The 144,179-nt window shown below is 27.0% G+C and overlaps 6 protein-coding genes, 1 long non-coding RNA gene, 1 other non-coding gene and 1 pseudogene across 8 annotated transcripts; 6 read left to right on the top strand and 3 right to left on the bottom strand.

The window, feature by feature from the left end:
* Window positions 1–5,356: 5,356 nt before the first annotated feature.
* LOC107172058 (uncharacterized) lies at window positions 5,357–7,208 on the top strand (annotated as a pseudogene).
* A 12,546-nt stretch (window positions 7,209–19,754) lies between these two features.
* LOC149061310 (uncharacterized) lies at window positions 19,755–24,216 on the bottom strand. Its single transcript, XR_016189670.1, has 6 exons — window positions 23,866–24,216; window positions 23,580–23,807; window positions 22,790–22,866; window positions 22,449–22,720; window positions 22,175–22,301; window positions 19,755–20,730 (listed from the first exon to the last, which is right to left on the bottom strand). It is a non-coding gene; the product is annotated as an uncharacterized LOC149061310 (long non-coding RNA).
* A 5,167-nt stretch (window positions 24,217–29,383) lies between these two features.
* TRNAL-UAA (transfer RNA leucine (anticodon UAA)) lies at window positions 29,384–29,467 on the bottom strand. The gene has a single exon. It is a non-coding gene; the product is annotated as a tRNA-Leu (tRNA).
* Window positions 29,468–38,048: 8,581 nt separating this feature from the next.
* On the top strand, window positions 38,049–42,208 carry EMC4 (ER membrane protein complex subunit 4). The gene is made up of 5 exons (XM_015518323.2): window positions 38,049–38,208; window positions 38,354–38,436; window positions 38,768–38,918; window positions 38,978–39,095; window positions 41,669–42,208. The coding sequence occupies exons 2-5, from the start codon at window positions 38,387–38,389 to the stop codon at window positions 41,863–41,865; spliced, it is 516 nt and encodes a 171-aa protein (XP_015373809.2). The 5' UTR covers window positions 38,049–38,208; window positions 38,354–38,386; the 3' UTR covers window positions 41,866–42,208.
* Window positions 42,209–42,675: 467 nt separating this feature from the next.
* Window positions 42,676–45,080, bottom strand: LOC149061308 (uncharacterized). Its single transcript, XM_089214935.1, has 4 exons — window positions 45,011–45,080; window positions 44,384–44,427; window positions 42,941–42,994; window positions 42,676–42,878 (listed from the first exon to the last, which is right to left on the bottom strand). Exons 1-4 carry the CDS (start codon window positions 45,078–45,080, stop codon window positions 42,798–42,800), a joined length of 249 nt encoding a protein of 82 aa, XP_089071061.1. The 3' UTR covers window positions 42,676–42,797.
* Window positions 45,081–45,749: 669 nt separating this feature from the next.
* On the top strand, window positions 45,750–51,644 carry LOC149061307 (protein CutA homolog). The gene is made up of 6 exons (XM_089215872.1): window positions 45,750–45,987; window positions 46,048–46,170; window positions 48,956–49,061; window positions 49,426–49,475; window positions 51,146–51,188; window positions 51,351–51,644. The coding sequence occupies exons 2-6, from the start codon at window positions 46,097–46,099 to the stop codon at window positions 51,417–51,419; spliced, it is 342 nt and encodes a 113-aa protein (XP_089071998.1). The 5' UTR covers window positions 45,750–45,987; window positions 46,048–46,096; the 3' UTR covers window positions 51,420–51,644.
* A 5,355-nt stretch (window positions 51,645–56,999) lies between these two features.
* On the top strand, window positions 57,000–70,558 carry LOC107168794 (transcriptional adapter 2b-like). The gene is made up of 10 exons (XM_015518319.2): window positions 57,000–57,366; window positions 59,807–59,905; window positions 60,302–60,361; window positions 66,833–66,977; window positions 67,041–67,237; window positions 67,305–67,374; window positions 67,490–67,634; window positions 67,691–67,896; window positions 67,968–68,035; window positions 69,400–70,558. The coding sequence occupies exons 2-10, from the start codon at window positions 59,816–59,818 to the stop codon at window positions 69,523–69,525; spliced, it is 1,107 nt and encodes a 368-aa protein (XP_015373805.1). The 5' UTR covers window positions 57,000–57,366; window positions 59,807–59,815; the 3' UTR covers window positions 69,526–70,558.
* Window positions 70,559–78,069: 7,511 nt separating this feature from the next.
* Window positions 78,070–81,619, top strand: LOC107168801 (uncharacterized). Its single transcript, XM_015518325.2, has 3 exons — window positions 78,070–78,196; window positions 78,277–78,387; window positions 80,915–81,619. The coding sequence occupies exons 1-3, from the start codon at window positions 78,164–78,166 to the stop codon at window positions 81,290–81,292; spliced, it is 522 nt and encodes a 173-aa protein (XP_015373811.2). The 5' UTR covers window positions 78,070–78,163; the 3' UTR covers window positions 81,293–81,619.
* Window positions 81,620–95,585: 13,966 nt separating this feature from the next.
* Window positions 95,586–140,810, top strand: LOC107168793 (dynein axonemal heavy chain 3-like). The gene is made up of 58 exons (XM_089217186.1): window positions 95,586–95,720; window positions 95,824–96,051; window positions 96,204–96,316; window positions 97,949–98,096; window positions 99,725–99,813; window positions 101,269–101,538; window positions 103,240–103,438; window positions 103,610–103,817; window positions 103,915–104,132; window positions 104,203–104,393; window positions 104,491–104,675; window positions 104,744–104,888; window positions 104,949–105,087; window positions 105,443–105,587; window positions 105,674–105,885; window positions 105,947–106,324; window positions 106,962–107,224; window positions 107,295–107,496; window positions 107,587–107,790; window positions 107,858–107,972; window positions 108,623–108,821; window positions 108,884–109,052; window positions 110,146–110,339; window positions 110,420–110,548; window positions 110,613–110,814; window positions 110,887–111,117; window positions 111,418–111,568; window positions 111,654–111,814; window positions 111,913–112,188; window positions 112,255–112,590; window positions 112,694–112,932; window positions 112,997–113,180; window positions 113,266–113,451; window positions 113,510–114,151; window positions 114,224–114,463; window positions 115,675–115,835; window positions 115,903–116,043; window positions 116,188–116,473; window positions 116,546–116,931; window positions 116,988–117,456; window positions 117,993–118,353; window positions 118,459–118,607; window positions 120,594–120,830; window positions 120,897–121,088; window positions 121,181–121,342; window positions 121,425–121,561; window positions 125,847–126,021; window positions 126,093–126,299; window positions 126,379–126,586; window positions 126,648–126,898; window positions 126,977–127,134; window positions 129,870–130,029; window positions 130,093–130,281; window positions 132,456–132,664; window positions 132,733–132,949; window positions 134,581–134,619; window positions 139,146–139,259; window positions 140,513–140,810. The coding sequence occupies exons 1-58, from the start codon at window positions 95,586–95,588 to the stop codon at window positions 140,693–140,695; spliced, it is 12,117 nt and encodes a 4,038-aa protein (XP_089073312.1). The 3' UTR covers window positions 140,696–140,810.
* The last annotated feature ends 3,369 nt before the right edge of the window (window positions 140,811–144,179 follow it).

The following is a 144,179-nucleotide window of genomic DNA, read 5'->3' as shown; positions in this document are numbered from 1 at the left end:
CAGGATGTGTCATCATTATGCTTTTGCAGTTTTGGTATTGGGTTATATTGTATTTGAAAATTTAATTTTTCTAACAATAAAAGTAAGTATGAAGGTTTGAAATACTCTTCTGATTTGGAAATTTCCATGTTTTTCAATGTACTTGTATAATATTTTACTTGAGTTAAATTTACCTATTATAAATTGTTAATGTATTTTTTCTCATTTGAAATGTCATTTTTTGCATGAGTATATAATATATAATAATTATTATAAATATTATTTTCATAATATTTTGGCAATTTCTAGTTCATTTCATATATGTAATTTGGTTCCTATACATTATATTATTTCCAGTTTTAATACGTGTTTAATAAGGTCGAGTGAGGGGATAAAAGAATTACAGACAATGGAGCATCTTTTATAATGTACGCACAATGCATACACTATATTTTATTCTTATACACGTAGCTATGTATACATTTATATTTATTTATATTACTTATTCAATTGAGAGATAACTTATTGACGACCGCACCATAGAAAATAAGATTTATAAAATGACAAAACCTGCTATTATACAGATTCTCTTTTCCAGCAGTATATTAATCTTACAGACAAAGCACATTCCTGAATTTGTTTCGTTTTAACTCTCTACCTCATCGACCTAGGGGGTAATATATATAAGAGCCAGTAGGCAACAATGCAATATATTATTATTATATCGGTAACATCGTATTGTCCGAAATAACTATAGAAACTGCAGTGAAACCAATACATATTATTTAATATTGATAATTTTAAAGACTATTTATATAGGTAATCTAAAAATATATTTATTAAGTGGTAAATAAATTGAGAATCTTAAAAATCATTCAAATTCTTTAGAATATAAACGTTTTTCATATTTGCGTTCAATTTGAAAAAAAAATCGTGATACGATAACGTTCTTTCTAAACACTACTAATAAAATAGTAAATTTTAGAACAAAATATATTTTTAGATTATATAGTGATTCACTGGTTTCTAATTTAACCGAATATAGGGATTCGCAGCAGCAGAAATGTGTATAATACAAGCATTTATTGAAAATACAAGACAATTTTGCAAGATCACAAGAATCACAATATTATCCGTCACATACTCACTATACAATGAAGCGGGTGTATTCACCCTTTATTATGTATTATATAAATATATTAAACTCAATTATATTTTCAAAACATTTAGATTAATTTTAAGTTATTACCTATGTATACCATGAATCTATTCACACATTTCCATAAAACGTAACAGAATAGTATTGACTCAAAAGTTAATAACAGTAAAAAATTATAAAAATAATCATTAATATAGGTAATAAATGCAATGTTTTGGAGACAAAAATAATCAGCTTACCATAAAATTAATACCTAGTAAAATAAATTACTTGAATATAGCAATACCATATAACATATCACGAAACAAACATCGTAATATTAATTATTATTTAGACTGAAACACCGTTTTCCTTCAGAATCGTTACAGTATAAATAATAAATTTAAGTTAATAAAATATACGAGCACAAATTTTCTCGGAAATCTTAAGGGACGTTCACCTGCATGTCTCCGTCTTACACGCGTACTACATAGCAAATTTTCATTCGCTAGATTTAATATTGTACTGTTAGTTTTGATATGTGAGTGAATTGACCCATTATCAAACTTTGTGGTAGAAACATTATCTGTGTTCTCATATTGGTTTTTGACGATATTTAAATTTTTAAATGAGTTATGCGAATTTTCAAATATTCACACTTAACATTCTTATAACTCATTTAAAAATTAAAATATCGTAAATACCCAAAATGAGAACACAGATAATGTTCCTACCTAAAAGTTTGATAATGGGTCAATTCACTCTAATATCAAAACTAACAGCACACTATTGAATCTAGCGAACGAAAATTTGGTATGTAGTACGCGTGTGTAGCGTCCTCTTAAGTATACCTTCTTGAAATTTCAATTAGGAATCATAAGCTATTATAGTACTTAGCATACCTTAATTCTTTGTAATATAAATATTGAACATTTAATCAAACAAGATAATAGTTATATAAATGCATGGTAATAAGAAGTGCAATTTAAAAATAATTATTTGAACATCAAAATGAATGAATGGATGTAATTAAATTAAGCATGTAGGTATTTTAAAAATGATGATAATTAACAACAGACATAGACATAGGTATTAAAGTGTTACTCGATAGTACGTACTATGTCCTATGAAAACAATTATTACTTTAGTAATGGTGGTTAATAACCATTAAATTATGATAAATGATAAATGGGTCTACCATCTGGTATAGGCACGATAATGAAATATATAACCAATCTTGTTAACACGGTCGTAAGCATTGTGCGTACGTCTCGTATAGACTATACAAGTGATACAACATAACATATCTGTTATTATTAAATATATACTAAGAGCATCATTTTTTAATTGTGATAATCTGTATATAACCAGTAGCGCCGAAGTAAAAACAAATATGTAGGACAAACATTTAGTGTTTAACTCCCCCCCCCCTATATCAGGAACAAAAAATAAATTATAATACCAGACTTGTTAGGTACTCCTTAATTATTATTATTATTACTTAATAGGTATTTATTAAGAGGATGTCGCACCCGCATGTGTTGTCTCCGTCTTACACACGTACGACATGGGAAATGTTCGTTCGCTAGTTTCAATAGGATATTGTCAGTTTTGATATTAGAGTGAAGAGTGAATCCACCTATTAACAAACTTTTAGGTAGCAACATTTTTTGTGTTCTCTCGTTGGTTTTTTACGATATTTTAATTTTTAAGTGAGTTATGGGTATGTAAATTATGAATATTTTAAAATGTTTATAACTCACTTAAAAATTAAAATATCGTAAAAAAACCAACGAGAGAACACAGATCATGTTGCTACCTAAAAGTTTGATAATAGATGGATTCACTTTAATATCAAAACAGACAATACCCTATTGAAAACGATAATTTGCTAGGTCGTACGTGTGTAAGACGGACAACGTATGACCGTCCTCTTAATATTTTATTTTATAATTTTTATGATTTCCAATTATCATGAATTGTGGCCATTTTATTACAATACCTATAAATAGTGGTATATTATACATTTGTGATTTTCACTTATTTTAAAACCTTTTCAATTAATTTTTTTTTATCAACTTAAATTATTAATTGAAGTTAAGTTAAGTTAACAAAATTTGTTAACTTAACTTTTGATTTAATTGAACAAAAAATATTTAACTGAGTTAAAAAAAATCATTAACTTGCCCAGCCTTGGACTAAATACACACTGATGCGGATTTTTTTATTACATTATATAAATAGTTTTGGGGTAGCAAAATGATACTCTTGCGACCCCATAAAAATGTTTGGGGTCACGACCGCTACTCCTCGCTACCCCATAGTTAAGCCACTGACAAACAGTCAATATTTTATAGTATAGGTCAGAGGTATATTCAAACTGTGTGTCGTGACTCCCAGGCGCGTCGCAAGAGTTTGCAAAGAGGGCCGAATCAAAGCACCAAAAACCAACATCCTAATTCCTAGACCATCCAGACCTAGGTCTTGTATAATTATTATAAATATTATTTGCAATCATTATGGAAATGAAAACGACACACCTTATGATTCAACCATTTGAAGTCCTATTTCTAGTACTAAAGTCACAGTTATTATCACTCAAATAACATATTTCCCATATTATATCCGTGTGTTTCAATTTTTTTGTAATAATTTGGGAGTTGTAAAAATATTGTGAACACCCAAAGGAGCCGCTTGCTGAAAAAGTTTGAATACCTCTGACCTATACGTTATGCTGTATTGATCTAAATTTACTATAATAGTCAAGACTAGATGTAAAATTATATTGACACTGTTTAAATGGTATTCGTTTGGTATGTGACATACCGGACCACGTGACCTACCATTATAAGTATATTGGATATTTACTTAGTGTTTTTAGTCAGTTGAAAAATCATAAAATTATGTGATTTTATTTATTAATAACTAATAACTAAGGCAAGTATAAAATAATACAAGATTACGTCATATTTTGGTAATGTCAAAATCTGTAAAAAAAGTTTGAATATTGAATGTATAAATACCTATATTTACCTATTATAGTATTTATTTTTTATTATTATTTAGTCAACTCACGGCATTATAGTAATTATTAAGCTAATTATTATAGCTATTTATACGCAATATTCGTTTGTGACGATAATAACGTGTCAATACGTATTAAGAGTAAATTGTTATACTTCACCATATTAGTATAGATAACGGACAAGTTGAAGAATACCTATCAATAAATCATTATAGAAAATAAATTAAATATAACTAAAATAACTAATCTAAAATATAATATAACATTAAATATTGTAATATTTAAAATGCTTAGTCATGGAAAAAAAATTATTTACATTTTTTGTGCCACATGTTACTCTTAGCTTTTCTCCAACCCTTGAAATTTATTCAAAACAATATTATAAAACTGTGCACCTCAAAGCATGTTTTGTGTTATCCCTTAACCAAATAAGAACACCAAAACCAAAAGGTCGATACAAATATACTAAAATTAATATTCATTACTCCGATCAGACTTAAAAAGGTTGGATTATAATTTTTAACCGTTTTGGACTGTTTATTGAATGCTGGAATATTTGCCAGCCAGTTCATCCTAGAAACAATCCATATTCTATTATTTAATATAAAATTAACTTTATGAGTACCTAATTATATTTAAAAAATACTCATAAAAATTCAAAATATACTAAATTATATATTCAAATAGCAAATAGAAAATATATAAACATTTCTAAAATTCACTTTTATTGTCTTAACATTTTTTAAACTACCACAATTAATGAATTAATCAAAAAAATTATAATGTACGGTAACATCAATCGGTAATTATAAATTATATTAACGATATAACGGCCATATAAATACCATATAATTTCAGAGTTATTAGCATTGTGGTAATTGATAGCCCTGGTCGGTTTTAACTAAGATATATTAGATTATTATTTGTTTACAATCATATTGTAACTAATAATATATCTAGCCAGAACCAGCCACTGTCGCTATGCGTGAAATGTTTATTTGGGTAGGTACTACCTACCTACCGCACGTATTGTGAAGTTAAACAGTCCTGCTGCGACGCTCAGGGCGGTGAAACAACAAACACACAAAATTAACGAGAGGACAAATTAACGAAAACTAACTACATAAAATTGTCGATTATAGGACGCAAAATCATCGAACGAAAGCACAAACAGGACGCCACTAGTTCGATAACAATAAAGGTATAATATCACTATGAACGGAAATGATTGCAACGAAAATGGCACAGACACATTCCTAATGCCTTTGAAAAAGAAGCGTTGTCCTCAGAAACCGGACGAAAATGGTATTCCGCCCTCCCATGCCACTCGATTCGAAGATTCAGTCGAGTGGAAGTGGACAAAGTGTACAAGCGAAGGCCTGTTCCGGACGCTGGGCCGGTACTACGACGAGACGTGGTTTCCTACCGCGGTCAACGAGTGGTGTCAGCTGTACTACCGGTGCAATCATGCGGCTGACTATTGGTGGCACAGGGATGAGTGGCTGGCCGGCGACGAGGAGATTCGGCTGGCCGTGTGGGCTGAAGTGCTTAGGTACCGAGACCAACACGATGCGGACCACGCCGAACAGTGCGACACCGACCTGATGTACATAGACGATCGAGTGGACGCTGCCAAGGTAATACGACATGAACGCTGAAAAATAAATTCTTTACCCTTCCTGAAGTCGATTTAATAACAAAATAAATAAAATTCATAAAACTGAATAACTCAAATTTGCTTAAGATAAAAATAATAAAAATCACGAAATTATCCAAATGCCTCGTTAAAAACGGGTACATTGTGTAAACAAAATACAATGTGCCCTTTCTTCTCCACTCCACTGCACTAGACTTAAAATGGAGAAAAATATGGCACTGTAACGCTTGAAAGTGGTGATATTCGTAACAAGTACCTACTCGAACAAATAGATTTTATAAAGTTCAAAAGAAACGTCAGAAACTTGGTACATAAAAAAAAAACCAGTTAGATGATTAATTATAATAGGGATTAATAAAATGCACATTGTAATTTAATTTATATGTAGATGTAAATATTAAACTATCTAGTAGTTTCAGCAGTATACTATCTAGTAGTTTCTTGACACACTCTTCAATTTAATGCATTATCAATTTAAAAAACAACTCACATCATAAAATACACTACTGAAATAAAATTCTGAACTCTTATAAAAAGCACGATTTAACTAAAACTTTAAACCTATTTGTGCCAAATATTTATACCAATTACATCAATTAAAAATAAATAGTTCAAAAATATACCCCGTACAAAAATTTTCACTTCACATTTATATAGTTAGATTTTTATGATTTAATGTTATCATTAGTAAACAGTATTTTGTTGAAAATAAATAATAGATCAACAAACATTTTACTGACTGTGCAAGCATATTGTTTTCGTAGGTAATGGAAATTCATGGGGCCCTAAACGAAGCCAACGATCGGATCGACTTAAAACGAGTGGACGTACAAGTCACCTATGTCGAGAAACCGAATGCCGCGGAAAGGAAACGGATGGAAGTAGAAGCTGCTGAGATAGCACTGGCCGATCCAGACGAGGATCCAGACTGGGTTGAAATGCGACGCAAAATGAGAGGCTCGTTTGCAGCATTAAATCTGGCCCGGTGTGATGTCAGCGCCGAACTCCTAGACCACATCATGATTGAGCTGTGTAAGTATTGGGCCAATGCTCCAGAAATAGAGCATGTGATCGATCCGCTACTTGAGCGGAACATCATGCGTGAGATACAAAATTTCCGGTACAAACTTTTCAACGTAGCCGTTGAGATTGAACCGCAGCTCGAACAGTCATCCTCAGAAACGGAGGAACCAGAACAGTGCTACATTCGACCACGGTCATCATCACTGCCACCACCACCCCCACCATCATCACCCGTGATCTGTAAGAAACCGAAACCTAGAACAGCAAGCTGTCGCATTCGTAGACCGGCAACCAATAAGTTGGCAGAGGCTAGGGCTCGACAAAACGCTGCCCGGGCGCAGAATCGTGAAAGTGCGTCCATGGGTCAATGACGTGACCGTAGGTAGTCCTAGATCGACAGATTTTTTTAAATGTTGAATTTTACTCTGGAATCGAGCACTGTAGCAATATATAATTTAACTACTAAATTTTATAAAATATTACGTATTTTTCTCGTTGAGTGTCGAGTATTTGGTGAAACGGATTTAGGGAATGTTGTAGGCTTTATCTACATACACATTTGTTGTCTTCGTCTTACAAATGCGCGCCATAGCGAATTTACACTTAGCAGATCACGCTTAGTTCCGATAATTTAAAAATTAGAGTAAATTGGCCTATTACGAAACTTAATGGTAAGGACATTATCTGTTTTTGTAAGTGGATTTTTACGATAGGTAAATTAGTTATTAAGTGGGTTATGAGCATTTTTAATTAACGCGTTTTAGACATGCATAACTTGCTAAAAAATTGAACTATCGTAAAAAATTCACACACAAACACAGATAATGTTCTCCTCATTAAATTTCATAATAGGTCAATTTACTATATTTTTTAAATTATCGGAGCTAAACATGATCTGCTAAGCGTAAATTCGGTATGTCATGCACTTGTTAGACGGAGACAGCAAATATGTGTGTAGCTTCCTCTTAAGGCATGGCATTTGATCCTATTGGATGTTTTCAATTCTGATTTGAATTTGCGGCGAACTATCTACTCGAAACCGACTTTCACATGTTGATTTTATACCCTATCAAAAAAAAGTTATATTAAAAAGTACACTGAAAAATTATAAATTAAACATTTGTAGGATTTAATTTTTGAAGAAAAATTTTAAAACGTATGACAGCTAAATTTTATCATTTATGTATTTTTTTTAAAAATACAAAAATTTAATCGACATGAAAAAAATTCAATAATCTAGAACGCAGTTATCTAGAAAAACTTTTATTTTGGTGAAAAAATCATGTTTCTACGGATTTATTTTATAGGTAGCTGTTTTATACTAGGTACCTACATTTTTTTTTTTAAATATTAACAATTTAATTAATTTAATAGTATACAATATTCTAGACTTATGGTTCTCAACCGGTGTGCCACAAGAAATGCCTAATATTTGTAATTATGCTGGTAAAATAAGGGGAAAACAGTACCTACTTTATTTCATTACATTTATGTTGAGTGTGCCACAAAAACATGTGAAAATATAGTGTGCCGTGAACTAAAAAAACTTGAGAACCACTGTGACCTATTCTGACAAGCCATCTCCGCTCAAAATCGTTTTTCGTGTACAGTCAAATTATATCATTTAATTTAAATTTAATACCATCCATTATAATAACCCACTTGTAACCTACTGTAGGTACAGTACAGCGATATTTTTTGTTTGTTTTTACCATTGCTTTTTAAAACAACTGGGAATTTAAAATTTTGACCTCCTCCAACGCTTCAACTAGATTCACTTTCCAACCGGAAATGCTACTGAAGTTGAAAATTTAAGCATTATTTCGACAACATACCGTGTACACACACACACGACACACAAATTAAAATTAAAAAACACAACATTTTAAGATCTAATATATTCATTAAATTATATTATTAGGTATGTATATTATGTGTAAAAATATATTTAAAATGAAGAATAAATATATTCGTTTATAATCAATGACTTGTTCCAAAGTATTATGTATATTGTATTAATACCTATTACCTATATATAATTAAAAAATGTAAAACTTTAATATATTGAAAAATATCCAATTAAAAATCTTCTGATAATCAAATATAACTATATAAGTGCTTGTTAGTAATATTTGAATACAATTCTTAAACTGGAACAATATTTTTATTAATTTTTATAATATTATTATTTATTATAATTTATAAATTTATAAGGTACCTAAATATACATACTAGGTAAATATATTACATCATTTTTATATAATAGATATCACTTTAAAACGTTCGTAAATATAAAATAAAATAATAATAAATAAGGTACAATAATTAAAAAAAAAAAACAAATAATTACACATATTTTCAATTTTTTTATAAAAAAATATATTATGAGATGTATTATAACTTAACAAAAAAATTCATTCTATGAATATAATATGTATATTACTTGAAAAGTACAAAAATAGCTCAAAATACTTATTCAGTACCTAATTTGAAAAAAATGTTGGTTATTTAAGTATTAAGTATTCTTAGTGGTGAGAACATAGATAATGCGTATAAATATTAAAAAAAAATAAATCTTTTTTAATTGACTTTATTCCGGTCTGACAAAATAACCTTCGAGTTACATAAATCGACATTATTTAGTATAAAAACTTTAAATGTAATTGAATTGATACAAAATAATTTAAAAAATGTTTTGATTCGTATTATAAGTACAAGCTTAAAATAAACTTAGGTACCTATTACAAATTTTTACTCAGTTTTTATTTGAATAAAATTTAACCGGTCAACGTATTATAGAAGAAGAACTAAACATAACTTATTTATTAGTTAGTAGTATAAAATTGGTTTTCAATCACAGGTCAGTGCAATATTTATCAATAACAATATTCGGTCTTTTAGCATTCATATCAAAAAATATTATTGTTGCGTTTATAATAAATGCATAAATATTTAGATTAGGTAGGTAGGTACAAGGTATTTATTTATAATTGTTGTATTATTATATCTGTGACATATTATGTACTTATGTTATCATGATTACTGATTACACAAATATTGGAAGAGGTCATAAGATAATATTAGCACTACCTATTTACAACTGAGACATTGGACTTGGCTTATATTCATTACCAAGAATCGACAAAAATTGAAGACGAGAGACTAAACCACACTGTAGATCTAAAATTTGGTAATTGATAAAATGGTTTTTTGAATCAACTGTATTTTTATTCGGTTCGATTGTATCGCAACTTCTGATCCAAGTATCTGTTTCCGTTTGTACGGTCTTCAATACTTCGATAAATTTAAAAATATTTGGATGTGACTCATAGAATTTTGCACTAAACTGGTTATGAAAAGATTCACATGTATCAGCCATGTGATGTAAGCTAGAACTTTGACCTGCCCAAATTTCGGGGGGGAAACACGAATCGTCTTCAATGTAATTTTCTACCAGACAGTCCAAAAAACGTACAAGTTTGTCATCAGATGGTTGTATCTCGGCGAGTTCGGTCGCAAAACAATCACCCACCGATTGTGCATCCAGAAATGGCAACCCGAACAATGTTATTAGATAATTACCAATTGGCGTGTACTGGACGTATTCTGTAGAGAGCCCGTGTTGATGGATCATTCTGTACCAGGCTTGTCCTAGACAAACTCTGCAAATCTTAACTTCGGTCCGTGGCCAGATTTGATGCACTGCGTTGTGTACGTTTTTTTCAAAGTCTACGTACATGGTTTTTACGTTGAATTCGTTGTTGAAAATCGCACAGTAATTTTGAATTGTTTGAAATACTTCTTCGTATGAGCGTTGATGCTTGTTCGGTAACAGTGAAAACAACACCGGAATGCGATTGTTGTTCTTTAAAACATAAACCGTAAATAATATATAAAAAATATCCCTACCATATCGTAATGTACCATCCGTGTATAATGTATCTGACTCGCTAAGAAATTTCAAATTACTTTCCGTACAAAATATTATTATTTCTTTTTCTTGATCGTTTAATAACAAAAATTTATCATTTTCATTTGTTTTTATATCCAAAGACTCTAATGCTGTATGCACTTCATATCTGTTGTGCGGCAATTTCGGAATTACAGAATATCGCGAATCATACATATTGGTATTAATATAAACTACATCAGTATCAGTATATTTTATGATCGATTTGGTACTGTCGATTGAATTTTTTAAATAGTAAAGTAATAACGAATCAGAACCTTTATAGATATCTTCAATAGTTTTATGTTTTTGTAATGAATTACTCACATTCCGACTGTTCATTATTTGCACTGGATCTGGACTATGATTGTGTTTCAGGTTTGAACTTAAAATATAACGACTATTATTGAAACATTTAGCAAAAGCATGACATTCTCTGTTTGCAGTACACATATAACTTTCAACACCATTAGGTAACATTTTATCAAAATCAAATTTATAATTATTAATAACTACAATACGTTTGTTTTTTTCACTCGTCATTATATTGCAGTAATTTTAACTACGATTAACACAAATACGTAAAATCTGATGCGAATACGCGCGTTACTTAGATGATGATTGACTAAATACTAAATAGGTTTTATTTTTTCACAATTAAATGACTACGAAATGGAATCGTTATCAATACAACAATATAAGAATTTCCGTTTGTATTGTTATGTAGGTATATCACAGCCAACCACGTTTTTATTTTTAAATTTGAAGGTAACCGGAGACTAATGATAATACCTACATTATATCTATATTCGTCTATATAATTTAATAATATTATTATGTTTACTTAATTGATAAACGTTCGCATTATTATCCTTGAAATCATTAATAATGTTATTTTTTATCAAACCCTATTATTTGTAAGATGTGGAGACTATAATATAACTGAAATGCAAACATTCCGATTAAGTTATTTGTTTTGGCGCCAATCAATATCAAATTAAATAATCTGTATAGTAGTCTTATTTAATAACTAATACTATAGATATCTACTTTTTTTTTTAATTTACATTTTATTACTCATACAATGTAGTGAAATTTATCTTGATTGTCAGTAGGTATTTACTTTTTATTTTTCTGGTATTGAATATTGATTGAATTAAATTTAGAATTTAGACATTTTATTTATGTGAGTATAACTTGTTACAACTAAATAATTATGTTAATATAATATGCTATTTAGGTACATTCATTACATACATTTGTTTAATTTAAAAATATAATATTTACATTGCAGCACATTAGAGATCAAAAACTCGCCAAATATTTATATTAATTATCATATTTGTATACAAAAAGGACCTATTTTTTAAAACATTATAGGTAACTGGTATTTACTATTATTGTTATTTCTATACAACTGATCATATAATATTCATAAATTCAAATCTAAGATTTCCCAATGCCACATTGCCATCCATACAGTGCCATTTGCAGTAACATCGAATTTTCCTATCCATTTAAAATATAATATGGAAGTATGTATATAATGGAAAAATTGTATATTTTTCAGCAGGTTTGGTATTTCCTTTCGTCTTTTGACATATTATTAAACATATTTATACCATTCCAATCAATTAAACCATGTACCTACTTTATTTTCGTGGATAGGTAAGAATTGTGTTAGCAGTCTCCATGACGCATAATGTTACTGTGTACTGTTGTGGTGTTTATTATAGAAGTCTTGTAAAATATTTACTATTTAACAGGTTAACCGCCATGTGTACCATCTCTGGTACATGGTTGATTTGCCATTCGTATTCTAATTTTACCTAAACAAATTAATTTATAAGATATTAATGGGCTAGTCGAAAATTTGTTTGTCTGGCGGGCTACGAAATATTTTCCTGTGTTAAAATCGTATTTAAGTGTACCATAGTAGGCACGCAAAAACATATTGGCAAAACAACAAGTGTACCAAAAATGGTACACGTAGCGCTTTTGGCAATGTACTGAAAAATAACGTAGCAGTTAACCTGTTAAGTAAATAGATATTTAAATACGTTTAAAACAAGGTGTTTATACTAAAGGGGGCATTTAAATACCGTTTAGGGCGTATTTTCATTTTAAAATCAAATACCTACGTATTTGTAAATACATAAAAAAATTAAAAAAATAATTCGTCGCACTTCAGATTTCTTAAAATAGTTCTATAAACTATTTGGTTGGTGTATTTGAATATACTTATTGGTATGCTTAAACATCATTGTCACAACTAATAAATAAACATAAATATCATAAATAACGCCATAACGACCGGACTGACCATCCCTCGATTCCCTCGTATAAATTTTAAACACCAACAAAAGGGACAATCCGTATTGTACGGTCACGTATTGAGAAATCGACACGAATTCGTTACGGTAAGGCATAAGATTGCGTGGCTTTTATAAATGCCGACAGAGATAAATCTACAATTCTTGGAAACACAAAAATCTTTGATGAAACCGCTCACCACTCTCTGTTCGACACAGCCTTGAATGACGACACGTCCTTACCCAGTGTTATTGGACCACCAAACATAATAAAATAAATTCCATCGAGTAAGAATAATCATCTACCACCACAAGTAAATCTAACAATAGACCGGTCTCTGCAATATTCTTACGTACGACAACTCGGCTTTTTTAACGATCAGTAATCATTGCGTTTTTATTTGATTCATGTATCATGTTAACATATTCCAATCATGTGTGAGGTGTGAGAATATTATATTACTAAAATAGTGTTAACTACTAAATTATTCAATAGTGTGTCTACCGCTAAATTTATTATGAATAATTAATATTATATGCATATTTAGAAATGGTTTAAAAATGGACTGTAGTCGCCACCAACTTCTCTTTTATTAGAACTAGAGTAATTTCTTTTAAAATGTAAATTAAAAATATTATAATTTATAGCAGCTATTCTACATGAAATAATTACAGTAACTGGGTCGTGCTACTTGTGTCAAAAATTGATAAGAGCAAGATAGTTATTACCATTGGTATAATTACTTATTTGTATTTGAACTATTAGAACAAAACTTCCTAATCATGAATTATATAGGCGAGTTATTTGTACTTATCCGAAACAATAATTTAATAACTTCAAGTCAGTATAATTTGATGTTAGGTTCATAAGAAAAAAATATTAAAACACAATCATAAGTAGGTATGGATCGGTTCTTAGGTCACACTATTTGTTCATACTGTGATGAGTTATTTATTACTTATTATTTAAAAATTAATATTGGGTAAAAATTTAAGACTTAAACTAAATAACATACATGGCGCAAGTTGGTTAAATTTGATGGGGAGGCTTAAGTCCTGGCTATTTATACATTGAGTTTTTAATAGTTTGTTTGATACTAATAAATTGGGGGCTTAGCACTATACTAATAATTTCTTTGTTGTTATATTTGCTAATAATTTGATTTCGCTAAATTTAATTTTAGCTTTTTGATCACTCTTGATTTTTTTTTTGTGGGCCAATCGAACTATTTATAATTCCAAATTAAATTTTAGTTTAGAATTCTTTAAATATATTTTTGAACACGAAAATATTAAGGTATAAGTGATAAACAAGAAATTGAATTTAAAACGATGAAATTCTTATTTAATTTTCAACTTCACGTTTGAGTTTCTATAAATAATTATTTCGTAGGGTACATAATAAACACCTATTACATAAGTACAGTAGTCACTCGATAATTCTAAATTCAGGGGACCAAGCTAAAAATTTGATTTATAAAGGTTTAAAAGTTTTCGATTTACTGATTGCTCGAATAATCAAGGAGAAAAAAATTAATTCCAATAATTAGAGAATGATGAAAAATTGTATATATTACATTTGTTTATTATTCTTATTATCGGTTATTTTATTTTTATTTTTTTGTGGTTAATTGTTGACCACAATCTGGTCCATATAGCGTTATATAACTTACTGCATGATAGCATTGAAAATTGCATCATTTTTTTGCCCATTTCAGACGTCCAAGTCTAGATTAGGTAGGTAAGGTACAATAATATTTAATCACCGTCGTTATTAGTTTCATTACGAGTACGTCTCATAGATTTACATAATCTTTATACATATAATTGCGGTTATAGAGTTTCTTGGAAATCAAATTCAAATATTGTAGAGTTTGTCCCACCGGCAGACATTTCGAATTATCGAGAAGGCCGGAATACATATATTATCTTCTAATTATAGAAGTTTTCTCAGGGGACTAAGCGTTTAGTTCGATTTATCGAGTGACTATTGTATTACCTAGGTATTACAATACGTAAGGTAATCAACCACTATTTATTTATTTGAATGTATTATTCATATTATTACATGGAGTATTATAATAAATTGATAATTTTATTCTTCTTTATTATTTGTATTTTTCTCAACCGGAAGTCTTTATTTTTTTTTCGCTTATAAATACTTTACTTTGTATACAATTAATCGTCAAAGTTTAGTATTTAAGATTACGCTTGTGATCGTCCAATATTAGAAAAGGTAATTAATTTTACGATTAATATATAATAAGTACATATTTTTTCTTGACATAACCATATTGATTTAAAATATTTAGTGTTTTACCACAAAACCATCACGAATACTTGCTTCTAGCCTTTCTTGCTCACTCAGTCAATGTATGGTATAATATTATATTAAGCTATGTCGTCTCTATCGTATAGTTACATTCATGCCGGCCCCCGGAAAAGCCGATATTATTTTATATTATAATATCATACTGCAGGTATCCACTATCCATAAAAATATGCGATCAAATTTTTCCTATCATATATTATTCTCTTGTAAATATAATATATAACAAGTATATTATACGCCTACATATACGCCTAACCAAGCACCAATTTCGAAAATCATACACAGCGATAAACGTTGTACAGAATATACCTATGGCCTATAGCTATATAGCTACCTACCTATTATAATGTATTAATTTTTACCGTGTGATTCATTTCGTCTAACTGAGAACACATAGGGTAGACTGTATATTGATTTATTATTTATGATTATTGACATTTTTCTCGTTTTACAATATAGGTACAGTTATATAATGCCATGACGGTGCACAGCAGTAGTGATAAATATTCTTTGAGTCAATGCATAAACACGTAGGTACCCACCCACAGTAATGGTTACATGCTTAATGTCTTTGTATCATATGATAGAAATACAAAAGTAGGATTCCTCATTGAATGTTAAATACTGTCACATAGGTACATTCACAGAACGTTTTGACAATAACAACGAATCCATAATAACTATATATATATATATATATATATATATGTTATTGAACCATTATAATTTTATTATATAGCATCAAGAGGTACCTGGAACCAGCAGGTAAACCCTTTGTCATCCTTTTCACCCCTACGGACACAACGGTTAACCTACCCAAGTGATTTATTTACTTAGAATGCATTCCATAGTATTATTTTCGAATGCTTTATATGTTACATGTATATAATATTTTCTACAGCAAAACAGCTCCACCGATATGTACCTTGGTCCCATGTACAGGGTAAATCACAAACATCTGTCAATATAAAAATCTCATACAGGATGATTCATCTGGCATGTGCTCGCCGTCATTTTTAACTAACAATAAATTAATTCCAATACTGATTTTTAAAATTCTCAAGTATAATTCCATCCCAACAAAATCACCGCTAAACTCCCCGTAAAAAACAGTAAGGATAAAAAACGGATCTAAAAGTTATATCATTTTATAGGTAAGCCTTTGAACTATAAATATAATCGTTTATCTTAAAATAAATTGCTAAATAATTTAACTTAGCTTGGCAGCGACTTTAAAACACTTGATTAGTAATACACTGCCTATTTAATGATAGTAGACTATATTATTATGAACTCGTTATTCTATAATATTTTTAAATATTTAATTAAAGTTGCCAAGCTAAGTTTAATATTTTACCAAACTTTTTTAACATAGGTACCTATAATTAAAATACTTGGATATAAAATGATATTACTACTTTTATTGCCGTTTATTTTGGCGGAGTGTTTTTGGTAGGATGTAACTCATTTTCCAGGACCATTTTTATGACTTATTATTTCGGGAACAAGGTATTGGTTTTAAAATATATAAATTTAATCATTTTTAAAAATAAATGTACATAGGACCGAATTTTAAATTCTTTAGATCTGTATACAATTTATTTTTATGCATTATTAGGCATCCAGATCAAAATTCAAATTATTAGTTTTTGTATTTAGTATTTACTAATCATAATAGTCTTCAAGAATAGTCATAACAAATTTCAAATAAATGTTATATTGAATCTAGTACATACTTATTGATCATACAAGGAAATATTTTAAAATGTTTCACATGTTAAAGAGTTGTTATTGATATAAACTATCCAAGTCTTAATTAAATTACTATAGCCTCAATACCTTCCAAACCCATTTTCCATGTACCTTACCCAAATACCCAATATCTGATTAAAAACTTTTGCGAACATTTAAAAAATAAAAATTGATGGTGCCACAGGACACTCGTAAAATGGTATAAAAAACTAAGCATTTGAAAATACCTAAGTACACAAGAAAGATATAAAAATAAGAATTTTATAAATTCATAATTAATGGTATTCCATACCTATCTTTTTAAGGAGTTTAGTATAGGCAATTGCCTCGGTCGCCGGATTGTGTAAATGTCGGTGTTCGTCTTATAACTTATAAGTCACTATCAAAAACCGTGAAAATGCTAATCAAATTATAGAATAATAGAATAAAAATTCTATAATATTAAAATATTATATATAAGTATAATTATAAATAAGTAAAATAATTCCTTTTTATTAAATATTACTATACAATAATTTGTTATGTATCTTTATACAATATTATGTATATTAATATAATATATTTATTGACGGTTATTCCGTTTTTGACCAACTTATTGGTAATTTTATCACATTTAGATATAAAACGTATATGCACAAATATCAAAACGATATCAATATCGGTTAGGTTAGGATAATTAAAACAATTCGTACTCTAGCACAATATCGTCCGTCGCATTTGGTGTGTTACCTTCTTGAATCCCAAATTTTTTTTTCCTCACCTGTGATTTCTGGCGCAATTAAAATAATATTTATACTATTATATAATATATTATACCCGTAACGAAATATGTGTGTAACTCGTGAACGTATCTACTGCAACTGTGAAAAAAAATAGTGGAGCTATTAAACATTTTATTTTTTATTATTTTTTTTTTCAAATATATTTGAATTCATCATAACAATAAATTACCAATATTTTTAAATTGTTTGTTGGCTACGAACAATGTTTTTTTATTTTATTTATTTTTAGAATGAAATATACAGTCATACTACATAACGTAATAATTATATAAACGTGAAGAGAGGAAACATGAATTATTAATTTGGGGAAAGAAGTCACCCACTGATGACAATTTTAATAAGATTTATTTATTTTTTTTAAATTTATTAATGTTTAATTAATTAATTATTCTTGATGTAATAAATCTCTGCAGCCTTTACGTTTCAGTCGCCATGGGAGGTTACCTGAGATTGTAAGGGATGATAAGTTCTTGATAAAAGAATTTGAGTGAGTAGATAGACAATTATGAAAATGTCCATAGGAACATTTAACTTGATCATGAATAATTTTTAACTTAAAATCTATGTGTATAGTATAGTTTAATATATTATATAGAGGAAAATTTCTAATTTTTTTAAGGTCATATTTTAAAAGCTTGCACTTTAAATATGTTTGAATTTTATTTAACTGGAGCCCTATGTCCAGATGGGTTTTAATAAGGTTTTTTTCATGAGGAGTTTAATATTTAAACATACTAAACCAATAATTTAGGGAGTCTTTTTTCATGTATGTGTTGAAACTTAGTTAAGTGCGATCAAATTTTAGACTAAGATATTTTACTGTGGGCGATTTAGGGATAGGGATGACATGAACAATGTTACTGGAAGTAACTGAAACTAAGTATTAGTAGAGCATTAATTATACGCTTGACATGTTGATCTGGAGATTTAGAAACCTTAAGAAAAATTTTTATTTTGTTTATTTCAATTTTCATTTTTTAATTCATAATATTAAATTAAAAACTAAACATATGAACATTTATGTAAAAGATTTTTATGGGAAAGTCATTTCTGCAATATGGTGTTCACAAAGCATATCATAATAAACAGTGCTGTAACTAGAGAGTCAAAGACCCAGGTAAAAATAAATACATATAGGCCCCCCTTTTTTGAGACACATAAAAAAGTCAGACTAACTTCATATTATTGGAATTTTTACTTCTTAGATAGGTATTAGTATTTGTGGATATATTACGTTATAAAGAACCGATTTATAATTCTCACATTGAAACAATTCTATGTAAAGCTTAAATGTAGTAGGTAATAGGTATAGAGGATCACAACTTTATATTGAGTAGATTTTATTAACACAAAAAACTTGTAAAATAATCTACATAGGCACATAGTATTGATATAAGTTAATATTTAAAATATATAATATGATTATTGTTCCTACAAACATGATTTATAATAAATATAAAAATAACAATTTTAGTTTTCATGTAACACTAAAAATAAAAATAAAAATAATCATTTCTATTATAATATAATAGCTATTACATATTTTATAATGATAATATTATTAAGTATTATAAAAACATTTTCTTTCAAGCCTTAGCATTAGTGAAATCAACAATAATTTTTTCAATATTTATTTCATCAGTACGACCTCTTTCAATGCTTAATACTGATAATATATTACTTAATCTTTCTTGAGAAAATGGGAAGTAGAAATCCTCTAGTAATTTTTATTAATTTAAGTTTGGAGAAAGATCTTTCAGCTGAAGCCACAGTTACAGGAATTGTCAAAAAAATTATACAAGCTGTTAGACATCTTAATTTTGTATATTAAGAGTTACAAAAAAATTATTAGCCAATAGTTAAAATAATATAATTAATGTTGTATTGTCATCTGACAATCGGTATTCGGTATCGGTATAATATATTATTATATTGACAGGGGTGAACAACGTAGTTACGTAGAACGGACTGCTCTGATTCTCGAGTACATTGTTAGTGTGTGTGTGTATTGTTATCGCGTATAATAATCAACATATCTATTTATGTCACTCTTGGCTGAGTAAATTTTCTCAATATTTTGATAAGCGGTTCCAAGTAAAACCACAGAATATAACGAACCAGGCTTTTACATTTTGTTATATGAAGTTAAATACAAGATAATAATAAAATTATTATGAATCAAATTAAAAAAAAAATTGACATCTATCCACCAACGGCCCTAGGGGCCCTGTGGGCCCCAGTGCTGTGCACCGCCTGCACCTATGATTTTTATGGCACTGATAATAAATAACGATAAAAATGAAATTGCTAATAGTTTTCAACTAGAAATTATACAGAAAATGTGAGAAGAAACTACAGCAGGTTCAACCAAAAGAAATTGTATTTGTGATAAACTACCAATGCATTAAAATATAAATACAGTTATACAGTTTTAATAAAGTTTAAGTTTGTTTTTAGTAAATGTATACAACAATTAAGAATATTTGTTTAATATAAAATTTTTAAATTATTAAATACCTGATAAAAAAAAAAATTAAAATGTGTACTCATACTCAAAAATATAGTCTTTAAGTTCCCGTCTTAATTATGAGTGAAATAAACATAATATATAGTACAGTTAAGAATGATAAGACAAAAATAAAAAACTAACTAATCTATATTGAACATTTTTTTAAATACATCGAGTTTTTGTTGTTCGGTATTGTTTGTATCTTATAACTATTTAACAAGGTCTTCTTGAGTTTTCAACGAACTTTCTTCTTTTTTTTAACTTGTCTAGAACTAAAACAAATAATTAATCATTAATACTTATTGTTTCATCCATATTACAAATATTGAATAAATACAATGAATTTACAAGGTACAATATTGAATAAATACAATGAATTTACAAGGTACAATATGAATCAAATCATTAGTTGTTAACATGAATGTGGGCCTTATTAGGATGGCTTAGGTCCTCCTTAAAATTTTTTTAGTAAAATTAATTATAAAAACTGCAAAACAGTTATTGAATATTTTGTTTTGTGGAAGAAGACAAATATGAAATCGAGGAGGACAATGACTCATCTAGATTTCTAAATATACTGCTAAATTAGTTTAAAATACATACATAACTAGTAATATTTTTAAATATTCTATTATTATAGAAATTTTTACTACAATTCAAAACAAAGAATTTATGGGGATTTTTCATGTCATGCACTTAGCATTGAGTATAATAAATATTTTGAAAACTTAGCTGCAAATTAAAATGGTAAAATTAGGCCATGCTACAATTACTAATGTATGTGCTGGAGAAACATTTGAAGAAAACAGTAATTTAGTATGTTTTTTCACTTGTGGCAATTAATTGAAGATTTTTAGACATGCAAAACATAAAATTAGAATTGTCAAATACATTTATAACATTTATTTATTAAATTGGTGAAGGACTTTATTAAAATTAAAATTTAATTTATACCACAATTTTTCAGATTTAAAATGAAAGAGAAAAGAACCAAGCTCATTAAGAGATTATTTTGTATCAAAACCACAGGTACTGAATTTGATTGAAACATATAAAGATTATTGCATTTAACACGCTCATTTAAATGTATTATTAAAAGTATAAGGGTAAAAAACTAATGTACCAACAGTCATGCTAAAAAGTAATGTGTTTACTACTTATACTGATAAACCAATGTTTGTTGAATAGCATAATTAAATATTGATTAATTAGAAATGTTCAAAATGAGCATTTAATACTTATTTACTAACCGATCATTGAGTTGCTTTACATTGATTTTTAATAATTGTAAGTGTTCATTTTTTTCCCCTAAAATTTCTCAATCCAAGGAGTTTTATGGTTAATTTTGTTTTGTTTAATATAATGATTTTTGCATTAATTAAGAAGTTGGAGAATTACTTGATTCTTACATCAAACTCAGTGGCGTATTTAGCGTCAGGCAAAGTAGGCAGTTGCCTAGGGTGGCCAATTTTTAGGGGCAGCAATTTTAGGCCAATATTTTATTGAAAATATACTCTAGGTTTCTTTTTGATTTTCTTATGTACGGTGATTACTTTGAAGGATGGAAAATTAAAAATGTTTAATATTTGTATAACATAATATTCTTGTTAATATAACTTCTTCATTATTTTATAATACTAATACATAACAATAAACGTCTAAGTAAATAATCGAACGACTGCCGGAACATATATTATCTATTATCTAAATACTAACCATAGATTACATATTTCGTTATTATGTTTTTTTCCAAGTAATGGGGCGGCAAAAAAAAATTTGTCTAGGGACGGCAATTGTGTAAATCCGTCTCTGATCAAACTTACAGATGATTTGTGCAATATATCTATAAAAGTTGTAATAATAAATTATAAAATATATAAGAATTTAAACTACAAGAATAAACATTTTATAATTAGTTTTATCTTCTTTGAACTGTTAATTTTAATCTAACATTTAGCAATCTATTTTATTATTAAAATTAATAATTAACCTTTAGGTGAAGAAATTGTTTGCCTTATTACGAATATGGCTTTTTCAATCAAATCATAGTACTGCCATCTTATACAACCTAATACCTTGGACACATCTCTATCTTGACATAAAATTGTGTAAGTAATTGTCACAATTTTTCATAACAATGACTTGCACATTAGGAATTAGTAACCACTGTTGAATTTTTTCTCTTTTTTATTTTTTTTTAAATTTCTCATTATGTTCCTCTGAATGTTAACGACAATTTTGTAGCTGTTGATAATGATAAGTCTAAAAAAAAGTATACACATATTATACATCAAGTTAAGTTCATAAAACAATTTAAAATGTAATATTTACTGGACATTTTAGAGGCTTCAATGGTATCGTTTTAAATCCTATTTGGGATTATCATTGTCAACAATGTTCTCAGTCAACTGGAATTATAATTGAAAATGATTTTTGGATTATAAATTCAATAATATAGGTACTAATATTAATTTAAAATATTATGTACATTAATACATTATTGTAAAACAATACAGAATGAATGATTTAAAAATGTTCATACCTTCAATGTAACTATCCATGATATTATCACAGATTATATAAAAAAAAAGTTTTATATAATCTGTGATATTATCATCAGACAAATTTCACATAAAATAATGAATTTTTAAAAATAAATCGAAATTAAATAAATGATAAGTTTATTAGGGTATGATGATCACTAAAAGCAGTGGCACCAAAGTGTTTAAAAAATACTATGACATCGTACATTCAGAGGCCCCTCTGGGGCCTGCCCCCACCCTATTTTTTTCACAACCTAACCACAACCAGGCCCCAGTACCACTTGGTGGGCCCCCCAGCTATAAAATCTACTATGACATATGTCATTGATAAATTAGGTGATCGGCTATTTGCAAATAATAATAGTACAAGGTTTCTAATTAGAACATGAATCTAATATGGTATAAAAGGGGCTCGATTAGCACATGAATAAATAATATAAACTAAGTGCTTGATTAGCACATGAGTAGTATAATGAATGAATAGTATAACAAATGAATAATATAAAACAAGTGCTTGATTAGCACATAAACCTGATATAGTGAATAATAGTATAATATGCAGCTCGTCAGCTGATTACCTTTAGAACTGGTGTCCGTTAGCGGCTTCGAACCAAAAACGCTACCACCTCAGGATGCACACATTTGAACAATAAAAAAAAAAACAATAATATTATCAAACTAAATGTGTGACAGTCCCAAGGGCGTACGGCTAACGGGCCACCAGCTCAGACGAATAACTCACAGTGTACATGCAAATCACAAATGGCAAAAATTCACGTGCTTCTGTAAGTATCTCTTCGTGCGCCCTGAATTGGGGAATAATATTAATAAATGAACCAAATCAAATGACAAAACGATACTTACAGAAGGCAATTAACAGATGACGAACACAAAATGATTGACTGAATGATGAATGTAATGTACTGACTAGAGAATGAAATTGAATGTCTATGTATTGTATTTTAAAATGAATTAAATACTGAAAACACCGAACAACCGTTTACCTCGGAGGTCGTGCAACAAAAAAAGAAAAAGGAAGAGTTATACATTAACTAACATACAAACAGCAATGGGAACTGTACGAATGGGCTTTCAGTGTCACCACACTAAAGCAATTAAGCTAAAAAAATAAAAACTAATAACTTTGTGACACTGAAAGCATGACTTGACGAGAAAAAACTTTGAACGAACAAAAATGACTTTTGAAAAAAACATAATATATTGATAACGACCACGCAGTTGGCACACGGAAATATGATAAGACTTTGTTTGATTACGGCTGCAGCTGCGGACCGCACCGTTACATGCACAAAAAAAAATTATAACAGAAAACAAAATGAAGATTACTCAAACGACAATCTTAACATGAACACAGTTTATAATTATTTTTTTAGATTCTGAACGAAGTGATGAATGTATTGATTTTACAATGATGTGTGTTTTTTTTTTTTTGTGTCTGTGTACAGCATAACTAGTCGAAATAATGCTTCGATTTCAAACTTTGGGGGTGGTTTCCTATGTAAAATTGAAGATCCTTGGTGCATTATAGAGGTCAAAAGTAAACATTTTCCAACAGTTTTTAAAAAAATCGAGAAAAACAAAAAAAAAAATGACAGAAAAACAGGAATTTTTACGCAAAATCAGTTTTCGACCAAATCGATTTTTTTATATGGTTGTCATTCAAAAACTAATCACTGTAAATACTTGAAATTTTCACCAAATGTTTATGTTAGTGTTGTATATATACAGTTAATTTTCAAAAAGTTTTGACTGTTTTTCAGTTATTTATAGACCACTGAAATTTTCGATTTTTTTGAGAACTTTTTTTTAAAGTGTCGGTAAAAAAATGTTGGACGACCAAAAAAACTTGAAAATTTAATACAAGGTTCCTTATGAGTTGTTCTTATTGTAGCTAAAAAAAATTAAAAATCGTAAGTCACAATTTTTTTTAATAAGCAGTTCAAAATTTTACGAAATCTGTCGAAAACGCGAAAATTTGCAAGTAATTTTGAAGTTGAAAAATCATAAAAATTTTTGAGTTTATAACTAAGGATTAAAAATACAACACTCAGTTTTCCATAAGTTTTCCTTCAAGTAGCTTTAGAGAAAACTCGAAGCATCATTATAGGAAAAATTTTAAGTGCGTTTGAATTTTAAATTTTTACGAAATAGCATAACAATAATGATTTATCCTCAAATGAATTTAAATATTTGTTATTATTCAAAAAGTATAAGTCGCAGATACTTAAAAATTTTATCAGTTATTTAGATTGGCATTTTCTTTACATGATTTAATTTTCAAAATATTTTGACTTTTTTTGAGATATTTATAGACGACTGAAATTTTCAATTTTTCTGAAAATTTTTTTTTAAGTGTCGATAAAAATTGTTTGGCTCTATCAAAATACTTGAAAATTTAATACAAAGTTCCTCATAAGTTATTCATATAGTGATTAAAAAATTACAAAAATACATATGCACGATTTTTTTTATTAGCATTTGAAGTTCAAATTTTGACTAAATACATAAAAATTACGGCAATGTTCGAATTATATCTTAGATATAGAAATTCATAAAAGTTTTTCTTTTTAATTCTAAGATTTGAGAATTTAATACAAGGCTCCTGAAATAGTTTTGCAATAGCAGTTGAAAAATAAAAGAAATATATAGCTATATTTTTTTTTTTACAAGCATTTAAATTTTAATTTTGACAACATACGTAAAAATCACGAAAATTCGCAAATTATTATAAGCTAGAAATTCATAAAAAATGTTCTTTTTAAATCTAAGATTTGAAAATTTAATACAAGATTCCTTACAAATTTGTCAATCTTTATCACCAAAAAAATGTCAACCGGAAATTCAAATTAAATTTTTATTAGTATTTGAATTTCAAATATTGATAGAAATTCGTCAAAACCATGAATATTTGCAAATTATTATAATATTGTTTGTATTTATATCTAAGGTTATTTAATTTAACACCAAGTTTTCCATATGTTTTGCTTCAAATAGTTATAGAGAAAATATGAAGCGTCATTATAGGAAAAATGTTTTGAGCGTTTGAGTTTTGAATTGTTATGAAATCGCGTAATGATAACGATTTATTCTCAAACCGGGTTATGTATATAATGTATATCTATGATAATATGATATTATGAATTATGATAACTACATGATTACTACACTAATTGATTAACTATGCCTTATGCAAAATGCGTCTTAATTGAAAAATAAAATGTTTGTTTCAAAATAGAATATATGACACTATTTAAATATAATATATCCTAGACTGACAAATCATCTCCGTTCAGAATCGTTTTTCGTATACAATGATACCTATCATTGCATTCAAATCTAATCCCATCCATTACAGTAACCTACGATACAGCAGAGCGATATCCACGACTTAACCGCTTTTTTTTAATTTCGACTTTATATTATCTTATTCGTAACTTAAACATTACACAATTATTGGAAAATGTTTCTTTTGATATTTCTATACCATACAAATTTTCAATATGAAATATTAAAATACCATTATAACATTTTAAAACTTATTTTAGATTCTGAGCGGACCTAAGTGAATCTATTTGGTACTTTGGGGGGGTCAAAAATAAAAAATTCTTAATACTTTTCTAAATAATCGAGAAAAACAAACTAAAAATTAAGGGGAAAATGGGAAATTTTACGCACACTAATTTTTCGACAAAATCTTAAATAGCTTAAATTTTCAACTTCAGGAGCTATTTTCCGGTGGGCAAGTGAAAATAGTTGGTGCATTAGGGAGGTCAGAAAATTCCAAGTAGTTTTCAAAAGGCTCAAGAAAAAAAATAAGGAAATATGGGAATTTTTACGCAAAAATTGGTTTTTGAGAAAATCGATTTTGGATGTTAGCGTAACTTTAAACATGATAGATACATGCCATTTTCACTGAATAATTTTTTAATGTATTTTCTATAGGTATTTGATAAAATTTTAAAAATATTTCAAATATTTTTAAGTCAAAGGGAAACTACTACGGATCAGGCAAGTCAGGCCATGGCCTGACCTAATACTGACTAAAAATATGTATATATTATATTATATTTTTAATAATTATTTAGGCATTATAAATATAAAATAATATATTTATACATGTTAACTTATACATTATAGTATGTTTTATATAGTATAGTATATAGGTAAAATTAGTATAAATGAGGATTATAGTACCTATTATAACATAATAAATTGATTTTTTTAGAATGCCTTATAATATATTTATTTGAAACTTTATTTTTGGCATCTAAAATTAATGAATTTTCTGTTTAAATGTTACGTATACCTATTATTATAAGTGTACGAATATGTGGACTTGATGTCTTGATATGATTTCTTAAATTAAATTGTACATACTACACGACTAGGTACACAATGAACATAATAATAACTTTTATTTTAGATTTTGAGCGGAGCGATGAATGTATTGATTACCATGATGTGTGTGTTTTTTTTTATGTCTGTCAAGTAAAAAATTCTTAATACTTTTCTAAATAATCGAGAAAAACAAACTAAAAATTAAGGGAAAAACGGGAAATTTTACGCACAATCAGTTTTCGACAAAATCGATTTTGGTTTTTGATGTAACTTTAAAAAAAATGACCATAGATACATGAAGTTTTCACCGAATGTTTATATAAGTATATTCTATCCACCATGCAATTTTCGAAAAATTTCGACTTAAGTTGAACTATTCATAGGCATTTGAAAATTTCGATCATTATTAGTTTTTTTTAAATTAATATCGATAAAAATTTATTTGTTGGCAAAAAAGCTTGAAAATTTAATACAAGGCTCTTAAAGTCTTAACATATTGTTACAATAGCAGTTGAAAAATAAAAGAAATTCATAGTCACAATTCTTTTTTATAAGCATTCAAAGTTTGAATTTTGACAAAATACGTAAAAATCACGAAAATTCACAAATTATTTTAAGCTAGAAATTCATAAAAAATTTTCTTTTTAAATCTAAGATTTGAAAATTTAATACAAGATTCCTTACAAGTTTTTCAATCTTTATTACAAATAAAAATTCCACCGGAAATTCAAATTAAATTTTTATGAGCATTTGAAATTTAAATTTTTACAACATTGCAGGATTTTCACTGTTAGCGATTTACTTATTTTGGTGTAACTCTAAAACAAATGACCGCAGATACTTGAAATTTTGACTGAATGTTTATATAGGCATTTTATATATTTGATAACATGTTCAAAATATTTAGATGTTTTGAGCTGTTTACTGACATTTTAATTTTTCAACTTTTTTAGTTTTTTTTTCTATAAATATCGATAAAAATTTATTTGTTCGGTAGAAAAGCTTGAAAATTTAATACAAGGTTTCTAACACATTTTAACAATAGCAGTTGAAAAATAAAATACATTTTACATTTTACAATTTCACAATTTTTTTTTTTTACAAGGATTCAAAGTTTGAATTTTGACAAACACACGTAAAATTCACGAAAATTTATAAATTATATTATGCTAGAAATTTATAAAAAATTTTCCTTTTATATCTAAGATTTGAAAATATAATACATGGCTCCTATCATATTTTTACAATAGCAATTGAAAAATAAAAGAAATGCGTAGTCACAATTTTTTTTACAAGCATTCAAAGTTTGAGTATTGACAACATATTATGTAAAAATCACGAAAATACAGAAATTATTTTAAGCTAGAAATTCATAAAAAATTTTCTTTTTAAATCTACGATTTTAAAATTTTTAATAATCTATAATATATCCTAGACAGATAAACCGTCTTCGCTCAGAATCGTTTTTTGTATACAATGATATAATATCATTGGATTCAAATTTAATTCCATCCATTACAGTAACCCACTTGTAACCTACTGTACAGCAGAGCGACATACACGACTTATCCGCCTTTTTAGTGTTTATATGTTTAAATTATTTGATAACTTGACAATAATAAGTTACCAAAATAAATAATTACTCTTAATTAAATTTTTAAGAATACGTAAATAATATTAATTTCGCTTAAAAATGTATTTAAACGTAATATTATATGATTCAGTGATTGAATGTCCAAGTTCATTCCCCAGTAATTAATTTATACCTGTCAGCTTAAAATTATATTATTAATATATGTATACATCCTCTTTTAATAAAATAAAATGCAATTAATATACTTTAATATATTTAACTAACCGTATTTTCAAATCGCTGAAACGCGTAGTCTTTATACTATGCAATATTGTAAACTTATTCGATTGGATTTATTTCATTCAAACATTTTTTTTAAATAGCAACTTTTTACTTTAAAATATATAATTTATATTAATAAAAGACGAAACAGCACAGTAAAAAAATGTTTGTCAGGTGTGGGGTTCGAACCCACGCTCCCGTTTGGGAACCAGAGCTTAAATCTGGCGCCTTAGACCGCTCGGCCAACCTGACTGATATATGCGTTATTAAAATCTTATGCATTTAAGAATTAATATTTTATTTTCATTTATACATTATTTTGATTTAAAAATATATAATAATAGTTTTTATGATTTTTAGCAGAGGTTCCTCATCCATATCCTCGAACAAATAATTTATTTTTAAATCATTATTTGTGACTGTGGTTATAATTACTTTGATTAAATTTTAATTTTATTTGTTTGCATTTCTCTACTTGGATAATGGATAATCATGTAGGTACATTACATTTTAATGACCCCCGAAAACTCCTTAATTGTATAGTAACCGTATAAAAATATGCATATAATAGTTTCAAATTGGCATAACTATTATAATAAGTAACAAGTAATTACTAAAATCGGTACATGAAAATCATTATTTTACGTCAATTTATATAATAGCTCTACCTAATTATAAGTATTTTGCAATGTATATTAGGTACTATTTTTTTTTTATAGTTTGATGGTGAAATTAATTTGTTAGATTTTTGATTAAAAATCATGTAATTATTTTATGCATTGATTCCTACTTAATAAATGTTTAAAGTAATTGTTTTAAATCTTTTTATGTTAAATTTAAACCAAAAACAATTAAAAAGTATTTTTTAATCAAGTGTTATAATACCTAGGATGTTTATTATTATGTGAGGTACAGTACTACAGTCTTTATAAAGATAAAAGGAATCATTTTATACCTAAAGTAGGACTTCTAAACATGTAATTGACGAAATTTCTACTATGCCTATGATATACTAATAGATGTTATAAAATTATACCTATGACTATAAGTTAGATGGTTAAATCATAAAATAAATGGTTTAATAATTAATAGTTGATCTACAAACTGATTAAAAAAAACCGGGCAAGTGCGAGTTGGACTCGCGCACCGAGGGTTCCGTACAAACCTGTAGGTATATAAGTAAAAGTTTTTTTTATTTTTATTGCAAAATGAAATTTATAACATAAAAATATGGAAAGCTGGAGGATCATAAATTAATGACAAAGGTATCTTTATCGTTCCAGTAATCCTTCATTTTATATTAACATCTATCATTTATTTTATAATATAACAAGGGCAAGCTTTTTTATCAAAGTTATTTATTTACAGTTTTTTAGTCACTATTTAGAAATCTGGTACAAAAATGTTAATTAAGAATTAAATTTGAACCAGATTTGTAAATGGTGACTGAAAAAGGTATGATTAGTACCGGACGATATGCGGCTTAAATTGTTATTATTTCTTTCGATTGCGTTGACATAAAAGTTTGATTTTGTTACAGTTTAAAGGTATTATAGACTTAAGTATTTAATATGAATTTTAATTTAATACCTCAACGCGTTCATGAGATAAGGAGTAGTAACTTGAAATTTTCAAAATTGTCAAAAATATTTTTCAAAAATATTTTTTTTTTATATGATGAAACTAAAAATTTACGGTTTTCGTAATTTTTCCTATATCTGTACTATATGACGTGACTTCGTACGAAATTTCAAGATTCTAAGTTCACGGGAAGTACCCTGTAGGTTTTGATTCCCGTGCGAGTTTCGAAAATTTGCGGAAATTTGCGGCCTAAATGGCTGTATCTTTTGATTGCGTTGGCTTAGAAGGTTGATTTTTCTACAGCTTCCAGGGACAGTAGACCTGAGTATCATATACAAATTTCAGTTTGATACCTCCACGCGTTCCTGAGAAAAACGCTCTTGACAGACGGACGGACGGACGGACAACAAAGTGATGTTATAAGGGTTCCGTTTTTTTCTTTTGAAGTACGGAACCCTAAAAATGTGCACCTTGCACATACAAACTATCTTTATACTTATAATATAGTACCTAATATACTATATACCTACATATATACATTTACATCACAATATATATATGTCTAACGTCTACCATGGATTGATTGGATTAATATATTAATCACATAATATATGTATACAAACATAATATATATAAGTTTATTATAGAACAATCATTTATAAATATACTATCGTATTAATTGTTTAAGAATACAATTTCCTTATTTCCTTTCTAAGAGGCTGACATTATATATTTAATTTATTTCAACATTCCTATAGATACTAAAAATATATTTTCAACATTTCAACCCAACAAAAAATTTTTTATCATACATTTTATCCTTTTTCAACCATACAGGTTTTTTAATCTAATCAGACATCTTTTTTGTTTTCTTATTATAATTAAATTATATATATTTTTTAATGTCACTTAATTGTTAAAAACAATTGTTAAACAAAGTTTAAATTTAAAAATAAATAAATATTTTAATGTAATATTCCTATTTTTATGTGCGTCAGAAAATGTATCAACTTACTATGTAGTACATAACACATTAATACACAATCTGAACAAAAACATGCAGAATTAACTTGATACTTAGTAAAATCTTGTTTTACGTGTTCAATACTTATTCTTTAGCAATAAAAATTAAACGTTTTATTCATTTTTAACAACGAAATAATTTGTACATTTTGTGTTTGAAATTTGAAATGTATACAGTTTTAACAGTTACAGTTATAAAAAAAAACATGCCCATATGTATCTTTAATATTTTCCAACTGCTGTTATAACAAGTTATGAGGAACCTTATATTAAATTTTCAAGCTTTTTGACTAAATGAATGACATTTTATTAACATTTATAAAATAAAAAACGAAAAAAAAATATTTTGAAATATTTTATAAAAGAATTGATAAAATAAACATAATATGGTGTACGTTTCAAGTTTCTACAGTAGGGTGACCAGTTTTACAAAAAAAAAAAAACGGGACAAGCAATTTTTGGTTTAAATACTCTAAAAAACATACACATTTTTTTTGCAAAATAAATGTTAAACTTTTTTGAATATCATTCCATGTTGGACAATTTATCAGTTGAGTCCAACGAAATATTTTTAGTTCTTCAAATGAATTTCCCCACTTTTCAATGTACAACAAAAATGTGTCATAAAACTGGTTAGTTTGCTTTATAAATTGTTTTTTTGTGTATTTATTTTTTGTTTCTAGTTCTAAAAGCATGGAATTTACAATCGGAAGTTAAAAAGTTTTGTGTTTTTCTATTTTTTATTTTTCCACATAGTATTTCTAATTCTTCTGATACTTCACATGCAGATATGTTGTCCCCTTCTATTCTTTTTATAGTGTCACAAACGACTTTTAATTGACTTTGTATAAAATGAAACCATATTATTGCAACGGGGTCATTAAAAAATGATTTTAAAATGGTTGGGCATTTATCCTGAGTGTCAAAGTACAATTTTAAAGCTGGATACATTTCAATAATTCTGGCGACTGCTGTTTGTAAGGATAGCCATCTTGTCTTTACACTTTCAAGTACGTTTTTGTATTGTGTATTTGTAAAATCACAAAATTCTTTTAATGCTTCCACTCTCACAGTATAAATATAAAAGTACTGAAATATTTTATTAACGATACATTCGATATCAATAGGTAAGATATCTGTACTAGTTTGCATAGCGTTGTGCAGAATATGAGCTGCACAACCAATTCCAGAAATGTTAGTCTTTAAATTAGTGTTCAAAATCGTAAAAACATTTTTTGTTCCCCTCCTTGCAGCACCACCAAAATTGGACGTGTCGCGTGAATAGGTGATTCGCAGAAACTATCGGTTATCGTTATCGCATGCCACGGTCCGCGATAGATTCATAGAATTAATACTATACATTATTACCTAATAACTAATTTACTACTACTATCATAGTAGTACGGTACAATTATTACACTATGCTATTTTTAAAATTCATATATTATAATTTAATTATATGGAAATAACGGAATTAAAACGGGACAATCTTCTGAAAATGGGATAAAAAGCGTCCCGTTTAAAGTTTCTCGGGACAACGGGACATAATGACAAAAAAGGGACAATCCCGTTTTAAACGCGACGTATGGTCACCCTATTCTACAGTTATTAGTTTTTGAATACCAACAAAATAAGAATATCGATACAAGAGATAAACCGAGTGAACATCCAATGATATAAAAATTCAATCGCTCATACTTTAAAAAATTTAATTTAACTTTCCAATAGACATTTTATATTTAATAAAAATAGACAAACTCATATAGAATAGTGTAGTGAATTTTCAAATCTAGATGAATTTTTAACTCAAAATCATTTCAAATTTTCGTTATTTTTGCATATTTCGTCAAAGTTCGAACTTTAAATGCTCATTAAAAAAATGTGACTATGTATTTTTAATATTTTTTAACTACCATTATTACAATAAATTAATATATAAAGGCATGATATTACATTTTGAAGTTTTTTTTACCCATCGAATAAAAATGTATTGACATTTATAGGAAAAAAATTGAAGATTAAAAATATCTATAAATAATTTAAAATACATATAGTCAAAACTAGATACTTTTATTAAGTCAGGCACTCAGGCCAAATTAAAAATATAACAAATACTTATATAATATAGTAATTTTGTTTAATAAATATTTTTTTGCAATTTAAATATTTAATAATAAATAAAAAATTATAATAATTAAAACTTTTATAATAATAAACGACGATTAAATGGTACACATTTTTTAAATTCTTCAATGACATTCTCAACATCAACGTTATTAGTCAAAGATTGATTATGATGGATTTTTTTGTATCTAAGAAAATAATCACAGACGAAAATAATATTGAACAAAATTAATTCCGAGTTTAGTCACACACCGTCTTTTTTGGACTAAAAATACCTGTAAATTGAACAAGCAATAGTTAATTGTTTTAAATAGCATTAAATTATAGCTTGACTAAGCTTACTCATTGTAAGTAATTTGAAAAATTATAAATACCCGATCTTTTAGACAGCGATGCGACTAACGGAGGTTAATAATAAATAAATTATTTGGTGATGTATACTAATGTGTAAAATGTATAAAATAATAATTATTATTATTATAATTAATATGGTACTATACTTTAAATAACAATTAAAATATTTAACTTATCCTTTATATATCATAAAAAAATATTCCAATTAATAATTAGCCCTCCACGATTTTGTAATGTAAGAATCTTGTGATTTATGAACAATCGTCAGTCAATGATAAAAATAAGAATTTATACTAAAAGAAATTATTTGAAAATATTTAAGTAGGTACCTAGATAGAATCGACAATAATTGTCTACGAGTAACAAACGTTATCAATTGGCGACTTATTACGTAAAATAAACTATTACTTGCTATTACCTATATAAAAATAAACATCAAATGTCTAAATTAAACAATAAACAATAACTGATAAAACCAATTATTCGAGTACCTATATAGAATAGACTATACGACTTCATATTTCCATAGTCAATGTTAAAAAAGCAGGAAAGTGGATGTCGCTCTGCTGTACAGTAGGTTACTAGTGGGTTACTGTACCTGATGGATGGAATTAAATTTGAATCCAATGATATTATATCATTGTATAGGAAAAACGATTCTGAGCGAAGACGGTTTATCTGTCTAGGATATATTATAGATTATTAAAAGTTTTCAAATCTTAGATTTAAAATAAAATTTTTTAATGAATTTCTAGCTTAAAATAATTTGCGAATTTTCGTGATTTTTACATAATATGTTGTGAAAATTTCAAGTATCTACGGTCATTTATTTTAGAGTTACACCAAAATAAGAAAATTGCTAAATGTGAAATCCAGTGAAAATCCAATGTTGTAAAAATTTAAATTTCAAATGCTCATAAAAATTTAATTTGAATTTCCGGTAGACTTTTTATTTGTGATAAAGATTGAAAAACTTGTAAGGAATCTTGTATTACATTTTCAAGCTTTTCTGCCTAACAAATAAATTTGTATCGATATTAATTTAAAAAAACTAATAATGATCGAAAATTGCATGGTGGATAGAATATACTTATATAAATATTCGGAGAAAATTTCATGTAGGCTATGGTCATTTGTTTTAAAGTTACATCAAAAACCAAAATCGATTTTGTCGAAAACTGATTGTGCGTAAAATTTCCCGTTTTTCCCTTAATTTTTAGTTTGTTTTTCTCGATTATTTAGAAAAGTATTAAGAATTTTTCACTATTTGACCGCCCCCCCCCCCCAAAGTACCAACTAGATTCACTTTCTGGTTGAATGTGGAACTGAAGTCAAAAATCGAAGCACTTTTACTGCCCCAAAACGTGATGACAGACACAAAAAAAAAAACACACACATCATGGTAATCAATACATTCATCGCTCCGCTCAAAATCTAAAATAAAAGTTATTATTATGTTCATTGTGTAGTGTGTACAATTTAATTTAAGAAATCATATCAAGACATCAAGTCCACATATTCGTACACTTATAATAATAGGTATACGTAACATTTAAACAGAAAATTCATTAATTTTAGATGCCAAAAATAAAGTTTCAAATAAATATATTATTAGGCATTCTAAAAAAATCAATTTATTATGTTATAATAGGTACTATAATCCTCATTTGTACTCATTTTAACTATATACTATATTATATAAAACATACTATAATGTATAAGTTAACATGTATAAATATATTATTTTATATTTATAATGCCTAAATAATTATTAAAAATATAATATAATATATACATATTTTTAGTCAGTATTAGGTCAGGCCATGGCCTGACTTGCCTGATCCGTTGTAGTTTCCCTTCGACTTAAAAATATTTGAAATATTTTTAAAATTTTATCAAATACCTATAGAAAATACATTAAAAAATTATTCAGTGAAAATGGCATGTATCTATCATGTTTAAAGTTACGCTAACATCCAAAATCGATTTTCTCAAAAACCAATTTTTGCGTAAAAATTCCCATATTTCCTTATTTTTTTTCCTGAGCCTTTTGAAAACTACTGGGAATTTTTTGACCTCCCTAATGCACCAACTATTTTCACTTGCCCACCGGAAAATAGCTACTGAAGTTGAAAATTTAAGCATTATTTCGATAACTTCTCTTTTACACACTGTACATAAAAAAAAAATATATATTATAAACATTTTGTGTAAATTTCAAGCACCTACAGTATTAGTTTTTGAATTACAATTATAAATAGGAAAATCTTCTTATGAGAAATTAAGTCAATATCCAATATTGTAAACATTTAAACTTCAAACTTCATAAACATTTAATTTGATTTTCCAGTAGAGATTTTTTTGTGTAATTAAGATTTTATAAAAATTCCAATTTCAGACAAGCATCAAACAATTATTGTGGTTTTACATTCATTTTTTTTTTTTTTTAATTTCAACTAACAATGACATGATTATGAAGAATTTTGTATCACATTTTCAAGTGTTTGTGACTGAGTAAATTTTTTTTTTTCAATATTAATTAAAAGTATACCTTGTTCCAAAAAAGTATACACCAGATTTACGTAGCAAAACCGGTTTGCCTATTGCCACCTGGTGTCTTCTCTTTTGGAACAAAGTATATTATACTAATCAAAAATATCATAATATGTTTATAATTAGCTCAACAACATTGGTCAAAACATTTTTATAATTGTATAGTGTATAGAATATGTCATCGGTGATTAGAATTTATTTCAAACATCTTTATGGTTTTTTTTTTCGGCACTTTTGATAGCTACCTACTAGAAATTTTATATTTCGACCTCCCAAATCCAAATGCATAAACTATATTCATTTTCTCACCGGAAAAGATACTTGAGTTGAAAACCAAAATGGTATTTCAACTATACTTATCATATACACAGACACAAAAAATGATTATAATAAATAAGTACTAAAATCAATACATTTATCATTCAGTTTAAAATTCAAGATATAAAAATTAAATAATCTAGATAACCAAAACAAATAAGACGGTTTTCTACCAATATAATTTTTTCATTGTATATTATGGCTACGGTTTTACTAGGTAGTAATTTTATCGAGTCATCTCCCTCGAAAAGATCACAAGATGCCACAAGATTACAAGAACCACAGACAACAGACTACAAAGCGCTATACCGATAGAATTTAAGCCCCAATTCAAACGATTAATTACATCGATAATATAAATTTTATACTATAATAATATATAGTATTATAATTATTTAAATTATCATGGTAAGTATTGAAGTATATTATTATAAATTATTTATTAATATCGTGTATCGTATGTAATTCCCAACACGCTGTAAGTGCTAACTGTGGTATAGTTTTGAGTCAATTGTTAACTAGTTTGTGTGAACTGAGTACAAACTAATACCTAATTAGTTAAACTGGCGACCATATTGCTCAAAACTGCATCGCCAAAACATGCCTATTATATTATTCATTATTTGTTGTACAAAGCAGAAACGGAAGCACGCCAAGCACGGAGTTTCTTGTTAAATTATATTTAAGGAAGACATTTTTGGGTGTATCGACTGTATCGGTTCAATATGGTTCATTCAAAACGTTATACGTGCGGTTTATCAGCGATACGCACCGAACCGTATCGGTCTCAGCCACTCTGGTCACCGACTTCGATAGTCGAAACGACGTGTCACCGTGTCAGTACGTTGCTATAACTATAGTATGGGGCGTATGGGCGGTGTCCAAACAACATTATCAGCGGTTATCTGTGATCGATAGTAATAAACAAATTATACACGATAATCGACAATCGTAGTTGAAGTTTCACGATTTATTCATTTCCGCGAAGCCGTGAAATACTGATTTCGTTGTGCTACAGTTTTATTCATTTCTTGTAATTTGTAAGTATTTCTAGTTTCCAATTTGAACACATTCAAAATTTTTATATTGCATAGTGTTGCATTGTTACCCAAACGTTCATTCTCCAACCGAAAAATTAGTGAAAAAACGTAGGATTTCTAACATAGGATTTTTTTTTCTTTCTAGAATCCCAGATACGTGATTTGGCTGCTGTACGAAATGACTTCAGTCAAAAATAAAACCTTCAAATGGTCTTTAGATTTTACCAGGTAAATAGCTCATCTCTAATTATTTATTTCATAGATAATATCTTATTAAACTACAATGATGCAAGATTTTCAAGGGAGAAATTGGAGTGAATCGATATGTATCGATTTAATTTTGAGTGTTTAAGAAGTTACACGTTCAATATACAAGTGATAAGTACCAATCCGTATAGGCCTTACACTTCGATAAGAGTCGGTTCATAACTTTACTATTCTCAGTCAATATGTATCGAACTCTTCTTGTTGAAAACCATTATGTTTTATTACATATTCATTACATTATGCAAAGTTATATTTTATAATAATTGTACTTGAATTTATTTGTATTCCTTAGAAGCAAACATGAAAAATCGTCAGACAACGTAAGTCCACCAGGATATAGTCAATTAGCTGGACAAAATGGTACTGAACTGTCAAAAGACAGTGAATCGAGTAGACTAATTATTAAAAAATCTTGGGATCTAGCGTTAGGACCACTAAAACAAGTACTAGAGTTAACCAATTTTAAATTTTATATTCAATTATTAATATTCTTTATTGTTAGGTACCAATGAACTTGTTTATTATGTATATGGCTGGAAACTCGATTTCTATATTTCCAATCATGATGGTTGGTATGTTGATAGTAAGACCAGTCAAAGCATTATTTACACTACAAACGAGTAAGTTAATAATATTAAAACTTTTGTGTCGATTTCTGTAACTAGTATATTAAATTTAAATAGTCAGACAGATATAGGTGAAAGTCTTACCTATATACCTAATTTTGAATACAAAAAAAATAGGTTATTTGTGTATTCATTATTAATACTTACCTTTACTTAGCTATAAAATGTTATTAGTTCAGAACTATATGATTAGCGAATAATAATTAGTAATTACCAAACACTATACATATTGTTATTTAATATTTACATAAAGTTTCAATAGACAGGATTTTTTGTATATGTTTAACTTTATAATTGCAATAATATTGAATTTTTCAAAAACAATTTATGAAATAAATGTTATGAAATAAGCCAAAACATTATTGAAACCATGATGCATAAATTATCAACTATAAGTAATTTAGTATTCAATAATATTATTTTAAAAGATATACATACTATTATGTAAAATTATGTTTTTACAAGTTAACACAAGATAAAGCTTAGTGTTGTTATATTTACATTTAATTATTAAAAATCATAAATTATTGTTTCAAAATTGATTCATACAAGCTATTACTTTTAATAAGATATGCTATTTTTTAAATTAAATGATTTTCTAGTAAAATGACTTAATATTAAACTTTTACATATAAACAACAAATATATTTACATGCATATTATATATATATATAAAACAATTTAAATTTAACTGATATTTTATTGGTTCAAATAATGTTTGGTAATTGTTTTTCATATTTATTTTATAAGAGTTGTAAATAAAATATTTTTACCCTTAATTTATATTATATGTATTAAGATTAACATTGTTTTACCATAAATAAATTATCCAAAAACAAGAACATTTTAATTTCTCCATGAAGGTAATTTTCTAATCGTAAATATCTTATATTCTATGGTTAATAACTTTTTTATGAATTTTCTTTAAAAAAACTTGAATTTTCATCAAATGATCAAATCAATATTGCCTTTTAATGAATATAAGTATTTACAAATAATACCTTCTTTTTTTTACATTTGTTCAACTCTGAATATATAGTAATTTAATTTATTCAAACATATATAAAACATTTTAACTCTTGACATATAACATACTGATAACAAAAATGGTTTTGGTGATTAGGTATTGAACTTAATTGTATTACCATTTATTAAAAAGAATTTATTTTTCTACAAGAAATGTTTGCATAAATTATTGAAGTTCGATTCCAAGACTATTGGCCATTCCAAAAAACTTTGTCAGGACAACAGGACTCCTAATAATTGTGTATTATATGTTGTTGGTATAATGCTAATATCAATACTATATTATTATGATAATATCGTAATGATTAACATTATTACATTTGTAATATTTTTAATGAACTTGGTTTAACTTAATGTATTACTAACAGTTTAAATAAATTAGAAAATAGAGCAGAAAAGTATCATAATGTATATATGCTCAGAATAATTTAACATTGCAATGTCTCATCATTAAATTCATATTTAACATATCAATTATTATATTTCTATAATATAGTTCTATAAGGAGAGTAGCTTTCTAAGTTATTTTTTTTACAATTCAATACTAATATAGACTATAGTTATTGTTACAGCGAGTGTTTTTATGCAATTGTGTATTTTTCCCCTTTCACATTTTTGAGATTTTTCAGTAATCTTTACAAACTTAAATGTTTGAATTTTGAATCTAATCTCATATTTTGTTTTTGCATGTTACTTCAGGCTTAATGGTTAATGTATATTCATGAATATTTTGGCAAACTTGATTATTTTTTGTTAATTAATTAAATAAATAATAAAAATAATAATTGTAAGTTTTTTAATTTATTTTAGGTCATAAATTTAGAAAATAGTAAAAATAATTATCGATTAAAAATTTAAAAATTATTTAATAATATTACACAATTTAATTTTTTTCTTTCATATTTTCTTGATTTTGACTGTATATTATATGGCACATTTAAATGATTTTAGTGTGTACAAATTTGCGCTCAAGTTAAAATGAAACATTTTATTACTTATTAAACTATTAATACTTACTATTTTATTTAATATTCTATTACATAATTTTCATGGGCCGCAAGTTGGGCATACCTGCAGTATAACTTCATTTAATCTGGATTAATTGGGACTAAGTTATCCAGATTATATTAAACAAAGTAACCTATAAAATGAGCCAAGGAACATATTTTTTTTAAATTAATATAAAATTAATTGAATAATTCCATATGTAAAAGTATATTATAGTCTACAGATTTAAGAAGTACAAAAGTAATTAATTAGTGTACAAGACTTAATGCAATACATTATTAGGCCCTACAAAATAACTAGTTATTTCAATATTATGTTTCTAATATGTAATATTCAACAAACTGTTAGGCACCTAACTTTTTTATTTTTAAAAATAATTAAGTAAAATAAAAACATGATTCAGAATACATTTGATTACTTAGACCATATGTAATGTTGCACATAAGTATAGTATTTATTTTGATTATTTATCACTTTTGTTTTTTCATATTATTTTATAAGTCTAAAATATTAATATAATTTTTATTTTGCAGCATTTAAAACCATTGAAGGAACACAAGCATGGGGTCAAAAATTTATATTCTTCGTTGGAAATTGCGTTAATATTGTTTTAGCATTATATAAATGTCAATCTATGGGTTTATTACCAACACATGCTTCAGATTGGCTTGCATTTATCAATCCACCTACTAGAATGGAGTACTCCGGAGGCGGTTTTGTTTTAAGTTAATTGAAAATGCAATTAAAGAAATTTATAAACTGTATTATGAAACTGAAACGACAAATTAAATGCCTCGTTTGGAAATTGTGATTGTATTTCAGTGTTTTTTAGGCATATGTATTGAATTATTTAACAACACATGGCATATTTTCGATAATTTTGTATAATTGTCACAAATTTTTTTTATTTAATTATGTACTGTAATAGTTTTATAGTAGTATTAAATTTATAATATTTTATGAAAGTAGTATGTGTAATATTTATGTATCCAGAAACAGCTAAAATATATTGAAAATAATAGTTCAAGGGTGTCTTTAAAAATATATATTACATAAAACTTATTAATATTTTATTATTGTGTTTTATTTACTTTATGTTACTATTATATATTTGCTTATAAATGTATTGTTAATTGTTAGGGTGGATTTATTTTAGCAAGCTACAAATTTACTTCTATAAAATACATTTACATTCAGTTTGCTTGATCATCAGAAACATAATTTTATTGTAGTTTATTATTATAAATATGAATTTTGAAGAATGTATTGGTTTGTTAATCAACATTTATAAGTACAAAATTATTTGGAATTATGGAATAATGTAAGGGATACTAGTTATGTATTTTTGGTTAGTTAATCTTTGCATTTTATAGTATTAGAAATTGATAAATATTGAACATCAATAGACAAGAGTAGCCTAAATAACAAATAAATTTTTTTTTTTTTTTTAACAGTTTAAATTATTACACATCGAAATGCAAAGACCAATATACAACAATGATACAAGCATATTTTTCAAAGAATAATAAACAATACAATATAACAACGGAACTATTAGCATGTTTTTATTGAGGAAATAGCCATTTATAAATTATTAGTAATAATTACTATCAACTTATATTTACAATTTGAACATTTATTTATTTTGAATTTTGAAGTAATTTATTGCTTAGGCTTCATTATTTCTTCTAAATATTTTTTCATTTTTTCTATAATTACTCCAGGATCATCAACTTTAGCTACCTGTGACATATTTTTATAAGTTAATAGGATTTAAAGGAATGAATTCTAAAAATAAAACTTACTTCATAGTTTTGTGCTGCATATATCCCTGTATAAACACCCAGACTAAAGGAAGCCTAAAATATATAAATAAACAAATTGCAATAGTTAAAATTGTATAAATGTCCAATACAAAAATATTTTTATTTTAACTCTAAATTTAATTTAACTACAAAAACTAAAAATTCTTATTCTTTTATTCACATAAACATCTATTTTATTTATATCTGAAGTCAAGGGCATCTTACATGAGCTGAATGAGTTGGTTTTTCTAGCTTTGATATCTCCGGTTTCTATAAATATGACATTTTGAAATTTGAAATAAATTAAGCTCAAGGAGCTTAGGACACTGTTCTAATTTGAGTCATTAATATTGGGCCTTTTTAAAGGAGAGCACCTTAAAGTTATAGTTTAGTTACTGACTGAGCGATCATCAAAATTATAGGGTATTTCCATGTAAATAAAAACGTGCAATTTGACAAAAGCCAGTCTTAAAATGCAACATGCAAGTAAAAGAAAATAGTCTGCCCACCAAAGAGGTGAAACCTGCATAACAGTTAACTATGCTCTTTTTTAAGTCAATAACCTTAAAAGAGGATGTCAACACAGAATTTATCTAAATATTATCTCAAACCTATTAAACATAATTTAAATTTCTACAATTTTTTTTGTTTATTTCTAAAGTCGAATATAAAAACAAATAACTATTATATTGATATTTCATCCCCTTAAAAATATTATTCTTTAACTTTTCTGTAGTGAGTGATTTTAATCTAAGATTACTTAAAAACATAGAAAAAATGATTCTGCGTAAATGTTTTGTCTATGTTGATCACTGGCCAGAGAGAGGAAACGAAATAGTACGCTGATATCCTATTAGTACATCAATTTCATTCATGTGCAACACATTTTCTATAATTTTTTTTTCACAATTTTGATCAGACCACTTTGGTAGACAGACTTTCAGGTCTCAAACTTGACCCACATTTATTTTATCAATTAAACTTATTATTCAGCTGTGTAACAGATGATCTGGTAGCTAATAAAAATGTTTTACATTAATATGAGTGTTTCAATAATTATACTTTTATAACAATAGTGCCTTAGCACGCTACATAGTCTTAAAGTTCAAGTTCTTACACATGACAAAAACCAGAACCCCCCTTTTTTTTTTTTTTTGAAAAAGAACCTTATAACATCAATAATTATCTGTGTGTGTCTCATAGTAAACAAGTTTTCTTTCATAGCAGATTTACACTAGACAGAAACAACTTTTCAAAAATATGATCTGTTTAAAAACTATATTGTCATAAATCATAAACAATTTTAGTATTAGTTAATGTTAATTTATTGTTTTCAATAACACATTACCTAATAATAATTCATGTAAAACATTGCTACTCATTATAAAGTAAATCTTTTTCTTAACATATAAGTAAAAAACTTATTGACATTATTTAACTTACAAGTGTAGATAAGAAGCCCATGTTGTTAAAAGTAGTATGGCTTTCTGAAAATGAGATTTTAAAAAAACATTAAAATTGTATGATAAATACATCAACATTAGGGTGATAATTAAAAACATGAAAAATAATAAAGTTATATATTTAATTTGTCCCGCCCACCTAAAATTTTCCGTATTATATAAAATATATTTTATGAATTTTATTTTATTTGGTTGATATTATTTAGAGGTAGGGCAATACATTTATTTTTCTGAAGTTATAAATAGCATAGATATTATTGCACTTGTGCTCGATATAAACACGATGATGATTTGTAGTACACCGGTTCACATAGTAACGATTTTACCGTAATTATAATTATTTTGTTGTGAATATACTATTAATAAATTCGTTCGTAATATTAAATTATATTAGTATTGTATCATGTAAGTTGTACAATTAGTACGCTCAAGTTTTTATGTTCACTAATTTATATAAATATTAAATATATAATTTTATATTATAATATTTATTATTTATCACATAATACGTATTACATTTATAATATATATATATATATATATATATATATATATATATATTATATTTTAGATATTATAATCAAAATAATATGGCTAGCACTAGTACTACTATTACAGTTAAAATGTATAATAAAGATCGAGGGGGAGAGGCACTTGAGTCTAGAGTCTTGATCCATCACTAGCAGTAAAAGAAAAAAGAAGGTGAAATAATAGAAGATACAGTCAAGTTATCAAGATTTCAGCCTAAAGATGACTACAAAAAATTGTTAAAACTTTACCCTATATTCCTAGGAGATGAAACTACTAAAGATTTTAACATTCATAAATCTGGGGCTTTACATTGAGTTGGATTTATGGCAAAGTTAATTTACAGCTTGAAAATGTAGTTATTGACTTGACCATAGTAAAATCTTTATATGAAGGAATTAAATAGAAGCCTTGTAATTTGATATTTGCCAAGCCTTGTGAATTCAAAATTGCATGAATTACATTTAACACATGATAATAACACTTACTTTAAAATGCAACTAAAATAATTTCGTACAATAATGCGGAGACTAGAGAAATAAACGCAAGCTCCACCATAAAGTTCTAAATAGTTAGTACCTAAATTGAAATTTTAAATTATAATTTCGTAACTGGAGCCACAAAATGAAAAACTGGAGAGTTATAATGATATTGATTGCTTATCCGGCATCGTACGGTTACAGTGGTACTCCGGTTATCAAGACAGCGGGCAAATGGGTAATCGGTGAATGATAATAATATGATTTTTATTTTTATTATTATTATTATTATTATTATTATTATCACCAACATTTATTTCCCAGAGTTATTACCCGGTTAACGAGGACGATACTACTACTACGTGATATTGTAAATGTTATATGGTGATATTACGATTGTTGATCGGTCCGCGGACGTTCGGTCGATCAGTGATCACTTGCCGAATCATCAATCAACACTACCTGTCTACTTTAAAAAAAATTATTGTTTTCGTACTTAAAATTTAAGTCAATTGTATATCAAAAATAATTCTGACGGCATTGAGCTTTGAAATCCCACCATTTTGCGACCAAATAAGTAAGTAATTATCTATATATGAGTTACCAAAAGAACAATCAGCAAATATTATTTTTTTAGCCATACCAATTTGTGTTTTTCGAAATCGTCTTCAGGACACCAATCCGTCATGTACAAATGCGGAATACATTCTATTGTACATGTCACTGCACCATCAATTGAATTCGCAAAAAGTTTGGCTCGGTAAGTTGATTAATAACTGAGTTATAACTTAGTTTAAGAGTACCTATTACACTGTGAACTGACATATTAAATTTAAAATTATTTTCATTTTTATTTTCAAAATATGCTGATTTAATTTATTTTTTCAGTTGGACTCATCCATAAATAATTTTAAATTTATACGATAGTAATATTTTAATTTTAATCTTAGCAGTAGGTATAAAAGTTTCATTAATTTAAAATTATTTTTCACTATTAGTAATACTTACCTCATGTAGGTATTTTTACAATTATTTATTTAACTTCGATATTCAATATTAATTATTCAATTATTATATATTTATATGATTATATGGTACATAGGCGAATCTAGGAATTCACTGCAGGGTGTGCCTTTACCTCAAAAAAGCCCTCTGTAGTTCAAAATACCTCTCAGTTATCATATGTTTAAAATATGTTTACCATTTGAAATAACATTAATAATATTATTAAGATTAATTTTTATTGCCTAGTTTAGATGCTATTTTTCATGCTGTAGAATACACATGTAATGTTTCAAAATTATTCAATTTAATAAACTGCAACTATTGCAAAGTTGCAAAGTTCAATATATGTTACTCAATTTTTTTTTTGTACATATTTACAACCATTAATTAAATTGGTAATCAATTATGTTTAAAATTCTTGGAAGTTTAATATAACATCTTATTTATATTATTATTAATAACAAAGAATTGTATGAAATATATAATATAGGTGACTGATATATAGTAATAGGTGATATGATATTATACTTAATACTTCTGTGTTAAATGTTAATACTTAAGAGGACGCCAAACCCGTATGTGTTGTCTCCGTCGTACAAGTACGTAGCATAACAAATTTTACGCTCAGCAGATCACGTTTATCTCCGTTATTTTAAAATTTAGAGTGAATTTACCTATTATAAAAATTAAAGGCAAGATTATTACCGAGTGCATCTCATAAGTTTTTTATTATATTTTAATTTTAAAGCGAGTAATGAGTATTTTAAAATTGTAAATAATTTTTATATCTAAAAATACTCATAACTCGGCTTAAAATTAAAATATAATAAAAAGCCTATGAGATGCACTCGGTAATAATCTTGCCTTTAATTTTTTTAATAGGTCAATTCACTCTAAATTTTAAAATAACGGAGATAAACGTGATCTGCTGAGCGTAAAATTTGCTATGCTACGTACTTGTACGACGAAGACAACACAGCGGGTGTGGCGTCCTCTTAATACGAAATAAAGTATTTTTCATTTTGTCAATAACCATAAAAATGATAATTACTGATAAAATTAAATTACATAAAATAACTATGATTATGGCTACAAATTACGACTATAGTCGTGCTATAAATAAACAGGCATGTTTTCTCTATTCTTGAAAATATTGCTAATCTTTTATTAACTATGCTTATCATTATAATATTTATTGACAATATTTTTACCCATAATAATGTATTAAAATTAAAATAGAAATTATTTAATGTTTAGACTCAATATCATTGTAACTGAAGTCTGAAATGAGTATTATGGGCCCTACACAGGTTTATACGAGTCGCAGGATGTGCCCTGGCACACCAGGCACACCCTGTAGATTCGCCTATGATATGGTATATAGGTGTAAAAGTACAATAACGATAGATCATGTGTTAAAGAAAATTGACATTTTTATTTGTGCCTGTTACTAGTTTTCTTTCTCTTAGCAATGTGTAACATAGCAAATCTGTGTTCAGCATAGCCAATCTTGTTATATGAGCTTTAGTATTCGGCTTGTTTCACATGGGTGCATGTACTTTAATTTAGTTGATGTGCTGTATACTGGCAATGAAGTCAAAGTGATAAATATGAACTTAATCTATCACCAATGTAACTGAAAACACATGCCAAGTTATATTGCATAGATAATTGCCCATGTGAAATAAGTATTGGAGCTTGTCAAATTTAAAATGAAGAACATCATCATCATTTTTTACAATAATTCAATTTTTATGAGAGTTATGAGTATGTAAAATGTTACAATTTAAAAATGCTCATATATTACACTAATATTGAAATTACATAAAAAATTACTTATAATTTCACAAAAGGACACTTTTAATGTTCTTAACTTAAATTTTACAGTAGGTTATTACTATGTATGTGAGTGACTAATACTAAAAGTAACATCAACAAGTTAATTTAATTGATCGCAGAATTTTTATAATGTGCGTGGGTTAGAAAAAAAAACAAATAATGTGCTGACATTATCTTAATATTATAGTGTGATTTTCGAAATATTAAATAATTTCATGAAAAAATAAATAATTAGAAGATTAATTTAAATGGTTAATACTGTAGATTTTTTGTATCTATATATAGTATTTACTAAATATTACAAATTTTCACAGTTTACATAAGATTTACAAATAAATGAGAGGTTCAAGATTTTTTTTATAAATAACAATGAACTAGTGTGTTTAAACTTTAATTAATTATTTAAAGTATTTATTTGGAATTGAGACCATCATTGACATATTATTGTCAAATTTAAAGAAAGAAGTTTTAAATATTGTATATTTGTATAATATTTTATTTTTTTTAATATTACTAATATCTATTATTACAAATAGATACATAAAAAATTATACTTAAAATTACGATAAACAGATAGATAGAACATTTTTTATTCTTTTTTCTGAGGCTTCTCAAATTGTAATAACAAACAAAAACTAATCAATAAACTACCTTATGTGTAGGTAATATAAAAAGTTAATTTGTCTAAATTTATATTACAGAGGACTTATAACGAAGGATCTTGCTGCTTGTGTCAATTTAATTCCTAATGTTACATCAATTTATAAATGGAAAGGTGAAGTAATTGAAGACTCCGAAATACTGATGGTAAGAAAAATTATACAATAAGTAAATATTTTTTTTTATATAAAATAACTAGTATTCTGGAATTATGTATTTATATTTACTAATGATAACAAATTTTCTGTCAAGGCTATTGTAATTTATCCATCTATAATTTGTATAAAAATATATTTTAATTAATCATATTTAAATTATATAAACTATAATATATTTGTTAAAAATTTGCATTACTCTATATCTTTATATTGTTATGAAATAATAAACAATTATCAATCATTTCAACCTTTATGAATATAAAAATTAACTATTTTTTTAAATTTATTATTTATTAACAATTCCTAATTACTATTTTCTGTACCGATTAATTCACTTTTTATTTTATTTATAGGTTATAAAAACACGAACTTCAAGAATAGAAGATTTGACTAGTTATGTGGAGTAAGTTCTATGTTAGTATGTTCTCAAAAGTCAAGATAGCCAAAGAAAATTAATTTTGACTCTGTATTTATCTTTAAACCACAATATGGGATGCAGAAACAATTGATTAATAATATAGTTTTTCATTAAAAATGTAAATGGAGCAATCATGAGCCACTAATTCATGTTTAAAAGAGGATCATTAGCTTATTAGCTTATGAGTCATTATTATAGATTCATTAAATGTTTAGTGATTGTTAATGCAAATTGCAATTCACCTAACCTGAAAGATAATATATATTTATATTACAAGTTTAAAATATCAAATTGTTAATTGATCAGAATATTTATCAAAACTGCATATTATAAATGTTTTAAGTACCTAATAATAATTTAAAATGTTTAATTTAACATATTATGCAATTTAAACTTCAAATAATGTATTTATAATATTAGTATACTATGATTAAATTTAAGATTATACAAATTCTAAAAAGTTTTCCAACTGTTTATTTTCATTTAAAATCAAAACAGTTGTAAATGTATCTATCTTATATAATTTTAATTCACAGTAAAATTGATATGAGGAGTACTTCAGAAAAAAAACGAGTACAGGGTGTCCCACGGAGATCAGCTAACAAATGAAATTACTTTTGTTCTAATCAATATTTTTAAAATATAATTCATAGACACGCGCTACATTTTTAGAATACATTTTTATTTTTTAATACTGAAAATAAAAAACTTACGAATTGATTACATTTTTTTTCTAAATATTCAATATAGTCAAATTGTAAATCTGATTTTCAGAAAAATTTATATGGTTAAAATACTTGTTTAAGTCAAATAGCTGATTTTTTTTTAAAATATCAATATTTTCGTTAAGTAAATTACTTTCTAGTTTATGTTAGAAACATTTTAATTTCAAAAAATGAGTTTATCAACCAAATAATATTATTATAATAAAATAGTAGATACAATAAAAAATTTATTAAATTTGAACCTATAAAATGTTCATATAAAATATTTTTTGAAATAAAAATGTCTATAGCATAAATAAGATCGTAATTTACTTCACGAAAATATTGATATTTAAAAAAATTTTAAAATTCGGCCATTTTACTTAAGTGTTTTTACCATATACATTTTTCTGAAAATCAGATTTACAAATTAGCGGTATTGAAAATTTCGAAAAAAATTGATAAAATTTTTTCAGTATTAAAAAATAAAAAATGTATTCTATAAATGTAGCGTTAGTGTCTATGAATTATATTTAAAAGAAATTTTTTTTTAATATTGATTAGAAGAGGTGAGAATGAATTGTCAGATCTCCAAGGGACACCTTGTATGTTAAATAATTTATGAGTAATAAATTTATTTGGTTCATATAGTTAATAACAAATAGTCCAATATTCCATACTAAGAAAAGTGTTTAATCATTATTATAAATATGAATTATATAAATACATATGGATAAATAATGTATCACATAATTATGTACTTTCATTAGTTTATATTATCACTTTATTTAAATTAATTGTAATTATTCCTATTTACATCCATAAAACTATGTTTATTTTGATTAAAATATTTTTTTGTTTTATATGATTCATGTATCTAACAGTATTTTTCTGTTATAATGGGTATATTATTATTACTGTTTAAAAACTAATAATGACAAACATTTTTAGGTCTCAACACCCATATGATGTCTGCGAAGTAATTTCTACTAAAGTTAGTATTTTATATGGTTTAGTGGTAGTTAACATTTTTAATTATATGAATATGAATACAATTTTTTATTATTTACTTTTATTTATATAGGTAGCTTTTTAAAATAATATAGTTTTATTAGAAATGTCTAGTAAAGAGTCAAACATTTTTTTTCTTTTGCAGATAGAAAATGGTAACAATTCTTACATGAAATTTATATCAGAAAGTGTGCCAGAGGCTTCTGAAAATTAATCACTAACATAAAAGACTGATTTTTCTCAAACCAAAAAAATGTCACAATATATTAAGTCTTACCTGTATTATTTGATAAAATTATTATTAATTCAACTAAAAATCATTGTATAAATGTTGAACTTAGCTACAACTCTAATAATATTGTTATCAAATTAAATATGATTAAATTTTGATTCTATGTATTTTTCAAAACATTTCAATAAATGCATTTATGTTAATAAATTCTTGTATATACATTGTAAATACATTTATACATATAGATGTACACAAGAAGTTTGTTACCTTTTCGACTTTCATTATCTCGTATTCCTGAACAGCATAGTGAATAGAGAAATGTAAACGACCAATTCATATACAAATAACTCCAAACTTTTGCCATTCATTTACTGCATGGACTAAAAAAAAAAGTATGCCAAAGGATATAATTTTGGCCTCTAGTTATAATAATAAATAATAATAATAACCTCTTTGATTCTAGACTATAAGTTGCTAAATAATTAATTATTTCATCTTTTTTAATACATTTGATTAAATCTTGTTCTATATATAAGGATAAAATTAGTGGTTCAAGATGTTTTTGATTGATTGATGACCTTAGTTTTGTTTTTAAAATTTTCAATTATGAAAATGTACATTAGCGTGAAACTTGTGTACAAGTTAATATTAAAACCTAGTTTTTGAAAATGTGGACTTATCTGATAATTACTTCAACATCTTAATTTTTTCCTGTGCCATAACAGCGAAATGCCAACTCCTGCAAATTTAGAAACAAATATTAAATGATATTGAAAGAGTGTAATTTTAATTGGACATGGAATGCATTCAGTGGAGTCATTGGGGGGGGGGGGGGTAGGGTGGGTATTCCCCCTCTATCATTAGCGGGCCGGATATTGGCCGCAAGCCCGCTATAATTTATCATTTAAAATAATTTTATTAGCTTCACTTCTAGATTTAAATTTTAAATTAAGCTGTTGACATGTTTGGTGTTATGAAGACTATAGAATATGCAGTTAATGCCTAGCATTTTACTCTAAAACTATAAAAGTAACACTTGAGAAATATAAATCAATAATAAATGCTATATTTAATAATTTATTGTACCTATGTTTTGTTTTATTTTTTGTAAATACACTTATACAGTTATATAAGTACTCTTATTTGGCGTTGGTAAAACAATCAACTGTGGTAAAATTCCTATCAAAATAAGTCATCATAATATAATAGCTAATAGGTAATATCAAATATGAGGTATCTCTATACAATTTACATAGTACATTTTATTATATGTGCTTAATATATTTTAATATGTATTATTTAGTCATTGATATCCTTCAAAAAGTGAGTTATTTATGCCTTATCCCAGATAACCGTGATAGTAGGTATGTATAAAATTATGGAAAAAGGCTATTTGCATTCAGATAAAAATGTAATAGTAATGTTATTGTTAGGGAGGTTTTTTTTTTAGTTCTTTTGTGATCCAGCCACAACTTTAGCCCCCCTTTCAAAAACTGAAATGACGGCACTGAATTCATTGTAGATAGTGATAATGAAATCAACAAATATGTATCCAATTTATAAAATTTAAAATTTAAATAAATAAATTCTATAATTTTTAATAAATAATAATAAATTAGGTACAAGTTTATAAAATCACAGATACAGAATATACTAAAATTTGAGATATTGTATAGTATTTGAATACTTTACATTTTTACAACACTGAATATTATAATATAATTTTGTAGGTAGGGTTGCCGTTACCATAATGTGTTTAGAGTGTTTAGACCTAACCGGAAATAAGTTCCAATTCAGGAAGGGGGGGGGGTAAAGTTGTTTAGGTTAACACACGAATATGAATAATAATTTAGTAGGGCTACATTTAAAAATACTTGAATCTTTTATTTTATAATGGATAGTCGCTTATCGTGATATTCCGGGAAAAATATGAACAAAAATAGAAATTACATATTATACAATTATTGTACAGAATGAACACGAAAATCTGTCACCTGATATAACTTTTTGTATCAATATAACTATGTTAAACCGTTAAGAGGAAGTGATACCCGCATGTGTTGTCTCCGTCTTACAAGTGCATTATATCGTAAATTTTACGTTCAGCAGAACACGTGTACTGTGTAGCTCCGTTAGCTTAAAAATTATAGTGAACTGACCTTTTATAAAATTTAAAGGTAAGATTATTATCTAGATAACATCATAAGCTTTTTATTATATATTACATTTAAAGCGAGTTATGATTATTTTAAAATTGTAAATTTTTTGTGCATCTTAAAATACTCATAACTTGCTTTAAAATGTAAATATAATAAAAAGCATATGAGGTTGTCTAGATAATAATCTTACCTTTAAATTTTATAAGAGGTCAGTTCACTCTAATTTTTAAGCAAACGGAGCTACAAGTGTTCTGCTGAACGTAAAATTTACCATATAAATAATAAATATATAATGCACTTGTAAGACAGAGACGGAGACAACACATGCGGGTATCACGTCCTCTTAAACGATTACCTTTGTAAAATCTGGACGCCAATCCGGATTCCGGACTGTCCGAACGTTTGGTAACCTAATGAATAGGTAATAAAAATACTATTATATTATATCGCCGATGTTCAATTATTGATTATCAGTATAAAAATAAATAACGTTATAAATTATAATACAGTATTAGCATGAACGTCACGATATTTTTATTTAACAAGGATTACAAATAGAAACAAATTAAGAATTAAAGGAATTAAAAATAGTACAAATTCTATTTAAAAAAAAGTATTTTAAATACTTAAAAATGATATTAAAAAAATATTTGAATACTTTTACTCAGATACTTCACTACACTGCTTGTTTAACTATTATTTATAACGAGTTACTATAAAGAAAAATAAGTACTTTTTTAAAATAGTAATTCCATAACAATTTTACGTTAGGTAAATATTATATTGGAAATATTTTTCTAAAATGCATTTTATTTAAAACGGGCCATAACAAACAAGAGTAAATGAGGTAGGGGAGATAAATTTTATACGGTGTACTAGTGACCCGATAACAAACAAACAAACAAGTGCCAATATTTTAACGACTATACCTATGTATAATTTTTGTTTTAAATCAACCATTCTAACTTTATCCTTTTTTTTTATCAATTCGTCATTGTTCCAGGATACCTTGAATACTTTCAGCTAGTCTCTTTAGTCTTTAATGTCATACTTCATACCTTCATGTAGAACCAGCTAGGCCCTAATATCATAAAATTACTGCTTCAAACGGAAATTGAATTCTCGCTACTGACGCTACTTATATATATGTATTTAATAATTTAACAATGCAATTAAATAAAACAACAAAATTCAGGAAATGCTCATATTTTCTAGTAACTTGCATATTATTTTGTAGACCGTAGGGATAGTGCATACAGGTTCAAATCGTTATGCACACTTGTACATTCATAGTTAGGGTTGCCAGATTTTAAAAACACCAAACCGGGACATCATATTGAATAACCTTTTTTTTCGTATACTTTGTTTATTATCATGTTCAATTATAATTGTTGAGCCATCATAGTTTAATACTAAAAGCTAATAAAATAGTAAAAATACTTTTTTTGTATAACTATACGGGAATTAATAATATCCCATATTTTAATTGAAAAATGTATTAACCAATACAATTTTTTACATAAACTACATTTACTGCATTTATTAATTGTTATTAATAACCCAATGTTCATACTTTTCGGTTGAATGAATTGTTTTCAATACAGCTGTATTAATTTTAATTTTTAAATAAAATTCATTATACAAATTAAACCCAAATTCTATGTATAATACTATTTTATGTTTTATTATTAAACAAAATAATATTAAAGTTATTTTCTCTTGTCTTCCATAAACCGGGACAAAATGAATGACCAGCTGGGATACCGGGACATGCTGTTAAAACCGGGACAAATTGCAAGCCTATACATAGTGCATGACGTGTGTCGTAACGCATATAAAAATAGGGCCAGTGACCAGTGTAAAACCAACATAAGTACAATTGTAAATACCTTAACGTAAAATTATCATGCGCTATGGTAGCCGAATAGGCGTATTTGTACCTATATTTAATGTTTGTAGTTTTATGGAAATAGCCACCCTTATTACGATAATACGATAAAATAAAATAAAATTAGATAGATATGCAAAACAAATTTTATTTACATTCACAAATCATAATAGCAATTATTGGAGTTGAAAAAAAAATAATGAATAGCAAAATGTTATACATTCTAAATTTCTTATTCACTTACCTATTAGACATTTAGTCCAGCAATTTCCAACCCATGGACCACTTGTAAGCCCGTGAGTAATGTGGTGTTGGGCAATGGCCCATGGACGATAGCCGATGCCAAGAATTAGAACATTTTAACTGGGACAGTTTCAATATTTAGATTTTTATGATTTTATTATAGGTACATGTCTATATTTCTTCTATTGTTTTATTTGTGTGTGTTTATATTTTATATCTGTATCAAAGACGCTACTGGAGGGGGGGAAGGATCCAGAGGTCCGGACCTCCCCCTGAAGTTTTTAAAAGTAGAAACGTTTTAGAATTGGACTTGACATGTATAGCTGTTTATTAGGTAAATAGGCCTCAATGTTTTTTTTTATAAATTATTTGTGGTTCGCACTACTACCTAAAAAGGTTGGGAACCACTGATTTAGACGATCAATTTACATCGACATTTGGCTCTTGCAAATGTGTCAATTAAATCTTCGAAATTTAATTCATTCAATATTTCATTCTCCATCGAGAACAATGCTAAATTATTCAACTTGTCATCAATCTGGATTCTGGGTAGACTTTAAGTCCATCAATAGTTTTTTACGGGTTTGAGGCATGAAAACGATTTATTTGTAGTATAATTGGAGTCTGGTACATGAATGAAAATTCTTAATGCTGTGTGAATATTTGGAAATATTTCAATATATTATTAAATTATTCTATTATTGGCATGAATATTCTCGGTAAATGGACGTCAAGGCGATAAGAAACGTTAGAAATAATAAATTCTAATTTAATTTAAAAATATAATGTTTATTATATTATATTCTTTTCAAATTTTTGATAGGTAATTTAAAATAATCTTGCTGGCTGTTTTGGCTATAATTAGAGTATTTTACAATATCAGAAAACGAACATAATAAGTCTCACTGTGTCAATATGCAATACTGTCAATGTCGAAAAAAAAAATACCTTGGAAAATTGTCAGCTGTGTGTACGTGCCTATTGTGCCTGCTGATGCATATAATTAGTAGTAAATACTACACTTGGTAGCCGATAAGTACGATGTAGAGATGATATATCTACATAATATTATTCTATTCTCTACATCGTACCGGTGGTAGGTAACAATAAAATATTATCATTGGGAACGAACAGGGGAACAAGTGTGCGTTGCTGCCTTCACCAACAACCATCAGTGAACGATCTACCCATTTACCTATCAGACGGACCGACGACAGTTAGTGAAATAGTGATCCGTTAGCGGCGGTAGCGGCGGCGGCGTCATAATATTCTCCAACGCGCTAGCGATTACGGTTTTTTTTTTTTGTTTTGACTCTGTCGTCGCGCCATCGACGTTATCAGCGTTGTACCTCTCAAACGGTTTTCGACGTTTTTTCCGCTGATAATCGTCACAGTCCACACTTCCACAGACCGCAGTGATATTCCGAAAACGCTACGCGTCGCATTTCGCGACACTCCGAAATGTCGTAGGCGACGGTGTCGCAGTCACATTATTCTCAATCGGTTCGCCGTCTGCGTAATCTGAGGCCATAATACGTAAGGCATCGAGAACTTGCGTCTGGAGAGGATTACACCGGTTGGTGAGAACACGTCCACTTTATGCCGTTGTCTTGTTCATCGTTCAGCACAAACTTTATAGGTAACTCACTGGGGATCTATGTTTTACAGACGCATATTATTATTCGTTTCACTGAATACAGCATACCAGTGTTGCGTTCTACACGATTCGTACAAAATACCTATTGTACTACTCCCAGTCTGGGTTTCGATTGTTGTCGCTTCTAATTGTCATACCGACATGGATTGACATAATATCAGGCTTTTAAATTTTAGAGGGTTGGATGGAGTCTGAAATTGTTTTATGGCAAAGTCATAAAACACCATCACAAGTTTGGCACCACACTTTTACTTAATATATAGGAATTGCACATCAAAATAAAAATACACGAGACCAACATTTTAACATAGTTAAATCTGTTTGGTGAACTAATGTATTAGGTATCTATATAAATTATAGATAGGTTAATATGTTATTTATACTACATAAAAACATTGTTACACATGCCTAAATTGTATCAAAGATATTTAATATTAAAAATTTTATAATATGTTCTTCTTTATTATAGCTTTAAACATAATTTAAGACAACAAATCATAAATATGCATATGATCTAAATATATTTTATTAAGAATTAGCTGTTAAGTGTGTAATGACTCCAGATAATGTATACTGTATAGGTAGATCATTTATAGATGTTTGCATTAGAAATATAATTTATTGTTTCAAAATTGAGATTTTATATCGAATCACGCTAATGTTTTTTGTTAGTTTATATTAAAGATAAAAGTTATTTTTAAAATTGTTTATACCTACATTAAGTCAAATAATCTGAGTGGCGTTAATCTATGATTCCAAGCTTTCATGTTACACCTATTTTGACATCGAAATTCAACTTTATTGTTCCATCTTATACTGAGACACCAGTTATAGAGTGTAGACTACATATAGTATACTATAAACTTTCCTTTCATGGACAAACTGACTATGAAAAAGAATGATAAATTTGCATTAACTTAGACCTAGGTACCAATTAAATCGAGGATTTAACTTTATCATAGCATCATGAAATTAATTTTTAACAACCTCATCAATAATAAAAATGTTAAAAACATACAATAGCAACAAGTTCTAATCATTAATGATTTATCATTTAAGAGGAAATACTCTTGAGTTGATTGTCATTGTCTTACAAATTCATAGAATATAAATTTGTCTAATGAAAATTATTTGTATTTTTCTGTAGATTTTTTTTTGGATAGTTAAAGTTTTTAGCAAGTTTTGTGTATATAATATAGTATAAATTAAAAACGCTTACAACCTCGCAAAGTAAGTATCATAATAGAAACCTCATACAAACACAGATTGGTAATGTTCTAACTATTAATTTTCATTATATTTTGATGTACTCCAATTGTTAAGTTAATGACGCTTAATGTGATCTGTTGATCAGAGATGAGTAAATTTGGTGTATTACACAACTTGTAAACATAGACAATAAACGGGAAAATAAATGTATTTGAAGCATTCTCCTTATAGTATTAGTCATTGAGTTGCTACATGCAGAATGTAACTTAGTTTAGTTTACTTTAATGCTATTAGGTCTTAGACATCACTTATCAGGTTATGTTGGACAGCATATATTAACATAAACCTGGGACCCAAATATATTATTTAGTGTTTATGTTATATGTTATCTTCTTAAAATTTGTAATGACACTTCATACTATTTTATTATATACTATATACCTTACCAGAAATTATAAAATTAATATAAATCAGTCAACTCATACTTTTAAGAAACACGAAACAAAAATACTGAATTCATAATGTGAATGTGAAATATGTAATAAACTAATAAAGTAATAATTTTTCAAAATTATATTGTTAAAGAAAAACATGATAGGGCCTGTTTCATAAACCCACTACAAGACACGTGTGTATCATTTTTTTTGTAAGTTTGTAGTGCCACCAGGACTTGAAGCCATATGTACCATAGACACATACAAATTTAAATTATGTTAATTCCGTGATATTGTGAAACAGGCCTAAGATATTATTTATAATTTCATAAACATTGAATCATTATTTTCAAGATTGTTTTACCCTAACATCTTTAGACGCAATATTATGAAATTTTATCCATTGTAAATTGACTTATAAGACAGTACTTGTAACAACTTATAACTTGTAATAACTTTCATCAAAATACTTAAATACCACCTAAACACTAGTTATATATTCCAATGGTATCAAAGTGTTTTACACATTACTTAATTACATACTCCATACATACAAAATTAGGTAAGATTTAAAAAATTTACTTATGCACAGGTGTGTTGCAATAGGTACTGATGATTAACTTTGGGGGTAGCAAACTGGTAATGTCTTAAAAAGCTGGTTGATACTGAGTGCATTTCTTAACTCAAATAAAATATAAGTAAAATTAAGACTCATATTGTATTTTTTATGTACTGCTGAAATTAATATTGAAATATTATAATTTTAATATTACTTGCAGATTCTAACCATGGATAACACTTGTACTTATTGTCAAGATGTCATAGACAGTTTAACTGTAATTTGCTTAGAATGTTCATACTTTCAATTATGTTTGGCCGTAAGTATTTTACAAGTTCTCAGTCAATACAAATTAAAAGGATACTAAACCCACATGTGTTATTTCTGTTGTAATATATAGCAACTTTATATGAAGCATAATCGATTTAGGATTGTTACCTTCAATGTTACAATTAATTGACCGATTATCAACTTAAAAGTAAAGAATATTATCTAAGGTACAAAATTTCAGATTTCAGATTTTATGTACATATGATCTATATTGTACATTTGTAAAACTGAGAATACACAAATTGTGGGTTTGACGTCCTTTTAATTCAGATGTTGACACTTTACAGTTTTCACCATAAATTACTTTACTTTAAATATTATTTTACTAAGTTATATATTTATCATGAACATGTATAATCATATATTTTTAACTTTTATATTTTAGTGCTATAGTCACGGAGCAGAAATTGGAGATCATAAAAATAACCATGGATACAAGTTAAAAGTAATATTTTATTTTAAATAACTATTTGATGTAACTCACAAAATAAGCTAGATAATTATATACAAATAATATTTAATTTTTTTAATATCTTGAGGCATTATTGTGTAAATGACCCTAAGGTCTTTATAAAATATATGTTTAACAAGTTTGTATATTTTATATACTATATAGTAGACTTAAATACATGGTACAACAAAGCAAGCTGTGTTCTTTTGAACGTTTATTAAAAAATTTATAATATAATAAATAAATTATAGAAATGTGGTTTATTTAATTTTCTTCAGTATTAATAATAAATGTAGGAGATTTCTGAAGTTTTCAACTGGTACCTATGGAATTTGTGATTTTTGTTTTTTGAGGGGCTATCTTAAGTAGGGCTTTTTAGATTATAGGTATGCTTCTATACTTGAACTAGATTATTCTCACGGAAACTATTTAACATTTTTTAGTTTATTAATTAAAAAATAATAATAATTATATCTAAGCGTAGTTTTTTGTAGTACAAATTTGATTTAAATTTTAACATATTATCCTTCATAAAGTCGTTAAAATATGTTGGACAGAAAAAAAACAAATGGAAAAAAAACCATAATTTTATATTTTTCCTTTGATATAATTATCATATTTCATTAGACATAAGTTAAATACAGATTAAATACAGGAATAAAATAATAATAAAAAATATAAGTTATTGATAGCTTATGGTATAAAAGATGGTAGTTAGAAAGTCTTTAATATCACGTATACCATTATATCATCTTCTCATAATTTTTAAGATTAAATTTGTTTTTTTTATTGTTTCTGTTGTGCTACTCCTAATTGGATTTGGCTTAGCTATGTTTCATTAGCTGCTATTTCTAACCTTATTTTATCTATAATAGTCCAAATTGTTGGATGTATTTATTTTACTAATCTACTAAACCTATAACACTTATACACATACTCTAGCCATACATAGGTATAACAATATAAGATGTTGATTAAATGATGTTAACTACATTTTTCCAACACAAAAATCTTTCACCTAATACATAGTATAATAAAGTTAGGCTAGTTTTAAATTGTTAAACTATTCAAAATTTACGAAGAAATCCCTTTCATTAATGTACTACTGCTAGCGACCATCATATTTCTGATGCCATTTTTGAAACCTAATATATAAAACGCCATTATTTACTGAAGAAAATTAAATAAACCTCATTTCTATAAGTTGCGTCTTTTTTAAAATAGGCTTTCAAAACTGCACAGCTTGTTTTGCATTACTCTGTAATATATACTTTACACATTGATGAAAGACCACTTCCAATGAAGTGACTCCAGGTCTTAAACTAGATTCTTAAATTAAGTCACAAGGTTTCAGATGCATATTAATACACAGTGAAGTGGGGTTCTGAAATTAGAACTATATCAATTTTTTCATTATTCATTAGATGTTATAGTTTTTGTTTTTGCTATTTAAGCCCATTTGCGTTTGATGTTATAATTCAAAGTGTCCGATTCATTTCTTTTTCTTTAATGCTTTGATTCTTGGCTGGTTATCTTTAAGCCTATCCTATTGTTTTGTGAATGCTGCCATCATGTTTGATAGAGACTTAAGTATATTTTTTATTGTTTTGTATGGATTTGATACATTAGGACTTTTTTATTTTTAATTTGAAGAACTAACCATCTGTGCAAAAGAAATATCTTAAGTGGCTGATTTTGCAGCATTATGTTGTGTTCTTTGATTTGCTTTGATTTTTTGGATGAGCTTTTTCTACTGCATTTGTATGAGCAATGTATTATCCTTTCTAATGTGTGGTGTGCCCTTCACCACTTTTTACACACTGATATTTAAAACCAGTTTTGAATGTAATAAATTTTAAATATTTGCTGGACCGCCATTTCTAATCAAAGTTGGTTATGATAATAGTTTGTATTTTTGTGAATAATTAATAAAGATTTATGAATTTATGAAAGACAAAAAATGTATTGGGTAAGTATCTAACTATTGTCTCAACTCAGGACAGTTAATATTTCTGTCATTACAAATTAAGATAGCCATTTAAATCACAATACCTATAATCTACTAATCTGCTACCTATTTTGTAAATAAAATATATTTATATTATACATACTGAATTTTATCAAATATATTATAAATTAATAAGACCTTTTTATTTTAGTTATATTTACTTTAAACAAATAAGAAATGTATTTGATATGTGTATTAACTATAAATACAATTTTTTATTGTACTATATTATAAAAATATAACATATTTAAAATATTTGATCCGATCCTTTTTTACAATTTATTTTTTTAATTGAATTTTAAGAAATATATTGGGTACACACTACACATTTTTACAGCCATAAATTAACAACTTTAATATTGCACTTAATGGTTAAATACCTATACTTAAAATAACCTGCCACAATAATAATTATTGTTTATTACTAAATTGTAATTACCTTAATTCAACATTTGAATTTAGTACTACATTAATTTCAAATGGCAGGTATATTATAATTTTGGCATATTGTCAAAGTATGAGTAATTTTAATTTCCGCTCTTGTTGATAGTTTAATGTAATAATATAGTTTATTATAATTATCCCTATAATTATTATAATCATTATTAAGTACCGAACCATAAACTTACTAAATTATGTTTTGAAAATTGTCTTATTCATTTGTATAATTATTTTCATGTTAAAATACAATGAAGAATTACATTAAATTCTAAATCATCAAATTGGAGAAACTTGAGACTTAAATGTGTTTCTTAATGACATAAGACTGTAGTTGTTTAATATGTTCAAAGTGTGACATGAATTATGGGTATTTGTTTAGTATGTGACCTACCGTATAGGGTATTCGTTTTGTATGCGTGACCAACCGGCTACCGGACTGATAATTAATTTAAAAACAGTCAAATTAATTGTATAATTAGGTTATTTTATTATTACAGATTACGGATTATATTCAATATCAGTCAACAAAATATCAGTATAAAAAAAAATGTTTATAAAAATTCTAATACTGTTTTTCAGAAGAAATAATCGTATACAATTCGATTGCCAACATTTTAAAGTTTTAAAGACGCGATAACAGAAGAACATGTACGGGTCGTACTGACAATATTGTCGATAATGTTAGAATGACAATATATCTATTGGTAAAAACCAGTAAATATATAATATAATATAATTATAAAGATAAGAAAACATAGCTTGTCCATACCTATGATATAGATATAAATCGTCTTGGTCATAGGTCACACACTAAACCTGGTAATACAAGTAGGTCTCATACTAAATTCGATTTTCGATCGGTAGGTCACATAATAAACGAATACCGCATTATGAATGGCTCTGTAATTACAGTTCACATAGGAAAATCCCAAATAGTAAGAAAAAATATAAGGCATTTATTCATGTTAAAGTAGTGACTAAGTGTTTAAAGAGAAATCATTAATTCATGAAAAGGAATCCTCCCCTAAATATCATTATAAAAATTAACCTTTTCCATAAGCATAATTGTGGCAGTGCACTTAAATGTTTATTCATAGATCTTTAGACGATAACTATATTGTGGCAGTATCTTGTTGATGGATCATCCCCTAGTCAAGCTATAAAACAAAACTTATTTACAACCAAAATTGTACTTTATTTTCATATTATTTTATTTTAAAATTGTACATTAAATAATTAAATCCTAGATGCTGGACACATTATAGAATGTGTCATTCATATTTGAAAAAAAAATTGGTTTATTAAAAGATTCATTTGATACACTTGACGAAAAAATCTCTAAATATTTGTAACAATGTATTATATTTTATTTACAAAGATAAATTAATATTCAACATTATGTCTATACTAATGTAGTACTGTAGGCACTATTCAACAACACTATTCTTGTTTTTGCATATATTGATGTATTATTTGATGATTTATGTTAATTAATTTTTATTTTTTATCACCTATTGGTCCAATGTCTAATATTTTGTTAGCATTACTATTAAAATTGATAAATCCAGACTTTGGACAGTATTTGTTGTAACTCTTTTAAATGAAAGGGCCAAAAAGTTACATAGCAGCTCTGGAATTATTTTTACCAATTCAAGTTCGAGTTGTGATATGACATTGGCCTCTGTTAACAGTTATTTCAACTGTTACCAAAGGTAATGCGGTTCCATTTTTTTTTTTTTTTTAGATACATATATAACAAACTAGTAAGGCATGAAAAAGGTTTCAAAATGCTGACTGAACATTTTTGTTTATGCTTTAAAGCAGGCGCGGACTGGCCCAGGGTGCTATACACCAAGTAGCACCCAGGCCCTCACTTCGTATTTATGATCTGATTACCATTGTCGGTCCCATTTTATTTTAACTCTTATTTTAATATAGAATACATTAAATATAGAAAGATAAATTATAATAGAAATTTACAATATTGTTATCATATTTACATTACATCGTATCACTTGTGTCTATACGTAATTAATACAAATATAGATTAAACAACTAATGTTTAAAATACAAATAATATGCTATTCTAACCTAATTTAAGTAGGTTAGAAAAAAAATATACAGGCCCGTAATTAATTTTGCACTCCGCGTCAAAAACGACCAGTCTGCTCCTGCTTTGAAGGATCAGAGGTAAAATGAATACATTGTTGTATAAGATTTTTATAATTCATTTATATGTTAATGAATTAAAAAAAATAAAAATATTTTTATTTTATTTAAGAACAAAATAACTTAATTTCAAAATTTGATTGGATGGCCTTTTAATTTTAATAGAATAAATCTATTGTTAGTTTAAGGATTTCAAAAGTGTTATTAAAATTGAAGTATTCTTATGCACAGTTTACAAATAAATTATACCTTTATTTAAATCTTGGTCTTTCTGTTAAATACAATTATTAAATTATGTCATTAGTCTACAATATTCAATATATTATACGGGTTATTTTTCAAACACTCCAATTGAGTATCATTTAAAACCTTACATTTAATTCCAGTGTAATAAATAAAATAGAATTATTTTCGACATTAGTAATTAATATGCTTTATAATTTATGTTGTTTAGCCTAATATGTAGTTCAAAATTTTAAATGCTTATAAATTAACACATTTACTATTTTAGGACCTTTATTGTTTTATGTATGTTTCTTAAAATTAGAATCTTTATAACGGTATAATATATTATAATATTATATTGTATTAACGTCCAAAAATTATTACGACTCTTAAATAATATTGTACTTATATATAATAATATATTAAATCTATTTCATATTATATATTATATTACTTATAAGTTGGAAGGAAAAATAACTGTAATATAGCTTATTATTAATTAATTAATTGTAGTCTTAATATTTTAATATAATTTAATATGTATTATATAAATGTATATTATGTATATCAGTACATCATAGTACATTTTAGGTAATATGATATTTAAATAGTAATCTTCATTTGTAATGCCAGAAATATTAACTGCCCAGCATTAAAACAATAGTTAGGTATCTATTATTATTATTATTATTATTAATATTATTGATATATATTTTATCTCATAAATGTCTAAATTCTTATATTATGTACTCATTTTTTACTTACAAAAATACAAACTTATATCATAACCAACTTTGATAAGAAATAACTTTCCAGCAAACTATTTAAACTAAGTTAATTAAACTAAATAAAAGATTGATAATTCAAATTGGACCAAGCAAAGCGATTCTGAGTATGCCCATATTTGCAAAATATGCTGCCAGCTAGTATTTTATTTTCAGTTGACATTAGTCATGGTTTTCATTTGTTGTTTATATCTATCAGCTTATTCCAGTTTTAAATCAATCATTAATATTTTTAAATCATGTTCACCACTTACCGTATACTTTATTGACTGGTTTGTGGATTTTTAAAAAAATTCTCCCTACTTTTTTCGTCACTAATTGTTTTTATTAGGTCCGAAATCTTATTGTTGTTTTGTATTTGTGTCTGGTTTTGGTGTTGATTTTTACCAATATTTAAATTTTCATACATTGTGCAATTCGGTCAGTTAGAGTGTGACCCACTGAAAATGTGTTTGTTTATTAAAACTTACCATCTGAGTGACAGACTGTGTCTTACATTGTACGAGCTAATGAAATTGCAACCAAGAGTTGCTTGTTTGGTATGCTAAACACAACTGATAACATAAACAAATTACCATTATTAGTATTGGAAAATCTTGAAAACCATACTGTATAATTTGGTATTATACACAAAATATTAGGCTCTAAAATATTTGAAAAAACTTTAATTATTCTAACATTTTTCTGTAGTAAAAAATCTTCATTTGTATTTTTCTAATTAATATATTTTTATATGTTATGTTTTATTGAAAATAGTGTGCACTTAAATGTTTTTAAGTATAGCTAATTATTTGATAGATTCTCTATATTAATTTAAAGTAAATATCTATTCTTAAGGTTCAAAAATCACCTGGACAATATTTAGTTACCATGGATGGATGGACTGGAGATGAACTCATGCTTATTTTAGACTTTGCTGAGCAATATTCTTTTGGATGTTGGGATGAGTTACCAAAAAACATAAGAATTCGAACTCCATCAGGTTAAAAATAACATTTTTTTTTTACTTAAAATTGTTATTCATGTAACTGTTTTATTTATATAGAAATCAAATTTCAATTTGCTAAATATTTTTTGGACGGAACAATTGGAAGGCTAACATGGGGTACAATAAGAAAACCACAATTAGAAGATCGCACAGTCCATTTCAAAATAAATGAAAGTGTTACTAATTTATCTGGGTTATCTAAAGCTCAGTATGCAGAGATTGGATATAATCCTATAAGAGATGAATTTGAGTTGGTATGTGCATACATAACAAATAATGCTTAGTATAACTTTTATATTTTAACACATTGAATTTATACAGGAAAATGATTTTGATAATAATGCAGAGGCAGTTTTAAGTATTACATCAGAATGGAATGATTTTGGAGATGGTAAATACTAAATAAATATTAAGTACATCATTATAGCCATACTTATATTTACTTTTTAATAAGAAATCAAACTTCTGTGAAACTTATATTTATTGTTAAAATATTAATATTACAGATTATAATCTCGCGTGTATCGATATGTATTGTGCACGGTTATATGAACGTGAATATGCCAAAAAAGTTGTTCATGATTATCAATTGATGGATAAATATTTTTCCTCTAAAGATAAACCCAAGCGTAGATTAACACCAGAAGAAAGGTACTACATTAGTTTCATGGTTAATGAACTTATCTTACAAATTTTTTAATTTATAGAAGTATTATAAGCATTGAAAATCAAATAAAAAAATTCAGCCGATATTTAACTGAAAGTGAATTGTGGTCATTAAATATACGTCTGCAACAAGAATATCTGCTAAAAAAACGGCGTGAAGAACTTATCTATTACAGAAAAAATGGAATTACAAAAATATACGACATTGTAAAATTTAATCTTTTGCATTATAGCATGGTTGTTGATGGTACCTATATACTTAATCATTTCCTTTATTAATTAATACATACTTACATTTTTTATACTTAAAACTTACAGAACAATCTGAACAATCATCTTCTGATGTTCTGACACCAGCACCCATCAAACGCGGTGAAAAGAAAAGGGTAACATATTTTATATTTTATTTAAAAAATAATATTTATATTTCGTCAATTAATAATAAAAGGAACTCTATTTTATGTGTTAGTGATTTGCTTTTAACATTTTGGTTATATGATAATTTTTTGACCAGAACTACAATTGTATTGATACAAGTTTATAGCCCTAGTGACTTAGATTTTATTGCACTAAAAAATAATAACACATTGCTCTTTAAAATTAAAAATACATTTTTGGAATAATTAATTTTTTAAATTAATCGGATTGTTAGAAAATCATGAAAAAATCATGTGATTGCTAAAGAATTTGGTTCTTTATCTACAATTTAAACCATATAAAAGATTTTTTATTTACAAAGCACTTATTTTAACTATATATATATATATATATACATATATGAAACACATAAAATATTAACAAATAAAAATTAACCAACAGCACTTTTACTTCAGTTAACCAATTTTCATGGTACCTAAGTCGGACTGATATATTAACACAAACAAAAAAATAATAATCGTAAGTAGTGGTAGCCAGTGGCATGGCGAACTTCATTAAGTTATGAGGCACAGTTGTTATATTGTCAGACCAACCACCCACTCCACCCATCACAAAAAACATTAAACATTTTTTTTAAGATAAAATATATTTATTCATTTAAATAATAATGCTTTTTTAACACATCAGATGATCTTTGAGGACACCCACCACCCCTCAAACTGAGGCACATGCCTCAAATATAGTCCTTCGTCACGCCACTGGTGGTAGCTCATCAGGTTCACATAAGACTCAATAATTTTATAAAATACATATTATAAAAACTAGTACAAGTAAATACATTTTGTATTGGTAGATAAACACCCAAAATAATGCACTTGAGCTCTTTAAATTCAAATTATTTATTATTAATTGACTATTTTATTCTTTCTTTATAAATAATGTTGTATAGTATAGTATTATTTTATGCAGTTAATGTTCAATATGGTGGCACATTATTGTTTTAATAATTGACATGACAACACATCACAATAAAATAGGTCCGATGCTCCAAATAACATGGTTTACTTGCAAACATATCGATATATGTAGCTAGTATTTGTACGGCTATTGGAAGCATAACAAATTTGTGTTCTACAAATTACTTAATCATTAATAGACATACTTTAAATATAAAAAAACATTTTTTGTTTGTAATTATACATTTTTATATTAGAGCTATGTGCATAACCGCTATAATTTTCTATTGATCTTTAATATTTTATTTTTTGGGTAGTTCAATTGTTCACAGTTCTCCTGTGCCCCATAGCACAAGTATTTTTTTAAATGTTTTTATATATTAAATTAAACACTGGTTTTGTTTGTTTTTTTTTAGAAAAAAAGGAAACGACCAAAATTATTTCATAAGAAAAATCATGTTTATCATCGTACACCTCAATATATCGCTGCTCTCAATAGAGTATTGTCTCAAAATAATGAAACTGAAGATAATTCTGATTAATATTAAGGTTATAAGTTACCTACTAGTAATAATAATAATATTATGTGAATAAAATTGAAAAAACATGTTTATAAAATTGTGTTCAATAATTATTAATTATTTAATCAATATGACTGATAAAACTTGTAAAAATTCAAGTATGATCAAATTCTGATTGTACATTGAAAATTTAAAGTATATTGTATATAAGTAAATACAAAAAAAGATGATTTTAACTTATTGCATATAAAAAAAATAATATATTTGTTGAATTTTAGTAAATGACAGTACTATCTAATCTGAAATTTAATTATATTTTTTAATTTGGTTTTATTTATTAATGATTATACTATACAGAATTATTATTATTTATTTTTTATTGTTTAATTAATTGCAAAAAGGTAATATTGCAAATAGGTAGATGTTGTAAGTACAAAGCATATTTAGGTATAAAGTATTTTATTAAATATAAACATTTGTATAATTTTTTTTTTTATTATTATTAAAGATTAAAAATAAATTTGTTCTAAGGTTCGAAAATGTATTATAATTTTATTTAAAAAATGCTGAATGTATTTGGTTTAATTATTACTTAAACTTCAACTATATTTAAAGCTGTGTCTGTGATGAATTATATTAATTATTAGACAAACAAAATTATATTATATTAGTCATGTACTCTTTAGTATGAATTTTAAAAAATGTTTAGTTCTATAGTACTTATACAATAATAATAATTTATAGAATTAAAAAAAACACACACTAAACTGCGGACAAACGACATAATGTATGCATTATTTTGGCCCAAATAATTTTATTTTATTATTAATACCAAATATTGTTTTATTTGTTAAGATTTTTCTATATTTTGTTTATGTTTATTCTATCATTAGGTGATGACCTACAACCATATTTTTTCTTTTTTCATAACCAATATATATTCTGTATAGTTTTAATTAAGACTTCGATTTTTTGCTAAATAAATGGTTATAAAATAATAATACGAGTTGATTATAAGAATTTTTACAAAATAAAATCATCAACAACTCATTTAGATTGCTTATTATTTATTAAAATAACTTACTGGCCTTAAACATATAGTAGTCTTTCGTATCGAAGTTTGATTATTGTCTATAGCCTATGCTCTATAGAGTTTAATAGGGTTATAAAGTTGATAATCATTATTTTAATATCAAAATTAATAACATTCTTAATATTTTTATACGAGTACACAATAGTTATAAAAACTTAACAAAAACAGTGATATTGTTCCTCAAATGCCAATGTAACTATGTTGTACCTTATTTGTAACAACTAAATTTCATTTGTAATAAAATATAATATCTTCTATGATCTAACTATCATACAATTTTATTTTTGAAATATTTATAGACATACTTAATATATATATACACACAATAATCAACTTTCTTTTTTTCCAACTTATAAAAATAAAATTGTATCTAATTACAATTAGATTAAGAATAATTTAGGATTTCTAATGAGGAAACTTATGATTTTTTTACTACTGAAATTGGGTTTGTAAATCTATATTTGGTATACATATAAATCTATTCATTTTATAATTAATTAAAACCCTATTTTTTAGTTATAGTTAGTTATAGTTATAATATAACTTATGAAACAAGTTATATTAATGAAGTGTCTACTAAATTATTTAATTTACTTTTCAGTTAATCCAATAGTGTATTTGGTGGTTATGTACCCCTTTGAGCTATATAAGCTGTAACGATGTAAACTAATTGCATAGTGCCATACTATAACAATAGTTTCAATTTATTAAATCAACAAAAAATAATACTCTAGAGGAAAGTAAAAAAAATGTTAAATTCCCAAAGACCTTTTATGCTGTTATTGTTGAAAAGGCAAAAAAGGCTTATTTGAAGTAATAAAAATTCCAACTACTAAAATGTTGGAATAAATGAATTTTTCCTTAAAACGGTGTCTTACTTGGAGAAATACAATATTGTCTGTAGACTGTAATAGTTACCAAACAAATAACTATAATAATTCTCAAGTAGTACATAGTTTAGTAGTTCTACTTGGAGTTAAGAGGCCTTCGTGGTAAAAGTGAAAAACATACAACGCTCAAGAGATGGTGTTGTATTCCGTATCGCCGCCGTCGCGGCAGGCCGTAACCACGCCCATCATCTACGCGCCGCGGCGCGTGTGTTATAATCGCGGGAGCGGTACATTATTATATCACGGACTGTCGTTATAGACGTTTCGCGTCAATGTAGTTGACCGTTGCGTAAATTGTCATCCAAGTATTTCTTACTATGTACTAGCCCACGGTACGTGGCTCCTAGTTCACGAGTCACGAGTCGCGACCTATTTATTAATTAAAGCCTCTGCTTACTTAAGAATATTAATCAATAAATAAAGCTTACAAATAATAATACACCAAAACTTGATTTGTATTTCTAACCCAATTACTTTTTAAAATACATGTAATAACATGTAATAACAATAATTTCATTACGATTAAATAGGTTTTTTTAGTAACTGTGTCACGTTTTTTACATTATTACTTATTAGTGACCTGAAGTTCTTATCGTACGATATTTTCATCTCCAATATATTAGTATAACGTTTTAAATATTTTTGTTAGTATAAAATGCATACCTGTTTACTTATTTTATTTTTAAACTTAATATAGGAAGTTGAGTGTTATACATAACATATTATATGAAATAAATAGAATAATACTTTAATTTTTTATATTATTTAATACAATAGCAATTTGCAGTAAAAAAACAATCTGTATACAAACATTACAAACTTATCATGTTCATATGATCTATATAAATATAAATAATGTAGGTACTTACAAATGCAAAAACACATTTAATTTATGTATAATAATTAATTGAAACATAACATTAATATATATTTAATAATTTATTAAACGGACGAACCCAATTACAATAATTATAATATAAAAACATAAAATAACGATATACAGTATATAATATAGCTGTGGTGAGAGGTGTACAATATTATTTAAGTGATTAAATTATTAATGTATAAATTAAAAGAAACAATAGAGATACATATACAAATTTAGATTGGAGACAAATTTTTACTATTGAGAATTTAGATTAATATACAATAATGGATAACTAACGTATAAATAAGCTTATAAATATGTGATATGTACATATTGTACATATTGTACAATGTACATATTATCTATACACAAAGTGCATAATTACCTAAACGTACATAATAATAAAATAAAATATATAATATAACATAATGTACTTAAATATTTTACGCATAATAAAAAACCATCCGTGACTAATTAATTTTATTTGTGACCAGTGGCGCCCAGACAGGTTAGCAAGGAATGCAACTGCATGTGTTATCGAGGGGGGGGGGGTGTGTACTACTGTAGGTTTCACAGGGAAATTAAAACATTTATAGCAAAAACTATAGTCTATACTACCTAATTGATTTCTTTGAATTACAGTGAATAATAAGTGAAAATATTTGTTATAAATAAAAAATTGGGTGGGTGGGTGGGTGGCTAACTTTTTTTAACTGCTTGTGCTCTTAAAATACCTCTGTGCGCCACTGTTTGTGACCATAAATCGTTACAGATGATATTTAATTAGCGCGGAAAATAAACATGTAAAATATATTTACAAAAAGTTATATTTTATATTTTATTTTATTATTATGCACGTAGATAATTATGCCCTTTTTACATACAAAATATTATAATAATATGTATCTAAAAAAAATAACATAAAAAATATTTTTTATTTTTAGATTCTGAACGAAGTGATGAATGTATTGATTTTACAATGATGTGTGTGTGTTTTTTTTTTTTTTTTTTTTTGTCTGTGTACAGCAGAACTAGTCGAAATAATGCTTCGATTTCACACTTTGGGGGTGGTTTCCGATGTAAAAGTGAAGATCCTTGGTGCATTATACAGATCAAAAGTAAACATTTTCCAACAGTTTTCAAAAAATTCGAGAAAAACAAAAAAAAAATGACAGAAAAACGGGAATTTTTACGCAAAATCAGTTTTCGACCAAATCGATTTTTTTATATGGTTGTAATTCAAAAACTAATCACTGTAAATACTTGAAATTTTCACCAAATGTTAAAGTTAGTGATATATATATACAGTTTAATTTTCAAAAAGTTTTGACTTTTTTGAGTTATTTATAGACCACTGAAATTTTCGATTTTTTTGAGAATTTTTTTTTGAAGTGTCGGTAAAAAAATGTTGGACGACCAAAAAAACTTGAAAATTTAATACAAGGTTCCTTATGAGTTGTTCTTATTGTAGCTAAAAAAAATTAAAAATCGTAAGTCACAATTTTTTTAATAAGCGTTTACAGTTCAAAATTTTACGAAATCTGTCGAAAACGCGAAAATTTGCAAGTAATTTTGAAGTTGAAAAATAATAAAAATTTTTGAGTTTATAACTAAGGATTAAAAATACAACACTAAGTTTTCCATAAGTTTTCCTTCAAGTAGCTATAGAGAAAACTCGAAGCATCATTATAGGAAAAATTTTAAGTGCGTTTGAATTTTAAATTTCTACGAAATAGCGTAACGATAATGATTTATCCTCAAAGAATTTAAATATTTGTTATTATTCAAAAAGTATAAGTCGCAGATACTTGAAAATTTTATCAGTTATTTAGATTGGCATTTTCTTTACATGATTTAATTTTCAAAGTATTTTGACTTTTTTCGAGATATTTATAGACAAATGAAATTTTCAATTCTTCTGAAAATTTTCTTTTGAAGTGTTAATAAAATTTGTTTGGCCCTATCAAAATACTTTAAAATTTAATACAAAGTTCCTCATAAGTTATTCTTATAGTAATTAAAAAATTATAAAAATACATAGGCACAATTTTTTTTTTATTAGCATTTGTGGTTCAAATATTGACTTAATACGTAAAAATTACGGCAATTTTCAAATTATCTTAGATCGAAATTCATAAAAGTTTTTCTTTTTAATTCTAAGATTTGAGAATTTAATACAAGGCTCATAATATATTTTTACAATAGCAGTTGAAAAATAAAATAAATGTATAGCCACAATTTTTTTTTTACATGTATTCAAATTTTAATTTTGACAACATACGTAAAAATCACAAAAATTCGTAAATTATTTTATCCTAGAAATTCATAAAAAATTTTCCTTTTATACCTAAGATTTGAAAATTTAATACAAGTCTCCTAAAATATTTTTACAATAGCAGTTGAAAAATACAAGAAATGTATAGTCACATTTTTTTTTACAAGCATTTAAATTTTAATTTTGACAACATACGTAACAATCACGAAAATTCGCAAATTATTATAAGCTAGAAATTCATTAAAAATTTTCTTTTTAAATCTAAGATTTGAAAATTTAATACAAGATTCCTTACAAATTTGTCAATCTTTATCACAAAAAAAATGTCAACCGGAAATTCAAATTAAATTTTTATTAGCATTTGAATTTCAAATATTGACAGAAATTCGTCAAAACCATGAATATTTGCAAATTATTTTGTAGTTCAAAATTCATAATATTGTTTGTATTTATATCTAAGGTTATAAAATTTAACACCAAGTTTTCCATAAGTTTTGCTTCAAATAGCTATAGAGAAAATTTGAAGCGTCATTATAGGAAAAATGTTTTGAGCGTTTGAGTTTTAAATTTTTATGAAATCGTGTAATGATAACGATTTATCCTCAAACGAGTCAAACGAATTTAAATATTATTTGTTATATTTCAAAAATTATAAGTCGTAGATACTTGAAAATTTCACCATATATTTAGATCGGAAATTGAAAAATTGAAAATTTGTACACAGATTATAACACATATATTAGACGAGAAGATTATATTGTGATTACGAAATGTTTTCATGGATATTAGAGAAGAATTTGATTGAAAATTTAATACAAAGTTCCTCATAAGTTATTCTTATAGTGATTAAAAAATTATAAGAATATATAGGCACAATTTTTTTTTATAAGCGTTTATAGTTCAAATTTTCACGAAATCTGTCGAAAATGCGAAAATTTGCAAGTAATTTTGAAGCTGAAAAATCATAAAAGTTTTTGTGTTTATAACTAAGGATTAAGAATACAACACTAAGTTTTCCATAAGTTTTCCTTCAAGTAGCTATTTTGCCTATGTATTCTTATAATTTTTTAATCACTATAATAATAACTTATGAGGAACTTTGTTTTAAATTTTCAAGTATTTTGATAGGGCCAAAAAAATTTTATCGACACTTCAAAAAAAATTTTTCAGGCAAATTGAAAATTTCAGTCATCTATAAATATCTCAAAAAAGTCAAAATATTTTGAAAATTAAATCATGTAAAAAAAATGCCAATCCTAATAACTGGTAAAATTTTCAAGTATCTAGGACTTATACTTTTTGAATAATAACAAATATTTAAAATCGTTTCAGGATAAATCGTTATCGGTACGCTATTTCGTAAAAATTTAAAATTTAAACGCACTTAAAATTTATCCTATAATGATGCTTCGAGTTGTCTCTATAACTACTTTAAAGGAAAACTTATGGAAAACTTAGTGTTGTATTTTTAATCCTTAGTTATAAACAAAAAAATTTTTATGATTTTTCAGCTTCAAAATTACTTGCAAATTTTCGCATTACTACTTCAACACTATATACCTAACTGGCACACAATGAACACGCACAACACTCCAACGTTCATACGTATTACTTAGTTTTATCTAACATTTTATCGTTAACTATAATAATTTTATATATAATTATATTATATTGGTACGTATATAGGTTAAAATAGCCGGATTATTGGACGTACCGGATTATCGAACGGCCGGATTACCGAGATTGTACTGTATTGGTAAAAACTTTTTAAAATTTGTTTCTAATCAAGAATGCCGTAAGTAATAATTTCTGATATGATAAAATCATTTTTTTTTTAAATTATTATTATATTTATTTCACAAAACAAAACAAGTCAATTTATAAATTTAAAATTAATTTATACATAATTTTTACAGCATTTATTAGCATTTTGGAATATTTTCCCAAAAATGTTTTCGTCAATTATAATTTGTTCTATGTACTAAGATCAAATGCCGTACCTATCTTCAACAATACTGACGGCGTTAATGCTAAGTAGGTATAGTGTATTTACGGCGTTATTACCTAGTACCCACGAATTTATCCACGATTTACGGCGTTTTAGTTATTTGATTAGTGCTCATACTTTGGGAGTAATATTTCAGACATTCAGCATTTTCATCTACACAAGTCAAATTTTACAATTATTTATTTGTTTTTACCCTATTTTTTTTTTTTTTTTTTACTACTGTACTGCCCTGCTAAGCAAATGTGCCGTGGCTCGAAAAAAATAAAAAAATTATTTAGTTACGGCATCTGATAGGTTTATCAGTTTTACATTATAAATTTCAAGAGGACGCTACACCCGCATGTGTTGTCTCCGTCTTACAAGTTACAAGTGCGTAACATTGCAAAAACTGTTTCGCGCGGAAAAGAACCGAGAAAGCTACAGTTACTAAGAAACGAAATTTTCACCACATAAAAAGGAGAATTTTGTCTGTGCAATATCGTTTTTATTTTTTCGATACCAGAACTACAAAAAATGTTATTCATGCTTAAAAACACAAAATTAATGTATTTATAAAACAATAAGTTTTTTTTTGTATAAGTGATATCGAAAAAATAAAAACGATATTGCACAGACAAAATTCTCTTTTTTATGTGGTGAAAATTTTGTTTCTTACTTATAAGTTATAACTGTATCTTTCTCGGTTATTTCCCGCGCGAAACAGTTTTTGCAATGTTACGCACTTGTAACACGGAGACAACGCATGCAGGTGTAGCGTCCTCTTAATAAAATATCCCTAAAATTACTTTAAACAGGCAATAAAATCAATTATCTAGATTTCAAACGCCGTAGATACATTACATTGAAAAAAAAAATGCACTACAGTCTACAATATCTTTTGAATTACAGTTATTGACTTTCCAATTAATTTTAGATACACTATGTCTGTATACGTATAGGTAATGGAGACTTGTACGTATTTCACGTATATTCTCTAAATCTGAAAAGAAATTCTTTTAATTTAAAAGTTTCATTTGTTTCCACTTTAATTTTCAAAATGATAAACTGAAATCAACAAACTAAATAAAAAATAAAAACGCTGCGAGTTCAATGAAATTTAATCAATCAACTGTAGGTAGCTTATTAGGTTATATGTATAATAAATCTATATTTATACCACAATCTGAGCCATAGTGTTCCATATAAATTTGATTTGGATTAATATTTAATTGGATGAGTAATGTTTGTAGTGTTTGTACAAAGCTGAAAGCTTTATGTAGCTTATGAGTATGTAATCTGGTGATACATGCATATTATGTCACAAACTTGATAAACTGTCCAAATAAATTAATTCGCAAAATTCCATTACTGTTAAGATGACTAATTAAATGATTTGGTATATCAGATACTTAAACTAATTAATCAACTCAACTTTGGTATAAATAGTAGTGTATGATCGGAAGAATTTCATTTTACATTGTTCTTGCATTGAGATAATATATTGCATTACATACATATTAGTATATTACAATATAGGTATTCCAATATGAATTTCTCGTTGAAGTATATGAAATTATTAGTAAGTACAATGTATTCTTAATTATTTGTAAATTTCCATTATTTATGTTTTATATGTGTTTATTTTTTATATTTTAATAGGTGGCGTTATTCTTACTTCTTTGTTGTTTTGAACCAGCTGTTGAAGCTAAACAAATAATTAAAAGCGATTTTAAATCAGGCCAATACAATGATATTCAAATCAATCAACAGGTATATATATTATTTATCTAATATTAGCTAATTTTTATAACTAGTTTAAATTAAGTCATTTTCATAAAAAAAGTATATATATGTATTATGTATATGAATAATGTATTTTACAATTAGTAATAATATGGAAGTTTTAATTAAATTTTAGTGGAAATATCGCATTTATTATTTATAAATTAGTATAATAATAATTATTATTATTATATATTAGCTGAATCCGTGCACTTTGTTGCACGTTCAAAATCTTACCTCTTATATTCCTCAAACTGTGTATTAAATCCGTTTCTAAGCAACGGTTAAAATTTACTGACGTAATAATCTTACAACGATATTCAATTGAGTTTATCATTATGTAAATTTATTCATTTTATCCAGAAAAGTCTGACAATTCAAATAATCAATTGAATGGTATTTGGGCCTACCACTTTTTAACTCAGCCTATATTCTGCTTTGGAATATGAAATTAAAACTCTAGGTTGACATTCAAAAAGTAAAAAACTTAAAAATTATAAGGATAAAAATATTAAAAAACATATTTTTTTTAATAAAAAGTTGTTATTTAACATGAAACTTTGTAAAAAAATATTTTCAAAAACATTGATACTTTTTGAAATAATGAGTGGTTCATGATAAAAAAATCATCCAGTATATTTATGACTTATATTTAATGCAACATTTTGAGGGGGGTGGGAGGCTCAGTGAGCTCCTCTTTAATAGCTTATATTTTAAGAGCACTTTTGAGTTAATAGGTAACATTATCAATAATCTTATTGATGTAACTCTGTTCAAATTTCTGTTACTCAACATAACTACAAAATTGTTGTTAATAGCAATATTGTTATATTTCTTCACTAATGATGATATATTAGTTTCTTTATTGCTCAGAACCTTCAATGCGTTGTTGGAGTGAAAGAGTATGTGTATTAAAGATAGGATTTGTATCATTATATACAGTGTGTTTCCTTTTAAAGGTAACACTAAGTAATTCTGTCCAGTGACATCGGATTAATATGCGGATTTCGGGAGGGGATAGGGAATACATAAATACACATTTCTTGATGATTTTTACATTTTTAGATCTATCCGTGTGCGCATGCGCAATACAACTTGCATTTTTATAAATGGCAACAGGTGTTTTGAATACCAAATTTGGATAGACCGAATTTTTTTAATTCGATTTGGTCCTTTTTACCATAGCTCTAAAATCAAAATTGACTAAATGGCAACCAGTCAAAGTGTCGATTAATATTATTGAATTTTTCACCAATCATACTAGAATTTTATGAATTATTATGAATTGTATTTATTATTTTTGTATCCGTAGGTTTGCAGATATTATTAAATCATTTAAATCGAAACTTTGACTGGTTGCCATTTAGTCAATTTTGATTTTAGAGCTATGGTAAAAAGGACCAAATCGACTTAAAAAAAATAGGTCTATCCGAATTTGGTATTAAAAACACCTGTTGCCATTTAAAAAAATGCAAATTGTATTGCGCATGCGCACACGGATAGATCTAAAAATGTAAAAATCATCAAGAAATGTGTATTTATGTATTCCCTATCCCCTCCCGAAATCCGCATATTAATCCGATGTCACTGGACAGAATTATTTAGTGTTACCTTTAAAAGGAAACACACTGTATATATCAGTGGTTAATACATAGATACTTTCCAAGAAACGGAGGTAGGTATTTTTCTATTTTAGTATAAATAGGCAAAAGTTCTACATAAAGTGTACCTATATAGTAAATAATAATGTAGGCATAAATTATATAATTTAGCAGAACTCCCATCATAGGTACCTATATTGTTTCTTAGATTACTATAAAACAAAAAACTTTGAAATACTTAGGTATAAATAAAAAATTGTGAGTTTGTATTTTTTTTTAGATTTTTAGGTTTCTAGAAAAACAACTTACAAGGAGTATTCTTGAATTTTCAAGCCAAATTTGTTATTAAATATTTTATAAATTCTTTAAAACAATTATCAACTTTTTACGATGTTGATTTTAGTCGAAACTTAAATTTCATGTGATTATAAAAAAAAATTGTACCTATGAATTTTCGACAATTTTAAAAACTGCTCTAGAAACAAATCATGTGGGATCTCGAATTAATTTATTCAATCTTTTTGACCAGGCATAAAGTTTTTTTATCGATAATTATAGAAAAAAAACTAAATACCAAAATTTAAGTTGCCTATAATAACTTAAATTACTATCAATTTATTGAAAATTCCATTTAACATAGAAAATAATACAAAATGTTGATGTTCCTAATAATAAAACGTGATCATACACAAAAAAAAAACATTTTAAAATCAATACATTTATATCGCTATGCTCAGGATCTGAAATAGTTCTTCACATATAAATCAGATGATATTAAGCTATTGTTAATAGTAATTTTTAATATTTTTTAGATGTTTTATAATTAAGTACATATTAAATTTACTAGATAGTTATTATTTTACAGTAAAAAGAGGATTTAATTATTTATTTAATTTTTCTTTTATTAAATTTAGAAGGTTCCATCAGGAGCTCTCGTTTATTTTTGGCCAAGACATAGAACTACAACACTTAGTGCAAATACAACTGTTATACAAACTAAATCAACAACGTATCCTTCTAATTCAACAAGTGAAAAATGGAATTCAACTACTATGGATCCTCAATCGACAACAAAATTTTCGAATTCAACTAACGAACAATGGAATTCAACTACTATAGCTTCTCAATCTACTACATATGTTTGGAATACAACTACTAAACAATGGAATACAACTACTATAGCTCCTCAATCAACTACATATGTCTGGAATACGACTACTAAACAATGGAACACAACTACTGTGGATCATCAAAGAACAACAAATTCTTCAAATTCAACTAGGGAACAATAGAATACAACTACTATAGCTCCTCAATCAACTACATATCTTTGGAATACGAATACTGAATAATGGAACACAACTACGGTGGATCATCAAACAACAACAAATTCTTGGAATTCAACTTGGGAACAATGGAATACAAATACTATAGCTCCTCAATCGACAGGTGAACAGACCCATTACCATCATCATTTTTAAAGAGTCATTTTCTATTATTGAAGGAAATTCCTGATAATTATATAATTGACTAATAGGTAGCCAGAAAATGAATGATTTTTTTATTTCATGCAATGTTTACCACACAAACTAATAAACTTATACTTATTAATAAATAAATTATTCATTGTTGTTAACAATTAAAATAATAAATCCTATATCAAACAGTTGCAAACATGGTTAATGTACTAGTCATAACTCATAAGTTAAAAATACGTAATATGTTGTGCATAGGTTAAGAAAAAATAGATAATAATAACAAGTGATAAGTAGATATGATAGCACTGCATAATAGAACAATGTGCTAAATAAAAATGGGCAAGACCCTATTCAACCAAATTTATACCTTTCCTTTTCGGTCAAATCAAAAAGTTGAATATTTATCAATTTATATATATATATAATCAGTAATCTTTAATCATGAATACAGCATCAGAAAATGGAATCGCTTATGGCCACCGACCTTCATAATTCCATTTTCCATAAAAGGCTGCAAATTTTTTAATTTACTTTTATTTGTCAATATGGAGTTATTTAATTAACTATTTATATCACCTGACCAGTATTATGATTGTGTTATTTTGATAACAGCAATCTCAGCGTCTTGTAGTTCTTCGGGTTGAATTGGACCAACAATTTTAAGTTTTTTGACATGAATTTTAATAAAGCGTAAACAATAGGCAAATATCCGTAATAATTTATTCCAAGATGAATATTTTTTAATTAGGTTTTAATTTATAGGATCTGCCAATAGAACAATTTTCTCTTTGGCTTCCGGAATCGCACTATTATTAACGTTAATTTTTGATTTGGGCCACTTATCGGAATTGTCAGTGAGCCAGTGAGGGCTCTCCCACCATAACCTATTATTTATTATTTGATCGGGACGACAACCGCGAGATATTAGATCGGCTGGATTATCTTGCGTGTTCACGTGATTCCATTCATTTAAATGGTAACTGGTAAGGTCAGGGTATTTATGTTTACTGCATTCGTCCAACAGTATTCTGAACAGTATTATTCTTATACATATTTTTTTTTTTTAACCAACTCAAGCGATCATTTTTAATAATAATACAATTTTTAATTAAATGTAAAAAAGAAATAAGTATCTAAATATAACATATAATACATGTATAAAATAATAAAATAATAATACAATAATTGTTTACTCTAATTTATTAAAAAAATTGACATTTATTCTTAAAACAATATTTTTTTCGAAAATTCATATCTTAAAAATCTTCTTTCATTCGTCGCTGTTCGTTGGTAAATATGTATTTTTGCGTAGTCGCTTTATTTATTTTTGGTATTAACCCTTTATCTACATTTTCTGCACATCTTCAGTCTTGAATCCCAACACATTTGAGCCTATGACTATAATGTGATCCACCGTTGGAAGCAATCAATCGATCGCATTTCCCCATTACGGGTGTATCGCTCTTGCAGAGCTGCAGCCTGTCTCGTGTGCCACTACAACAGTGGCGGATCCAGCCAAAAATAACGGGGGGGGGAGCAGTAGTATTTCATAGACGTAAATATAGAGGCTGTTTCCAAAAATGAATAATTAATATACACAATACATTTTATATGGATATGAATTTTTTTAAAGAATGGAGATCGCCCCCCCCCTGGATCCGCTACTGCCAGAGCCCAACTTAGAGGGGCTAGGGGAGCTGCAGCCCCGGGCCCCGATATAAATTAGGGCCCCGGGCCTCTGTTGATATTTAATTATTAAAGTGGCATTTTGAAATAATTGTATGATATTACTGGTTACGTATAGTTTCGTTAGTCACGTAGGTATAGTAATGAAATTTATGATTATTTTCTAATCGATAAAATAAACTATTAAGTTTTAAAATAAAGTAGGTCAAAAGCACAGGTAAAAAGTAGGTCATTAAAAAATTTGACCCGGGCCCCAAAATTCCTAAGTTGGGCTCTGGCCACTGCGCTACAATATGATCCGACAACGTTTTTAGTCGATTCGAATCCGATTATTCGGTGGCTGCAATGTTGTTGAATGACATATAAATCTATTCGGATATACTTGATTGCTCGTCGGTTTTGATTATGTTACGATTGCATTAAATGCGACAACTACATATAGGACGTTTTTATGTAAAATTAAAAAAAAAAACATTTCAATAGTTGAAGATTAATTTTTATTAAAGTATACACTAGTGTGCTTGACGTTGACTTGTTGATGGACGATATCGGTGATTTCTGATATTATACAAACATGAATTGTGAATTGTGATATCCCGATATGTTTTCGCCCCGTTACGTTGCAACTGCAGGACATCTACATTTTTTGTACTTGAAAAAACAATAGTGGGTAGTAACGGATCGTGTTTAAGTAGCAATTTAATATGTGGTATATGCAACTATCTACAGTATATTTTGGAAATAATAATATTCTTATTATTATAAGGATTAATTTTACGTTATAAATTATTCCATTATTCCATTATATATATACCTAGTATTTTTAAACACTCGATATTATATGTGACAAATGACAATAGAAATGTCATGACATTTGATCCGGAAGCCGCGGAGCCCGTGCATGCCAAATTATGAGAGCGTAGAGTTGACTAATAATTGATCAATTTCATCAAATGAGTCCTCATCATCGTCATCGACACCCATTGGTAATACACCTTCGTTCTCATGATTTATTGTGTACATAGCATCCTCGTCGACATCCATTGGTATTACATCAGTGTTTTTCTGTTTCATCACGTGCATAACCGTCTTACGACTAGATGGTAAAATCTTGTGACATACAACATCTCTGAATCGTTGTGCGTTTGGCAACGAAGATGACATTATTAATATGTTAACCCCAACCTCGTTAATTATTGTTTCTGGTTGCCATATTGAAGGGATTTCTCTGAAGGTAAAACAATGTACGATGTCATTCCAACGTTGTTTGAATTGTGTATTCTTAATAAACGAGAATCAATTGCACGAGAAAGTTCATCGTAACCAAGTTGTTGGACCACATCATTACCCTTTGTCCACACTTCACCGTTCACAGGATGGATGAATGATATACACGTGAAATCAACGACGACGAACGTTTGTAGAACGACGGACATATTGAAATGTTATTGAAAACGCGTGTATCCGGGATGACTGCTAATTGAATACTGGCCGCGTGATTAAAAACCAAAGTCTCTTATATGACACATAATTACGAATACGACTATGATATTTTAAACGCTGGACGTTAAATTTTGACTCGTACGAAGTTTCGTGTAGTAGATTACGTTTGTAAGTTCACAACCAGCTTTTCCGTAGTAACTACAATTTTTCAATCGGGAATGTCTCGCTCAGAGAACTCCGATTTTACGTTATCAAGTTGCAACTTATAGTACTTTTACAGCATACATTGCATTACAGTTTGTCGCAGTAAACGTCTAATACTGTGCACACTATGATTTTCACGCGTAACGATTCAACCGCACATCTACATTTTTTCACATGTAACGATGATGTTATTAGTATAGGTATAATAAAAGATGTTGTCAAGTAGCGATTTATTATAGCTCGGTATACATTGCATTACGATTAGTAATAAGTAAAATAAACGTTGGCATTTAAACATAATTTGCTGAGGAACCCGTCTCATGAAAGAATATCGATAGAATCGTATGACGGTACAGCCAGTTGGAAGTAAGAAAAATATCGATTTATAATCTGATATACGTTGCGTTTCGGTTTGTCGCAGACTCGCAGTAAACATCTACTGCAGACTATCTTTTACGCACAAGGCATAACGATTCTACATTTTTTATAATCATACAATATATCAGTAACCTACGGTACCATATATTGTTAAGTGTTAACGTATATATTAGGCATGTTGTGTTAAATTAGTCAAAAGTTTATTAACTATTACTATACTTAACTTTACTATTGTACTAGTGCTCGTACGACGTTTTCTTGTTGATCGACAATATCGGTGATTTCTGATATTATATAAACACGAATTGCGATATCCCAACATGTTTTCGACGCGTTACGTTGCAACTGCAATGGACATCTACATTTTTTTGGAGGTACTTTTAAAAACAATCGTGTGTAGTTGCGGAGCATATTTAAGTAGCGACTCATAATGCTTTATAATTAAAAGCTCATAATTTGGCATGCATGAGCTGCAGTTTCCTGATCAACACTACATCGAGGCAATCAGCAAGCTCCGTGACATTTTTATCGTTACATATAATTTACTTTATACTCTATAATTATAGAATAATAGCTTATTATATTATACTACTTAAGTAGTATTAAAAAAAAAATTAATTACATCTTCAAATAGCTTTTGTTATCGAATGCATTAAAGTACTATATAATTATAAAACAATTAAATATATAATGGAATAAAAATCAAACTGTAGTTTCATTTATTTAAAAAAAAATAGTATTATTTATTAATATTATTAATTAAATATACGGCCAACAATGACGATTGGGTGATATTTATAACCCTTAAACATTTTTAAATTGCATAATTTGTATGATAGTTGGCAATGTATAAGAATTATAAAAAAGTCAACTTAAATAGTAACAAGAAAATATGAATGAAAATATATCGCACATTAATTAATAATTATTGTAGAAATATTTCATAGAACTAGTAGAACATGCAGGTCGTCTCAGGGAATTACTAGTTTTCGATTTTTCTTTGAACACTGAGCTGGTATAATACTCTTACAGTTCTGCTAGACAGCGCCGTCGAGACAAGTCAGCGAATCGAAAATGATGCATTTCGCATCACCGTTGACGATAACGTAAAACTATTATGAAATCTATCGTCAACCAACGTGACTTAACATAACTAAAACCATAAATATACATAGTATATACTTTGTGCACGGTTTACGGGTTTTTCTTTTATCATGATTATAATTTAATATAAGTAATAAGGTAATAGTGTATATGATGTAAAGCTCAACAGATTCAGACCATTTTTTTAAACAGTTTAAAAATGGTCAGATTAGGATTGTGAAACATATTGTGGTATACACACAAGGAGTACGCCCCGATCGTGATTACAGATTGTTGAATATGTAGTATCGGGTATAGCTACACGATTGCGAACGAATGCCGCTTATCGGAAAAATTTGTTTTTTTAGCCGAAAACCGAACGATTGCGAACGTTTTTTTAGGCTACGTTGCTAAGTTTATATTTCTAAATATATATATATTATATATAAATAATACAATGTGACGTTATAACTACGTTACAAACTAAAATACTTAATTTTTTAAAATCAATAAATCTAATAGACCAAATATAATGTTAATATAATGTAAATATAATTATAATTATGTAATAAACGTATCTACAAAAAAAAAAAAACTGTAACTAATGGCCTATGATGGCGGGTTATATATAAAAAAAAAAAAAAACTAAAATACAACTATACAAAATAATAGGTCATGTTAAAAACAGCGATTGATTAAAAAAAATTCGATATTAATACTAATAATACTGTTTAATAAGTTACAAGCAAATAAATACACAAATAAATTTAAAAAAATTAAAATAGTTGTTCTGTATTTTTTTTTTATTTATTTAAATTTTTTAATGTTAATTCAATTCTAGATTTATCTTTTTTGGCCATAGAATTATGTACTTTATTTTTAATAGAATTTATTATTGTCAAAGTGTGTGCCTGTGTTTGTTTTAAAACTGAAAACATTGCGTGTGTTGAAGGTTGGGAGTTATAAAACTGACTTAAAATAATATATAATATAAAATCTATTTTATAATATAAATATAATTTACTAATAATGAATCTGGCAACGCTGTACGGAAAAAGGCAGGTAAAAACGTTCGCAATCGTGATACGGGAAAAGGTCCGTTCGCAATCGTTCCATTCGCAATCGTATATCACCCGTAGTAGCTGCTGTTGCAATTTGGGGTGATGCGGAGGTGGTTGTTTGTAAAGTGTCAATAAATAAGGTATGTGTGCTGTAACTATAGAAGCTGATTGATGTACTGAGTGTCTAAAATCGGAACTAGGAACACAACGCTCAATCAACAAATTGAATAGGTATATAAAATTAAAAAAAAAAAAATAGAGATGTCGGTCGATATTTTAACTAAAATATTGATTTCAACTTGTTTGACAGAACTTCGTACAATTATCATTGTACCAACACTTTTTGGCAAAAATATTGTTAGCTTCGTTAAAATTTTTTATTTTTTTTAGTTTACGAAAAACTAAAAGTTATCAAATAATACACAATCGTAATAAACACCGACGAGCAATCAAGTATATTCGAATAGATCGATATGTCATTCAACGATATTGCAACCACCGAATAATAGGATCGAAATCGACCAAAAGCGTTTTCGGATCGTTGGAGCGGCACACGAGACGGGCAGCTCTGCAAGAGCGATACATCCGAAACTTGGAACTCCAAGGAGTCATTGGAACTTTTTCAACCGTACGCTAGAGCCGTCGCACCCATAGTCGATCATATCTGCATAATGTAAACCCTGAGAATTGTTACGAATATACAATCTATTGAAGAATATTAAATTTGAATGCACTTAGTGAATTCTGATAGCTATTACAATCGCTCGGACATAAACGAGCGAGGAGTAACGTCCAGCACCCAGCGTGCGGGAAATCGTACTGATCAGTGATCACTCTCTACTATGGCCATTGAGTCTGTCAGGTACTTGGGTGACGGTACCGCGGGTAAAAACGATGAACAAAACAAATACATTTTTCAATATTAGAGATTTGACAAGACAGCCCGTGCGCATCTGTGAGTACACGAGTAGTCGTCGTCACTTCGTCAGTGCCATAATTTCCGCCACTGTAGACGTACCTATTTCATATTTGTGTTGCTGCAGCAGTCATTAAACCATACCAAAAATCATTTTATCTTTCGGTGCAGACTACGTTATTTTGTAAAAACGCATAGTCGTCGCATTGCAAGATGGGTAACAGAATCGACGAGTTAAAATAAATGATACTTACGTACATAATATAAAAAAAAATAATTGGAAAATAACTACATTTATTACAAAATATTCAAGTATGTCATTCAACGACGTCGTAGTCACCGAATGTGATCGGATTCGGATCGTAGCGACGTATTGTCAGCTGTCAGGTAATGAAAGTTGCACGCGAGATGGGCAACTCTGCCGAACGCAACTTGTGAGGACTGAAGGCGTGCGCGGGATGCGATATACATCCTTAACGTGGAACTCCTGTGACTTCCCAACCAAATATTTAACCTAACTAAGTATAACCAGCACCAACATGAGTGCGTAGTATGTGATGCAAATCCTTAATATAATAAAGCAAATTGTGTAGAACACAACCTTGAAGTACGATCAATTTAATAATAATAGTAGGTACCTATAGTATATAAATTAAATTATTCATACCTTTATGTAAATTATATTAACAAATGTATACAACAAATACAACTGTTACGTACTCTTAAAGAATCGTTTCATATACCGGTTCATTTAACTAAACTTTCTAATATTTTGCATAACTGTTAAAATTCAACAAAAAAGTATATTAAAAAATATATGTTATAATATGTATAATGATTAAATTATGTTATAATATGTTATGTAGGTACTTCCTGTTTATTAGACATTTATACAATTAATGTTTTATGATTTGGCGTTTTTATTTTATTTATTTACCTATTATTTATTAATTGCATGGTATAAATACAAGTATATGCAGTATACCTACCCAAGACACATAATTAGTAGGATAAATGGTGGTCTAAATTTGTAGCTATAAAAATATAACTAACATAAAAAAAGGTAGAAAAACTTCGTAGGAATTTTCTATTAAATTTTCAAATGTTAGGTAGGTAGCTTTTGAAAATTAAAACCGAAATATAATTAGCAAATTTTCAAGATCTCAATGAAATAAAATGAAAATTTCATTTACATGGAGAATTCTAATATGTTTACTAATTAATATTAGGTGATAACTTCGAATTTCTACAGTTATTCGTTTTTGAATTACATCAAAATATCAAAAACTAATTAATGAGATCCCGTTAATTTATCATTTTACCTCTAATTATCAAATATCATAAAAATCTAAATTCAAACGCAATTACTTTTACTTTACGATAAACTTTGAAATTCAGAGTGGAGCGATGAATGTATTGATTTTACAATGATATGTATTTTTTTTTTGTGTTTGAGTATATGATATGTTGTCGAACTAATGCTTCGATTTTCGACTTCAGTAGCTTTTCCGATTGGAAAGTGAATCTAGTTGGTGCTTGGTGAATCTTGAAATTCCTAATATTTTTCACAAGCACCGAGTAAAACAAAAAAAAATTAAGGAAAAACGGGAAGTTTTACTCAAAATTATAAGTTTTGAGAAATTCGAAATTTGATATTGGTGTATTCTAAAACAAATTATCGTAAACTTGAAATTTTCACTGAATGTTTATATTGGATTAAATTTTTCAAATCTTATTAAGTTAATTATTATTATAGACATTTTAAATTTTCGATCTTTTTAGTTTTAGGTGATGAATGTATTGATTTTACAATGATGTGTGTTTTTTTTTTTTGTGTGTCTGTGTACAGCATTACTAGTCGAAATAATGCTTCGATTTCAAACTTTGGGGGTGGTTTCCGATGTAAAAGTGAAGATCCTTGGTGCATTATAGAGGTCAAAAGTAAACATTTTCCAACAGTTTTCAAAAAAATCGAGAAGAACAAAAAAAAAAAAAATGACAGAAAAACGGGAATTTTTACGCAAAATCAGTTTTCGACCAAATCGATTTTTTTATATGGTTGTAATTCAAAAACTAATCATTATAAATACTTGAAATTTTCACCAAATGTTTATGTTAGTGGTATCTATATACAGTTTAATTTTCAAACATTTTCGACTGTTTTTGAGTTATTTATAGATCACTGAAATTTTAAATTTTTTTGAGAATGTTGTTGGATGACTAAAAAAACTTGAAAATTTAATACAAGGTTCCTTATGAGTTGTTCTTATTGTAGCTAAAAAAAATTAAAAATCGTAAGTCATCATTTTTTTTAATAAGCGTTTATAGTTCAAAATTTTACGAAATCTGTCAAAAACGCGAAAATTTGCAAGTAATTTTGAAGTTGAAAAATCATAAAATTTTTTGCGTTTATAACTAAGGATTAAAAATACAACACTAAGTTTTCCTTCAAGTAACTATAGAGAAAACTCGAAGCATCATTATAGCAAAAATTTTAAGTGCGTTTGAATTTTAAATTTTTACGAAATAGCGTAACGATAATGATTTAATAAATCGTTATATTTATCCTCAAACGATTTTAAACATTTATTATTATTTAAAAAGTATAAGTCGTAGATACATGAAAATTGTACCAGTTATTTAGATTGTCATTTCCTATACATGATTTAATTTTCGAAATATTTTTACTTTTTTTTAGATATTTATAGACAACTGAAATTTTCAATTTTTCTGAAAATTGTTTTTTGAAGTGTCGTTAATATTTTTTTGGCTCTATCAAAAAACTTGAAAATTTAATGCAAAGTTCCTCATAAGTTATTCTTATAGTGATTAAAAAATTATAAGAATACATAGTTACAATTTTTTTTTATTAGCATTTGAAGTTCAAATATTGACAAAAATTCGTAAAAACCATGAATATTTTATTTTTGTGCCTGTCATCACGTTTTGGGGAAGTAAAAGTGCATCGATTTTTGACTTCAGTACCTCGTTCGATCAGAAAGTGAATCTTGTCGGTACTTTGGGGTGGTCAAAACTAGAAAATGTTTTAAATAATCGGGATAAACAAACTAAAAATTAAGGGAAAAACGGGAAATTTTACGCACAATCAGTTTTCGACAAAATCAATTCGATTTTTGATGTAACTTTAAAACAAATGACCATTGATACATGCAATTTTCACCAAATGTTTATATAAGTGAACTATATCCACCGTGAAATTTTTGACTTAAGTTGAACTATTCATTGGCATATGCAATTTTCGATCATTATTAGTTTTTTTTAAATTAATATCGATAAAAATTTATTTTTTGGCTAGAAAATCTTGAAAATGTAATACAAGGCTCTTAACATATTGTTACAATAGCAGTTGAAAAATAAAAGAAATTCATAGTCACTATTTTTTTTATAAGCATTCCAATTTTGAATTTTGACAAAATACGTAAAAATCACAAAAATTCGCAAATTGTTTTAAGCTAGAAATTCATAAAAAATTTTCTTTTTAAATCTAAGATTTGAAAATTTAATACAAGAGTCGTTACAAATTTGTCAATCTTTATCACAAAAAAAATGTCCACCGGAAATTCAAATTAAATTTTTATTATCATTTGAATTTCAAATATTGACGAAAATTCGTCAAAACCATGAATATTTGCAAATTATTTTGTAGTTCAAAATGCAATTGAAAAATAAAATATTTGTTTCAAAATAGAATATATGACAATATTTAAATATAATATATCCTAGACTTACAAATCATCTCCGTTCAGAATCGTTTTTCTTATACAATGATACCTATCATTCAGGGGCGTATTTAGAAATGTCTTAAGGGGGGGGGGGCACAAACAAAAAGTTCGAATTTGCGTACATGGGGCGTAGAGTTGTAAAATTTCTCATATAATAAAATTTAGTATAAAATACGGTGAAGGGGGGAGGCATGGGCCCCATGTGCCCCTCCATAAATACGCCCCTGATATCATTGTATTTAAATCTAACCTACCCTAGTGAGATGTCCACCCCACCACTTAATGTACAGCAGAGCGACATCCACTTACCCGCTTTTTTTAAAAATTAATATCGATAAAAATGTATTTTTATTTTTTATAAATGAGAGTAAAATGTTATTAGTTTGGTAAAAAAGCTTCAAACTTTAATACAAAGTTTCTAATATATTGCTACAACAGCAGTTAAAAAACATTAATAATACATAGTTACAATGTTTTTAATAAGAATTCAAAGTTCAAATTTGGACAAAATATGTAAAAATCACGAACATTTGAAATTTATTTTAAGTTAGAAATTCATAAAAATTTATCTTTTTAAATCTAAGATTTGAAAATTCAATACAAGATTTTCTTCATAAGTTTGTCTACTTTTATCAAATAAAAAATTATTAATACATTTTTATGAGCATTAGAATTACATCATATTGAATATTCACTAAATTTCTCTTGTACCGATACTTATTTTGTTGTTAATAAAAAATGAATACGAGTTGTTGTAGAAACTTGAAATTATCACCAAATGTTTATTTTATCAATTCCTATACTTGATAAAATTTTCAAAATATTTCAACAATTCTTACGTTATTTATAGACATTTTACACATTTTTAATTTTTTTTTATGAAAACTAGACAAAAGACATAGTGCGAATTAGTGCCACAATTACCTAATTACTACTACTTACTAACTATTACAACACAGGTACTAAACAATGATATTATATTGTATTTATAATATTATTATTTATTAATTATTATTTTTGCCTATTGAATATTGGTAATAAAAACAACAAATGTTAATAAAAATGTAAATTTCTAACAATTTCTTGACCTAAAATAGTTCGTGCCCTTAATAGTTAATTGAAAATAAAAATTCGGTCTACAGTTATTAGATGCGGGAAAATAAAATCAAAATTTTAAAAAACCGTTCTTGAAACCGACAAATTTTAAAAACCTTTTTTGAAACCGAAACCAAAACCAGCAAATTTGAAAAACCAATCTTAAAACCTAAACCAAAACCAGAAAATGTAGAAAACTGTTCTCAAAAACCGGAACCGGAACCGTTAAAATTTGATACGGTTTCGATCCCTGGTTCTAATATTAATAGTTAATGTCATTAATAATTTATATTAATAGGTACTTTATAATTAATTGTGTATACCTATTATACGAATAACTGAATGAGTCGGGTACATAATGAATCTGATTTAGTGATTTGATTAATTTAAAATTTATTTTATATAGGTACCTACATTTTTTTTTTGAATTAATAACATTATTTATATTGTTATATGGTATAACATAATATCCTAGACTGACAAACCGCCTCCACTCAGAATTGTTTTTCATATACAATGATATTATATAATTGAATTAAAATGTAATACCATCCAATGCAGTAACCCTCTTGTAACCTACTATACAGCAGAGCGACATCAACTTACCAGCTTTTTTTTGTTGTTGTTAAAAATAGAAAAACTTATAAGACTTTCTTATATTGGCCATGAAAAAAAGTCTATGAATAGGTTAGATATGAAACTAAAAAATTATTTAAAAATCTTCGTGATTTTCGGAATTTTGATGAATTTAATAAAAATTTGAATTTTAAATGTCTATAAAAAAATAATGATGTGCGTGTATCCAGGGTTGGGCACTTTTCAATTACAGTAATTTAATTACAGTAATTCAATTACTTAAGTAATTTGAAATTAGTAATTAATTATTAAATATTGATGTAATTTGTAATTGGTAATTAATTATTAAATGTTGATTTAATTTGTAATTGGTATATTGAATTACAATTTTTTCTAATTTATCTAATTTATATTAGATAATATTCTTATTTTTTGTTTTTTTTTGATTTAATTTATATACTTTTTTCATATAATAATATAATTAACTAATACAATTGTAATACAATTTTTAAATGTAATTGGTAATTGTAAGTAATTCAATTATGTAATTTGTAATTTGTAATTAAATGTTCTACAATCATGTAATTAGTAATTAGTAATTAATTACTGGTATTTTGAGTAATTTGTAATTAATTACTTTTTTTTTGTAATTTGTCCATCCCTGCGTGTATCTTTAATAATTGTGTATGTTATTAAATAAATTATGATGTACTCTGAATAAAATTGTTTAAATAGTAAATATTTATTTATAATATAATATAATATAAATATTATATTAATAACTTAAGTGTTTACGGTCATAAGTTTTTCATCGAAAATTGCTAATTGCGAAAAATTCTCAATTTTCCTTCATTTTTGTGTTTGTTTTTCTCGACGCTTTCAAATATTAATAAGAATCATTTTTTTTATGTTTATTTTCCCATGTAATTTCCCTTCTCTGCTATGAATTTTAAACTTTTACCTCCCAAATACACCAAGTATAAATTTTATTATCTAAAATCAGAGCATTTCAACTGCCTCAAATGTTGATGATAGCGAAAAAAAGTCACACAAATCATTGTATATAAGTACGTTCATTGCTACTCCGTAGTCCCAATTTCCGATTTATTTTTTTATTTTTTCCATGCCTATTTTAATATATATTTTTTAATTATGAAAAGTTCCAAGTTCCAACTTGAGGTTCACAATTTAATGAATACATATGAGTAAAATAGGAACATTTTGTAGCTATCCACGTTATTTTATAGAATACTGGATTCAACAATTTCCTGGTTATAAATATCAATAATTGAATAAAAGCGAAAAATGACTGAAATATTGTTGTAAGAGTATACGTATATAAATTGTATGTACATAATATTGTACAGGTATTTTTAATATACCTTTACCTATTATTTAATAATACCTAAGTATAGGTAGGTACCTAAATTATAGGCAAGTACTTATCTAGGTGAATAAAATGTATGTATTCAAACAGTTAATACAAATAATAATTTATTATAATATTGGATTTGATATTTACTTTTTAAAATCTTGTTTTATACATTATTGTTGAAACCTGTACAAAAAGTTTTATGCATTTAATAAATCGATTTTGGTTTCCAAGGCGCCCGATAATGCGTGTGTACCAGGTACCTATCATACCTATCATATATTACCCTAACATAACACTTTTAATGGTAAAATTAAACATTCCTACTTCGGTGATCAATACTTATCTAGTATCTTAGGCGCATTTATAGTTCATACTCGTCACTCGAGCATGTTAATTCATTGAAGGTCACAATAATTGGCCATTTAAAATATGTAGCTTATTAAATTTTTGTAGTTGTGCGTGGTAGAATTTTATATTTTCATTTACAGTGTTTATTATCATAATCATTTTAATATGTATTTTATATAATTATTTGTAAGATATCAAAATGAAAAAAACTCGTTTAAAAATTAACAAATGCCAAGTCAAAAGCTTGGAAAAGTATACGGACGAGATTTCTACGGATGGCGTTCACCCTCCGCTGTTCTGTAGTCATACGTGGACTAAATGTGTTCCGATCAGTGTAAAACGATATTTTATTAACGATAATCAAATACACTATTATGATATGCTGTAGAATTAAGATCTCATGATGGTTTTTTTTTTTTATAATACCTATATTATAGCATCGACTTCATCTGATGCATCCATCGATGTCCATTGGACGCAACTATAGACTAGCACTAGAAAAGACTTTACGAAAAATCAACAAGTCACGAGAAACAACATTGAGTTGTAAAATATTAGATGAAGATCGTCATTTATTAAATCGTCCCCATCAAAAACGTGAATCCGAAACACATAAGACGAAAATCATAAATGATTACCAATGTACGGGCGTTGTACCTTTAGCGGTAAACAAGCATTTATTTAAGTATATATTTTATATTATGTATTATACATTATAGCTGGGGTACACTATAAAATCATATCATAATTCTGTTTAAATTCCTATTATTGTCTCTGACCTATAAGTAAAATTTCATCATATTTGTTATTTTTATAGGATTTGTTGTCCGGAAAATATTACAGGGATAAAGCAGATTTGAGAAAACAAAAAATGATTGCAAATAAAATAAAAAATGAAAAAGCTATGATAAAACCAGAATTGCCTTCAAAGTAATTACCTATATGTATAGATATATATACCTACTGCCAAATAATGCATTTTAGATACTGAGTGGAGCAATGAATGTGTTAATTTTTCAATGATATTTTTTTGTGTCTGCCACACTTTTAGAACAGTGAAAATGCTTCAATTCTCTCCTGTATTATATTTTCAGATACGAAAATAAATCTAATTGGTACTTAGAGGGAGGGGAGTCAAAAGTAAAAAATTTCTTTTATCTAATTTTTAAAAGCGTCTAGAAACACAAAAAAAAATTAAGATTTATAGTTATATTTATAATATATAGTTATAACTGTTATAAGCCTATTTATAACAAAATAAACTGATTTTTTGTGTAACTCTAAACAAAATAACCGTAGATATACATATCATTTTTATGAATATTTATAATTCCATTTTTGTACACCATATAATTTTCAATATATTTTGACATTTTTTGAGCTATTATTTTTTGGTATGAAAAATTTTGATTTTGATTAGATTTTTTTTAAATATCATCAATATCAATATTTCTGCTCTTTCATAAAAGCTTGACCTATACGAGGTTCTTCAAAAAGTCGAGCGTAAATCACAATATTTCGTAATGAGTGCCTGAAATTCAAATTATTAAAATCAAGATCTTACTTTTAAAGAAAATGAAAGCTGTGAACATTTTAAAATATCTAAGTTATTTACTTTTTAAAATGCTTATATACGAGTGACTTGCTTTAAAATTAAATTCAAAAAAACTCTAAAATTAAATATAACTGAGTAAAAAGATTATTCAAAACGTACAATTTGCTATGTTACGTACACGTTTGTAAGACAGAGACGACGCACACGGATACTTTTAACTGTAGGTATTTTAAATGGCCACCAAATATTTAATTCATCATTATACATAATTTTATTTTTCAAAATTTAAATGAAGATAAACATTTTAACGTTTGGTTTAAGATACTTGAAAATTAAGTACAATTTTTTTCATAAGTTTTTATAATGCTAGTTGAGAAATATAAAAGATTTGTATCGATGGATTTTTTTTTATGAGTATTTAAAGATGAATTTTCGACAAAATCTTGAGAATATGTAAATAATTTTGTTGTTAGAACTTAATAAAATGTTTTATTTTATGCCTATAAGAGTTGAAAAATTGAATACAAAGATTCTCATAAATGGTTCATAATAAAACCAACGAAATATAGGTTGTTTATAAATACATACAGTTTTGTAATGGATATTTTAAGTATTTTCAGCTCTGTTAAGAAAATTAAAAATGAATTATAATATTCTTCATGCTGTTGTAAGTGGAAATCAAAGAAAAAGTTGTGCATAAAATCACAATAATTTTTTATGAACATCTGGAGTTAAATTTTGACAAAATTCGTTAAAATCAAGACAAATTGCAAATTATTTTAAGTTAAAATTTTTTTAAATCTATCTGGCAGACCTTAGGTATTTGCTCAGAATTATATTTTCGTAGATATACAATGGTTTAATATCAAAATTTAACATATCAATTACAACGACTCTTCTGACAACTACTGAACAGTATCGAGAGTTACCCACTTGCCAATTATTTTATTTTAATTGAAATTTTTTCATGCTTATTTATGTTATGTTATTTTATGTTCCCTTATTAGTTATATTAGTTCATCGTTACAAGCTTGTACTGCAATGAGTCCGGATAAACAGCTTAATATACTGAAAGATATGTGGCGAAAAGAAAAAAACATTGAAATCGTCATAAGTAAAGAAGACAACGAAACAATTGCATACTATTTGAATGAAGTGAGATGATATTTTTATATTATATTTTTTTTTAGAGGATCAAAAAGTTCTATATTTTTTCTTGGTTCGTTTTATCAAAGGATTAGGCTTTGTCATATTATATGCAGTACCCTATGAAAATATTTCTAATTAACAACCTTAATAAGGTTCAAAAACAATTTCAACGCGTGTTCGGTTATAAATTAAGTTTATCTGATCAATTAATACTCTTAATATAGAAAGAAAATGCAACATAATGTCTTTATTATCATTGAAAATTTAAACGAAATCTTGTATTCTTGTTTCTATAATATTCAAAATACTAAACGGTAAAAATAGGGATCACATACGTCCCGTATTTGAAGGAAGTGTTTCGGTGTCCCGACAAAAGTTTAAAAATAACACTTTTGTCCCGTATTTTGGATAATCCGTCTCGTATGTACCTGATTTTAAAAATGACATTTTTTTTATATCAATCGGCTTTTTAAATTTTTAATTATTGATAAACTATACTATCTAATTCAAATTATAATAAATAAATATTGGATTATAAAAAAATCTGAAAAAAAATTAAAATTATCTCTTATGATTTTTTTGTTGGTATATTAGTATATTTTTTTATTATAATTTTATCAGAGGAAAGTCACCTAATATATTATTATGTTATAAACTAATAATGTATACAAATAAGTAAAACTAAATGTTCCTACATTATTAAAATTTTTATTTAAATTGTTATTTAATTTATTATTTATTTTTTATTATACATTTATCATAAGAAAGTCAACTTGATATATTTTGTTATAAATTAATAATTAATAATAATAAATTTTATTTAAGTTCAATTTTTTTAAAAATTTTTTATTATAGGAAATTCACCATAATATTTGTTTTTAATTTTAATTATAATTTATATTTGTTTCTACTGTTTAATATTGTGTTTAACTTTATTTTATAGTATATTACTGAGTAAAATTAAATGTTACTTCTTGGCCAAATGGCTCAAATTTAATATGTAAAATATGTTAATTGCTAACATAAGTCCCCTCTCCCCCTTCCCAAATTAACACCAATGCAAATGCAAATTACAAGTATTGAAGTATATATAGATATGATTTTTAAAAAATGTCCCGTATTTAAAAAAAATAAATCTGGGATCCCTAGGTAAAAAGTATGCCCTGACTGTCAAATAAAATTCATTTTAGTTTACCTACCAGAAATAAACACTCGTTATACTAACGGTTTTTATAATAATAATTATCGTGTACGTAATTTCGTCTTAAACAACTCAATAAATGGTCGTATATTAAAATTTAGTAATACACGTATTATGAATAGTAATTTTGGTATGAAATGATATATCTTTTAAAAAGTTAAAAAATTACATCTAGCTATAATACCATTCAATAATGTTCTATTAATAACTAACATTGCTGCACTCTCAATCCCTCTCGGGCGTTGGCAGTTATAATAATCAATATATTCATTTTTTACATTTTAAGTATATTTTATAAACGTACCATAAAAAAAGGTTTTTTTGAATTTTTGCATTTGAATTTTAAAATATTTAAATGTCGAAAATAATATTTGTATATTGTGCTTATATTGTATTTGCTCACTTAATTTAACTATTGTATTTTGTTTATCAGGGTATAACTATTGATTTTTATAATCCGTTTCCAGAACAAGTGTTGGAAAACATAAAGAAAAATCGTGTTAAACCGAATCTGTTAAAAAAGTAAGCTTATACCATTAACTTATAAATGATTAATGATTGTATTTGTATGAATGAAAAAATATGATTTTTTTAAAAAAAAAAATCATAAATTATTTTACTACATATAATATGTACTTTCTTGTATTTACTCAGTATTCTATACTAATATATAAAAAAGACAAATTATTGTTTATTTGTTCGGGGCCCTGTTATGTACCCTGCCAGCTTATCATTTTATTTTGAATTGTAGTGATTATGTCTAAATCCTCTGACATCAGTGTCGGCCTGGCCATGGTCGCTATAGGCCGCGAACGCATCCGGATCCTCGATATTACTCAAAACGTAAAAATATAATATTTCACTACTTATAAGCATTTTTTATCATTTTATGAAATAACATTTTTAGGGGCCCTTAAGTACCGTCCGACACTGTCTAACATGCTTATTACTTGTTTGTTTTTTCTTCGCTTATATTCTACCATGTTTTGGTTTCTTCTGGGACTAAACATTTGTAGCAAACCTTTCTCTCAAATCTCGCTAGGTTCTGTTCGTCTGCTTTTGTTGTAGTCCAAGTTTCACATGCATGTAGGACTATCGGGCATTACTTTGTATAAAGTTAATTTAGAAATATTATTTTATATATATAAATAACCATCTAAAAAAAATATCACGAAAATTATATATTATAATTTATAATTAAGTTTTAGTATCAGTCATTTCAGTCATTGAAGCAAAACAAATGTTCATGAACCATAACATTTTGAACTACACAAATTATGTCAATATTTTTAATACCTCCATTTTTTACGATGCACTTTGTTTTGAAATTGCATATTTGCATCATGTACGCACATGATCTATAATGCATTAATTTTTTAACTTGAAGTCGAAGCCATTGCAATAAAATGTGTAAGCTAGTCATTGGCGCAAATAGCGAACAAAGAGATGCTTAAACTTCAGATTTTTTTTTGTGACTGAATGGGATCTAAGTTTTTATACAAATTTTTTAGGGTGCTTAAGACCTAACGCACCCCGTAGTTGCACCAATGAGGCTAATTAAGACTACGTCGATTGAAATTAAATTCGTTCGAATTTTGATGCATCGAAATCAAAATTATCAAAAAAATTATCCGTTAAATAATTTATAGTAAAAAAGGGGCTTCTCATTTGAAAAGAAAAGTTTGTATCGCTACCTGGACACTTCTCAAGTAGTACAAAAATGTTCAAGAATTTGAAAATATGGTCTTTGAGTATATTTAAAGATTCTAAAAATCAGATTTTGAATAACTTCATTATTAAAGAAAAAAAGGGTTGGGAATGCTTGATGAATCACCCTGCATATATGTAAGCATTTAACGCTTTATATAGATGCTCTTAATTAGTTAAACCTACAGTAAATATTTAAGGATTTAAACAGTTTTATGTTTAATTTAATAATATGATATTATTAAAATACTTGATAAATAATTTTTATAGGTATCATTTTTTAATGACATTTTTGGAAACTGATGTTCGACAAAATTATGATTTTGCTTGCAAGAAAATAATCCTCGATTATATATTAATGGATCCAGATGAGTTAAAAAGAATTGGAATAAAAAATTATTACAGATCAGATTATTCTTCAATGCAAATTAGAGGTCCGATTCCATGGCATCAAACAGCAATTATTCAAAGAGAGCATTTAAGGCATAATTTATACATATTTAGTGAATCTATTTTAATGTTGAATAATGTATGGAAAAAGTAAGCAAATTGGACGTCTTTTTTATTCAAACATATTTTATTGTTAATATGTTTTTTTCAAAGGTATTCCAAAGGTTATATTTTTCCAATTAAAAATTTAAAAAAAGTTGGTATACCTATAAAACCAAGTTCTTTACAAGAGTTTTTGGATAAATCGTGTGAAAAATTTCGACACAAATTAGTAAAAGAGTATGGGATTTGACTAACACTTAGTTTCTAAAATTATATACCTATGTAGAATCTACATTGTAGATGATAAAAATATTTTTAATGTAAGACGTTTTTTAAATTAATCTATGATATTTAAAAATAATCAAAAGGTAACAAATATTTTTTCAGCTTTTAGAGAATTTTTTAATATCCTACTAAAAGTAAAACTCGGATGTTTATAAATTTGCATATATTTTTCGCGCATCCAAAATTATACTTGAGAATAATATACATTTGATTCATGAAGTCTAGATTACTAATATGTGAACTTAATTTGCATTTTTTTGCATATTTGATATTTTTGAGCATAAAATGCATATATTGATTATTTAGTTTAATATCTAGTATAAATTATGAGTATAATATTAAAAATTGGCCATATTATTATAATTTATCAAAATTAATTTGGTATAATTCAACTTTAAAAAAAAAATCATCGATATTATTATCGTGTTTATGGAGTAACACACTCATAGAGCTAAAATGTAGAAGATTAGATATTTATAAACCAGCGACACAGTGTTTATGATAGAAACTGACGACATTGTTAAATTTAAGTAGTACCGATCAACTTTGAACGTGGGGCGGTCGTTTTCAATTTATAAAACATACCTATTATCGTATCGTCTAAGATCTTTCAAATTTGAAAATATCAGAAAAATAATTGTTATATAGTTTAATCTTGATACTTAAAGTACTTAACCCGTGTCATAGATATAGATTCATTGTGATGAATGTTACCTATTTAAAAAAAAACATCGTGATCGGATTATTTCTACCTCCAAAGCAAAATATTTTCTTCAAGCTTATCAATTTACTCATTTTAGTGTTTCAATATTATTATTACTCTGTGGTTTCAATTATTCACCCATAAATTGTTTTAAATGAATAAAACATGATTTTTAATCTAATGTTTCAATTCGCCCTTGTCAAAGATGAATTGCAACAAAGTCATAAAAAATATATAGAAAAAAAAATTTATGAGTTATATTTCTGAACTATACTTATAAGTTATAACTTATAAAGATAAATAAAGTAACTACAATTCTAAAAAAGAGTTTTCCTTAACGGTATTATAAATGTAGATCAAAGTTGGGTAAAACACAAAAATCGTTGCAATTCACCTCATTTTACGGTACCTACCTACATAAAAATAAATAGAATAGGTTCCTACTAAACATATGATAGGAAATAGGAATACAAAATAGGGTTATCATAAACTTGAAAATGATTACTTACTAGTTACTATAATAAATAGAAAACAAGTAATAGGTACATTTTTGTTTCTGAGTGTATTTAAATTATACTTAATATAAAATAAAACTTATGTATATGTACAAACATAAAGACAATGTACTGATAATTTAACCGTCTTACGTTAAAAAAACCAATCTATATGTTTATATCACATATACTATACTTATATAGTTATACCTAATTATATCATTAATGTTTAGATATATAAAATATGTATAATTTGTAATTAAAAAGGTGGATTGTAGAATGTGCTGAGTTATATATGGAAACAAAAGATAACTACCAAGATTTATTACCAACGCACAATATGAAAGCATCAAAGTATCAAATTCAAAAGTTTTTTGACTGTGTTGCAGCTACTATGTCCAGGCAATTGAGACAAATTGTGTTTAAGTCTTTGAAGCATTTCATGAAGGAAATACTTAAATACAAGGTTTGAGTTTAGAAATTTATTTATAATATTTAATTAAATTTTCTATAACCATAACAATATAAATATAAGCGTATAGGTATTAGGTAAATGTGTAAAATTTGTGTTAAATACACTTAAAGTTTGTTAAAATATATACATATATAACAAAATGTTTTAAAACTTAATTTTTAGAATGGAAATGTAATAGATCCTGAATTTAAAGATAACATGTTTATAAGTCTACCGTTTTTCATTCTTCGAGCAGTTCCAAACCCAAATTCAATTCAAATATCCTTTGAACCTACACGTGAAGAATGTTTAAATCTTTTACTGTCAATCCCACGAAAAATAATTAAAACAGTAGAAGACATTCCAAGAGTTGAACAATTGCTAATAAAAAGTAAAATAATATAAACATTAAATACTTATTACTTACTATTATTCAAATCAATTATAAACTAAAAAATTTATATAAATTATTTCAAAAATGTTCCTAGAATTTAAAGGTGATTCTACAATGGTGTTAAGAAATATTCATGAATCTGAGGAGGAAGTTCAAAAAATGTTGTTTGAAGTTGGTAAGATATTAGAAAATAATTTTCCAGGTCCAGAAACTTACATAACATATTATAAAACCTACTACTATTTGATAAATGGCACAGAAACTAAAGCATTAGATACAATTTTTGCAAGTGACCCATTTCCATCATTAAGTGTATGTCAAAATATAATTTGAAGAGTAAATATTTTATAACATTAATCATCATACTACCTATATCTTTCAGGAATTTAACGAATGGGTCATCAAGTACGTGACTATAAATGAAGATATTCTTAAACTTAGAGATCGAGTGGAATTGAATTTAATGAAATTAGATATATCTGAGATTAATACAAATTTAAAAAATATAGTTAAGAGTTTGAAGAACAGGATTCTTGAATATTTTATGAATTTAACACAGCAAAATATTTCTGAGTAATTAATAATACGCAAATATTTTCAAATACTAAATTATATATTATATATTATTTTATATTATAAGTATGAATAATCATAGGTAAAATTTTTTCAGAATAAATAGTGCATTTGAGGTAATGTCTACCAAGTCCTCGGAAATGCCTGATACAACTGAAGATTTAGTAGAACTTAGTAATTATGTAACACTATGTCGGGATTCGACTTTATCGAAAATGAAAGCTCAACTGAGGACTGTTGGAGATTACATAATGTTTCTTTTTGAATACACGGAATTCAACAGTAATAATATAATGTTCCATTTTATTTCATGATATTTTATTTTAAAGCGACTAAACGTTAATACCTAGTTGATGATATTCATTTACAATCGCGAGTATTTCGATGGCCTCAAGAGATTGAACAATTTTTAGATTTAGCCACTAGTAGAGTTATTCAAAAAAAAGGGGTAGTTGAAGGCCAGTTGAAATCTAAAAAAACTGAATTTGAATTTGAGTATGTTAAAATTGATAAAAAATAGTTCAATATTAAATGTTTCTATTTTTATATGTATAGTCTTAAAAATCATTTCAAATTGCTGGACAATTTAAAAAAAAAAGACCCACCAATATTGACTAATGATGAAATCATAGCTGCCACCGAAGAAGTTGAACGCCTTACTAATTTTCTCAAAGAAGATATTGCTGCTGCAAAGGTATCTAACTTAATTTGTATATGTAGGTATTAATGTATTATACTTAAACAATTAAACAATAATATAATTATAATGAGTTTAACAAAATTAAAATAAATTTAGAACTGAATCAGTGTTTAATAGGTAATAGGTTATATATATTCCATGCTTATATAGGTATGTTATTATAATTTTGTATTTTTATTAAACAATGTTTTAACTTTATGAACTCTGTTAATAACATTATCAAAATATCAACTGCCGAGTTAAATAATAATTAACCATTGCATATAAATATATTATTTGTCTATACATCTATTAGATTAAGTACTTATTTATATTAGAATTAAAATAATAATGACATTAAATAATTCAGAGTATAAATCACACTGAAAAACTGTTGGATGTTGAAGTTACGCCATATATTCAACTTCACTCAATGGTTGCGGCTACTGAACAATTTGACCGTTTGTGGCACATTGTTCATGATTTCCAGAACTATTATGAAATATGGTTCAATGGTAAAATATAATACATCCTAGAGATATATATGTAAAAATTTGAATTAATATATTCTTAATAGAACATAATTTAATAAATATTATAGGGCCATTTCATGATTTGAATGCTAAGGAAATAAAGGAAATGGTGGATAATATGTGGGAAAACCTATATAAATTAGCTAGAATTCTTCAAGACTATCCTGGATCAAAAAGAGTAGCAGAAATTGTACGTGGTAAAGTAGATAATTTTAAAAAGTATTTACCCGTATTGGAGACAATTTGTAATCCGGGTATACATGATAGACATTGGACAGAGGTAATATTCTTGTAAATAATATAATATGAATAAATAATAATGAAATACCGATGCTCATTAGATTAGCAAAAGTGTTGGTGTAGATTTACATCTTAATGATTCATCAACTTTGTCTCAAATGATCGAAATTGGATTACTGAATTATATTGAAAAACTTGAAGAAATTAGTGTTATTGCATCTAGAGAATATTCACTTGAACAAAATCTTCGAAAAATGAAAGAAGAATGGTTAACCATTGAGTTTGAATGTACTCCATATCGAGATAGTGGTGTTAGCATATTAACAGCGTTAGATGACATTCAGGTTATGTTAGATGACCATATACTGAAAGCTCAAACAATGCATGGATCAGTTTATATAAAACCTTTTGAAGAAGAAATGGATACCTGGGAAAAAAAATTAATTTTGATGCAAGAAATTCTAGACCTCTGGATTTCTGTAAGTATAACGATTGGAATATATAGGTAGGTACATTAAATCAACTTAGTTATAATTATTTATCTTCGTTGTACAGCTTCATATCAATGGTAAAAACATATTATTTAAAATATTTTTAATTTAATGGTTATAATACGTATAGGTACCTATAATAAGAGTATAAAGATATTTGACTAAGATTAACATTTTCAGTTCAAAATGCTATAATGTAAACCAAATTCACATTAATAATACTTGTTTGTTGAAATTATTTAGGAATTGTGTACAATTATTATATATTTATTTGGATCAAACTATTTTACTTTAAATTTTTCACTTTGGGTATCTATTATTATAATTTATAATATGGTTATTCAAGTAGGTACCTAGGTATATTCTTACATTTTAAGTGAGTTGAATACTTAATCATACTTTAAAAAAAAACCAAAACAAAGAAAATACAATATTGGAAGTAGTCTTAGTATTTTGATAAAATATATTAATAACTTATGAAATTGAAACATTACCTATTGTTAACTACATGTTATACTTTTAGATTTTTAGATTTCCTTTTTTTTGAATTATAGAATAGAGATGATAAAAAATGTTTTATTAAAATCATTTAAAAACATAGATAATATTGAAGTATTGTATGTAGGTGCAAGGGATTTGGATGTATTTAGGTCCAATATTTAGTTCAGAAGACATAAATCGTCAGATGCCCGAAGAAGCTAGAAATTTTAGAGCCGTTGATGCTATTTGGCGCCAAATTATGATTAACACTGTTAAGAACCGTAAAGTTCTCGAAGCTACAGACTATCCAAACATGTTGTCATTACTAAAAAAGTGCAGTGTTATGTTTGAGCAGATACAGAAAGGTTTGAACGAGTATTTGGAGAAAAAACGTCTTTTCTTTCCACGGTATGGTATTATAGGTACTCTTGATATTATGATTTATGGCATTGACATTGGCAATCAATGACAATTACAGATTTTTCTTTTTGTCTAACGATGAACTTCTTGAAATTTTGTCCGAAACCAAAGACCCATTACGGGTGCAACCACATCTTAAAAAATGTTTCGAAGGCATAGATAAATTAAACTTTACAAAAAGCATAGAAATTGTGGGAATGATATCAGCTGACGGTGAAGTAGTAGCCTTTAATGGAATAATTTATCCTGCTGACGCTAAGGTATGGATGCAATAATATGGATACATATCATTTAATAGTTGAAAATACATTTGTGGCATTAAAATCTTTATCATCAATGTTATGTTAAAGGGTTTGGTAGAAAAATGGTTAATTCAAGTTGAAGTTTTAATGATGCAGTCAATAAGCGAAATTATTAATAATGCAGCAAAAGAATATGCAAATATTAAACGCAATGAATGGGTACTTAAGTGGCCGGGTATGGTAGTTATATGTGCTGCAACAATCAATTGGACTGCTGAAGTAGAAACTGCTATTGAAAAGAAATCACTTCCTGTTAGAGAAGTTTTTAAAACCAAAAACAACCTTAAGGCGTTAGTAATTTAAGTCTTATTAATTTTAGGCTTATCTACAGAAAAGTAATATGCAAATAGAAAATTTAGTAAATTTAGTGCGCGGTTCATTAAGCAAATGCGAGAGGGCAACGGTGTGTGCTTTGATAGTTATAGATGTTCACGGTAATTATTTTAACACAATATTAATTATTTATACATATTATAGATATATAATATACAGGGTGTAACAGGAAGACCTAAAAATGAAAAACTTTTACTCTAATTAATATTCTTATTTTTATTATACATAAATATAAATATATATATATTATATATATATCATTTATTTAATCGTGCGTTACACGTATAAAAAAAAATATTTTTTAATACCGAAACTTCCAATAAAGCCAACTTTTAAATCTAGTTGTTTGAAATCCTTTTGATTGTAAAAATATTTATCTAAGTAAGCTTTATAAAACTTCGTGAAATTTATTCTAATGATTTTTAAATATATGTTTTTAAACATTTTGAAATATTTAAGAAGAGTGTATTAAGAAAAGTATACACACTTTTGAATTAAAAATATTTCTAACGACTGAATCAATTTGACTTAACAAAATATTTGAGATTTTTTTATTTGAAAAATTTAGCTATATGACTTAAATAAATATTTTACAGCCAACATTTTTCCAAAAACCGTACTTACAAATTAGCTATTAAAAAAATAATTGTTAAACGTAGGTACCTATAGTGCAGCGTATATGCAACAGTATACAAAACAATTTTTAACGAAAGACATTAAATAATAATATTTTTACTTTTCATGTTATAAGCTCGTGATGTTGTTAAGAATCTTACATCTCTAAGAATAATTAATATGAGAGATTTCAATTGGATGAGTCAACTTAGGTATTATAATAAAGATTCTAAAACTACTGTGTCGATGATAACAACTACTCTAGACTACGGTAATGAATATTTAGGCAATACACCAAGATTAGTAATTACTCCGTTGACAGATCGATGTTACAGGTAAAATAATAACTTGATATGAAATGTTTCAATTTATTAAAAAAAATGTTTTTAATCAAAAGAACAATTATGGGTGCATTAAAATTATATCTCGGTGGTGCTTCTGAAGGTCCAGCTGGAACTGGAAAAACCGAAACCACAAAAGATTTAGCCAAAGCAATAGCTAAGCAATGTATTGTATTTAATTGTTCTAAAGGACTTGATTTTAAAGCTACAGGCAAATTTTTCATGGTTCGTATCAAGACACTATAATATTATCAATTTTGAATTGTGTGATCTCTTTTAAATTTATTGATACGTCAATACGTCATGTGTAATTTTCGTAGTTTGCCAACGAATAACATGGTAATACATACATATTTATACGATCACAATAATCAATCTTGCTCTGTTATTTAATATTTTGAGCGTATCTATAGTGATCAAAAGTACTGTATTTACAATGATGTATTTTTTTTCTGTTGTTAATATTTGGGATACTAAAAACGCTCCAATTTTTGAGAAAATCATATTTTTTGATAGATAGTGAATGTCTAAAAAAATTCTCAGTTGTTTTCGTAAATGTTTGGAAAAACAAAAAATATAATGATGAAATAATTGGAATTTTACACAAAACCAAATTTTGACAAAGTTGATTTTATTTTTTTGATGTAGGTATTTAAAAAACTAATAACTGTTGACACTTGAAATTTTCACCAAATATATTTTATATTAATATTTTCTATGTTATAATTGCTAACATTGTTGAGCTATTTATAGCCATGAGAAATTCCGAAATTTTATTTCTGAGTCTCCGCTCAGAATATTTTTTCGTTCGCAATGTTTAAACAAACAAAAACCTCCATAGCTACGCCACTGAGTAGGTAAACTACACAAAAGAAAAAATGTACGGGTGCCATTAACATTACCTAAGAGAAATGTAATCTACTAATCTGTATAAGTATAATTGAGATAATTTGAAACTACCTAATTCAAAAACCAAGTGTTGAACTGTTGAAGTAAGCTATTTATACCTACTATAGTTTATAAATTCCACAATGTCGATGTACGGGATGGATGAATGAAAAAATATCATTTCAATTTCTACGTTAGACATGTTCCATCTTACTCATGGTATTATTATGTACGTACCTATTAAAAATATATTATAGGCTCGGTTAATATTATCTTATATTTCCATTTTATTCAGGTTCCAAATAAAGAATGTTAAATTTCACAGATTGTACTAATTTACTGTATATATATTATTATTGCACTAATTGAAAGTAATTTTAAGACGTTTTGAAGACTACTTGTAAGTTGTAAATTGTAATCTCCATATTAGGGATTAGCACAATCCGGAGCATGGGCTTGTTTCGACGAATTCAATAGGATTGAAGTTGAAGTATTGTCGGTAATTGCTCAGCAAGTATATATTATACAAATGGCGGTAAAAGCTAATAAGGACAAATTCATGTTTGAAGGCATAGAGTTAACATTAAATCTTACTTGTGCAGTTTTCATAACTATGAACCCAGGGTAAGATTATTTTTTACGAAATATAAACAAATTATATTGTAGGAATCTTACCAATAAAATAAAAAATCATACAACTATAGATATGCTGGACAGCAAGAAATACCTGATAATTTGAAAGTGTTATTCCGTACAGTCGCTATGATGGTACCAGATTATTCTATGATTGGAGAAATATCATTATATTCTATGGGTTTTAGTGATGCTAAAAAGTATGTTATAAATGTTTACGTTTGATAATAACTTGGATAACTCTATAAAATAATCATATTACAGTTTAGCTGAAAAAATTGTAGACACGTACAAGTTATGTTCAGAACAATTGTCATCTCAATCACATTACGATTATGGGATGAGGGCAGTAAAATCTGTATTAACATCAATAGGAAATTTAAAATTTAAATATCCCGATAACAATGAAGATGAAATTGTATTAAGAGCTATATACGACGTCAATATGCCAAAATTTTCATCAGAGGTTTTACACTATCTATGAACTATCTAATTAATAAATTTAAAAATTATTTAACTTCATGATATTTATTACTAGGATATACCACTTTTTATTGGAATATATGGAGATTTATTCCCCGGTGTCAAACTCATAATTCCAGAAAGAGAAGAACTCATAAATAAAATAAACATAAATTTAAGCAAAAGGAATTTACAAAGTACTCCATGGTTCATTGATAAAATAATACAAGTATACGAGATGGTGTTGGTTAGACACGGGCTTATGATTGTTGGTGAACCATTTTCTGGAAAAACTTGTACCTATCAGGTATATTTCTTATAATATTTATTATTATATCCAAATTATGTTAGTGTTAGTAAATCGTAAATGCATTAGGTACTTATTAAGGTCAGTGTTATCATGACTTAAAATTTAATAGTACCTATTCTACGGACATATTTATACTAGTTCTGTTATATTTTTTATCAGCTAGCTTACAATTTAGCTATTGGCTATTTATCGGTTATAATCAATAAATTGTTTTATTATATTATGACTAGTTATAATATTAGCACATTTTGTATTTTTACAAGAATTAATACGAATAACGATTATTTATTTCTAAAGGTCTTGGCAGAATCGTTGAGTGATTTACAACTCGAACGCAAAGCAGTAATGACAGAATTTAAAACCACGTATAAAATTATCAATCCTAAAGCAATTACAATTGATCAATTGTATGGATCATTTGATAAAGTTCTGCATGAATGGCATGATGGTTAATACTCTTAAATTAATAAATTGTATTTAAAAAAATACTAAAATAATAAAACCATTATTTTTATACTTTTATTTTATTTTAGGAGTTTTAGCAATTGTGTTTAGAGAGTTCTCAAATAGTGTAACAATGGATCGTAAATGGATTGTATTTGATGGGCCTGTTGATGCAGTATGGGTTGAAAATATGAATACAGTGTTGGATGATAACAAAAAACTTTGCCTAATGTCTGGAGAAATTATACAGGTATATATAATTTATCAACAACTTTTCACCTACTATATAATTCTTATTTATGATCAAGGTATTAATTATTTAGATTATCTTATAACATTTTTTTCCAGATGAATAACAAAATGAACATGATATTTGAACCTGCCAATTTAGATCAAGCTTCGCCTGCCACCGTATCTCGCTGTGGAATGATTTATTTAGAACCAAAGCAGCTTGGTTGGAGATCTTTTTGGCTTTCGTATAAAAATACTATTTATTCTAAATTTTTGCTAGATCAACAAATTATGATGGATGACTTAATCGAGTGGTTGGTACCTGCCATATTTGTTTTTATACAAAAACACTGTAGTTTATTTCTAACTACTTCTGAAAATCATATGTTTAACGTAAGTAGTGTATTTTTAATTACGTACCTATGTAATTTAAATATAAATATATAATGTATTTTATAGTCTTTTACAAGGTTATTGGATTGTTTGATTAAAGAAGAAACTGGAGTTGGGTTTGCAACCATATGGGTGGGATGTGTAATAATTTTTAGTTTGATATGGAGTCTTGGTTCTTTAATAAAAGGCGATTGTCGAAATAAATTTGATACATTTTTACGGAAACTTCTCCTAGGAAATAATGACAAATATATTAAACCAATTACTTTTAAGTTGACAAAAACCCATCTTTTCCCAGATATGGGTACAGTTTATGACTATGTGTATGATAAGAAAAATAATGGTTCTTGGATTCTATGGTCAGAAAAAATAGATTTTAAAAGGATTTCACCAGATGCCAGAGTGAATACATTATTTAATACTTACTATCATTATTTTATATTTTAATTAGAATTAGAATAAAAATAGTAATTTTAAAGTGGTATTTATTTTATACGTTTTATAGATAAATGATTTGATCATCGAAACTGATGAAACAGCCAAGCAGCATTACTTTCTCCAAATATTATTAAAAAATGAAATTCCTTTACTCTTTGTTGGACCCACTGGTACTGGGAAATCAGTTGTTGTGCTGAATTACTTAATTAATTTGCCCAAAGAAAAATGTTTAGCTAATGTATTAAGTTTCTCAGCATGGACTGCAGCTAACATTGTACAAGACATTATCATTTCTAAATTGGACAAGTAAATCAACTGTAGTAATTTTTATTAGAAAAATGCATTAACTTATAAAATATTAACTATACAGGCGAAGAAGAGGAGTTTTTGGTCCGTCTGTTGGTAAAAAATGTATGTTGTTTATAGATGATTTAAGTATGCCGTTACCTGAAAAATATGGTGCTCAATCACCAATAGAATTATTAAGACAATGGATTGATCATGGTTATTGGTATGATCTTCAAACTATGTCAAGAATAGATATGCTCGATATGGTTGGGTTTATTTAATTTATTATTAAGTATTATAATACTTTAATGTTACAATTATTTATTTAATAATGTATTCTTCAATCTCCAGTTATTTATTGGTGTACTTCAACCTCCTGGTGGTGGTTCAAATCAAGTTACTACTCGTTTCACTAGACATATGAATGCTATTGGTATTGATTCATTCAGTCAAGAAACTATGTCCAAAATATTTTCTCAGATTATAAAATGGCATTTTAATAAAGGGTTTTCTGAGCCTATCGCATTACAAGGAAATGTATAAGCTCTTAATTTTATAAAACAAAGATAATGTATTTTAATTAAAATTAATTTAGAGTGTTGTAGAAGCAATACTGTTTGTGTACAAAGAAGTAGTCTCAACATTTTTGCCAACTCCTGCAAAATCACATTATACCTTTAACTTACGAGATTTTACCAGAGTTATAAAAGGAATATTATTGTTACCAGCATCGCGGTGTAAAACACTTGAAAAAATATTTCGACTGTGGGTTCATGAGACATGGCGTGTGTTTGGTGATAGATTAGTTCACGATGATGATCGTAATAAACTATTTGAAATAATGAAAATAGCATCTTATAGTTGTTTAAGACAACCGATGGACGTTTATTTAAGTGATTTAATGCCAGTCGAGGAGAGATTTTTAAATACTGATCATTTACGGAACCTATTTTATGGAAACTACATGGATCCGGATATTAATAAGAAAATATATGACGAAGTTCATAGTGAAAAACAACTAATTCAACGAATGGATTATTATTTAAATGAATACAATACTATGTCTAAAAATCCATTATCAATGGTTATGTTTAAATTTGTTATTGAACATGTGTCTCGTGTAAGTAGAGTCCTACAGCAAGACAACGGTCATTTGTTATTAGTTGGAATAGGTGGTAGTGGAAGACAATCGGCTACAAAGTTGGCTACATTTATTGCTGGTTATAAAATATTTCAAGTATTACTTTATTAAATTATGAAAAAAATATAGATATTCAAACGAAATAATGGAATGTGAATTTTTTTTCAGATTGAAACAGGAAGGAATTATGGTAAAAATGAATGGAATGAAGATATGAAAAAAATATTAAAATATGCTGGATGTGATGGAAATCCAATTACATTTTTTTTATCTGACAATCAAATTGCAGATGAAAGTTTTGTAGAAGATATAAATATGTTACTCAATACTGGTGATATACCAAATCTTTATCAATCTGATGATAGAGTTGATATTTTAGATAAAGTATCCAATATTGCTCAAACCCTTGTAAGTGTATCAGTTATTGTTTAAGACAATGAGATGAATATGATACATTTAAAATGATTTTAAATAGTCGTATTATGCTCAACATTCAGTAAGGTTTATTAATAGGATTCAGATTTAAAGGCAATATAATCAATAAAAAAATAATTTCAAAATGTCAAAAAACGCATAAATAAGCATTGGATTTATATAAAAAGCAATTACAAAATTTACTAAAAAATGAAATATAGTGGTACCTATATTGTATATTTCAACTAGTTTGTATTAAAAAAAATTCACTTCCAAATACCAACTTGACGGTTTAGTCTTAAAATATATTTGTGTATGGAAAATAATCTTAATATAATCTTCGTTCACCGAGGTTAATGGAGCGTATTTCATATTCAGATTACTATTTATTAAATCGTAATCGTTTGGCGTTTCTTCAATTATTGAATCCAATTAATGTTATTATATCATATATATAAGTTACGATCGATGAATGCGGACTGACAAACAATATTTTGATCCTAATATCAATGCATTATGAACATTTTTTAAACTATGGATAGGCAATATGGATACTTTTATAAGCTTTAAATTAACTGACCGTACAGAAATGCTCAATAAACTATTTAGCGAAATCGATAAATATCACCGATTATAAAACTCATTACAAATAATTAACAATGCACAGTCTTCGAGAGATCATATCGATTTGTATCGTATTTCATGTATAAAACTACTAACATCCATTAAAAATATAAGATAAAGGCATTTATAATAAAAAAGGAAAAAAAAAAAATAATACATCCATCATCTTAAATATTAAATGACACATTTTTATATTATTTTTATTAAAAAAACGCTTTTGCCTTCAAATTCTAATAATATTTATTAATATATATGTAGTTTAAAATTATTTGTCTATTCAAAATCTACTTAAGCACTATAGTCTATCTATCAATGTTTGAAGCTTTCATAATACCTTGAAAAGTTTATCTCTTTTCTCTTAACCTTTTTTAATTCATGCAGTACGATCCGTTTATGCTTAATTATTTTTTTTATTTTTTAGGACTATACGTTTTCAGTAGGTATCTACTGCTTTACCTACTCATAGACATGCATAATTTTATATACAGAGGTCTAACTTGAAATTAGAATATTATTTTTAACTAATAAACATACCAAATGTATAACTCGTTAATTTAAAACAAATGCAATTTTTGTTACAGGGGTTAAACGTTGAAACAACACCAATCGCTTTATACAATTTCTTTATAGAAAGAGTGAAAGAAAACTTTCATCTTTCTTTAGCTATGTCACCAATTGGTGATGTGCTTAAAAATCGCTTGAGAATGTTTCCTTCACTCGTTAACTGTTGTACAATTGACTGGTATCGTATAATTTAGTATTGGAATAAAACTCGATTAATGTAAGCATATTGTATTTGTAAATTATAGGTTTACAGTTTGGCCTGAAGACGCACTTGAGAAAGTTGCAGAATATTATTTAAAAGATATGTCTATTCACAGTGATATTGCATCATCTTGTGTATTAGTTTGTAAAGAATTTCATACGACAGCTAGAGATGCTTCTTCTAGGTAAATGTTTTCATTTAAACGTTTTATAATATAATGATTAATGACTACATTAAATATTGGATAATTATTAAAATAATTGTTTGATTATTTTTATTTTTCAATTTCTTAATAATAATAAAATTGTCTTTAAATATTATATTTTAGGTTTTATTCAGCGTTAAAAAGGCATAATTATGTTACACCAACTTCCTATTTAGAGTTAATAAAAACGTTTCAAAATTTACATAAAAAGAAGGTAGATCAAATCACAACTTTGCGAAATAGATATGAAACCGGCTTAAAAAAATTAGATTTTGCTGCTGGCCAAGTATCTGTTATGCAAGATCAACTGACAGCTTTAAGACCAAAACTTGTCGAAACTTCGTTGGCAACTGAAGCTCTTATGGTTAAAATTGAACAAGATACAGTAAAAGTAGAAGCCAAAAAAGAAGTAATTACTTCATAAAATAAAATAATTTATTTTTTAGGATACTCTGTAATTATTATTAATAATATATTTTAGATAGTAGGCGCCGATGAAGCCCTTGCCAATGACGCTGCAGCAGCATCACAGGCTATCAAAGATGATTGTGAAAGTGATTTAGCTGAAGCAATACCAGCCCTCGAAGCTGCAGTTTCAGCTCTAAATACTCTCAAGCCCGCCGATATTACCGTAGTCAAATCTATGAAAAATCCGCCATATGGTGTTAAGTTAGTATTAGAAGCAGTTTGTGTTATGAAAGGAATCAAATCTGAACGTAAACCAGATCCTAGTGGCTCTGGGCGAATGGTTGAAGATTTTTGGGGACCTTCACAAAAACTAATTTCAGATACTAAATTTTTAGAGAGTTTAAAAACATACGATAAAGATAACATAGATCCTGCAGTTATGAAACGTATAAGAGAAAAGTATTTTTTTTTAAATTTGTGTTGTGTGCAAAAATAAACGCATGATTTGTTTTCAGATATATTAGTGATCCAGACTTCAATCCAATTAGTATCAAATCAGTTTCTAATGCATGTGAAGGCCTTTGTAAATGGATACGAGCGTTAGATGTTTATGATAAAGTAATAAAAATTGTCGGACCTAAAAAAGAAAAACTTCAGCAAGCGGAAACGGACTATGCTGTACAAATGGAAAAACTTAATGAAAAAAGAGCTGAACTTTCGGGGGTTTTGAGCAAGCTTCAAACATTGAGAGATGAACTTGCGGAAAAAACGAAAGAGAAAAAAGAATTGGAAGATAATATTGATTTGTGTTCTCAAAAACTGACTAGAGCTGAACAATTAATTAGTGGTCTCAGTGGAGAAAAATATAAATGGAGTCAAACAGCTCTAGAATTGAAATCAATTCTAGATAACGCTATTGGTGATGTATTGTTATCTGCAGGCGTCGTCGCCTACCTTGGGGCATTTACCGTTGACTTTAGAAATGTTAGTGAAATTGTGAAATTTTACTCTGAGTATATTATTACTACACCAGGTATTTGTGTGAAGTTAGCCCTCCTCCGACTTTGTCCAAATTGCACCAGACGAATAGCTTTATTTGTAAGTAGTTATAAGTTAATTGAGTTGGATACTAAGTACTCTGGTGCAATTTGTACAAGAAGGGTTCATGTGCATTTAATTTCCTTTTAGTTAATTTTTCCAATAGCTTTTAATTGTTAAACTTAGAAATTCCAACAGCGACATAAAATAACTTAAAGACAAGCTCTGAAAGTTATGATTTGTTAATTAAGTGTAGATGATTTGTGCGAATTCGTCCTCTCCTTTAACCTTTAATTTTATTTCGGTCTCAACTTAGCTCTGAGGAACTTACGAATTCTAAAAATCATTTTACAATGTCTTTTTAATTAAATTCTACATTTTTACAAATTGAAAATTTTGCAAGTTTAGTTTGGATCAACAAAGTAATGCTTAAGATTTTATTTTTTTAAATATTTATATTGAAAAACAAAATTACTTTTCAGGTACTTATTGATGAATGGAACCAACGATGCTTAGAAATGAATATTCCATGTTCAAAACAATTTTCATTGATACATACGTTAGGAGAACCTTTATTAATTCGGGAATGGAATATATTTGGACTTCCAGCGGATAATTTTTCTGTTGAAAATGGGATCATCGTATTTAGTGCTACGAGATGGCCTCTAATGATTGATCCCCAAGGTCAAGCGAATAAATGGATAAAAACTATGGAAAATTCAAACAATATTTCAGTAGTTAAACTGTCCAATTCTAACTATATGACTTCCATACGATTAGCAATTGAACATGGTTTACCGGTTCTTTTAGAAGATATACAAGAAGACATAGATGCTACACTTGGTATGATTACAAATTCATTAACTTTTATAATATCATACAGAATATGAAAAATAAAAAAAAACTTTGAACTTATTTACTTATTTTATATTTTGTGACTTTTCATAGACCAAGTACTACTAAGAAATATCTATAAAGAGGATGGAATTGAATACTTGAAATTTAGTGATAGTTTGCTGAAATATAATCACTCGTTTAGACTTTACATCACAACACGTCTTCGAAATCCTCATTATTTACCAGATATTTCTGTAAAAGTATGTGTTTTTGACTAGGTAACTAAAAATCAACAACTGATGTCACTGTGTTAGATCAAAAGTCAATATTAATAATAATTAATTTTCATAACGTTGGTAAATTAGACAATGGCTAACTAAATTTAGAAAAATGAGTAATTAGGTAACCACCTTCACGTTCAGTAGAAGTTTACATCGGCATTAAGTAGATATTTTACTAAATCTACTGATTCTGAGCAGAGATATCCTTTCAGCCTCAATTAATAATTACAAAGTATATTTTAGTTCACGCATAAATATTACCATCTATTATTGTAATTTATTTTACTATGATTAATACCTATATTATCATATATGATGGTAGTTTGAATTACTTTTAGTCGAGATTATAATATTTGTTATACCATTGAATATTGGTTATTTATTTGTACCAAGTACCTAGTAGACTAGCATAAAATATTTTATATTATATATCATTGTAGAACTGACTTGTATAAAATATTCAATTCCTAGCTCCAAATACTTTAAAAAGCGGGTATGTCATGGATGTTGCTCTGCTGTACAATAGGTAACAAGTGGGTAACTGTAATGGATGGAATTAAATTTGAATCCAATGATATTATATCATTGTATACGAAAAACGATTCTGAGTGGAGATGGTTTATCTGTCTAGGATGTATTATAGATTATTAAAAATTATCAAATCTTAGATTTAAAAAGAATTTCTAGCTTAAAATAATATGCGAATTTTCGTGATTTTACGTATGTTGTCAAAATTTGAACTTTAAATACTTATTAAAAAAAAATTGTGACTATATATTTCTTTTATTTTCAACTGCTGTTGTAAAAATATGTTTGAAGTCTTGTATTACATTTTCAAATCTTAGATTTAAAAAGAAAAACTTTTATGAATTTCTATCTAAGATAATTTTAACATTGTCGTAATTTTTACGTATTTAGTCAAAATTTGAATTTGAAATGCTTATAAAAAAATCGTGCCTATGCATTTTTAATATTATTCAACTGCTATTGTTACAATGTGTTAGAAGCCTTGTATTCAATTTTCAAGCGTTTCTACCCAACAAATAAATTTTCATCGATACCTATTTAAAGAAAAAAAAAACTAAAAAAGTTCAAAATTTAAAATGTCAGTAAACAGCTAAAAACAAATCTAAATATTTTGAAAATTGTATCAAATATTGAAATATAGAAAATGATATATAAACATTCAGTGAAAATTTCAAGTATCTGCGGTCATTTGTTTTAGAGTTACATCAAAATAAGAAAATTCCTAAATGTGAAATCCAATGAAAATCCAATGTTGTAAAAATTTAAATTTCAAATGCTCATAAAAATTTAATTTGAATTTCCGCTGGACGTATTTTTTGTGATAAAGATTGACAAACTTGTAAGGAATCTTGTATTAAATTTTCAAATCGTAGATTTAAAAAGAACATTTTTTATGAATTTCTAGCTTAAAATAATTTGCTAACTTTTATGAATTTTACGTATTTTGTAAAAATTCAAACTTTGAATGATTATAAAAATTTAATTTATAGTTTGTTTATCCTGATTATTTAGAATGTTTACTTTTGATCCCCCAAAGTATCAACTAGATTCACTTTCTGATCGAACGGGATACTGAAGTCAAAAATCGAAGCATTTTTACTGTCCCAAAACGTGATGACAGACACAAATAAAAAAACACACATCATGGTATAATCAGTACATTCATCGCTCCGTTCAGAATTTAAAAGTCAACATTTTAAAATTAAAGCTTTTGTTCCTCCGGTCAGAAACTAAAATGTATTCATATTAAGTATTTTCAAATTTTTTAAATAAATAAAATTCTGTTCACTTAACTGTCTAGATATATAAATAATATTTATTAAATATTATTTAATATAAATTTATATTTTGTTAATTTTTAATAAAATAAAATAAAACCTAACTATTTATTATTATTTTATTAAATTATAAGGGAGTAAATGTGCCTGTATTATTTAGGTAACAATACTAAACTTTATGATCACGCAGCAAGGACTGCAAGACCAATTGCTAGGGATTGTTGTTGCCAAAGAACGACCGCAGTTGGAGGAAAAGAAAAATGAATTGATACTTGAAAGTGCTAATAATAATAAGCTACTTAAGGAAATTGAGGACAAAATTTTATATGTTCTCTCTTCGTCTGAAGGAAATATTTTAGAGGATGAATCAGCAATAAAAGTTTTATCTTCATCAAAAGTATTTAAATTACTTTTTTTTAAGTAATATGTAGTCTGCATTATATAAATATAACTAATTTTATAGTCATTATCATCTGAAATTCAACTGAAACAAGAAATTGCTGTTGTAACTGAAAAAGAAATTGATGTAGCTCGTGATGTTTATATTCCTGTATCTAATCACTCTTCAGTTTTATTCTTTTGTATTACTGATCTAAATAACATCGATCCAATGTACCAATATTCATTAGATTGGTTTATACGCTTATACTACCAGGTAAGTCATTATTATTTATTTTAGGTAGGTACATCATAATAAATAATAATTGATATCTACCTAATATGTTGTTGCAATATTTTGTGTGACAGTCAATTGCACAAAGTGAAAAATCAAATGATATCAATGAAAGAATAAGTATTTTGAATGATTATTTTACTTATAACATTTACCGAAACGTTTGTAGATCTTTATTTGAAAAAGATAAACTGATTTTTTCATTTATTTTAACAATTGGAATTTTTCGGTCTAAGGTAATAATTTGTTAAAAACTATAATTAAATGTATAAAAATAGGTACGTAAATATATTCATTCTTACTATTTTTATGTTACAGAATTTACTCGACGATGAATTATTTACAATGTTCCTTAGCGATGGAGTTGGGATAACTAATGAGCACCCCAATCCAGCTTCTAATTGGCTGAGTGACAAGTCATGGGCTGAAATCGTTCGAGCATCTCAATTACCAAGGTAAAAAGTAATTAATATAGGTAATTCATTGCAAAATAATTAGTAATTATCAATAGCCCTTAATTATCAAGGTTATTTTAGGTTACTGGTTAGGCTCAGAAGATTTTGCATTAATGACTAATAAAATTGATTAAGATTTTATTGTGAAAATTGAACGAGAGATTGATTTTTAAGGTTTAACGTTCACAAAATAACACTAACATTGTTTAGATTTCAAAAATAACTATATTATATACTTATATACTATATAAAATAAATGCATCTCCAATGGTTAATAGAAATAATTAACGGCGGATGAATGTATATAATGTATTATAAGTAGTATCAACTTTTGACCTATTAAAAACAAAAAATTGCGTGGCTAATATTTTCATGATAGCAAAAGTTTCGAGGTACCTATCAACTCGTGAAGTATACAGTATGATATATTATCATCGTATACGAAAAACGCTTCTGAGCGAAGACGGTTTATCTGTCTAGGATATATTATAGTTTATTAAAATTTTTCAAATCTTAAATTAAAAAAGAAAAATTTTTATGAATTTCTAGTTTAAAATAATTTGCGAATTTTCGTGATTTTCGTGATTTACTCGTATACATATGTTAAAACGATTCTGAGCGGAGATGGTTTGTCAGTCTAGGATATGTTATAGACTTATAGTATATTAATTACATAGCTATAATTTAAAAAAAAAAGTGGACTAATCAAATCAGATTCATTATGTAACCTACTCATTCAGTCATTCATAGACACATATATTATGTAAAATTCCTTATAGAGTATTAAGATAAGTAATTAATGGCATTAACTATTACAATCGGAATATTAAGTTAATTCTAGAAATTTTAAGTACCCACGAATAATATTTTTAAATCACAACAATTTAACTAAAATTGTAATTCTTGGTTATTTAATATGTAATAGTCATCCGAATTTGAACTATAAAAAAAAATGTACTTCTTGTATAGTTTTCAGATTTTTTGCCACAGGAGGATTAACGTGGGGCCTTGTTTTAAATTTTCAATCCTTAGCTGTAAAAGTTAAACGATTTTTAACAACTAAAAAATTTTTAAATTTTCAATTAAATACATTTTGTCAAAATTTGAACTTTAAATGAAAAAAAAAAAACGTGCCAATTCATTGTTAATATTTTTCTACTGCTATTTTATAACCTCATAAAGTGGCAGTATATAAACCTTCAGTGAAAATCGTATGTGTCTATGATAATTTGTTAGAGTTACAACAATATCAAAATTCGATTTTCTTAAAAATTGATTTTCCGTAAAACTTCCCGTTTTTCCTTAATTTTTTTTTTTTTGTTTTTCCTGGTGCTTTTGAAAACTACTGAGACTTTCAAAATTTGACCTCTTCAATGCACCAACTAGATTCACATTACAACTGGAAAAGTTACTGAAGTTGAAAATCGAAGCATTATTTCTACAACTTATTGTGTACACAGTCACAAAAATAAAACACATATCATTGTAAAATCAATACATTCATTTCTTCGTTCAAAATCTTAAAAGTTTTAGAATTATAGACTCAAAAGCTGACTTGGCCCTTTTTAAACACTCACAAAAGAATTTAATATAGATTTTTACTGTATTTTTTCGAAATTTGTATAAAAGAAAAGATTTGTAGCTATTTGTAGCAATGAAAGCCAACAGAAAAAACCGGCTCATGAATTTACTTCTCTGAGATCTATATTAATTCTTACTAATTGCTGATAATATGTTGGTAATTAACTCTTATATATTTCTTATTGTGAATATAAATTTAAAAATAAGTGCTGCAATGTTTTCTATTTTATTTAAGTATAATATTTTATTCCTTTGGTATTCATAGGAGTTTGATAAAATACGTTTCAAAAGTATTTCAAATATATATTTAAATAATTCTATCAAAATCTAAAAAATTTAAGGTATTTAAATATATTTATCAATTGATTTTTTTCAAATACCTGCTTTTAAATAATAATTTACTAGTTGAAATTATAATTTGAAAAATAAATAAAAGCATAAAAATGAACTTGGTCAATATAAAAAAAGGCAGGTAAGTCGTGGATGTCGCTCTACTGTACAGTAGGTTACTAGTGAGTTACTGTAATGGATGGAATTAAATTTGAATCCAATGATATTATATCATTGTATACGAAAACTGAGCGAAGGCGGTTTATCTGTCTAGGATATATTATAGATTATTAAAAATTTTCAAATCTTAGATTTAAAAAGAAAATTTTTTATGAATTTCTAGTTTAAAATAATTTGTGAATTTTCGTGATTTTCTTGATTTTTACATATGTTGTCAGAATTCAAACTTTGAATGCTTGTAAAAAAAAATTGTGCCAATGTATTTCTTTTATTTTTCAACTGATATTGTTAAAATAATAAAATGTGTTAGAAGCCTTGTATTAAATTTTCAAGCTTTTCTAACGAACAAATACATTTTTATCGATATTTATAGAAAAAAAAACTAAAAAGTTGAAAAATTAAAATGTCAGTAAACAGCTCAAAATAAATTTTTTTTTTTTTTAATTTAATCAAATATAGAAAATGCCTATATTAACATTCAGTGAAAATTTCAAGTATCTGCGGTCATTTGTTTTAGACTTTTAGAGTTACTCCAAAAAAGAAAATCGCTAAATGTGAAATCCAGTGAAAATCCAATATTGTAAAAATTTAAATTCCAAATGCTCATAAAAATTGAATTTGAATTTCTGGTGGAATTTTGATTTGTGATAAAGATTGAAAAACTTTTCATTTTTTTTAAAGTTACATCAAAAACCAAAATCGATTTTGTCGAAAACTGATTGTGTGTAAAATTTCCCGTTTTACCCTTAATTTTTTGTTTGTTTATCCCGATTATTTAGAATTTTTTACTTTTGACACCCAAAGTACCAACAATTAAAAGTATGAATTATTGTAATTATTAATAATGGTTGCAATCGTAATATATTTTGAAATATTAATGTCTTTATAATCAATTGCAGTACCTAATGCAAAAAATAGGGTATGAATATTCATATTTACTATTATTAATAATAATTAATATTATTATATGATTTATTATTATACATAATAATATATTACGTGGGTAAACACTCCATAGAATCTGCTTATGTTTATAAATATATACCTAATATATATAGGTATTAGCTGATTATGATTGTCGTACTGTTATCACTTACCACCAGGTATTTTTATTATTTTTACTACCCTTCCGTCCTCCCCATGTATTGTTTCTAGATCCACTCATGCATATATATAATATATAAATGGATTCTGTCTGTTTGTTTGTTCTTTATGCATTCCTATACGGCTGGACCGATTGCGATGATATTTAGTATACAGAGATATATTAGGATTATGGGCAGCAGAAGATAGACTTAGTAAAAAATTGACAGGCCTAATAATCATTCATAATCTCTTAGCTCGATTGTTTCTGAAGCTCGTATTCCGACCTTAGTTTATTTTAACTATGATCTATCTACATGTATAAAAAAAATACTGCTAGCATGATCACAGATAACGCGCGAATTTAACACACAGTTTGAGGCATTTAAGAGGTAGGCCTTTAACTGGCTATGAAGTGCTCGGATTCATCTAGTAAATATATATAATATCATATATATATATATATAAAAATTTAACTTACCCTAATTCAACTGCATTATGAATAAGATAGGTAGGTCTAAAAATTATCCCTAAATAATTTAGGTATGTACTTACAAAATTAAGAATTAGGAAGTCCAATAATCTTTTCCATAAGGATTTTTGAAAATGTTTGATAAAGATTAAAGAAAGAGTGAATGAGATAGGTACCTATATAATTATTTTTTTTTTTATCTTCAGCTTTATGTAACGGAATAATGATCGATTTATTAAAATAGAGGAAAAACTGCAGTTTAAGTTGAATGGTTAATAATAAAGCGATAGTGACTGAAATAATAGTATCTATAATTTTTAACATTTAATTGGGTAAATGATATTCTATTCAAAATAAGTTGTTGAATCATTTAAATTATTTATAGAATTTATAATTTTCGTAGTAGAACATAACGAGATAAATATATAGAATCGTGAATAAAATAAATCTTATTTAAGTTTTCTTAATCAGTTTTATTATATTCATTTGACCATTCCCAATTAAAATTATTCCATAGTACTTATACACTTTCCAGTATTTAATAAGTAAAAAAGTGAAGATATTAAAATATATAAAATTATAATAATAATTTTTTTACTAAAATTAAAATAATCTGATTTCATTGAGTTTTAATTTTAGATTGAATCAATTTTACAAATCAATTATTAATTCAAATGATGAATGGAACACATGGTATGATTCAAATAACCCACAAGACATGCCTATTCCTGAGCCTTTTGAAAATATCGATGGCTTGGAAAAGCTTGTAATTATAAAGTGTATTCGTTTCGACAAAGTGGTTCCAGCTATACATGTATATATTTTATTTTACTAATGTATACATGTTCAATTACTTAATTGACATTTTAAATTTATTATATTTAGCAATATATTATTAGCTGTATGGGTCAGAAATATGTCGATCCGCCGTCATTTGACTTGGCGGACTCATACAAGGACTCAAGTTGTTGTACTCCATTGATTTTTATACTATCACCGGGAACAGATCCAATGTCGAGCTTAATAAAATTTTCTAAGGATAAAAAAAATAGTCCAACTGATTTAATAACCGTTTCGCTTGGTCAAGGACAGGTAATATAAATTATAATTATTATTGTTTGTGTTGATAGTATTATAATTTATTATGAGAATATAACTTATGTATATGTAGGGTCCAATAGCTGCAAACATGATAAAATCAGGTATAGAAACAGGTCAATGGGTTGTGTTACAAAACTGTCATTTGGCTGCTAACTGGATGAAAGAACTTGATCGTATTTGTGATGAAGATATAATACCCAGTCGTACACATGAGTCATTCCGTCTATGGCTTACAAGTTATCCATGTGATGATTTCCCTGTATCTATACTACAGAACGGTAAATTCAAAATCAATGGTAGAAATTGTTTATTTTTATAACTTATTAAATTCAAAACTAGGAGTTAAAATGATAAATGAAGCTCCGAAAGGCCTTGGTGCAAATTTATTGCGCTCATATGCAATTAACCCTATTAATGATCCCGATTTCTACCTCGGTTGTAAGAACAATTTAGGTTTGAAAACATTACTATTTTCACTCTGTTTTTTTCATGGAATCATTCAAGAACGTCGGAAGTTTGGATCACTTGGTTGGAATATTCCATATGAATTTAACGACTCAGATTTTCAAATCAGTGTGATACAGTTAAACGTATTGATAACATTATATTTTATATAGTATTATATAATTTAATTATGATAAGTAAAAATTAAAACAAATAAAATCTAGATGTTTCTAAACGAATACGACGAAATTCCATACGATGCATTACTATATTTAATTGGTGAATGTAATTATGGTGGTCGAGTAACTGATGAAAATGATAGACGTTTATTGATATCTCTTCTGTCAATTTTTTTCAACTCAAATGTTACTAACAACGATTCGTAAGTAAATATAATTTAATATCTGTACTTATATATTTTTATATTTAAAAACAGAACAAGGGTATTGTGTTATTGTGAAACAACGTGAATACAACGGTCAACCGTGCGTGCAATACTTACTATAAGTACCCTGCGTAATTAAGGTGGAGGTCAGGGTGGGGATATAAATGTTGATAATTTTATAAATTCTTACTGCATATGCTCACGCAGCTGTAAAATTAGACAAGAACATTCGGCATACATTCTAACCATTAGTTCTATGGGTTCTTAAGTTGTAGATTTTACAAAAATAGCCTTAATGATATTATAAAATAATAAATTAATAATAGTATTAATTAAAATATAAATGTATAATACCAAACAGCTGGTGTATCCGTTATGATTACTCATCAAAATAATGATTGATGATGATTAAAATAATAAATAATAATATTAATATGCTCGACAAAATTCTTGAGTCTGCAAAAGGATGTTTTGAAGAAACTCACAACCTAAAAATAAACTATAGCTATTGCCCCGATTAAGTATATACTATATAATCCAAAATACATTCAGTAGGTAATGCCTAACTATATATACGCATATTAGAATCATTGAACATAAAATGGATCAAAGTTATCAGAAATCCAAAAAACAAAATTAAAACTTACTAACGAGACTTAGTTGTTAAAACTCTTTTGAATAAATCACTATTAAACGGTCCATTCAAATCCTCGCAAGAACAAATACTCAAAGTTTAAGAACACAAGAAACTCAAGAAACAAACACCACAATATGAGACATACCATATACACTATGCGAAAAACCTGATCAAAAATAAACATCTTCATCAGAAGAAATCGAGTAATAAAACTTATTAAAAGCATAAATTATAAATACAATGTAAATTAAAACTAATTATCTAGTAGCTAATGAAATAAAGATCAATTAAAAAATGTTAATAACAATAAAACAAAACTTTATTAGATTATTTTATCTTCAGTTAAAAAAAATATTGATATTTCCTCAAAAATACATTTAAAAAGGTAAAAAAAGAACAAGCTGGAAAAAAACTCTAGGTACGAATATAAACATGTCTACAAATTCACTAATACCAACATCTTATTTTAAATTAAGATTTTTTTTACAAAAATTAAAAGCTTCAATATCAGTGGTCATTAGCCTGAAAAATGTAAAATTGATTAAGTTATGAGTAATATAGTAGTTTAGAAGTATTTATATATAGTTATATACAAGAAAGTATTTAAAATAATAGCTTAAAATAAGTTGGATAACTTAGTGGCATAGAAAAAATTAAAGATCGCATCGGTATTGGTCACCCCAACGTCCCCAAATGCTTTTTTGATATTGGTGGGGAGCTTTAAAATGCTTCGTTCATCATATTGTATTTGGCACATTAGAGTGCGAGATGTTCAATTGTCGGTAGAAGGTCACATTCAGTTACGTGGCGATGGGGGTAATCGAGAGGCGGCCGCCTCTCAGTTTTTTTTTGGTGGGTGATGGGTGACACTGGGTGGATGGGAAATAATTTAAATTCATAATAACGAATTTAGGAAAATAACACATAAAATGATATTTTAATATTGTCTAATATAGATATAAACGAAAGCTAGTATCCAGTAGGCAGTGGTTACTAACCATTAGGTAGTTGGTAATAATACCTACCGAATAAGTACAATTGTCTGTGAAAAGCAATCACCCCCCCCCCCCCACCCTATTTCCAATTGAGAGACAAAATTATGGTTGATGGGTGGGTGGGTATCGCAAAATATACTTGCCTCTGAAAATATTCGAGTTCACCACGCCACTGGTCACATCACTAGCAGGTTGGTTGTTCTTCGTGGTTTAAATGATAAGAATGTGTGAGATGTGTATGGCCGATTCTAGTTCTTGTGGTAACAATATCTATTTTATGGGCAGTGTTGGTGGGAATTTGCCATTTTTGGATAGTTTTTTATATTTTTTTATTTTTTGTTGGAAATACAGTCCCACAAGGGCTGTCACTATTGTGTTAGGATTTAATTTATTGTTCTTGATAAATCTTTGTATGGTAGTGAATTTATAACTGTTGATTCGGTGGATGATATAGATTTGTTTGCTAAAAAGTCGACTTCTTATTTGATACCGGTATGTGAGGGGACCCACATGAACTAAATGGTATTTGACAAGTTGGCCATAATATTAATTATTTGTTGAGAAATTTCATTTGACGGGATGGAAGATAGTAAAGAATTTAAGGCACTGAGAGAGTCGCTTATAATAAGTGTTTTATTAATGTGGATGGATTGGACGTAGATAATTGGTTCTCTGATTGCAATTATTTCTGCCATGAAGATACTGGCTTCAGAAGCTAATTTGTATTGCCATGACAAATTTAATTGTCATGGTACTTCTTTAACAATTTCCTTAAAATTTCCTCTTTTCTCAGTTTCCTCAATAATTACTATTACCTTTGTACCTGTTTTGCACAAAATCGCTGTCCAATATTTGGCGACTGCTTTTGGAGATTCTTGAATTTAGATAATGTTTAAATCTTCAAACCAGCAGTGAGAAGTTTGGGCTAGAGTTTGGTATTTTTTTACTTTTTAAAAATATTTTTGGAGAGTTATGGTAATTTAATAAGTAATAATCTGTACCGCATTTGTATTTAGACACACGCTATTGGTTTTCCACATATTATTAATTTATTAAAAAATCTATTTTAATTTTATATACCTTTACTGTATAATTACTAGTTACACTATTTCTGAGAGTGGACTATATTATATACCTAAACACACTACAATTGATGGGTATTTAGAATACATTAAATCCTTACCTATGAATCCACAACCAGAAGTATTTGGACTGCACGAAAATGCTGATATAACAAAAAATAATTATGAAACTAGTTTGGTAAGTAGATTTTTTTTAGTACCTATTTTTTTCTTATTTTATTATCATATCATTTAACACTAGTTATTATATGGTACTATTTTAACTCAATCTCAAATCACTGCGGGAGGTGGTGATAAAGATACAGATACAAAAACAGCAGAGTTAGCTAATAATATTGCGAAAAATATACCAGATTTATTTGATATAATTGAAGCGACAAAAAAATATCCAGTAAATTATGAACAATCAATGAATACTGTATTACGACAGGTATTAAATAGATTTATTTTTAAAATGCTATTATTCCATTACATTATAGTAGGTAAATATATAAATGTATAACCATTAATATTATATTATAAGTGTGATATCGTTATAATACAATATACTTTATAACGCAGGTAGGTACCAATCTTGTAAAGTAGGTAACTATTTTAGTTAAAGAATTTAAAAACTATTATTGTAATTAGAATATTTTTTTAAATAAAAATAGTTATTTTATAAGTATTAATATTATTTAAAATTTAAAAATTTAAAATTTACCGTCTAAAATTTAGACTCTAAATAATTGGAATAAACAATATTACTTTTTTCTCTATTTAAAAATAATATCTTTAATATGTTAAATTATAAATAGCTTCCTAAAATAAATTCGATACATTGTTGCTGATTATTTTTGTTGAAGTTAAACCTATACCATTGCGGAATTGCTTTATAATACTATAAAACCAATGACTAGGTAAACTGCTTGCAATAGAAAACATACATAATAGGTACATAAACTGAAACCAAATCTGTGCTTGAGAGTGGCTCCATTAATCTCTAGAGGTCGAAAAATAAAGCAAATAATAATCTTTAAGAATCTCGAGGAATATGTTCAAAATTTGGTTCTAATTAGTTTATTTATTTTGAAATATATGCCTAAGTCCTATTATACCAACGTACATTAATTTGTATATAATATATATTTGTATTGTTTTAAGAGAGAAAGAGAAAAATATGAAAATTATTTAATGAAATTATGATATACGGGTACTCGATATTCTATAAATTGTATTCTATTTTCTTTATAATTTTTACAATATGTTGTTCAGTACATAGGCGGAAATTCTCCATAATTTTAGAGTGGCCTGATATTTAAAAATACTTTATTGCATATCAAAGCAAAAAAAAAAAATATACACATAATATTACCCTAAACATTATTCAAAACTTAAGCGTGATTTATTTTAGATATAGATATAGTATACTATGCATATAACTTAGATACTCATACATGTAATTACATTTTAACAATGAAAACTCTTTGTTATGAAACTAGAAAATATTTATTTTAAAATAATATATCTATTTTTTTGTGCAAATAAATCTAGTATGGCTTCTTTATCAATTTTTTTAGAAATATCATTTTCAATACCTACTAATTATAGCTAAGTTATTAAATCTATTCTGTAACATGGATGACCTCAGCCATGTTTTAATCCTTCTCATCGCAGAAAAACTACGTTCACACGTAGACGAACTTATAGGAAGAGTAAGTGCAACTTGCATAAGCTTATACATGTTAGGGTATATAGTTTCGGAAAGTACTGAAGTCAAAGCTTCTAAATTAATACTGCGTTCGCCATTTGATAAATGTAAGTAGTTCTTCACAACATGCATTTCTGATTGAACACTTATACTTTTTACATCCAATAAATCCTAGAAAATAAACAATTTTCTTTAATAAAGAAAATAATAATATTAAATTTTGATAGCGATTTCTTATAATGAAATTACCTTATAATGATTAATAAACAATCCACTATTTTTAAAATTTAATTTTATAAATTTATTAAAAACTATTGATAATTAAGTGAAGACAAATATATTTGAAAAGTATTTGTATTTCTTTGTAAATTTATTTATTTGTATCACTATTTAAATATAAATGAAAAGTATTTTTTTTACAAGAGTTATTTTTGATATTTTATTTAAGAAGATTTGATACCATGATTTTTTGTTTTAATACAGCACATGCGTGACATAGGATTTTAACCGTGAACCAATATTGATCTAATGAAGCGATAATAATTTTGAACACAATTTGAATTTGTTGTCAGGTCTACCCAAATCATTTAATTTTTTAATATTAACTTATCCGAACTTGAAATACGAAAATTGTTTAATCGCTTTTTTTTGAATATAACGTTTATAAGAATTTAGAGGACAATATTAAAAATATGGGAAAGTCGATTTCAAGTACTCTTGAAAAAATATTCAAGTTTGTTTTTAGAATTATCACTTCATAGATAAATCGGTTCGTTTGGTGAAATACTTCTAAAATGCTATTCCACGTGTGTGTTAGACAAAAATAGAAAATCACAGTATCGAATCGCCTTAATGATTTATTATAATTGAACATCTAAAATTAAATAGTATATTAATTACTATATTCAACGCAGGAATTGATACGTTTCAACAAATTATTGTCAGTTATAAAAAAATCATTAGTAGAAGTACAAAATGCTATAAAAGGTGTAGTTGTTATGTCATCTGATTTAGAAGAATTACATACCAGTCTAGTCATTGGACGAGTACCGGAAAATTGGATGAGTTATTCGTACCCTTCTTTGAAACCTTTAGGAGGATATGTTGCGGATTTATTGCAGAGGTACATTTTATTATCATACATATATTTAAGCACATATAGTTAAATTGATGAAAATCATAATTTTCTAGGCTAAAATTCTTACAAGACTGGCTGGATAATGGCATTCCAGAAATATTTTGGCTTTCTGGTTTTTATTTTACACAGTCTTTCTTATCAGGTGTGCTTCAAAATTTTTCACGCAAAAACAAAATACCTCTAAATAAACTTGGTTTTGAGTTTGACGTAACTATATATGAATCAAAAATTGAATTGATGGGCAATCCTGAATGGAGAGCCTTTTGTCAGGTACCTAAGAAAACATTTTCGAAATATCAATACTCTTATATTATATAATACTTATATACTGTAATACAGTTGTACTTATTACATACCTACCCTATGTTTTATTAACGGAGGTATATTATTATTTTTATGATTATACAATAGTCACTCGATAATTCAAAAAACTACATAAATCAAACTAAACGCAAAGTCCCCTGAGAAAACATCTATAATTAGAAGAAAATACACGCATTCCGGTCCCCTCGATAATTCGAAATGTCTGTCGGTGGAACACACTCTATAATTTGAATCAAAATCTTGCTATCAGTAAGTTAGACAACGCTATGGATCAGTTTATGGCCAGCAATTTATCACAAAAAAAAAATAATAACAGATTTATTTAATATGTAAAATATAATAGTATAATAAATAAATGTCAATTAATAATTGTAAAATATAATAGTATGTATTTAATACAATACAATACATTACATACATACAATTTTTCAATTTTTTGTCTCTTTTTAATATGAATCAATTTTTTTCCCTTGATTATTCGAACACTCGGTAATTCGAAAACCTCTATAAATCAAATTTTTAACTCAATCCTATGAATTTCAAACTATCGAGTGACTATTGATTTTTGTTTGTCTATCTTAAACTTTATATCTAGTATTATCTAGTATGTGTCTATATAGGGGTGTAGAAAGCATATTAAGATGTTGGCGCTCATTAGAGGGAAAGAAAAGATAGTATCATTATTGCCCTAGACAAAATAATATGAACTATTATAATTTAATGAACGTTTATCTTGAAAAGTTGAAAGGATAGACTTTCACAAGAATAGCTATATTCAATATCCAGGATTCCAATATTTATGATACCGAACATATTAGTTTGGAATCGAACTAAGAAATTTATAGTTCTTATTTACTGATATCGAATGATAATTATTTTATTTCATTTGATTTGATGAATTTTTTTATACATTTTTTTATACATAAAACTGTTATTTAGTTACATACATAATGAGAATACCTTCTACCTATTAAAACTCTACCTATGACCAATGAGTGCCCATGAATATTTAAATTTTTTATTATATTAATAAAATTATTAATTTTCTTTATAAATGTAATGTCAATACGTCAAACAGTTTCTATAAATTATCTGGAAGCATTGCTTTAGTAATATATAATCGTAATAAAGGAAATTTATATCATAATTTTACTACTTACCTATACCCTGCAGTGTGTATAGTGTATATTACTGCATCTATTATATAGGACATATAGGTACTGCAGACTGCAGTGTCTCTTATCTGTTATAATTTTTAAATAAAGACTTTTATGGTTAATTAACAATGATGAGTTTAAATTATTTTAACTATGGTTGTCATTCAAATATTAAAGTCTTAGTTCAAAATAATATATTTGTTTTATACAATTATAGTATATCTTTTCTTATTGCATTTTTAGAATACGACGAGTTTATGGACAATATAATAAGTAATAATATATGATTGTCGATTAACTTATTTTGAAGAAGTATTATTACAATGATAATATTTTATAATTTACTAAGTTTCAGTTTATTTATAATTATAATACAACCACAATTATGTATTTTTTCACGCTCTCGTTATCTTAATACAGGACAAATTGGATATTGAAGAATGCAGCGTTTTTGTGAAGGTAGGCATAAACACACGTTATAGTGTATACTATATATTTAGCCAACAATAAATATTTTTAGTTAACAGTCACATTTATCCATTGTTTGAACTTTAAAATAAAAATTGATAAAACTTTGCAGCTTGTACTATTATATCATATACATAATATAAACATACTTAGTATATGTTTTAAATGCGAGGTATATTTTTATAAAGTAAATCATTTAATCATGCAATACCTACAATAATTCATGACAAATATACATTTAAAAAAATATATATGACTCATATATATCCTGATATTTTAAAACTTAGCACTGTAAAACCTATTTATAAATCGGATGATAAGTCGAATGTTGCCAACTATCGTCCAATCTCATTATTAGGACATATAGCTAAATTATTTGACTTATTAGTCTTAAACTCAATTAGTCCTGCAGTTAATTCAATCCTAATCGATGAACAACACGGTTTCCGTCCTGGCCGGTCAACTAACACTTGTAACATTGTCTTTTCTAGTTATGTATTTGATGCATTTAACAATCGTTCACAGGTCGATGTTATATATACATATATGGATTTTTCCAAAGCTTTTGATCGAGTTGATAACATATTACTAATTGAGGTTTTGCTTAATTCTGGGTTTGGAGAACCATTGTTGTTTTGGCTTCAGTCGTATCTTCGAGATCGTAAGCAAATTGTTAATGTTCATGGTAGTAAGTCTGTTATTATTGATGCAACTTCTGATGTTCCTCAAGGAGATCACCTCTCTCCTTTACTTTTTACTATATTTATTAACAATATTAAAAAGGTTATAAGTCACAGTCATTTTCTTCAATTTGCAGATGATCTAAAATTATTTTTAAACATTGATTCTCTTAATGACTGTTATCTACTACAAAATGATATCAACTCATTAGTAACTTCGGCAAATGAACATCGACTTGAACTCAATTTCTTGAAATGTCACTCAATGTTGTTTTACAGAACTCGTGATAGATTTGATTATTCCTACTCGATCAATGCTAATCCTTTAGAGAAATCTGAAAATAAAGTTTTGGACCTAGGTATCACGTTTGACCGAGAGTTAAATTTCCATTCCCATTTGGAAAATGTATGCTTCAAGGCCCTAAAAATGCTTGGTTTTATTAAAAGAATTTGGTATGAGTTTAAGTTAACTTCTCCCATAAAAACCTTATATTGTGCTTACGTAAGGTCTATTTTAGAATATGGTGCTGTTGTTTGGGATCCTTCCACTTCTTGTGGTAAGGATCAAATTGAAAGAGTACAACGTAAATTTCTAAATTATGCAGCATTTATTTTAAGTATCGAACATCCACCTCATGATTATAACCCAAAGTTAAATAAACTTGGTTTATCTTTTTTAGTTGATAGAAGAAAAGTTGCTAACCTGAAATTTTTCCGCCTACTAATTGATGGCTATATTGATTCTCCTGTTTTATTATCCATGATTAACTTTAAAGTTCCTTGATCTTCTGTCCGTCAAATCTATCCATTTTTTATTCCTAAATGCAACACCAACTATTCTGAGAACCAGCCTAATCTTTAAAATCCTAAAGAAATCTAATCCTTAGAATGATGCGTATGGCAAATAGTGATCCATCATTTATGTAGTATTTGTTGTATTTTTTATGATGTTATTCATGTTTTAATTAGTAAATAAGTAATTATTGTCTCTATTGCTATTGTTGTTATCATATTATGTAAATTGTGCTTTGCCCGTATTGTTAATAATAAATAAATAAATAAATAAATATATGAAAACTATATAAATCAAGAGCACACCCCTACTCATTTTGAAATACTAATGAGCAGTGATTTAAAATTACGATTAAGGTTGTCATAGTTACGTCAAGTTTGGTTTAGAGTCAGCTATAGAAAACATATCACTAATATAGGAAACATAGTGAACGTGTTTTAAACGTTATTATTCCACGAAATACTGAATATAAGTAACAGAACCCTATTCAACCGTGGGTGTGCGGTTTATCCATCAAAATCAAAGAATGAGTAGGGCCATCCGGCAGCCACTGTGATCCTGGTGCTACTAAAGGTAGTTTTGAGTTTATTTTTATTTTGACGTATATAGGGTACACGATTTCAGCACCAATCACGGACTAAGATATACAGGACTGGACACGAGAAGAATATTGTGGTTACGAAATGTAGTACAACAGGCGGTGTTCGGGGGGATATTTTCCTTTTAGCATTACTAGCGCCTTCTTAGTGGATACTTTTGGAACTATATGACATTATCACCATAGATCTAGTTCCATAAGTATCCACTAAGACGGCGCTAGTAATGCTAAAAGGAAAACATCCCCCCAAACACCGCCTGTTGTACTACATTTCGTAACCACAATACTCTTCTCGTGTCCAGTCCTGTATATCTTAGTCCGTGGCACCAATATAATTATTATTGGTCGGTTCAAAAGGAACGTTTAAATACAGGAATGCACCGATCATGGTGAGCATGCGCATTATACTGTATTTGTATGCATAACATAGATATTATTAACACAGAATAATATGGAAGCGATACTCGATCAGCTGATAGGGGGCTTGTTTACCTATGATCTGAAGTCTGAACTTCCAAAAACATGGAAACGTTTACAGCACCAACATGATATTAGAGCCTAGATCATCCGTATTTTGTAAATGTTTACTGCCTCGTAGGCGGAGTAGGTACGCTGCGCGGGATCGGCTTGTTTACTGATAATTTCGATTACGATTTTATGATGCATTAGTCTAGTTTTAATGTCCCGCAAACAGATTCGAAAGATATTTACATGGTAATGAGTGATAAAGTGTACCCTGTTATTTGGGACACCGGTATAGGTAGGTATTGTATATAATATAGATGTATTCAGGGCCGTAGCTGGAACAAATTTTCGTGGGGGGTTTTAAATCAAATAATATTTTCATTTTAAGTAATTAAAAAAACATTTATTTAAAAAAAATCACATTTTACTATGTTATTAATGCATTTTAATTATTTTAAAGTAAATTTATATTATATACAATTATTAATTTTAAAAATATTTTATAGCACAAAATCTATTTGTCGGTTTTTTTCTTTGGCGAAACGATCAATAACTTTAGCCGGATCGATATGAATTTGCCTATGAACACTCAAAAGAGCTAAACCTGTAAGTCGTTCTTGGCCTGATGAGTTGCGTAAATAGTTTTTTAATCTTTTCATGGTTGAAAATGTACGTTCTGGCGTAGAAGTCGAAACTGGCAATGTAGCTAAAAGCTTCAAAAGAAAAGATATGTTTGGAAAATATTCATAATTACAATTAATATATGCTTCAATAGCTGAATTTGGTTGGTCTTTTTCTGGTTTTTTAGACCATTTTCTTTTCCAAAGTTGAATTTCTGTTGGCAAAACTTCCATATCCAAAAATTCTGAATATATTTCGAAGTCGTTTGCATCTATTTCATATTTATTGCATATCTTTAATATCATAATATCATTTGTGGATTCCGTTATAATTAGTGTATCTGTAATTACTGCGGTAGATGTAGAACTTGTACTTGTTTCGTTCTCGGTTGTTTTTATTTTTTTACAAAAATAATTTGTAAGGGAATTATTACGCTTACGATTTGACATTTTATTAAAATAATCAAATAAAAAAGTATACAGAAATATTTGATTGTTACACAGTGTGCACAAAACTAATACTAATTTGTACTAAAATATTTATAGTGGACTAGTGGTGTACTTATTTAATGTTCACGATAAAATTATTAATAATGCTTTAACTGTGTAGTACTGACACTATAGACAATATCATGGAGTTTTTTGAGATAAAATGGCAATTGACAATACGATCGATAATTTATTGTTCGATAATATATTAAGTATTTATAGACGAAACGTCTATCGACAAAACGTCTCTAATCTTGTATGACTTATCTATGTATAATATAATAATATTATATTACCTATATTCTCAGAGTAATAATAATATATATTATAGAAATCGCCATCAAACTTAGTTACTATATTATTACTTTATTAGGTACCCAAATGGCCAAATGGCCACATAGCAAATTATTATAATTAAGTTACTTATACAATTAAATTTATTAGTTGTAAAATATTTCGGGGGGGGGGGGGGGGGGGGGGGGTTTGAACCCCTAAACCCCCCCCCCCCCATATACGGCCTTGGATGTATTAATGTATTATAATGTATGTATTGTATATCTGCCTATAATCATACATAATTTAATATATTATCTGTAGTCGCTATCAATTAAATGTATTATTTCTTTGATTATTATTATTTTTTCACTACGTGCCCACTAATTACATGTAATTATATGTGGTGTGTATCCAATTCACTGCATCTACTATTAAGAAATTTATTTAATATGACTAATTTAAACTATTGATTTATATAATGTTAAAATAAATTAAAACGATCTTACCTGTTAAACTTTGTACTTTTAAAATTTTCTAAAATTATATTTCTTCAACAACTACAATGATATTTAATTTATATCTACTTATATTTACAGGGTTTATTTTTAGAAGGAGCTAGATGGGATCGAGAGTTACAAGTATTAAATGAGTCTTATCCAAAACTTCTTTTTGATACTCTTCCAATAATTTGTTTCAAACCAGGAATTAAAGTAACGTATTCAGTATACTTAATTATAAATATATAATATTATATAGTATTAAAATTGGGTACCAATATATTATTAAAAAGTGAACATAAGGTTCACAAATAAAAAGGCGCTAAAAATTAACTAGTATAATATTATTTATACATATTTTATACTTGTTGAACAATAAATAATCTAATGATTAAAATAAATTCGATTATTAAGATGACATTGACAATACCATACCTAAGATATAGATACGTTAAAAAATCATAGTCTGTGGATGATAAGTCAACATAAAAAACTATCTATTATCTTATTTTTCTGATTGCAGTAGTATCAAATCTGAGTTAACTATATTGAAAAATGCATTGAAAAAATATGAAAAAATAAATAATATTTCTATAAACAACTAGTTGATATATTCCTTCATTTTGGCAGGAAGTGTGAAGTAAAGATTTCATACCTTCTACTCGTATAAGTATTATTATAAATTTGCCATTCAGTAAAATTACGTGCTTCAAGTTGGACCTGTCAGGTATAAAATCCCAGTGCCGCCACTGATTTTTCTACTGGTTGAATTATTATTGTATGCTCAATCGACAATATTTTCCTCTATGTTTTAAAATCTAAGGCGTGTTAAATAGGTCAAAAACTGCCCATTTGATCAAACTTTTATATTCTGATACCTTAAACATTTTCTCTGATAATCCACTGACTAATTTACAGTAGAAAAAGGGGTTTCATTTTTAAAAATAGAAGTTTTTATCTCACAAAACACTTTTTAAGTTGTACAAACAATCTCAAGAAAATTTACAATAAATAGTTTAATTGGTTCCCGGGTAGTCTATATTATGTATATGTACATCACATAGGAATTGATTCCTGAATGTAAAGGTAGTAAATACATTGGTTCCGATGAACTTTCATTTTAATAATACATAACATGTTATACAACTATATTAAAATTCCTACCGAAAATATGATGTGTTTGTATGAAATTTCACCGCTAAGTGTCATATTTTAGTTGCATATTTGTAGTAAATCAGATGCATATTTTACTAGCTTTTATTGCATACAAGTCCTACTAACCTAGCCCTATTGATAAGTAATTTTTATCAGGAATCTATTAGTACTTCGTACACTTTATTTTGTCAAGGAAATTACTTCTGTACTTCCCTAAATATGAATGTATTCAACGCAGATAAAAATAAAAATGTTAAAAAATGATGAAAATAACTGTAAGTATTTACATTGTTATGGTTTATTTTGTTTAGTCGCAGTTCGAGAAGAGATCATATTATGACGCTCCTATCTACAAAACAAGTGCTCGTCGAGGCGTTCTTTCTACCATGGTACATTCGAATAATTTTTTGATGTTTATGGACCTTTTGATTGATCGACCGAAAGATCATTGGATTAATCGAGGCACCGCTTGCTTGTGTCAATTAGATGATTAAATACTCTCCTTTTTGTACATCACTTAAGACCAAAAATAACGTTTTTTAGAAGAGTAAAAATTATAAATATATATGTATGATCAATATTGTTGTAACATTACGGCTTGGTCATATAACATGAATCATAAATTATTTTATTTCAATTTATAAAAATGTTTTCATTCGCGAACAAAAAAATACAATTTGAAAAACCTAATATTTTCTAATAAAATACAGTAATAGTTGAGTTATGAACAGTTATAAATACAAACATAACAATACTAACGCATTTTGTGTCAATTAAGTTCTTTATATACACAAAATTACAGAAAAAATATATGTATCTTGTTTTAAAAGATACAAGTCATTTTCCACTATTGAATGTGTTAGTTCATTTTGCTATAAGAGTTATGTGATCAAAATAGATATAGCTACATTTTACAGTATATATTTTGACTTAAAAACCTTATGAACGAGGAATTAAATTTGACACAGTGTTGGACTGGCGGGAAAAATCAGCCCGGATCACAGTTTAGGTGGCCCAAATTTAGTCACCTATCACAAACACTCTTAATTTAACATTTAATTTTTCTATACACACTCCTCCAACATATTTGCAATGATGATTGAAACCTTGTATGTTAGATATTGCACATTAACTTAACTTGGTAACTTCTGTTAAATGCGTTTATTCTAATTGTACGTTTCTTTACCAAGATCAAAAATACAGGGAAACACAAGTATTTTTAATCTCAATAATTAAGTTTTCTCAAATTAAGTCTCTCACGACATTAATACATTAAATAAGATTTTAGATTTTGAGCGATATGATTAAGTATTGATTTTAAAATATGTATTTTTTAATTGTAGGGCATAATTTGGTGGACAATATTGATTTTTCCAAAGAAGTCAAAATAAATAAAAGCGATAAAATAATAGTTAAAAAATTCAGATGTATTTAAGTACTATTGACTGAGTATTATATTAATATATTTTAGAGTTTTTAGAGGGGAAATTATAACTTGTATACCTACCTATTTTAGAGGCGGAAAATTTTTAGTTCCTAAAGCCGTAAAAAAGATTTTTCCACTTCTGTATAGCACTCTTGAATTACAATCGTAAGGAGCTTACGATAATATTAAAGTAAATTATACTATATTACCTAATATTCAGAATACAGGGGTGTGACGTCAAAAACTAAGTTTTTTGTGGGGTGAGGGAGGAGGAGGAGTAATTTATTAAAAGCAAAAATAAGAAATTTTAAGAACCACACAATTTCAATTTTTGTTATAGTCTTAACTGTTTTACATTATGAATAGTGAATTAATGAATGCATAATAAATATGTATCTAAATGTCTCGATGAATTGCTAAAAGTGTAGTAAGTCCTATTAACCTAGATTCTAAAATGGTATATTTTATTAAATACGTCTTGAGCCCTCTCAAGTTCGAAAAGCTGCGTTCAGCTGTGGTTGATACTAGTATTGTTACTAATATTTTTAGTTACTCACGTATATATGGGTACCTACTTAAAACACCTATAGTTATTATTGTAAGCCTTCAGTTTTCTTTAAAATTATTAAATTCAGTTTGCCAAATCTCAAGCTCTGCTTTTATAATGTCATTTAGCCCAGGTAAAAATCATTTTCATAAAACCCAATAGCTTTTTTTAAATGATAAAATGGTTTCACCTATCATACACAGAAATACATATTCTATTTCAGCTATGATTTCATTGTGAGGTAGAAATCTTTCATTCAATACCATAATTATTTTGTCCAAGTGCGGTATAAAAATAGATTTTTGTAATTTTCTTCAACGTTATTAAATGGTAGGTACATTGCTTTTATTTATTTTTTGACTGCTATAAATACGAGCTAATTTTGATTTACCGAAAACATTTATTTTATTGTTGTTTACTTCCGAGTCTATACCAACTTACTGTACCTAGATGTAGACTACATTGCACAAGTGGGGCAATTGACATCGAAAGCTGGCATTAAATCATAGGGTAAAAAAATATATTCCTAAAATTAATATTATTTTTATATTTGTTCATCAGACATATACAAAGTCGTTTACACAGTATTAACATAAAGTATAAAGTATATACGATATTTATTTATTTAATTTATTAACAAAATTAGAAAAATGTATTATTTTAAGTTTTAAGTTTAAAACTGGTCATGGTTATTGTCTTCATTGCTGTCATTATCTTCGTCATAATCATCATCATTATCGTTGTCGTCATCATAATCATCATTATCATTGTCATCATCATCATCATCATCATCGCTATCTTTGGCATATTGAAGAGAGACTCGGACATCTGGTGATTTTAATAATGCGAGTGCTTCAATTGGCATTGATTGTGTTTTTTTCTTCAGCAATTTTCTTTTACTTGAAATTACTGGATCTGAACTTAATAAAAATAAATTTAATATATCTAAATTAGTTTTTTCACGACAACATTTCCTAGAGTTATGCTCTCGATATTTTTTGAAATCTTTATTTCACACTTCTTGGGCTTCTTCAGTCAACTGTCCTATTGGCAACAAAGCCGATTCAATTATCTCTGGTCCACGTATAAAAAACTTGTGCATCGTGGGTGACATATTATACCACGGATACTTCTCAACAAAATATTTTGCAGTTTTATACGTGTATTCCCGAAACTCATTGATTTTTATTTCGTGTCCACTAGCTACTACTATCATTACTATATGTATTTTTTCTATTATTTCTACGTCTAATTTTGTGATTTCGGCAGATATTTCTGAATTTTGGAAAAAACGTCTGGCTGTGTTCCCATCATTAGAATTTCCAAATCCTGGTTTGGGTTTATCTACAAGTAATCCTAATTTGTCTTTGAATTCTTTTTGGATTCTTAGCTTATTTTCTGAAACATTTTTTTTCCACATCTCCTCTAGCTTGCCATTTCTTAAGTGGTAATTTGTAAGACAAATGGAGGAGACATTCAAAGAAACGAATCCACCCGTGTAAAACTGATATCCCAAAAGATAAATTATCAGTTTTTACCTTTCGTTTAACCATTTCATCAATTAAATTAAACTGTTTCATGTTGCACCACACAAGAAACATTTAAGTGTTGATGTCGTATCTGTGAGTGCATTACATATTTTACCATCAACCATTGCTAAAATCAAATTGTGAGTTACAATAAATGATTTGTTATCAAAAGTTATTTATTAACTTATTTATTTGACTCTGAACTTTTTCTTTCTCAGCTATAGATGTATCTGTAGATTCTTTTATAAACTCAATTTTTATAGGCCTACAATATCTAGTTGATGCAGGGCGTGGGTTTTGCCATATAATTTGGTCACCGTTTACCAAGCGAAGTGGACTATACTTGTAATAAATACAGCCGAATCACTAGCTTCGGGACTACAAAAAGCTTGTTTATATGAACTATGTCCAGAGCTGCCATCAAAGCCCCATTTTGAATACAAAACGAACTTATCTAATTCATTTTCCGGGAGTAA

Source organism: Diuraphis noxia, unplaced genomic scaffold (genome assembly GCF_037042655.1).
Source record: "Diuraphis noxia isolate RWA-SAM2 unplaced genomic scaffold, SU_Dnox_SAM2 contig0001, whole genome shotgun sequence".
Classification (NCBI taxonomy): Eukaryota; Metazoa; Arthropoda; class Insecta; order Hemiptera; family Aphididae; genus Diuraphis; species Diuraphis noxia.
The sequence above is the reverse complement of the archived record's forward strand: the minus strand, read 5'-3'. Positions and strand labels throughout refer to the sequence as shown.

What these genes read in the sequence shown, in the direction of transcription:
- LOC107168794 (XM_015518319.2), top strand. Translation starts at nt 59,816, where the DNA reads ATGGATAACACTTGTACTTATTGTCAAGATGTCATAGACAGTTTAACT. An exon ending in ATGGAATGATTTTGGAGATG is followed by an intron (nt 67,375 to 67,489) that starts GTAAATACTAAA and finishes TTAATATTACAG; the next exon opens with ATTATAATCTCGCGTGTATC. An exon ending in AGATTAACACCAGAAGAAAG is followed by an intron (nt 67,635 to 67,690) that starts GTACTACATTAG and finishes TTTAATTTATAG; the next exon opens with AAGTATTATAAGCATTGAAA.
- LOC149061307 (XM_089215872.1), top strand. Translation starts at nt 46,097, where the DNA reads ATGTACAAATGCGGAATACATTCTATTGTACATGTCACTGCACCATCA. An exon ending in TTCGCAAAAAGTTTGGCTCG is followed by an intron (nt 46,171 to 48,955) that starts GTAAGTTGATTA and finishes TTTATATTACAG; the next exon opens with AGGACTTATAACGAAGGATC. An exon ending in AAGACTCCGAAATACTGATG is followed by an intron (nt 49,062 to 49,425) that starts GTAAGAAAAATT and finishes TTTTATTTATAG; the next exon opens with GTTATAAAAACACGAACTTC.
- LOC149061308 (XM_089214935.1), bottom strand. Translation starts at nt 45,080, where the DNA reads ATGGATCAAGACTCTAGACTCAAGTGCCTCTCCCCCTCGATCTTTATT. An exon ending in TGGGCTTCTTATCTACACTT is followed by an intron (nt 42,995 to 44,383) that starts GTAAGTTAAATA and finishes TATATATTTTAG; the next exon opens with GCTTCCTTTAGTCTGGGTGT. An exon ending in ATGCAGCACAAAACTATGAA is followed by an intron (nt 42,879 to 42,940) that starts GTAAGTTTTATT and finishes AATATGTCACAG; the next exon opens with GTAGCTAAAGTTGATGATCC.
- LOC107168801 (XM_015518325.2), top strand. Translation starts at nt 78,164, where the DNA reads ATGAATTTCTCGTTGAAGTATATGAAATTATTA. An exon ending in TGAAGTATATGAAATTATTA is followed by an intron (nt 78,197 to 78,276) that starts GTAAGTACAATG and finishes ATATTTTAATAG; the next exon opens with GTGGCGTTATTCTTACTTCT. An exon ending in ATATTCAAATCAATCAACAG is followed by an intron (nt 78,388 to 80,914) that starts GTATATATATTA and finishes TATTAAATTTAG; the next exon opens with AAGGTTCCATCAGGAGCTCT.
- LOC107168793 (XM_089217186.1), top strand. Translation starts at nt 95,586, where the DNA reads ATGAAAAAAACTCGTTTAAAAATTAACAAATGCCAAGTCAAAAGCTTG. An exon ending in AAGATATTGCTGCTGCAAAG is followed by an intron (nt 105,088 to 105,442) that starts GTATCTAACTTA and finishes TAAATAATTCAG; the next exon opens with AGTATAAATCACACTGAAAA. An exon ending in TTACCGTTGACTTTAGAAAT is followed by an intron (nt 117,457 to 117,992) that starts GTTAGTGAAATT and finishes ATTACTTTTCAG; the next exon opens with GTACTTATTGATGAATGGAA.
- EMC4 (XM_015518323.2), top strand. Translation starts at nt 38,387, where the DNA reads ATGACTTCAGTCAAAAATAAAACCTTCAAATGGTCTTTAGATTTTACC. An exon ending in TGGTCTTTAGATTTTACCAG is followed by an intron (nt 38,437 to 38,767) that starts GTAAATAGCTCA and finishes TGTATTCCTTAG; the next exon opens with AAGCAAACATGAAAAATCGT. An exon ending in CGTTAGGACCACTAAAACAA is followed by an intron (nt 38,919 to 38,977) that starts GTACTAGAGTTA and finishes CTTTATTGTTAG; the next exon opens with GTACCAATGAACTTGTTTAT.